Below are 144179 nucleotides of genomic sequence, written 5' to 3'. Positions count from 1 at the left end.
TACATAAATGGCAACCCACTTCCTCAAAAATTTAGACAGTTCTATTATTTTTTGTGCTTAACCTTTCTACCAGTTAACCAGGACTTTACGCAAAACGGACCAAATGAGCGCCTAAGTGCGGAAATTGAGACCAAGCTACACTAAACACTCACCTTTCTACAACCTACCTCTATTTTTAATATATATCAGTATGTATGTGATAGATTAGTACTGTAGTAATATGTTGTACGCTTTCTACAAGTATGTAGTATTTTTTGTATGTTTTTTTTAGTTTCGTCTGTTAATTATTACTTACTGTTCACTTTTGTCAATAATAATGTAATAAATAAATTTAAAAAAAAGAAAAAAGTAAAGAAATAATTTTTGCAGCGTGAAAATGATCATGCCGTAGCACAATTTTACATTTGTCGTAGCACATTACTCCAACAAAATGTAGAACGCTATGAAAAACTTTTCAATTAAGCTTTTATACGATACTTATTATAAAATTAAATTACATTGCTAAAGTGCCAAATGAAAGGAATGGAAATATTAAATTAATATAAATGAAAAGTATTAAGTCTGATTTGATTACGACTTAGTATAAGATATTTGACAAAAATTAATCATTTTTTAAAGTAAATTTTAGGATTTTACCCTTATATAAACTCTTGACCGTCGTTTTGGATCGAAGTCCTTAACCGAATTGTACGTCTAGAATGTTCTAAAAAGACGAGTAAGAGTGCAGCAAAACATCAGTGAGCTAAAAAGAGTCAGTCAAAAGAGCGGAAACGTATTCTTCAAAACGTTATTAAAACATCGTGGAAAGCATTCCCAGAAGATTCAAGCTGTGACTTTGGCAAGAGGGCTCACTTGTTTAAGGCTATGTTCACATGTAACGCGCGTTAACGCGCGTCAACGCGCGTCAACGCGCGATCAAATTTGAAGAGCGTTCAGATGATGAGCGCTAACGCGCGTTGCGAGATTACTCGTCAGTCTAGTTCGGTAGAACGTAGAAAATGGACGTGGAAGAGGATATTATTTTGTGGTTATATTATAAAGAAAAATATAGAAAAAGAAAACGTACACATTGGGTTCATCCAATTTTGAAAAAAAAATACAAATTATATTATATTTTTTATACAAATTTGCTATATTCCAACTTGCTGGCCTTTTTTTCTACTTCATCGATTAGTAAGTCGATATCTTTAATTTCACTCATTTTAAATGCGAGAACAAAATATAATTACTAAAATTAACAAACTTACATGCGATCGCGATGAAAGCGCGCGCTCATCTGAACAGCAAACGGACATTACATTAATATCAAAGCGCGCGTCAACGCGCGATCACCTGCGTCTAGAGACTTTTTCTCTGAACGCCGCGTTGACGCGCGTCAACGCGCGCTCATGTGAACAGTTGTATGAAAATACCACAATGTCTAGTCGCGCGATTTGAAAACGCGCGTCAAGTTTTTGCCATCTGAACATAGCCATAGGCTATGTTCACATGTAACGCGCGTTAACGCGCGTCAACGCGCGATCAATTTTGAAGAGCGTTCAGATGATGAGCGCTAACGCGCGTTGCGAGAGTACTCGTCAGTCTAGTTCGGTAGAACGAAGAAAATGAACGTAGAAGAGGCTATTGTTTTGTGGTTATATTATAAAGAAAAATATAGAAAAAGAAAACGTACACATTGGGTTCATCCAATTTTGAAAAAAAATACTAATTATATTATATTTTTTATACAAATTTGCTATATTCCAACTTGCTGGCCTTTTTTCTACTTCATCGATTAGTAAGTCGATGTCAATATCTTCAATTTCACTCATTTTAAATGCGAGAACAAAATATAATTACGAAAATTAACAAAATTACATGCGATCGCGATGAAAGCGCGCGCTCATCTGAACAGCAAATGGACATTACATTAATATCAAAGCGCGCGTCAACGCGCGATCACCTGCGTCTAGAGACTTTTTCTCTGAGCGCCGCGTTGACGCGCGTTAACGCACGTTGACGCGCGCTCATGTGAACAGTTGTATGAAAATACCACAATGTCTAGTCGCGCGATTTGAAAACGCGCGTCAAGTTTTTGCCATCTGAACATAGCCATAAGGTTGTTTGATTGACAACTTAATTTAATTAAATATGTAAAATAATATTTTTGTCTCTATTGCCGACCATTCTCTTCTCTAGCGGTTTTAAGAATTCATCAGAAAGTAATAAAAAAATTGCCAGAAATCGGCAATATAATTTCCGTTAATTATTATAATTAACGGAAATCGACCTACAACGTAAATTTCCTTAAGTGCCCGGGTTTTTTGCAAAAACTGTATATTTACTATCTTATAATTACCGAACCCTTGTCATGGTCTAACTAACTTATAAATTATTCGATGTCTAAATTAAATTGTAATAAGTAATTAATTAATTAATTAATTATTAAGTGTACATAATTATTTTAGTTTATGTTAAGGTTAATTATTTATTTCAATGTATATTATTTTATTATTATGTTTTTTTTGTATTCTTCCCCAGTAGGTTATATTTAAATGAATGTTGTAAATTATTAATGATTACCTTATATACAAAATTCGATGTCTTGTCTCTTAGTTAAAACATTGTATTACGATTTCTTGTGCACATGTATTTGTGTATGTATAAAACATACACGAGAAATAAATTTAGCTAGATCAACATCTCACATCAGTCTCTCCGTACCTTATTAAATTAAAAAGAATTAGTTTAGTTGACCTACGAAGTGACCTTTGTGATTTTGTAAGAGAAATACCTAATTACAGCATTAACTTTTATACTTAGACTTCAATTTAGTTATAACGTCCATTGTAATTAAGAAAAACTATAAAGTCAAACGTCTCAGTGCACTGGTGGACACAACTGTACCCCAGGACTTTAATTTCTAAATTTTAGCTTTTAACATTCGTTCGCACAGTCAAGAAAATCATCATAATGAAAATGGCTTGCCATATACCTATAAATCGGCAGCGTATGTCAGGCACAGAATGTTTATCAGGAAATAGTAATAAAATAAAATATAATGATCACGAAACAGATACAGATACAGAAATCTGAGAGCAAATCCAAGGGGTTGTGTGGTTTTTTATAGATAAAGTACGTTAACGAGTGGCTTCAGCATGCGACTCTTATCCCTGAGGTAGTAGGTTCGATCCCCGGCTGTGCTCCAATGGACTTTCTTTCTATGTGCGCATTTAACATTCGCACGAACGGTGTAGGAAGACATCGTGAGGATACCGGCTTGCCTTAGACCCAAAAAGTCGACGGCAAGTGTCAGGCACAGGAAACTGATCACCTACTTGCCTATTATTACATTAACAAATGAAACAGATACAGAAATCTGAGGCCCAGACCTAAAAATGTTGTAGCGACACTGATTTTTTTATATTTAAAGTACGTTAAAGCGTCGCTTATTTTTTACGAAAACACATTTACATAAGAATACATAATTAAATAAATAATATATTATTAATTAGATCTGCATGATCTTACGCATTACGGCATCTATAATAATTAGAAATTCGATTTGGAGTGATTTTTTCCTTATTCAGAGTCAAATGAATATATATTGTTACAATTAATTTGACCAATATTAGGTTATAAATAAGGATTATTGTATTACGAGTAATACCTTTAAGTTTGCCTTTGTCTACAACTCAATAAGATTAATGATTTGGGATTTGGCTTTACGAGTTTTCCTTGATTATTTGTGATCCAATATTTATACGTTTATTATTTATTCATTTATAATATAGGTAACGCAGGGGAAAATTATTTTTGATGGTAATATTACTATTCTTAATGTATTTCTTCATTCAACAGCGAGCTCACATGCTCACCTGATGTTAAGTGATACCGCCGCCACGGACACCCACAATGACAGAGGGCTCGCGATAGTGTTGCCGGCCTTTAAAAAATTGGTACTCTCGTTCCTTTATTTCTCTTAGAATTGATAGTACAATTAATGGTTATTCAACCGTATATACTTAATAAGTATAAATATATTCTGAAATTCACATAGTATAATTTATAAAATGTAACTTGGTAAAACCATCACAACGCTATTTTTATGTAATTAGGTAACCATGGTAACAAACCTGTTTAGTCCATGTTTTATAATAAGACCGTCAATCTCGATTAATAAGCAAATATAAAGTGTTTTGTGTGACATAGAACAACTGTGGACCGGAAACCGACTTTCCAAAATCCGAAGTTTTTCAAATCTGATATTTTGAAAGACCATTACATCTCTTGGCTATATATATATAGCCAAGAGATGTAATGGATATAAAATAATAAAACAATTAAGAAACCTAGCACTAATCTTCAAAACGTTCATTCTGTAAACCCATCCTTATTTCTAACTCCTTGTTCATGTGACGAAGTTTTCAAAGCTATAAATAATCTTAATAATACTAAAGCAGCAGGTTATGACTCAATAACAACAGAAGTGTTAAAATTCTCCTCACAACAACTAGCAAGTATCCTTACCCATCTCATAAATTTATCTTTCACACAGGGTATTTTTCCCAGTTCTTTGAAATTATCAATAGTTAAACCTATGTTTAAAAAGGGTAATACAGAGGATATTAAAAACTACAGACCTATAACTTTAATACCAACTTTAGCTAAAGTGTTGGAAAAACTTATGTACAATAGGTTGAGCTCTTTTTTAGGCAAATTCAATGTTATAAATGATGAACAGTACGGTTTTCAAAGAGGTAAAAATACTATCCTAGCAGCTTTCTCTTTAGTTAAGGCAATTGTAGAACATATCGATAGGCGCAAGCAGGTATCTGTAGTTTTTTTTGACATGAGCCAAGCTTTTGATTGCGTAGACTACAACATTCTTCTTCAAAAGTGTAGACTTTACGGAATCCGAGGATTGCCTTTAAATTGGCTGGAAAGTTACCTAACCGGTCGTAAACAATATGTTGAAATCACACATACTTCATCTCCTAAACATATTGAAAGGGGGTACAAGTCTGTGGCTATAGATTGCAATAAAGGCGTTCCTCAAGGTAGCATACTGGGCCCATTGCTGTTTCTTCTGTACATTAATGATTTACCAAATTTGATTACTAATAAATGCATTCTTTACGCGGATGATATCTCAGTGGTAGTGTCGAATGATACTACGCGTAACCACGAATCATTATTGAATGAAACAATAAAGAATGTCACGGAATGGTTGGAAATTAATAATTTAAGTGTAAATGTAAAAAAAACCAATTTTATACAATTTCGGAACTATAATAATTGCAGACCTAATAACCTCAAAATCAATTATAAAAACAAGTCAATTGAAGAAGTTGTATCAACCCAGTTTCTAGGCATAACACTAGACCAAAATCTTAATTGGAAACAACATATTTTAACGATATGCACGCACCTTAATAAATTTGTCTTTGCTTTGAGTCGAACTCGTAAAGTAGCTTCAAAACACGCAGCAACGGCTATGTTGCCTCAGTTTTGCGCTATGGTATCCTTTTATGGGGAAATTCGGTAGATGTGAGTAAAGTTTTTATTACTCAGAAAAAATGTATTAGGGCTATCGTGGGCGTTGGACCTCTTATTAGCTGTAGGCCAATTTTCCACGAACTCGGTATTCTGACAGTACCAAGTTTGTATATTTTGGAAGCACTTATGACTGTCAAGATGTATCCAAAACTATTTAATACATACAAAGAAACGTGCTTATATATACCGAGGGATCCAACACGGCTGCGGGTGCCTGCATGTTGCACCGCGCTATATTCTAAAAATTGTAACGCCATGGCTATAAGAATATTTAATCACCTTCCCAGAAGTTATAGATCGCTGTCATGTAATGTTTTCAAGGGGAAGGTGATTGGGTTTCTAAAGTCAAGGTGCTTTTATAGCGTAGGCGAATATTTGGCCTATAAGTTTGACAACAATTGATTATAAATAGCTTGACGTATTATCATGACATTATAAAACCACATAAGGTTTGATTGTAATATAGTAAAATCCTAATTGTTAATTATGTAAGATAAATTTGCACGCCATTGTGTGTGGCAGAATATGCGGAGTTAAGATTGTACAACCATAAGATTTTTTTATACCATATTCTTGCAAATAAATGATTATTATTATTATTATTATTATTATTATTATTATTATAATGGGCAAGCTTAGAATTGATAGATCCATAAATACGAAAATTTCATTTTATGTAGTCTTTCTTCGCCACTTTCAAAGCCCCAAAAATAATTTGAATATAAAATTTCAGTAATATATGTTAGCACTTAAAAATTAAATGGTATTTAGTAATTAAGAAAAATTGATCTATGTTGCGTCTGTACTACAAACCTTGTATGTATGTAGAAACTAAAGGCAATCCATTACCTGAAAAAATAGTCATTGTAAATTTTCTTACCATACTATTTAGTTTTCACATAAACTTTTTGTATAAAGAGGGGATCCATATCAAATAAAAGTAGCTGCTTACGACATCATGAGAATAATTATTCTTAGTTCTATTAGTTGTTCAAATTTAATTTAAAATTTACCACAATTGGATTAGCATAAATTAATGAAACGAAATGATATCATTTTACTATCTTAATTTATCTGCCGAAATTCGGAAAATGCCTAATGGAAAATTTTTTATTTAACATATATGTACATTGTCTTTTATATAGCGTGATTGATGTTTAAAAAATGCTTAAAGACTAACACGTAATCGTCTTACGATTTTGGCGCCATTACCACACGAAACGTCAGTAAAAAAATATATTATTATTAGACTAAGTAACTTAACAATACTTATGTTGTAGTATTTCTTGTCGTTATCTGAATACTTATATATCAAATTACTATTCAACGCTTGAATTCAAGTAATTTATAATTAATTTGTCAATAAAATAATTCAATTTAGACCCAATAATTGTTTAATTACCTGCTTTTGCATTATTATTATTATTTGTAGACGAAGCCGAGCTGAAAAACGATGCTCCAGTCAACCTCGCTCTGCGTAGAATCCACCACATGATAAGTTTTTCTAAACTTTCACAAAGCACAAATACTCAATAAAAATCCTATGTTTTGAACCTAATAATATTTTCCTTACTTTTCAATAGTATTTTAAGTTATAAAAGTGTATTTGATGTCAAATCTGGGTTTGTTTTAATGTAAAGACGTCTTCTACCAGAGAAAATGGCACAGTACTGAGTTCTATTTGGTAGTTAGTTCGGAGAGTATGCTCCGCGCCTGCGTCGTACTACAGGTGAAATTTTATACAGTTTATGATTTATGAAGCCTCCATTGTTCCCGGGATGTTTGTTGTTGTTTTAATTTATTTTCTTTTCAGAATTTAAAGCTGCATCTGATATTGTATGAGATGTTATTTTTGTAGCTGGATTTTGTATTATGCTGTAAAAATATTTGCGAGATTTCTATTCTAAAAGGAATATAGTTTAGTTGAATTCAATTGTAGTAATTATGGGGGAAAGTTGTGTGTTTATTTCGAAGTAACGTAGCAGAAAACGTTTACGACAGATTGAGTCAATTATTGTTACAGAAAGATTACTTTTGTGTGTTTTATTAGCTGTCACCAATAACGGAGGGTAAGACGAACGTGAGATAAAGGGCGAGCTGTGGGCGCACTGAAAGACATTCACTATCATCTATCTATTTGAGTCATCGTGAATAGACGGATTTAAATTTAACAAAATATAATTTTAAAAATGCTACTTTTTGTTTTAACTGAAAAGCTGCAAACATCTGACTAATATAAATTTAAAATTTAATAACCAAATGATGGAGTGTGAATACAAAGTTTTATTTTAGAAGTTTAAATTTAATTCTAGCATTCATAAAATCTAAAAAAGTCTAATAGTGCTCTGTAACTAAACATTTTTTCATCTCTTTCTCTGTAATAAAGAAACATATTAGTACTTTAGATAAAACGGCGCAATAAGACTGATATAGTTTTAATAAAGTTGTGACGATCACAGACGATATTATTTACGCATTTATTATTAGCGGCCTGTCCCGGCTTCGCACGGCGTACAAATAATAATATTTTCGTAATAAATATAGCCAAACTTTTCGACACGAACTGTCATTTCCATACGAATTTAGTTTTTGACTAAATACACTACTGTTAAGGCATCTTGACTAAGGCCTCTGATCCGTGCAGTGATAGTGTAGTTTCAACTTAAGGTCGATCTGTAAATACTTTCAACCAGGCCTCAAAACCACGTATTAGCCTATAAATATATCAATTAAATACAGTAACATTTATGACCCCGAAAACACGAGACGCTACGAAAAACTTCACGTTTTATCCCCAAAGGGAAACATTTAATTGAATATATGGCTTTATTTGTACTAAGTCTATTTGTGAAGAAAAGCTTCGGAAACCTTTCGTAAACGAATTTAAGAAATATCAAGGCGTGAAACAGTTGGAGTGAATGTTGAAATAAAGCGACCCTTATTCGTCTTACACAATTACTGAAACCTGATAAGATAGAAGATAACATTACGTCTCAAGGGACTCGTTTTTTCCTTAGACTTAATTAGCTCTTAAACAAAATTAAAATGTTACAAGTTAAAGAAAATTGCTTAGTAACCACATAACATTTTAGATTTTTTATTATAACTTGGTCATATTTTTTACCAGCTGCCCATTGAAGTATTTCCGAAATAATTCAACTTCGGGTCCTTCAAGAAAAGAGGGTACCAATTCATAAAAGGCCAGTAGCGCGTGCACAAGCCTTTTGGCCATGTCCATGGGTGGCGGGGCGGTATCACAGGTGAGCCTCCTGTCCGTTTGCCTCCTATAACATAAAAAAAAGATATAAAAATCGAATTTTCTATATCTATTTCGTAATCATTCATTTTTTTAATTGGTTTCTTCCTTAGATACTAAACTCCATGCATAATAATTAAAAAGATCGAAAAAATAATCAAGGGACGCTACAACTCTATATTGGTTTCTATAGACGAGTAGATAGTCAGTCTTCTGCGCCTGACACACGCCGTTGACATTTTGGGTCTAAGGCCACCTTCATTACGATGTTTTCTTTCACCGTACGCGAGTCTTAAATGCGCTCATAGACATTCCATTGGGGGACAACATTTTAACAAGTTTTTTAACTAGCTATTTGTGACTTACACTACGTTTTCCAGTAACATTTCTTTCCTATGGCTTTTAATTATTATTTAATTTAACAGAAACCATCTGTTTATATTAAGATTTAATATTTAATATGTTTATGTCCATATTTTGTTTTTAACTAGTTTCCTTCCGACTTTGTTTCCTTTTGATGTCTTTGATTTTTTTTCGCGTGTAGTTTCCCTTTTACTTGAAACTGGATTAAGTTAAAACTATTGCCATTAAAAAAACGATCTGTGTGTGTTTTAGTCTATGTTTGCAAGTCTGTGTTGTCATGCTCAATCTATTTATTGATTAGTGATCTTACAGCGGACATACATATTATAAAACAAAACACTTAGACAATATAGAAATCAGAAACAGAATACATAGATAAACAATATATAATATTATATGATTGACATTTTACCACTTCATTATATTTTATAAGAACTAATATTGTAGTTTATGTATATTCTCTTTAGATTTTCTACATAAATATCCTTAGAAATAACAAGGCATTGAAGGATGGCAGAAGTCGGGGTTGATCGCCGACCCGTTGACCAAATTAAGACTATTATGGGTCCCACATACCTTCATAATGAAGACTAGATATGTTATGGATATGGTATACGTAGTTTCGGATAGTTTCGGTTAAGGTTATTAGATTGAAGTAAAATATAAACACAAATAGTATGTAATAATTTGGTTTATATTTAGTTAGAACTAATATTGTAGTTTATGTATATTCTCTTTAGATTTTCTACATAAATATCATTAGAAATAACAAGGCATTGAAGGATAGCAGGAGAAGTCGGGGTTGATCGCCGACCCGTTGACCAAATTAAGACTATTATGGGTCCCACATACCTTCATAATGAAGACTAGATATGTTATGGATATGATGTACGTACGTTTCGGTTAAGGTTATTAGATTGAAGTAAAATATAAACACAAATAGTATGTAATAATTTGGTTCATATAGGTAAGGGGGCGTCAATTTTAAGTTACATCTGTTAAAATAAAAATGCAATAAATTTAAGAGTTCATGCATTGCACATATTAATTTACAACCTATTAAATGTTTTCTTTTTAATTCTTTTTGTAATGAAACCATCAAAAAAACCCCGTCGATTTATTTAGACTCCGCCTTACACGAAACTATCTGAAACTTGTGAAACGGATACGGGTATTGGTAGTGATATATTTTTTATTTTCGGATATCGGTTACGGGGGTTCATCCCTGATGAATACTACGAAGAAGATCTTTAAAAATAATAAAAAATGTATTTTAATATTACAGAATGATTTTTACATTACTGTAACAATTTCTGTTGTCTATATTCATTGTTTTTTTTATAGTGTTAGCCTAGTCACTAGTGGCTTAAGCGAGCGTCTCCTTCGGTCGTGCTTATTAAACACATGTTCATACTGGTAAAGCAAACATTATAAGGCCACTGACGATGTGTCAGTCACAGAAGGAAGATCACCTACAGGTCTATTAAAATACATATTATATGTACTCCTAGCACCCCTGAATTATTATTTTTTATTTAGTAGTATCTTTATGAATTGACAATTCACACCAATTGATCTAGTCCTATGCTAAACTGGTGAAGCTTGTGTTATGGGTGCTAGGCAACGGATATACATACATTTTATACATAGATAGACCTAACACATATAAATACATATTTTTAAACACCCAAGACGTCCTAAGCACAACACCAAATGCTCATCACATCGATGTTTGTCTCAGCCGGGGATCGAAACCGGGACCCATGGATTCGCAGTCAGGGGTACTAACCACTAGACCAATGAGCCGTCTAGTATCTAAGGCATAATTTAAAACGTTATTTTATATAGTTTGTTTAGTTAATTAAATTGTATGTATATAATGTGTAATGTGGTGGAACCTTTTAAATAAATATAATTCAAACTTCATTTCGCATTACAGATTTCAATCTACAAATTCAGTCGTTCACACATCTGAAGTTAATAACTTGACAAGATAATTAACTGGTTAATTGCGAAAATGTAATAACCACTGCGAGACATGAGCGTTATTATTATCAAAACACGATTTATTTAGAGCATAAAAGAAATGATTAATATAAAATTACAAAATATATTTGAACGTATACTTTGAAAGGAGCAAAACGCTTACATCAAAGAAATTCTTGCTGAATATTTTCCAAATATATTTATTTAATTGTATATTAGCCCTTTTTGAGAACGATGTAGATATTATACCTATTTCAATAATATTCAGTGCTCTATAAATGTTTTGACAGTTCAGGCTTTTTCCTAGAAGTGATTAAGTGTCTCTATAATTTGTATTTATAATTAAAAATTCCGCGCCAACTTTTATTTCTTACTATATAATTTGTCACAGTCCTAGAATAGTGACGGATCTGACAAATAGAAAACCTTACCGGGCAGCCATTTCAAAATAATATAATCATGTTAGTTTCGTTGTCATAACTTTTTTAATTCATATTCTTATGAAAATTGGTATATAAGCAAACAAAAGGATTTGTTTTGAAACAATAATAACATTAAATTACACAGTTTTCTTGAAAAATCACATGCTTCTATGAGCGTACATATCAAATCCGTCACTTTACCGACTGATTAATTTGAAATTAATTTGAATATTTAGACACATGGATTTTTTTTAATATAGCCGTAATATTTAGTCAATACAGTATCCAAATATGACAAAAAGTGGATTTTGGATTTTTTTCAAATCCGACATTGTTCTACGATCATGACAAATTATGTTTTTCTTTAATTGGATCAGAATCTTTACCAAACTTATCGATGATTACGTCAAGTATTATCGAGTAAACAGTACGTTATGTTATTAGTTCATGCTTCCGTGGAATTAGTTCCAAAAATGTCCACAGAGCACTTAAAGGTTTTTAGGCTGTGTTAGAATTAAATATTTTATTACTAGTAAAGTGAAATAGTCCACTGACAGAATGGAGTCAACGGTACGGAAAGCGTGGTAGAGGATGACCAGAACACAACACACAACGTATTTGCCTAATATAATTTTAATCCACATACATTTCCAACACAAGGACTGGACATTAATGGAATGGAATTAATGGTTCTAGCAAAAGAGCAAGATATTACAGAACAGAAACATTAAATTACCAGCTTAGCTTGCATGGGTTAAACCAACAATTATACCAATAAGTTACGGAAGAGCTGGGTCCCTTAGCACAAGTAATTTGTATTTACCCAATGGGACACACGCACAAACACACAAATTTACATATTGAATATAATTTAGTTTCTATATAGTATAAACTTTACAATTTTACATATTCATGAACATGATGGAAAAATTATGGAGGCGCGTGGCGCGAAATAAAAGCGAATGGAAATGAGTGCCTAGATCATTAGACTAGACTATTGCAAATACTTTATTGTTCGACTTTATTTAAATTTTATTAAAAAAATTGTTATTAATTAATATCATTAGCAGTAAAGATATAAATTATTCAAATAACCTTAATATAAATAGTTTTTCCTGTGTGTACGATAAATTACTATATAAATGTTGTTTATGTTTAAATGTAAAAAAATACTAGTAAGCTAATACAAGATACATACTAATTCAAATTAAATGATTAAATTGACTACTAATTAGAACCTCAAGCCAGCACTTCGTGTTTGAATTAAGCTTAATTTACATTATTGATTGATCGCTCAAACTATTTCACAAACTGCTCGTTAACCGTTTTATCTAGTCTAATGGTTTGAACAGTGTTGGCCTAGTGGATACAGCGTGTAACTCCCATCCCTGAGGTCGTAGGTTGGATCCCCGGCTTTCTTTCTATGTGCGCATTTAACATTCGCTCGAACGGTGAAGGAAAACATCGTTAGGAAACCGACATGTCTTAGACCCAATCGAATAGCGATTGAAAAATGATCATGATACAGATTTAGAAATCTGAGGTCCAGACCTAAAGAGGTTGTAGCGCCACTGATTTTTTTTTTTAATATACACATCTTAGTTATATTTGATAGCCACCGAGACGGTTATTATAAATTTTAAATACAAAGAGAACTCTCTTTGTCTATGATAAGTATCAAGCAAAAAATCTTTAATTAAACATTTAATTAAAATTTTCTTTGAAGAAAAAATGAAATTCTTGTGCGCGGTCTGGGTGAAAATTAGAAGTCATCGTAATCTCTCTGAAATTATGAATTTTAGGCGCAAATTCATTTATCCGTATAATCCAATTTGATTGTTAAGTTTAGTTCTGCTATTTCTAATTGCAAAGGAAATTGAATTATTATTAGTTCACTGATTTTAAACAAATTTGAAATAAATCATCGTAAACCTATTAATTTGTTAATTGTAATTTAGTTATTTTGGTCTACTCTTCTCTCATGAATTCTATCATTCTCACAAATTATTTGTTGTGTTTTTTAAGGCATGAATAATTACTATGCTTACCAACCGTAAAAATAAATATTTCAGCGGTAATCGAACTTGCACATTGATAACAATGCCAAGTCAACAAATTAACCACAACTTGAATATCTAAGAAAAAATCGTATGAAATTGTTAGTTTTAACAAAAATCCTTGCAATGATTGGCTTTGTTAACTTATTTTGATCCAGTCGAATTCGTGGAGCAAAAATTACTATCTTCTACGCATCGGCAATAATAATTATAAATGACGTCTTGGCGGACAGAAAAACTGTTAAATTTATGCTTTTTGTTTATATACAATAAGGGGTAAACGGGAAGTAGGCTTACCTCATGTTAATTAGTGATACCGCCGCCTAATGGACACTCACATTGCTAGAAGGCTCGCTAGTGCGTTGGCTGCCTTTTTTCTTTAAGGACCCTAAGTCTAGATGTTTCCACCACACTGTTCTAAACTTCTTTTTTTATGTATACAATAATAAAATAAATCTAACTTGAGACCATGAATTCTAATCCCGGCTTTTTAGTCCCTCCCTTGTTGGTAATTAATAAACATAGTAAGGAAACCACCATTTCCTAGTTTCAAAACACGCGTTCAAAAAAATTATGCATATATGACCCATAAAAAGTAATTTAATCAATTAATTTAATGTCAATTCATGCTATCGAAGCTGCTTTTTATGTACCTTACTTAAATCAAGCACGCTTCTGTGTGTAAATGAATTTCTCAAACGCAGCCATCATACGGGTACAAGAATCCTTGCTCCCTTGCCTCCTCCTCCCTTGGGGAGAAAATTTAATTTCATGTCCATTGTTCCCGCGAATCTTATCGAAACAATACGACTTGAGCCCTTGAAAATTAAACGTCGGACACAAAGGACTGAAATATTACCGTACCTTATAAGGCCCGTTACACTTCAATGAGGTGAGGGGCACAAGTATGTCTTCATAAGTTTTGAAACAAGTAGTAGATCGGCAGCGCTGGCCTGCGTTCGACTCTCATCCCTGACGTCATTCGAACCAATGGAATTTCACTATATGTACGCATTGAATATCACTCGTACGGTGAAGGAAAACATCTTGAGGAAATCCCTTAGACCCAAAAAGTCGTGAAGGTGAAAGTAATGAAGGCTATTGAACCTATTGAAAAAAAAATATCACGAAACAGATATATTTTTTAGTTGAGAAGCATACCATTACCATTACCATATATGTACTATCTTTAAGTAAGAAGTAAATTAAGTAGGTATAAAAAGTTTAATACTGAATTATAAATCAATTCCCAAGACAGTTTATAGCCAATGTCAACCTTTATATATTTTTACGTATACCAATTAAACCCAAAATGCAAAACTGGAAATTCGTCAACAACTTTCAGAGAACATTTCAAACGCAACTGTCAGGCGTTTTTCCAACTTTTGTTGCAATCCGCTTCGAAACTTTTGAGGCTGAACTACGATTTTAACTCGATACTTTTTTGTGTTCACTCTTTTTGTTAGAGTCCAGTGGGTTTGATGTCAGAATGACATACATTTTTTGCATGCTCTATACGAAAATGACCAAAATTAATAAATAAAAGTAATTCATTTTCAACACACAAATATACAGTAAGTATTTTCAATATTCTTAACCTACATAGTAATATTAATAATTAAAAATGTATAAATAGAAAGTTAAAAGAAATTTAAAAAGTTTGAGTCCCTTTAGCAGTAACTTTAACGCAAGTAGCATTTCCTCGCTGTATTGCGATACTTATTCGTTGAGCGAGGAAAGCAACAGCTCTGGGGTCTCCAGTACCAGGCGCCAACTTAAATCTTTAATTAAGTAGTAAAAATAAAAGTAGTTCACATATTCACAAACAGTTACTGAAATAATTCCTTTGTATAAATACAATGTGACCTCATGTTAAAATTAACAATTATGTGTGAAATATGCTTAAAAGTATTCCGTAATCGAATTGATTACATGATTAACTAGATACAAATGAAATAAATTAATTAACACTTATTTAAAACACTATAACACTTTGCTTTATAATCAGTGGCTCTACCTTTTTAGGTCTGGGCCTCAGATTCTGAATCTGTTTCATGATAATTTTTCAATCTAATAGGCAAGTAGGTGATCAGCCTCCTGTGCCTGAGACACGCCGTCGACTTTTTGGGTCTAAGACATGTCGGTTTCCTCACGATGTTTTCCTTCACCGTTCGAGCGAATGTTAAATGCGCACATAGAAAGAAACTCCATTGGTGCACAGCCGGGGATCGAACCTACTATCTCAGGGTTGAGAGTCGCACGCTGAAGCCACTTAGCCAACAATGCTCACTTTGCTTTAAATCGTCAACTATTCGCATACACCAATACTATAATGTCAAACACAGATTGCTGGATTTAAAAGAACAGTTTTCGTTCTTAACTCAAACCAATCAATTCTCCAAACAATTTGTATGGTATGTATACCGAATTCTAAGGCCCAGCACACATGGTGAAACGCAACTGCAACGAAACTGCAACTACTAGTTACTTTTGAGTTTCATTTGAGTTTATGCCATAGATACCTTTGAGAGACAACACACGTCGCAACTAGTTTGAAACCGGTTTGAAACGCGTTGCAGATCAGTTACTTTGAAACCAGCGTACAGGAAACTCGTGTCGGATTTGGTTCTGTCTGGTCTCAAAGTCGGAATGATTGTGACTAATTTCATCATATTTAGGTTGCGGCGTGTGTGGAAAACGTTTGAAACTGGTTTCAAACCTATAATTTCAAAAGGGTTTCGTTGCAGTTGCGTTTCACCATGTGTGCTGGGCCTAAGCGAACAATGTATCAGCGTTTCCATTTAGTTTCAAATTTTGGGCTTTGGAACACTGCTCATGTTTTCCATACAAAAGTCTATCGTCACTATTCTATTTAGAAGCATAAGTTCAGTTCATATTTAATTTGTCATCATTTCTGTATTATTTATTATCTCATATGATATACCTATTTTTATATACACGTGTATTTTATTGTGAAGTAAATCACTGTTTCAGTGGTGTTGAGTGGGTTGGGGTCTGACCGTATTTTGTTTTTTTTCCGTAAGTGTAATTTATCAATACTTTTAGTATTGTTCATGTTAAGAGGGGAAACTTAAGTGATTAGAAAGTTGGGATTATCTTTAAGACACGATCTTCTCTTTCATGTCAGGGTGATGTTTAAAAAAGTAGAAAGATGATAGCGATCATTTGTTTGATGTAATCGAATGGGTATCATCTTGTGTAAGCGCCCGGTGCCTCGTAATCACATTACCGAGGACTAAGAGATGGTAGGGTTGGCACAATCTTAAAAATATATTCTATAAACGCGTTGAAAATAAAATATGATCGTTTTGAAATATGATATTTTATGTTAATCTTCAGGAAATAGGCTAAAAATTTAATAATCCTAGGCCCTAAGGTTACTTGATTGGGCTAGAAATAGTCGATCTTGCTGGAGCAACGTCCTCGAAGGTGTGAAGTGACTGCATGTAGCATCTCAGATGGTGACCATATAACTAAATTGACAAGCGGGGTAAAAAGGAAATAGCAAGCCAAAATAATGGCGTGGAATAAATATTTTCATATTATCTAAGATATTTAGAAAATTGGTACGGAGATGTTATTAGGGAATACAAATGGAATGGGAAATTCTAAGTTTGCACTTTAATATTATTCTAGAAAAGAGGCAGCCCTATAGCAGATCGATTGAACTATAGAAGCCCTTACATTGAGCTTCCACGGGCACCTGAGGTACGAATTGTCGAGTCAACGGCTCACGTAAGATACTTCGATTTTTATTATCTAAGCTTTTATTCACGAAGTCGATTGGTTCTCTCTTATTTCAAACGTACCTGTATTTATATCCGATATAAAATTTATTTTATTTGTTGAATTACTTTTGTATCTAAGTAAATGTAATAAATATGTTATGATAACGGAATAGTAATTTGTAGAACAGTAATACATCATTTTTAAAGTAACCTTAAAAACTAATATCGATAACGATCGATCGTTTATGTTTTCATTACATAAAATATTACTGTCTTGGTAATTAAATTTTGTATATTGATAGGTTTTTAATCATGAAATATTGTTAAAACACACACCAATATGCTTTCTCTCTCTTACTTTAGAGACCTATGACCAGAACACCTGGTCGGTAATGGGCAGCTCTTTTCACTTACTCCAGGTCACTCCAGATTCTTTCACGTCTGCAATGATGCTTAATTACTTAGTCTGTTTGGACGGCCGCGTTCATTTTTGCCTTCCCTTACATAATAATAACTAGCCCAAGGGTTTTTAGCAAATAAGCATTATCAGATAACGGACAGTATGGTCATAATTGTCTTACAGCGATAGGACTTCCAAAAAGAATAAAAAAATTATGTTACTAGCTAGCAATAAGGTTTTCCGTATAATCAATTGCCCTAACGTGTCGATCACAGTTGGATTGTAGCCGGTAATTAGCAACTCTGAACTTTACCATGGTGGAATACGGTTCAATTTTCCATGACACAATGTTGTATATTCCTAGGTTAGAAGAATCGAAACACTTCTAACTTTACATTAGTAGATTGCACCTATGCGACGCTGGGTCGGTAGTAATATATAGGAATCTGCAATGATAGATTGCAACTCGAAGTAATTTCAGTAATGGCGTCATATTTCCGAGTAACTTTTTCATTATAAAATGTTTTCCCTTGGTGCTATGAGTATAGTTTTTCATTAGAAAAATCTTCAGTTACTTTGAAAGCGTCATAATAGATTACAATTCTAAATAATACTTATTCTGACTAAGATATACAAATTTTATTTGGAATTTCGACATGATTTACAGCCTTCATTACTTTTACTGGATAAAAAACAATTCTTTAAACAAACCTTATTACGAAACGTGAACTAAAAATAGTACTGTGTTTGTTATATATGTGTTTATATATTATGTGCAATGTTGGCCGTGATGTTAGCCCAGCTATTCACCAATGTATTTTTCTGTATATGTGCGCATTTAACGCTCGCTCGTAAAAGAAAACTTCGAGAGAAAACCGACATGCCTCAAAACCGTGTTTTAGGTGTAGACGGCTGATCACCTGCTTGCCTATTAAGAAAAATAAATGATCATGAAACAAACAAAAATCTAAGGCCAACATTTAAAATGTTGTAGCGTCGCTGTTTATTTCTGTTACCACATTTTTTTTATTTAAAGGAAATGGAAAATTAATACGGAACTAATATTTCTATCGACGATGACCTTGTTTTTGATCTGTAATTACTAGAAACTTCTTGCGAACTGGTAGTAAATGTAAATAAATTTAACTTCTTTTCCGACGTTCATTATTTATTCTTCATAATTTTGACTTTGACTTAGAAAGACCTGGAAATACGAATGTAAAAGACCGACGAATAACAAAACCGTACGATTTTGATATCACAAACTGTCAATGTACCTTATCATGTGTCAATGTTAGATTAGAGATGCATTCACAATTAAACAAGCTTTATAAAAAAATGTCGTCCTAACATGCTCTGTTTATTTCTTTCATGGCTCTAAGAAGTGTAAGTCTAATAAATAATAAACTACAAGATCCCACCTATTCAGAATGCCAAATCATAAAATGACTGCTTCACGACTGATTTGAGAGCGACCGCCGATGCGAAAACCGCTGTGTGAGTTCGAAAAGTGAGTTACAAAATCGCAGGGCTGGTCTTATGAGAAAAGACCAGTAAACAAAGTACAATACAAGTACAGTACAATCGCTTTAATAGAACCAGTGCTTTTCATTTTCGGGAAATATAACCTCAAACTCCAAAAGGCCGCGAAACATACTAGTTACCCTCTCGTCGCAGCGTCAGCGTGATACACTCTTGTCTGCGTTGACTCGCTACAATAAGTCCCACCCTGACACCAAACTATCTACTACCGATATTGGTATTGGCGGCTCGTCGTCGAGCAGGATATACTTGTCTGAACATTTGTCTCCTGAAGCTAAAGAGTTACACCATGCGGCACGTAAATTTTGTACTGACAAGAACTACAGGTTTGTTTGGGTGCGATATGGCCAAATTTATGTTCGTAAGGATGAATCAAGCCCAGCCATTCTAATTAAAAGTCATGATTCTTTCACTAAATTGTCTTAATTGTTATTACTACTACTAATTTGTTTGTTTATCATTGCTTAGTAAGTAACTTGATCAATTTTTGTTTTTATATACTGAATCACACGTTATTTCCACAATGATTAATATATTTTATCAAAATGTAAACAGAATCCGTAGCAAGTTAACTCAATTTTCTTTAAATCTGTTAAATTCTAACTACGATATTATATGCTTGACGGAAACGAACTTAAATATGAGTGTTTTCGATGGCGAAGTTGTTGACGCCCGTTACAATCTCTTCAGACGAGATCGTGCGGATTCCTCCAGTGCTAAAACCGAGGGAGGTGGAGTTTTACTCGCCGTCCATAAAAAATACCAGGTCATCCGTCAAGCATCGTGGGATAGTGATATGGAGGATGTCTGGGTTACTCTTATTCCTGAAGCACGTGACACTTCTCGCTTAAATTTATGTGTTTGCTATTTGCCTCCTGATATTAGAATTAACAAGCTTGAACTCTTTTATAGCCATTGCCAAAATTTACTTCTTAATCGTTTCCCTTCGGATAATTTCTTATTAATTGGTGATTTTAACACACCTGATTACTCTGATTCGATTAATCCCTCTCTGTCAATTTCCCCTAACCCGAGTAAGAAGCTCCTTCTACTAAATGAATTAATGTCACTGTGTAATCTAAAACAGCATAACTTTATCACAAATGCAAACGCTCGCTTGTTGGATTTGGTGCTTTCTAATATAGATTGTATAAATGTCAATGAAACACTTGCATTAAGTTTGTTAGATAAAAATCATCCCGCAATTTTGATTACTCTTTCTCCGATTCAGATATCTAAAGGGCTTCAACGCGCTAACATTAAACGGCTTAATTTTGCTAAATGTAATTTTGAAAACATTAAATCTGAACTCCAGTCTGTGAACTGGTCCGAAATCTTATCGTCCCCTTGTATTGATGAGTGCACCGAAGCTTTTTATGAGCTTTTATTTGAAATAATATCAAGAAATACACCAAGTTGTTGCAGCAAATTCTCATCTTATCCAGTCTGGTACAGCAAATCTTTAATTAAATGTAATGAAGAAAAAAACTTATATCATAAACGGTTTAAGAGGTTTGGGAATCCCCGCGATTACGATGTTTTCTCTTTGCTGAGGGTGAGATGCAAATTTCTTACCAAGATTTGTTACGACAAGTATATCGCATCCATCGAGGACTCGTTGGTCAAGGACATAAAATCATTTTGGAGATTTGTGAATAATCGTAAAGGCCATACTTCAGTGCCTCACACCATGACACTTGAAAATACTTCTGAGTCAGACGGTCAGGGGATATGTGACCTTTTTTCGCGATACTTTGGTTCAGTTTTTGATGATAAAACTAATAAAACTATATACACTGACCAATCTGGTGCTGTAAATAACACGTATTTTAATATATTATCTGGCTTTTCTATTACGGTAACAGATATCAAACGTAAAATAGATATTTTGGATATTAATAAAGGGGCAGGTCCTGACCTTCTGCCTCCTATTTTCATAAAAAGTTGCGGAAAGGAGTTGTCCATTCCATTATGTATTCTCTTTAATAAATCGTTAACTAGTGGTGTGTTTCCTAAGCGCTGGAAAACTGCCCACATAATACCTATTTATAAAAGTGGTGATAAGTCAAATTGTAACAACTATAGACCGATAAGTATTTTATCTTGCGCTGCTAAATTATTTGAGTCAGTGATGTATACTCATCTGTACAGTCATTTTAAGCCTGTTCTTTCAGACAAGCAACATGGTTTTGTTAGAAACAGGTCTACGGTCACTAACCTTCTGGAATACAAAAACTATCTCTGTCAAGTGTTTGCCACAGGTGGCCAAGTTGACTCTGTTTACACTGACTTCTCTAAGGCTTTTGACAAGGTAAATCACCATCTGCTCTGTCATAAGTTAGCGTCACATGGTATCCACGGCAGTTTATATAGATGGATCTGCTCATACCTAGACTCTAGAACTCAGTTGGTTGCGTTAAAGGGCTTCATCTCTGCACCTATCGCAGTTACATCAGGAGTACCTCAGGGTTCCCACTTAGGGCCATTATTCTTCGTAGTTTTTATTAATGACCTTATTCAACAACTGTCCTGCAATTGTCTCTTATATGCAGATGACTTAAAAATATTTACTTCTATTACTAATTTAGATGACTGCTTAACATTACAGCGTGATATAAATACCGTATCACAATGGTGCAAGACTAACTACATGTATTTAAATATAGACAAGTGTTTTGTCATATCGTTTACTAATAAACGAAACAAAATCGTATGGAACTACGACATAGATGGTCAATTAGTTAACAGATCAGATGTTGCAAAAGACCTAGGTATCCTGTTCGATGACAAGCTTTCATTCCGTGCCCACTATAGTCACATCACGTCTAAAGCAAACCATCTACTGGGTTTTATTCTTAGATCCACAAAAGGTTTTAAAAATCCTCGTAGCACCTTGTACTTATACTTCAGCCTCGTAAGAAGTATATTAGAATACGGTAGTCCTATATGGTCGCCGAATTATAAGGTGCACATTGACGAAATTGAACGAATTCAGAGGAAATTTCTCAGAATTTTATTTTATCGTATAAAACCTGGCCGGTCTAACTTAAATTATTGCGATAGACTCCTGAAATTTAAAGTTCAACCATTAGAATCCAGACGCATAGTCTTCGACTTAGTTTACCTTTACAAAATCATCCACTCCATTATAGACTCTCCCGAACTACTAGCTCACATAAACCTTAATATTAAATTTAGTGCCCGTAGATCTAATGAAGTCAATTTATTTTCCCTACAAATTTATAAAAATAACATTTCGTTTTACAACCCTTTGACCAGGATGGCTCGTCAATATAACGAGATGGCAAAGAGCAACCACTTACTTGTGGACATATTCTGTCACAATATTAATAAATTCATTAGTGTAATTAAAGACATCCTCCATCGTAGGTTAAGTGCTGACCCTTGTGGTCCTGGTTAACGTTAACGTTAAATTGGTGTCGAGGAACTTATTATTATTATTTTTTTTTTTACTATGTTACCTTTGATAGTTATGAGCCTTTTATTATTGTAACATTAATTTTGCAGTGTGCACATGGTTTTACATTAGAATCCTGTTCATAACTGTTAGTTTTAAGTTTATTTTTGTAAAGATTATAATGTGTTTTGTGCATCAAATAAATAAATAAAAAATAAAAAATAAATAAATAAAAAGGAAATTTTATCCTTTTTCTAAATAGTTCGAGAGACGTATAGAATATATAGTTTTTATGAATTATTGAAGATTATTTAAAGTAAGTTGGTAATAAGTAAATCTAAAACGTTTTTGTCAAACAGAAGTCAGTCACACTTAGCGCTAAGATTCGACTATTAATCTGAGGGTAACTCAAAGCCACACTTATAGCTCTATAGTCTTTAGTATAGCTAAAAATCCTCTTGAGTATTCTCACTGTAGATCAGCCACTCATTTAATGCTAAAAAGCCTCCAATAAGTGATTTGTTAGTAAGACTGTCTAGATAAATTAACTTAATATAGAAAAAACTCGTACAGTAAACATACTATATAGTATATACGCCTAACACAAGCTCATACAATCGTTGACATCGGCTCTATACAGGAACAGTGGACCGAATTAATTGAATCCAGCTCCAGTAAACGTAATAAAACGACGAATTGTGGCGGACATCACAATTTATTTACGTTTCTGTATACGCCTTTGTCTAGGATTTTCTTGCCCCTTAAAATAGGCGGAAATATTATCCTAATAAACTCTTTTGAAAAAAGGATACCTAAGGAAATATACGTCCTAAGGTCGATTTTAGTTCATTAATTGAAATTTAGTTTTCTGACTTATAATCGTGTAAATTAATCATGAAGTGATTTCTAGATTTTTTTATTAGTTATTGTACTCTTTAAAACCGACGTACAATAAAGACAAGAAGATTATTTTACTTTTATAAATTAAATACAGTAACAAATGTAAAAACCAAATAACGAGTGTGACCTACTCTTGCCAAAATCACAGCACAATCCTTCTGGGAATGCTTTCCACGAGGTTTTTAACTACATTTTGAGGAACACGTTTCCACTCTTTCGCAATAACTCTTTTTAGCTCCCTGATGTTTTGTAAAGCTGGTTTCACTCATCTTACGTCTCTTTAGTACATCAAATGAAAATATATTATTTAATCAGTTTTCTAAATTTTTATTTACATTCAACTTTGTTAAAGGATACAAATGCGTCTTCAAATTAGTACAATAATTTTGACATACGGTCTAAGATATTTATTTCTACCTAACAATATACATTAACTTACATAAGAAAATATACTAAGCTAGCTTATATGTGAATTGTGTATTACTAGTTCGAAAAAGTACAGCAGTAGCAAAGAAACAAACTGCTTAATAGAAATACAGCAATTAAAAATATTTTGATAATGCGGCACCAGTCTCGCCTATAACGCGACTAAACTTAGCGTTTATGAAGCTTTTCAGCAGTTGTGGTCAGCGAGAAAGTGTCTCAAGTTGACAGATAACATATTGATACTATCTTTAAAGTCTATTGTTATGTCATATTTATTAAAATATAACTGTACGGTTCCGGGGTCGGAATACTTTAAATAATAAAGGATATTATTCCACTCAAGTACAATGAATAATAAATTAATACTAAATAATTAAATGTTAAGTGAAGTGCTATGCAATGAAATTGCTGATGAGAGTACTTGCGTTTGGCTATACTCTCGAGGAGTAACTCGGACGATTTTGGTAATCGCCACGCTTATAAAACTAAGAAAGCCTGAGTGAGCAAAATGTACAGCCTTGACTCATACAATAACACTCACGTAAAACCACTTTACCCATAAATGAGCTTAATGCCTCAATTACTTATTGTATAATCACGTATTTTCAGGGAAATTGGTACCAAATATACAATAGATAATTAGGGCTTATCTATTGTACGTTTATAAATAATCAAATCACCTACATCACACACCACATACACACCCTCCCATACATACCCTCACTTTCACACCATCACACAACACATCCGAATTAGGTTAGCTAAGTGTATATTTAATCATTTTTATTGTTTTTTTCCTTTTGTAAATGGTTGAACCTTTTTGTATATATTATGGATTCCATATTTGGCTGTATGTTTAATATAATTGTTTTTAGTTAAATACATAATTTATGTTAGCTGTAGGATTACGAAATAATTAGAATAAATAAAGTCGTTTGCATTTAATGATAATTGTCAAAAAATTTATTTATTTATTTATTTTCTTAATGGTATTCCTACAGCTACTTACAAGTACTATAAAATATTCAAGAAATTACACTATACACAAGAGCCAAAAATGGAATACACATTTAAACATACACGAAACACAGTTACACCTATACAAATACAAAAAAAACAAAAAAAAATTACAAGGAATATATGTATATATGTAAATTCTAAATTCTACGATTCACAGTTCATTACAACACATTTATTATAAAGAAGGAATAACAAAGCCATTCTATCTAATAAAAGATACTAGATTTTTTATATCATTTCTTAAACATTTTTTAGATACATTAAATATTTCTATTTGTTGGTAATTCCTATTATAACCTGAAGGTATACGATGCATGACTGAGTTACGCAAATAGTTTGAATTAAACCGAGGAATTTTAAATAGTTGCGTTTGCCTTGTATTGTGTGAAGAAGGGGCGTGAAAAAGTAAAAGCGGCAATAAGTCAGGACAGTCAATTAAACCATTGCAAATAGCGTGTAAAAATATAAGGTCATATTGTTTACGTCGACATTCCAATGATTCAATACCAAAGTACTTGCAGGAATCTATATAGCTACTGTACTTTCGGAAATCCTTAAAACTTAAAAACTTAAGAAACTTTTTTTGAATGTTCTCTATTGCTTCAATGTATTTCTTGTAGGTTGGGGACCAAACAGTGCATGCATATTCCAGTGTACTCCTAACAAAAGCAAAGTACAGGCATTTTATACATTTTATATTCCTGAAAGATTTGCATACTCGTTTGACGAATCCAAGTTGTTTATATGCTTTTTCTGTTATATTATCTATATGTTCTGAGAAAGACATCTTATCATCTAGTAGTATCCCCAAGTCTCTAACCAAATTCACCTGTTTAATTGTTGTATCTCTTATCTTATAACAAAATTGTATTTTCTTATGTTTGCGAGTAAAAGTAATTTTACTACATTTTCCAATATTTAAAGATAGTTTATTTCTTTGGTAGTAAATTTCCAATCTACTAAGATCCTGTTGAAGTTGAACACAGTTCTCTATAGATTTAATTTTTAGAAATATTTTTTTGTCATCTGCAAACATAAGATATTCTGAATACTTGAAACAATTCTGTATATCATAAAGATAAGCATTAAACAACAGCGGACCCAGTATAGAGCCCTGAGGTACACCGGATGTCACATTTATAAATGTGCTCCTATGTCCACCCATTACTACCGCCTGCCTTCTATTAGTCACATAGGATTTGATCCATCTGTATAGATCCCCACGGATTCCTAGCGCTAATAGCTTATGTAGGAGAATGACATGATCAACTCGATCGAAAGCTTTTTCAAAATCCGTATAGATCGCATCAATTTGTTCTCCTTCATCCATTCCCTTTAAAATGTACTCGGTGAGAACGGTGAGGTTGCTGACAGTTGAACGATTTTTTGTAAAACCATGTTGCTGATGTGGTAATTGTCTTAGGATAAGAGGACTCAACGTTTTGTTAACTAATTTTTCAAATAATTTACCAAACGAATTTAGAATTGAAATTGGTCGATAATGTTCTATTTTATTTCTAGACCCTTTTTTGTGGATCGGAACAATGTGGGCTTCTTTCCATTTGGATGGGAAACTACAGAATACATTAAGCGACTGATTAAATATATTTGTCAAGGGTTTAGAGAGTTGTCTATAGCATTTTTGGAGAAAAATTGAAGGTATTCCATCACTCCCTGAACCTTTATTAATATTTAAAGATTTCAACTCTCTACAGACTTCATCCTCGGTCAGTACTACTTTGTTGCATGTATAATCGGATTCAGGTAGGTGTTGAAGATTGTAACTATCATCTGGGTGTTGAAAAACACTTTTAAAAAACCTGTTGAACCCTTCACAAGCGTCTGCTTCTGTATAGTAGACTTCATCTCCGAGAATCATTGTGTTAGGGTAGCCTGGGCTACATTGGCGTTTGTTTCTCAGATATGACCACAGCGCTTTGGGATCCTTACTCAAATTATTTTGGATACTCTTCTCATACATATCAAAGCACTTCTTAGATACAAGTTTTTGCCTAGCGCGTAACAGCGAAAATTCATCATAATCTCTTGGATTCCTATAAGTTTTCCAACGCTTGTGAGCTTTTAATTTATCTTTTATTATATGTTTCAAAGAGCTTGAGTACCAAATAGGAAATTTGCTTCTGCCAATACTCCTGCTTTTAGGGACAAAACTTGAAATTATTTTATCTAATATTACATAGAAACTACCTGTCACTTCATCAATAGTACCTCCAATTAAAACTTTTACCCAATCAATATTCGACAACGCTTTATTAATATCCTCGTAGTTAGCACGACGAAAGTTATATTTTATTTGTGCTTTTGGGATGGTTTTACATAGAACTAAGTCGGTAGCATCGATCTTTAAGCAAGGATGATATATGTCTGGTTTAACTAGCGCCATATCAGTTGTCGAACTGTCGATGGAAACATTACTTAAAATTAAATCGAGGACATTATTGCTACTATTAGACGACACATTATGTTGTTTTAGGCCTGAAATATTAATTTCATTTAAAAATATTTCGGAGACATTTTGTATTTTAGATGTTCCTTTTTTTAATAGAATGGGTCGCAAAGCCGTCCAATTAATATTTGGGAGGTTAAAGTCACCGACTATTATAAAGTTATCACTTATATTTGTGTCCATTATGTGGCTAAACGAGGAAATAAACGTTTCAAGTCTTTCAGCCTGCATAGAGTCTGGAGGTATATAGACAAGACCGATATGGAGACTGCGCCGGTCGTTGACTGCCAATGAATTATGGGGTATAGTTATCCAGAGTGTTTCAACACTATTGCAGTTCCACTCCGCCCTCTCATATGCTTTTAAATAACGAGATACATAGATCAGCAGCCCTCCGCCTATATTTTTACTGGAGGTTTCTTTACTTCTGTCACGTCGAAACATCTGGTACTCATCACTGCACAGTTCATTATCATAAAAACTGCTATTAAGCCATGACTCAGTTATTAAAATAACATCGAAAGTACAAGTAAGAAGATTTTGATAAAATTCGTTTGATTTTGTACGCAAGCCACGAACGTTTTGATAAAATAAAGTTAAACTTTTGTCAAACATCGAAATACCTAGATATTGTACCAACTTTAGTGTAAACTTTTAATATAATTTTGTTATTTGGCTTTGTTATTAAGGTGCTATAATTATATTTCAATGAACAATGAAATCTTAGGTTTTGAAATGAACAGTTTAAGTAGTCTATAATACTAAGATTAATATTGAACTTATGTATCGTTAAAATCATCACAAAATTTTGGCCCATATGGAACCAGAAAATCACGTGTAGTAATTTAAAGAGGCAAAAACAAAGGAAATATCTTAAATCTAATATGAAACACGCAACTACTCCCCAATGATATATATGATTAACAAATAAAAGTAGGTTTATCAATTTATTTTTTCCAAATCCCGTTCGAAATTTATGGTTATAGCAGGGGACTCTTCGTTTCGGCGTAAAAAAATTCCACAGTTACGAACCCATACGTATTTAAAACCTTTATCGATTGCCAGCGCTTTCGCCTTTTTAAGAAGATGCTTATTATCTGGGGTCAAATGCTCATTTACATAGAATCTTTTTGAATTCCCTGACATTCCTATATCAGATGTATGGATTCCCCGTTTTTTACGTAAGCCAGATAATATTTTGTCTTTTATTTCGCGTGTTTTCAGGCGCACCACGATTGTTTTTGCTTTGCCTGGCATAGATTGCTTCGGCTGTATGCGGTTAGCAAATTCGATCTCATCATCCCGCAATACTACGTCTGCATGTTTTGCTATTATTTTTACTAAGGCGCAAGTAGATTCATTCTTGGTTTGTGGCAGCCCAACAATCTCTAAATTGTTCATTCTGTTCCACTGTTGTTGCTTATTTATTTGGCATCGTAGATCGTCTATAATAGAATTATTACTTTGAATATCATTCTTCAATCTATTTACTTCTTCTCTTAGACACTCAGTTTCCTTCAAGAAGGGGTTGATGAAAGAATTGATCTCTTCCCTTATCTCGACAAAGAGAGACACTTTCAGTGACTCGAAGTGACCAAGTTTGGAATCAATAGCCTGATTAATACCCTCAGTGATTAACTTTTGCAAATCGTCTCTCGATACGAAGCGGTCACAAAGCCCTGTATCCTTTTTATTGCGTCGTGTCGTTGCTGCCTGAACCTTGTCAGGAGAGGTACTCTGACCGCGATGTTCTCTGCGTGAACAAGGCGGACACGTCCAGGAATCGATTTCTACATCAGACGTTATATTCGCACACTTATTGTGACACCCTCTAAAGCATTTCGTACATCTGATTTGTTTACTTACGTCTAGATCCCTGGAGCAAGCAATACACTTAGGCATTATGAAATATAACTATGATTATTCAAATGTAGATTGATAAAAAAAAAAAAAAAAAAACAATATATATGCTATAAGACGTAATATTCGGATGGTAGTTATGTGCGCGTCAAGGCTCGATCCACAGCAACCAGGTGCACGATGCTGTCAACAACTTGCCAAGTGCCAACCAACTATTTATTTGTATGCCGAATAAATCGTATACAACACAAATTACGATTTAGATTCAAAAAATATTCTGTATGTTATACTTTAAAGTACTTGATGACCACAAGACACTATTAAAAATCACTTCACTGTACTATTTCAGTTTTATGCAACGATTATAATAATATTTAAACTACAGCCCAACGAGGAATGTCCAAGGCGGTATGGCGGTTAGCAAATTGATCGATCACGGCCTAATCACTGTAAATATCACTATTATTGATTGCTCACAAATCACGATGGAAAACAGTTGCTTAATAGTTCCCTCGTTACAACCCCTAATGCACTAAATCTATTTTTAATTCAAATTTATATACACAGGTGACATTAACTGTGCCGTGGTACCCACACATTTTAAAACACGAACATAATTTACTTGTCATTTCTTTCTGTTGTATTATTTATTATGTTTTTGGTTAGGTTTACATTATACTTACCGATGACATTTATAAACTGACTTCTTCAATAAATTAATATACATATTGGAATGAAAGATAGTTTTTTTATTAAGTACTAAAGACTCCTTTTCTGTTTAGATAACATATTACAAAGGACGTTATAACAACTTCGAAATTATTTCTTTAATTCCAACGCCATTTTGCCATGACAGTAATAAACATTGTTCGTTATCATACCATGTGGTAATGGCTTCTCGAACATTAAAAAAGTTAATTTTTTCCATTTTATTCTTGATTTTAACATTTTCTTGTAAAATTTTACTTTTCGTTACGGAAGACGACGAAATAAAGAGTATACGTAGCATTTAAGATAAGTACGCATTTATATAATATTATTCATGGATTAAAATGGAGGCAAGTGGAAAATATTGACAAAGCGAAAAATCTCATTACTCCCCTTTTGGGTGGGGGTGTGCAAATCCATTCCACATCCAACCGTGCGAACATCAAGGGACGAATAAAATTTTAACAGGGCGAATAAAGTGCGCCATTTTTTCGCAAAAATATAAAAAGATAATCCGAATAAATCTTCATAAAAGCCTTATTTGGCGGACTTTTGTAATCAAATCCAGTTGCTGTTTACATTTAGCGTTGAGACGGTTTTATTGCATTTCATTAGGGTGTGTTTATTATCCCTGGAATGGAAAAATAGGCGTAGAATAGATATATAGGGGAAGACCGAAAGTGCAAGATTGCATTTAGATTGCTTCATTTAAGGCAACTTGTTTTGTATCAATGTTCTGCAATTACTTAAGAAGCAATTTTTAATTAATTACGTTCCATAAACAATATATTATTCGTTAATAAGTTGTGTTGTTGTTTCCATCACACTACTATAAACTCCTTTTTATAAACTATTGATAGATAAATAAAATAAATAATTATTAACATGTTCAACTGTAAAAGTAAAAATAGTGATCATATATCGATAGATATTATAGCGAGGCCTTGACAGATGGACAGTTGAAATTGCGATGACGGCAAGCGAAAAATGGCTGGACACAGCTAGAGAATTGTGGCATTTATTTTCTTATTTTACCCGTCCATAAAATAAAAATTTAATTTGTTTCAGCATGTTGACGTCCACTGCTGGGCATAGGCTTCTCAGCAAAATATCACATATAATATATGTTTCATTATCAATCAAATCATAAAGTAGCATCTGTTTTTTTGAAGTTATACTTCTTTAGGCGCGTTATGAAAAATTGATGAGAGTGAAATTTTACGACACAAAATTAACAGAATGAAGTTGCCCACGGAAAATGCTACGGCATTGGACATAATTTAAAAACAACATTCGAATAATAATTGAATAATAATAAGAAAGTTATAATAAATATTTATTTATTTAAATTTTCAAATGTAAACTGAACTTTATTGACTATAAGGACTCCTTTTCCAGTCTTTGATTATTTAATTGTAATTAATTATTTGCATGCAATCAAAAACTATTTTCAATAATGCCAAAGAAGTATAACTTCTTACGCGCGTACATAAGTACACGCACCCTTATTTTTAACCCATACTACCTATTTTATATTCTTACTAAATTACAAATGCGAAAGTGTTAAATTTAGTTTTCGGGAATGGTTTCTATTTTACTCGTGCTAATTATAATATTATGTCGAGCGCTGGTGCTAAGAAGCGTAGCATTCCCGTCTCAATGGAGCGAGGGCGACTGACTATTTTAGAGTGAAACAAACGTATGCTCGAAGTTCCGTTTAGAAGAGTCGGACGATATATTGTTTCGCGGAACTAAAATGAAGTAAACGCCAAATGTAAAAGCTCTTGGAGAAACTTATGTGCTGTAATTCAATTAATTTTTGACTCGCCAGAGCTGAATAAAAACTAAATTAGACAAAAGTTAGAGGTGACTGTGTTTTTTTGTATCGATGAATTTATATTATATTGTGTTTTTAATTAGAGTCAACCATTTAAATTATAGAAAAGGATCAATTTATATTAATAGTTTGTAATTCAAACATCACATACCTTGATCAAATCAAATCTACAAATCAGTGATTGTCGTAATAGCGCGCTCTTAAATAAAGCTTTACTAACTAGGGTAAGACTATAATCACACATGAAATAAATAATGAACTACATAGATTAACAGTTTTTATTTGTCCGATGAGTGAATTGAAAAAAGGTTGGCTTCATGTCAGTTCCTATACTGCAATAAATAAGTAGCCTTTTTGTAAATATTTAAATCTATTTCTGTTTACTGTTGTGTTGTTTTTTTCTCTGTTGTATGTATTTTATTGTATGTGATGTAAATGTTAATAGTTATCGTAATCTGTAATCACAGCTTATTTTGTTGTTCAATAAATTAAAATATGGTGGATTTTATTTGATTTGTCAAGAAATTAAGACGTGACGTACGGAACTCTTCAGAGTAACACAGGTACTTACACCTTTAGCAGGCATCAGTCTCACAGACTAGCTTTTTCCATATACAAAAGTAAGAATAGAACTGATACTTGCTTATGTCCTAAGTTTAAGTTTTTGTGAGAAAATAAATAATAATAATTAAGAGTATTTTTATAGCCCTAATCTGCAAAGTTCGTAGCGGTGAAAAAATGCTGATTCCTTTTTCATTCGTAATCAATTACAGGTAAAACGAATGGAGAATCTTCAAGTCAGCTGTTTTATTCGTTTAGCTTACTCTCTTAATAAAATGCCCAACAGCATATTCAGGACTATGAATTTATGGCCTTCTCCTTAATCTAACCAGACGAGATATAAGAAAGCTTAATTGCCCATTACCTTAAGTGATTTAATGTCTTTGACCCAATCCTTATCCATATCCGTTCCAATCCAGAATATTTCAGAGTATTGATCAATCGTAAACATAAATATTTAAATTGTAATTCGCGTCCCCATCGGGAATCGAACTCGATACACAGTTTGCACCCAGCAGATTTTTTTATAGACCATTCAAAGCTGTTGGAGCTTGCAGAACAAAAACAATAGATAGAGGTTTTGTGTATATATCGCACAGTTGTAGTGTGACCATTCCTGGGACCAATAAATATGTTTTCCATAATAAAATATTTAATGTGACAAAACTTTACTACGAAATTGTAATCGGACATAAATTCAAATTAAAAATCATTTATTAATTAAGGTAACACAATGTACACTTATGAACGTCGCTAAAGAAATACATATTAAATGCTTCTAATTTTACATTTACTGCCAGTTCTCAAATCAAGGGCGTAGAACGGACGAGAAGAATTGGCAATAAACTCTCCGCCACTGTTTTTTATCGCCAAGTTTTTTGTTTTACGAAATGTTTGTAAGGAGCTGCAACCATTACACCATGTTCCACATGACATCTTAAGTAGTTAATAATTAATAAAAAAATAAAAAACCGAGATTTGTCCTCTATCAGCAGTAGGCATGGTGAAATAGGAGCACGCAATTACATTATAGTGTGAACAACACGCAAATACATATAATAGTCGAAATAACTAACATCACCGCATACACGAATTCAAGCCCGACCATTCACCACAAGTAGCACCATACAATATTTGATCTCTCTACTCAATTCAAATTATAAATAAATAGTTATAAAATAGGTAACATGAGTGTAACAAACTATATACAATAACTTTTTCGTGTTAAGTAGTAGCAATGATGAATATATATTTATTAAGCATTTGCACTAACAAAATTAGTTTCACATTTATATATACGATAAAGATAAAGTATTAAGCAATCTATATACAAATATCTATTGCACTATTTTTAAAAAATCCACGTAAAACTGAAATTACGGTCACAATACAGAAGCCTGTCATGTATGAAACGTGTTCGGGGATTATCTACATTGCATTATTAATGGTTGCCCGAAACATTGATCCCGTTATTACGTACCTAAGTACTTCGGTAAAGGGAAAGATAAACTTCCATCACCCGATTTATTTTCAATGTAATATAAACATTGCTCGAAGTTTTTAGCAGGCATTTTAAATTTAAGGGAAAAATGTTTTTTCTATATAACAACTACGGTTTTTCTGGGCATGTTTATTTATTTAGTCATAACTATTGTCAAGATTTTTCTTATTTCTTTCTTACTCTGAGGTACTTGGAACAATGCACAATTGATATTTAAGTAGTAGATTTACGACATAAATATAAATAAATAAATATTGGTATGTTATTTAATTATGCTTGAACTTATTGAATTATAGGTCATGAACGGCATATTAGAAGTCGGTAATATCAGTATTATCAAAACTTTAATATTAACATAAAAATATGTCTAATAAGGCTTAATAATTAAAAGTACTTTAAATATAAATATGTACACTATGTAAAGGGATAAAATCATCGGTGATTCGATCTGGGTCTTCTATTCTTTTCACAATATTATGTCCGCAATTTTAAAAGTCACGTTCATCGGCGCCATGGCTTAGTTGGTTAAAGCGCCTGTCTAGTAAACAGGAGATCCCGAGTTCGAATCTCGGTGGTGCCTAGTTTTTACTATTTTTACTTTTTTTTTAATTCTCCATTTAATACAATTTTAAAACTTTACGTTAAAAATAATATAATATCATTCATTATTTATAATTCGTTATAAAAAAAATCTTATAATAATATGTATTCACTTTGAATTTCAAAAAATAAATTTAAAAAAATTAAATATGTTTATTATGGTACAATAATAATAATAATACAGGAATCTGTAGATTCAAATTTAATGACGTGGAATAAGTGATACCTGTATTATTGTAGACGGGATGCCTACAGGCATCCCTACTCATCGGCAAAGAAGACAAGAGGGTGTAGGCCGAGAGAAAAAGCGGGCGTAAAAAACTCTCGGTACTCTTTCTCTAGAAACATAACATTTATTCAAGATATTGTTACTAAGAATGTGTTTACATTACCTTGCTGTTTCAATTTGAACTTCATTATATTCATATTCACAACATTTGATTTCTTTACATTGTTGTTTAATAATAAATTAATATTATTTAATGTTACTTTATGTTCATTGCCTAGTAAATAATAAATAAATTATACTTATGATACAAAATCAATATATAAATATTATTTAAATATAACACAAAAAATAAAATAAAGAAAACTATAAATAGGAAAAAACTAGGCACCACCGAGATTCGAACTCGGGATCTCCTGTTTACTAGACAGGCGCTTTAACCAACTAAGCCATGGCGCCGATGAGAATGGATTCGAAATTAGGTGATATAACCAAATCGTCATTATATTTTTGTACAATTATCATGATACGGCAATCACATATCAAATTGACCACAATTATGGATTTTATTATTGAAACTTTACTCAAATATAAACATTAAAACCAAGTCGTGAAACCATATATGGTGTTGTTATCTTGATAACAAATCTCTTTTAAATAAACAATGTTATTATGTATTAGAGAAAGATGGAATTTTAAATAAGAAAAATAAAAAGTTTTTTATAAATATTATCAAAGAATTTGGTACTAAAAATAACCGTCGATAATTTAAATACTAGAACGTGGTATATTTTTTGGATTAGCAAATTAGATTTATATTTATTAGGAACCAATGCCCTACCTCTATAAGGACGTTTATACATTGTTCCCTATTCGTTAAATCAAAAACACGACCCTAATAAAAACCACAAACATACTAAATCCAGGATCCCGTGGGATTACGACTTCGATGAATTACTGAAAACAATTTCCTTTGCGGTTACTCGATCAAAAAAACTGTCAATTAACGGAGTTCTTTCAATTTTCTGTTTGACAGCTGGGATTTGAAGTTATTACTTCTAAAAATATATGAAGAAAGAACGTTATTAATAGCCTTAGGTATGTTTTTACTCTGTGTATTGTTGTGTAGGTAAGCTTAATGGCATATCTTATAATAGGGCATAATGTTATAAATAGGAAAGAATTTATTGTTTTTTGCGTTGAATAGGCTCCAAAATTATTGCACAGATTTCATAAATGCTATCACCATTAGAATTCTGGATTATATCTGATGAATATACGATATAGACTAAAACTGTTACGGATCGAATATGAAAACTAAAAATAAAATATTTAAAATAAAATCTATACTGCAGACGCTGAGGAAACTATTATATTGTCAAAGTAGGTATTGCGCATAGTGGTCACTACAGTTTCACAGAAGACATCAATAACAACAAAAAAGACACGATACCATATAATATGTATTACATATTCAATAAAATATATAATCCACTTTATAAGAAATTATGTTAGAAAATCACAATTATCGCACGTATAAAACACTATAACTTTTCAAGTATATGTTAGATAGAGCATTCCTTTAAATATAATTTGCATCAGAAAATACAATTTTAGCTTGCTAAAAACACCAAAGTTATAGAAAAGTCAAAGAAGCTTGAACAATGTTGAACGACGTATTGTACTGTTAGACAATTGATTATGAGATAACTTTATGTTTTCAACTCCGTAAGACTTCCCTATCTTCCTTCAAAAGTATTTAGTCTGTAAGGACCTAGAACTTATGGATTGAGATATTCAGAAAGGAGACTTAGCGCGAACTATGAATGCCGTATGTCAAAATCCAATACGTATCCATTTTTAAGAGAGTCTTAAGCGGTCTATAGACGGACCGCATGTTGCAGTCAAGACCGACTGCAATATACGGTTTGCTCAGGAACTGCTCGAGCGGTCCGTGTATTGCGGATATGAATTTAGTATGGAAAATGCAGATCGCCGTGCGGCGACCGCATATTACAGTCGGTCTTGACTGCAACATGCGGTCCGTCTATGGCCCGCTAGAGTCACTTATTGGTCTTAATTGTAGTTAATAATCAAAATTTTAGTTAACAGCTAATTGGCCTTAAATACAAATCGTTTGTTTAATAATTTAATCGATGTTTAAGGGCGGGAGACGCTTGATCTTGAATTAAATTGTGGATAGCCGGAGGCTGTTGGGAACACAATTAGTACTTGGAACCTCAGCGTCTAATAAGATCGATAACACGTTAGACTAAGAGACAGTTTTAGCTTTTTTTTAAATGTAATAAACGGATTATAATTATGACAGTACGCACAAAATACTCATTGAGATATAATTACGATATCGCGAAATATAGTTCAATAACACTATTAATATTGTAAATTTAAAATATGTAAATGTTATTTCATAAGGAAGGAAACAAACGTCTCCATACTAAGAGTAAGACGGTTACGGGTAAAATATAGTTTTTCGGCACTTTGTTACCAATATATCCTAACTTTTTTTGGAGGTGAAACACGCAGAGATCCAGGAAGTTTAGAAAAACTTTTCTAGACTGGCAGAGTGGGGGACACCAGACCTCGAAGCCGACCCGCACAAATAAAAGCCCTTACAGGTCTTACCAGGCGCAGAGACCTTGAAGAGACCAACTGAAGAAGAGATAATTTAATAACCCCTAATTCATTAATAATAAAAAAATCCTTATTATATTGTATATAAAAAATGTATCAGGCAAGATTAAGTCACATACAATGCTTAGTTTCTTTAAATTATTATACTACAAATTCTAGAAGTATTTACAATAAAACTATTAGCCCTGGCCTTATCGTATCTTAACTCTTTTGATCGTCGGTAGATCTTTCATTAATCGTGCACAAGTACCTACACATTTATATGATACAGAAGAAAGTAAACTTATCAATAACCTTACGGCTTACCTTAATCAAATATACCTTAGTCAATTCTACAATGTATTGATCACCCACTCAGACTAACAATAATTATTAATGAAGACAAGACCGTGTCTACTGTCTACCTCATACTCCGTGTGGAGTGTGGACGGACCCACTGAGCGAATCTTAATTAATCAATGGTATAAAAAACGCCCTCAATTAGAAATCAAGAGAAGTTAATTATAGCAAACGGTAACTCTTTAACTACAAAGTGAAACTCATTTATATATGACGATTAGGCTCAAGTCTACTTAATTAGTTTGCTTTCTCGGGTGGTTTGGGACCACATGACCTTGTGTGGGACTTATGAACTACTACCCTTTCAGTTAACCCTTCAATGAAGATGCTGGAAATTATACTTTTACCCAAACTCTACATAAATCGAATGTTTATAGCCTAGACCGGAGATTCTATAGTGACACTTTTGTAATAGGAAATGTGCTAGAATACCGATTAAAAGGCTTTCGCGTCAGGCAAATAGTAGTAGAAATTCCAGTGCAAATATAAATGCCATAAGTTAACTAAGAAACCACGTTCCGCGTCCAGCAAAACCCTCAACTCGAGGTAAAAGATGCGCTGAGCTCGCGTCGCAGTGCCACAAGCCATAACCAGTCACGTCAAAATTGTATAAAATTTCCCCTACACAGATTAAAAAATCGTGAGCTAAATTAAACTTGGACCAAAAAGTATTAGTGTGTGGTCCAAAAGTGGAATTCTGTCAAGGTAAGAGGTGCGCTTTGCAGGTCACGTGGATATCGCCGCAAGCCGTATTGGCTTCAAGGCAATGGCAATCAAGTGAAACTTTGAACAGCTTCCATTGTGAATATTAAAAAATAATAATATTCTGCATTGCTGCAATCTTTGCATTGACTATATAATTTTCCCATATTAAATTTTAATTATTTTTTATTAACTGGCGATAACTCTCAAGTCTCAACGTATTCTTTTTTGTTCCTCAAAAGACAAACTAATTTCTAATATTTCTAAATCTTAAACTACATAGTAATAATAATTAAAAATGGTTAAATAGAGAACTAAAATAAATTTAAAAAGTTTGGTCCCTGTGTACTTCAATGCTGGCAGCAAATGCTGCATCGCGATACCTATTCGTTGAGCGAGGAAAGCACCAGCTCTGGGGGTCACCGGTATACTCAAGCGCTAACTTTAATCTTTAATTACCGCCCGTGCACTTGAACCCACGGCCCAAGAGTATCTACTCCTCCCAAAAACCGTGCCAATGGTTAAAAGGCCGAAAACGCTTTCCCTAGCTTACTGGCAACGTGAGTGTCTATGGGCGGCGGTCTCAGGCAAGCCCGATTGCCTCTTTTAAGAAATTTATATAACGGCCACCATCTTTTTAATCAACATTGTCTGTTGAACCATTTCGATTTATTATATTTACGTAAATCAAGCTTGAATCGAGCAGTAATGAAAGAAAATATATTTAAAAATCAATTTATTGTTAAAATAACCATTGGACGCAGTCTTTTAATTAAATTATCAATATAATAATTAGCTGGGCGTAGTCATCTTTCTCAAGTCCTTGAGCTGTTGATTTTCCGATACCAACGCTTGGACCCTTTGTTCATACTTCACACGTAATTCCTGAAAATAGAATATAATTCATATTTAAGACGTGTTGGTGTGTGGTTTGCCCGGGGAACGAACAGCCTTCCTTACCTAAAACTAATATAACCAAATATAATTTTTTTGTAAATGTATTCTCGAATTGCGTATTTTACAACTGTCAAAATCCTACAAATAAAATTTGTGTATTCTGTATTTTTTTACTTTATTTTGGACGCTTGGAGTGTATTACACTAGTGTTATATAAATTATGTAATAAATCCTTAGTCATAAATTAAAACAGTTTCATTAGTTATAATTTTTAAGATAAGCCTTTACTAAGTGTAACTGTTCTGAATTAGATCGCACTAATTACTACTCAATTCAATTCACTATCTTAATATCATGATTGGTGATGATCAAAATATTATTATCTATTTATGATTAATTTGATTAATCCTACAACTACTTAAAATGTATAATAATACAATAATCTAGTATGGGTGATACAATTAAGATAAAAAAATATTTTTTTTATATGAAATTCAACTCATACTAGATAGACTTTGGAGGTGTTTAGAGAATTATATTTTATTAACAAAATACATCACATGAACGTAAATAATATTTCTCCAAAAAAATGCATTTGCAAGTATACCTTAAAAATGGCAAGTTGTGTCTCATACTCCTTCTTGAGGTCATCATTGAGCCCGGAAGATGTCTGTGCCCTCTGCAAAACTAACGAGTGACGCTCTTTCTCCGCTTTGTATCGTGCCTCCATTGCTTCTAGACGATCCTGGGAGAAAAAAGTATAATTCAATTGTTTTTCCTTTCTTTCTTACCTTTCTTGCTTTTTCGTCGTTCCACAACTGAGCGTTTTCTAAGGCAGTTTTTGCCGCGCACCGCGAACCAGCTGCCCAGTGAAGTATTTCCGAACCAATTCGAATTAGGGTCCTTCAAGATAAGAGCGTACCAATTCTTGAAAGGCTGGCAACGCACTTGCGAGCCTTCTGGCATTGTGAGTGTCCATGGGCGGCGGTATCACTTAACATCAGGTGAGCCTCCTGCCCGTTTGCCTCCTATTACATTTTAAAAAAAAAGCTGCACTCATCAACCACCTTGGCCCTAGATCAGCCCCTTGCGGCAAGAATGACTCGCTAACGCCAAATAAAATGTCATTAATTATTAGTCTTATTTTTAATTTAATTATTATTATAATTTGCCTATTTTTGCGGGTAACGCAAGACGCTTAAAGCCACAGATCTCACCTCCATAGCCTTTACTTCAGAATTCCTAATATTAAGAAGATCCTTGGTGATGTTGTTGATATCCTTCAGCGATTGCACCTGGCTATTTAAAGCCTCGATCTGCAATTCTTGGTTCTTCACCATTTTGGTTTTGTCAAAGATCATTCCACGCGCTTTGCTTAGGAGCTATGGAAAAATATTTATGTAAATATATCAAAGTAAAACGAACTGTATTTGATTTCGTAGTATAAGATCCCGCTATACAACGACCTTCACCGAGATGCTTATTTAATGAAACTTATTTTATATTTAATTTAATATGTCAATAAATATAATCCATATGGGTTGCCTAGCAAATTTCAGTCCAGAGTATGTTTAATTAATATTTAAAAAAAAAGTTTTTTTTATAATTTGCATGTAGTAAATTTTTTGAACTTTTTTCAATCAATATTTTTAATCACGGTAGTATTATATATGTATCACTATAACCTTCTTTTATACTAAAGATGTATATATACTTAAGTGTCACATAAAAAATATACACATAAATAATTAATTGATAAATAACAACCTAACGTTTGCATATTCTATGGGCTTCATACTTTCGATTGGTATAGAATTTATCTAATAATCATACCGGTGAAATGTTTAAAAAAATATTTTTTTTAAAATATTAATTAAAATACTCTGGACTGAAATGTGCTAGGCAACCCATATGGATTATATTTATTGACATATTAAATTAAATATAAAATAAGTTTCATTAAATAAGCATCTCGGTGAAGGTCGTTGTATAGCGGGATCTTAGACAAAGCGCGTTTTTAAACAATCATTTAAAATGTATATATCAATAAACGAATTTTAATTAGTTCAAACTAAAGAGAAAAGATTTACCTCCTCATGCTGCTGTTTTATGTTCTGAATGATTTCCTGGTTCTTTCCAGCGGGTTTTGAAAGAGCCGCCTGCAACTCTGTTTCTAAATTCTTCACTCTACTCCTTAGCAAGTCAATCTCTTCTTCACGGACCTAAATTTTAGAATTAACAAAATACAATTTTGTTAGATGAACTTCAGTTGCATTATTAGGGTTTTTAATCTTATACTTCAATTCATAATACAAGCGTTAATAATTGCAGAACAACTCTACAACATCTAATAATTTATTCGATTAGCCAATCATATCTATCTATCATAATATATGATAGATAGATATGATTCTTAACCTAGAACTTATGTAGAAATATGATAAAACTCTTAATGTCTTAAGCCTTGTATATTCCTTGTTTTTTTTATATCTGCTAGTTTGTTAGTCGTTCTACTAATTTATAAATTTGCTGTCATGTTTTGTCTTGTTTTACTTTTTATTGTATTTTTTATCAGTGAAACTTTTTGTGGATATGTCCAATGTGTTTATTTTATGTTTCACTTTTATTTTATTTTTACTGTATAGTGATGCATCTGTTTAGTTTCCTTAATAAATATGTAATCAGGGATATAAAAATCTGATTTTAATTATTGTAACACCATGTAACGGTGAAACTCAATTTCTTTATAGCGCTTCCAATATCCGCGATGATATCACAAACTTGGAATAACGTGAAACCTAATATGAAAACGGGATGGCTATGAAACAAATGAAACACGAGAGGGATATGGAGACATATTAAATAGCTATTAAAGTCTCCTAGACGTATACGAATAAGGACTACTTTACTAAGAAATAATATTGTTTTATAATTAAATCAAAACTTTGTTTGTAATACGTGCAAAAATGTCTCTAGAAAATTATATATGACGTTACCAGAATAACAGTAAATTTCGAAAACTTACTTTTAATTCCAATCGAAGTCCATCCTCGCTTCTCTCCGTTTTGATCTTTTCCAACTCTTCTATTCTCTTCAATAACGCTTGCTCCCGTTCCTGCCATTCTTCCTATAAAATATATAGTTAATAACGATGTTATTATTGCTAGCAGTTGTCGATTATAAGTCAACAGAATTCGATGTTGGACGATTGTTATAGAATATCAACGTGGCGAAAGCGATTTCGGAGCCTGTGTAACGCGGCCTGATGAGGTTTTAGAGAGAATAGCTCACCCAGCCTCTGTTTAGCAATCTAGTGTGGCTCGAAATCCACATTACCCCTGCAACTTTTGGGGGCATGTGAATCGACCACCTCGAATATCAAAAACAGAGTGAAAATAAAACAGAACTGGTTCTATAGACCATACCCTTCATTTTTAATATTTCTTAATGATGACTTATTATCTAGTTACATTAAAATATTTTTTTTTTACATCTTATTTCGTCAGTTTAAAGCTCCTTAAATAGCAGTTAGTAAAACCCTGCCATTATACTTGAAATAATAATTGAAAGCTGGTAAAAGCTGGTACATCTACAGTCTAATGTCATTTATCTGTCATATAACTATACCATACAACTTCAGATAACTCAAAAGCATCAACTTTTACGTCAGCTTCTACTCTATGTAATAATAGCGGTAATGTTCAATATGGTAATGGTAATGTATGTTAATGGTAAAGAGTATGCTAATGTACAATACTGGTAATAGATAATATTTAGGTACATACCAAAGGTTTCCCTGCATTCTCATCACCATTTTCCTCTGGTTCCTGTTTTACTAAAACATCATTATTGCCTCCATCTTGATTTACCGGTTTATCTTTTTCCGAAAGATAAGAAAATTCCGATTCTGATAGCTAAAAAAATATTTATAAGGCATTAAATATTAATTACATAAAGACTAAAGTCATTCATAAAACTTAAATATATAATATTTAAATTACTAAATACTTTTACTCTAACTAGTTTAGTAATCAACGTTTTTATATTTTAAACTCAAGGAGAAGCCACGTTGTTTTTTGGTTCTACAAACATGTTTCCTTGTTTGTCTCCACCATAAGAGAAAGTATTGTAAATAGCGCATTGCAAATATATTAATATATTGCTAGGAATCAAATAAACGATTTCTAACTCGGTTTACACAAAATTAAAATTACCTGTTCCTCTTTAATCTGAATAGAAGTCTCAGGTGCAGCGACAGGCTCTTGACTAGACGTACTTTGATCAGCCTGTTAATTAATTCACAATTAATCCACTTTAATAATATTTACGCCATTCATTTTCCGAGAATTTAAAGTGTGAATGCAATACAAAAGTCACTACTATATAAAAGTAGTAGTAAGTATAATACTTAAAGACGCGTAATGTCAACTAACAAAGGTGTTTTTTTCTGATTTAACAGATTTTTTTTGTAATGTTTGTCTTCACTAAAAGAGAAAGTATTGTAAATTGCGCATTGCAAATATATTAATATATTGCCAGGAATCAAATAAACGATTTCATGGTTGATAATCGCTCTCTTAAGCCACTGGGCTAACTCGGTTTACACAAAATTAAAATTACCTGTTCCTCTTTGATCTGAATAGAAGTCTCAGGTGTAGCGACAGGGGGCTCTTGACTAGACGTACTTTGATCAGCCTGTTAATTAATTCACAATTAAACCACTTTAATAATATTTACGCCATTCGTTTTCCGAGAATTTAAAGTGTGAATGCAATACAAAAGTCACTACTATATAAAAGTAGTAGTAAGTATAATACTTAAAGACGCGTAATGTCAACTAAAAAAGGTGTTATTTTCTTATTTAACAGATTTTTAATAAGGTTTAAAACAGATGAATGGTAATACGAAAGTTAAATTAGCTGGATAACGATTAGAATCAGCAAATATCAAACATAATCACCGCGATTCGGGGCAAATCACGCGTCAACTTAGAATTTCAAACAGCCGATCGCAACTACGTGACATGGCATTTTGAGAATTAATTAGTTTCAAAAATCCCTTTAAACTTGAATAACGGTCCATTTGTTTAAATATTTACGATAATACTGAATAGTTCTTTTGACAGGACCAAGTACAATTTGGAGTCGGAAGAAGAAAAAAAATGGAGATATTAAAAGATGTTTAGTATCATTACCCGCCGTTTCTCGAGATCCTTTATCCTTGTCCAAATAGACCGCAAAAATGATTCACTACTAGGAACTACGTCGCATTCATTTTCGTGCAAATTGTTCTCTTTGTAATTTTCGCTAATCATCGCACACGTATTTTAACAACATATTTCAAAATCGACGTCTAAATCTCTTTCTTTTAGAAACGTCAGATTTGGATCGAATTACAACCTCCTTAAGTATGCCTTATTATTAAAAAACTTACCATGTTGTGAATATTAAATAAAGTAAAGGGAATGCACAATATTGAATGTTCACGATTTAGAACGAACTAAACTGTTTGAAATGTGTTACGCTATCTATTTTGGGAGAGCAAGCGATGGTGTAAAAATAGGACTAAGGAATTGATCACAATTCTTAAATTTCTTGATATAATATAAAGGTGCCTTTATGTACACTGAAATGAAGAAATCGATCTCTTATATTAAATAATAACACTTGAAATAGCACTTAAAAATTACTCACTAAAAAGAAAAAGTAACGAAACTGCTTGTATAAACTATAAAAAAAATATTGTACGATATATTATGTAGCATTTATAATAATCGGAAATAAAATATAACACAGTATCTTTTATTGACATCATGTAAGCAGAGCCGATTCAAAGCTGAATTTAAGAAAAACGGCCACATATGGCGAGAAAAAGGTGCTGTTCCATCAGGATAACCCAGCGGCTCACACATCCGCCGTCATCACGGCCAAATTGGTAGAGTTAGGCTACGAACTACTGCTAAATGGGCCAATGCCCCATCCACCGCATTCTCCGGATTTAGCCCCGTGCCCCGTGCGACTTCTTTTAGTGTCCAAATTTGATTTATTATTATGATTAATTTGTGTCCATTTTTTTCGAATGAGGCGGTTATCGCCGTCACGGCGAGCTACTTTGCAGACATCCAGAATATTTTTCAGACGGGTTAAAGAAGATGGAACATCTCTTGGTCAAGATTATGTTGAGAAATAAACCGCCACTTTTCCAAAAAATAAAGGAATTTGTTTCTAGGCTAAGTACTTATCGGACCTTCGTATATCCCTAGAAAAGGTCTACAAAGAGCGTATTTAAATAATATAATTGTCAAAAGTTCCATTACAAGTATGAAAAATATGTATGTACTATATTATAATATATATATAAATATACACTGAAATTAAATCGTTAAACAACTATGCCTTATGTTACGTATATACGTAGTAATAATAAAAAATCAATTTAAATATACAACAGAACATAATGTAGGTACTGCATTAGAGCTCCTGTTTAAGGCTGTGAAAATCGTTCCTAAAAATATCAAGATTTACTTAGGCTTTGTTAAGTTTAATTGTAATTATTTTAATAAACTAATTGATGTCGTCTTTAATCATCGTTAACAAGGCCAAATTATGTTTTCGTATTCGTATTGTTTTCGTTCTTGGATCACACCAGACAATATAAAAAAATATGAAAGAAAGCAACCTAACATGTCGATAAAAAAGCATGCCAAGCTAGACGGACTATGGAAAGTTTCTGACTTAAGTCTTCACTAATATTGCAAGAGTTATCTACTTACGTGTATAAAATGTGTAGGTATCGCACGTGGTTGTAAAAACATTTTACTTTTTTTCTTTTGAAAACAATTAATTCCAAAGTGTCTTGAGCATATCCGGGCGTTTTGAGTTGGATGCCAGTTTAATCTACCCGTACACTCAGTCCATTTATTTTTGAAATACGGTTCATTCGGAAAACTGAAAAAAGTGGAAAATTTATTCAAGTGCTGGTAGCCCCAACAAGTTATAATCCAACTATTTAGAAAGAACACGAAGTGTGGAAACTACCTGACGTAGGTAACATGATTCGCAATTTAGTCGGTTAGCACTGAAAAATATGTTTGGAATTGTCGTATTTACAGTTTTAATTCATTAGCGATTGCTTATTATTGATCAAAATATACATTCGAATGAATAATTCTTGAACAAAGTTACTGAGTCGTGACAAAATATGCTACTTACCGATGAAAGGTTATGTTTGGTTCTTTACGTTCACTATAGCTTTTACAGCCAATTATAGAACAATTCACCATGACTGACACTTTAAATAGACCTCTTATAAGGATAAAGTCTTAAAATACGGGTTTGACTTGGGTTTCACAGATTTATCAGTAAACGGTAAAAACTAGTTTACCACCAAGGGCTCGATGGTATACAAATAAAACCCGATACGCAAATAGAGACAAAAAACTGATACTCTGTTTCGCTCGCACTTAAGTATTTCACGATAATGCTTACTCTCTTTAGTTATTATTGTTATTTTAGCTCATCTTGTTCTTTAGTCTATACTCTATCTACGCATACCAAATACTTACACATGCTTATTTCACGCACACTAATACAATTCGATGGGCCGGATTCAGCGACTTTAATGAGAGATAATAACTGTCGAAAAATTAAGATTAATAAAGACAGGTTGTCCCATGTAATTTTTTTACAATGATATATTATTTTTACATTGATTATTGTTTTTACGTTTAGTTAGTTACTTACGTAATTTGATATTCCAGCCATTTTCTTATATAACATTATATCACTAGTTAGCGCGGATGACATGATGTGTAACTGTACTAGACATTCGTGATAACTTTTTCTATAACACAGAAAACTTTACTACTGCCATTTTGTTTATACATATGGATGCTACGAGTATAATCGCTGAAAATACAGAGAAAAAACTTTTTTTGGGGGAGGGGATGAATTTTAGTCCACCTCTTTAGATGATGATGACGTTAATTGTATTTATTTTTCCTGAAAGTTGGGTTAAAATTCAATTTTGTTGCGCAGATGGATCCCCCTCCCCTCCTCTCTCTATTAGGCGTTAGGTACGTCATAGTCGAGCCTGCTTACACACAACTACTAATTATATAATGCTGTAGTTTTTGTTACCTCAATTAGAAATAAAGATAAGTACTTACTTCTATCAACAGATCAAAGATTGTTGGAATTGCTCCAGAAACAAGTACTGTTCTAAATCCACTTTTATCAATTAAGTGATCTTCAAAATGTTTGGAACATAACACACTGGATGATGTAGGCTGCAAGTCTTGTTTCTTCATGTTGGTTACCCACGCAAGTTTGATTATTTCATCCTTTGGAAATCTACGCAATAGTAATGGTATGAAAACATTTAAAATGCCAACGCATTATTAAAAATAATAAACAACTGAATACGGCCCCTCAAAATATGCAAGTACATAAAACGTCAAAGTAAGCGTCCCTCTCCCTGGCGTTAACTTTGTCAGATACATACAGATAATAGAAAACTCGGCAGTCGTAGTCTGCGGCGTGTCTATAACAATTATTAGCAAGTAGCTTTAATATTTCTAGCCAATTAGCCATTAACAAAAAATATCACAATAATCATACGAGTATAGTTAAAGCTCACAAATAACTGACCGGTGGAATGTAATATCAGGTGTTTTCTTATATGTTGCATTGCCACACAAAGGTGCACTGTACTTCACCATCCTGTTTCAGTTTTTAGCAAATAAGAATAACGATAAGCAGAAATGCAAAACAAAACAAAATACTTCTTTCTTTATCTCGACGCCATATGTCACTTGCCGCTTATCAAAATGGCGATTTTATTTATGAGTGTGTTAATGTTGCTACAGGAAAAAGAAAGAGATGACATTATTAATTAAATCAGGGTACAAGAAGTGAATATATAAAATAATCTGATACATGTGTTTGGGTTTGGTCTACTTGATTTCTATGCTAGAGTTCTTGTTGTTAAGAATATTACAAACTCATCTGTGCTAACAAATAGTAATTACATATTAACGTGACATGCTCTGTGGACTGTGTTGCTACTTTTTGTGAATGTGATCAAAATTCAAAACTCAAAAGAAGTGGAAGTGTTGTTTCAAATTTACATCCTTCAACTGTAATTAAAAATCATAATTTTCAAAATCACATCATATTTTAGAATAAGATGACTTCAGAAAAAAATGCTCAGATTGGTCAAGCCCGAGAAGCGTTTCAGATGCTTTATCAAGTTTCACAACTCCTCAACACTGGGTTAGATGCAGAAACTCTTACTATATGTATTCAACTCTGTGAACTAGGCGTTAATCCAGATAAACTTGCACTTGTTATTAAAGAAATAAGGAAAATGGGTGAGCACGCAACTCAGAGTAAAGCAAAGACCTTGCAGCTTTAAACAATATTTTTATCTGAGATTGTGCTCTGTCGAAGGATTTTATAGTATTAACAAAAATCAGCAAATATATACCAAAACACTAAATAGTTTTGTTTATTAGTATCCATTTAGTTGTATTTACCTATACCAATGAAAATGAAAATCGGATTAGAGCTCATACATAGTATGAAATAGTTATAAGAATTGTAATTTAATTATTAAGTTTAATCCATTAAAAAAATTACTATTATGGAAATCACTTTCTGTTAATTTAAACTAGCATATAGGCACAGAACTTGCCGTGGCTTGTTAATTTTTCTTAGTTCCATAAATTTAATGGTAATCTTTAAGGATTCAATCAACTAATATTTAATTGCAGAAGTTTAATTTAAGTGCAGAAGTGAATATGCTAGTATATATAAAAAAAAGTAGACAATCTTAAAACAAATGTCCATTTCCATCAACACCATAACACTTAGAGAAAAATAAGTGTAAAATAACTATAAATATTATAAAGTATTTAATTACAATTTAATCTCTTTGACATCAAACTACCAAAAACATTACAATTAATCTACTTTGGTTAATTACTCTCAAAGGTGGAATAGAGACTCATTAGGCAGAGCCATATTTTGGTTTTTGGTATGCTCAAAGAAATCTGATTTTAAGATGTACATACAAGCAGTGGAATTAGACATGTTTGTTTAAATAATTTATAACATACAATTTTACTTATCTGATGTGAATGTACAGCTCTTGTGACAATTATGTCAATATTTTCATCAATTTTTATATCAATCAGAATGCATTGTTGAAATGATATATTGTTTAGTACTTTTCATGTTCCCAAACACTTGTTATGTATTCTTGTTACATATAATGTAAGCAGTACCACACTTTGTAACAACTCATTTAATTGTTCATGCTAATAATGTATCATCAAATTAAATTCTTCGTAATGATTAGTAATTTGATATGATTAGCTTTGGATAACTCAACTTATCATAGAAATTGTGATATATATTTATAACATAGATTGATATGGTGATAGTATAGATTAATTATTGTAATTGTCCATGAAGGATTCACAAACTAAAAACAAGTGAAAAAGAATAAGTTTCACTGTCAATTTACTCCTATGGGGTTTTAAAGTATTAAAAAAATAATAAGTCAAGAATTAAGATAAAACAACTATTGGTATTTTAATTTTATATTTACCTAAGTATCATCTCATATTTCTAAATCCAAATAATAAATATAAACAACATGAAAATTAATAAGCTTGTAATATTAAGACTGGAAAAGCATAAGTCTCTATACAATCTTTATCAATTTTCGAAACTCAACTACATGGGAACAAATAACTTAGTTGAATTTAGTGTGGATATAAAACTATGAGAATTTATTTATTTGCTAAATAATGGGGGATAGATTTTAGTGAATTTTAAAGTCAGTTATACTAATAACTGATAATATCACAGATGCACACAATTTAAAAAAAAACAGGGACAACAATATTGAACTAATTGGTTAGATAAAAAAGGTGTATTTAAAACCAGAGTACAGTATTTTACTACAAGAATACTTTAAACTTTTTAATCTGGCAAGAAAGATGAAACTATAAAAACAAATCAGATCAACATTTGTACCTGCATACATATTTTGTATTGTATAAGATAAGATATTTGACTAAGTTATTGAAATGAACTTGGGCCTTGACTTTGTCCTAACACAGAAGGGTCTTCAAATATTGGTTGTTGTGGCTTGAACTGTTCAGCTGATATTCTTGTGAACATTATACCAATTCCTTCAATCAATGCAAGAAGAATTCCACCAACTAATGCACTACCTGCCATTGCTGGAACACCTGAATGTAAGTATAAATATTTTTACAATTATGACCAAACAATCAATCATATTTCTATTTGATACTGAAACAAAATATTACCTTGGGTCAATAGAAAGTAGAAGAAAGTAATAATGGGATCACTAACCTACGAGTCAATAAGTTTACCATGTATACACAAGTATCCAAGTTACAAAATAAATTTATAAATACAAAGTTAAATCATGTAAATAATGCTTATATTTTATACACCCTTATATTATATTATTCTGTTTTTAGTGCTCATTTTATAGTTTAAAGCAATTATTGCTTGTTAACTTCTTTACATTCTATGGAAACAAGCTTTATATTTACAACTTTTAGTTAAGTTAACTAAGAAACAGATGAAAGGATAGACTTAACTAAGTTTTTAAGAAATTAATTTTTCATTGAAATTTGCATAGAAACTGAGTTATTTAAAAAGATTATTCTATCATAGCAAAAGTCTTACCATTTCTAGCCGCCAAGATGCCACCAGTAAGAGCCCCACTCATTATAGAATTCCATGGATCCTCCTTTTGTCGTAAATATACCAAAGAGCAATCAATTGTTGAAAACATTCCACCCCAAACAGCAAAGTTGCCACCTACTATAGGTGATCTTTCTTTCATGGCTGCTAAACTTCCCAACTAAAAAAAAGCATGCTAATGAGCAGAGTATGACGTTAATATGTATATATATATATATCAGTATATGAGACACTTGGCTAAAATTTCTATAAATTTTGATAGAACATAGTAAAAATTATTTCTACTTTTTCAAAGTAATATCTTAATATATATATATTTACGTGTCACATTTTTTGTCCACTATGGACTCCTAAACTACCAAACCAATATCAATCAAATCTGCACAGCGTGTGTAGTTTGATCTAACTTAAAAGATAGGATAGCTTACATCTCAATTTATACCTGCAATATTATTTTACTGCTAAATATTTGTTTATTATTTGATAGTCACAATTCTAACAGATGGCGCTGTGTTGAAAGTACCAACATTTCACATAAGCTACAATTTAATGGCATTACCACCAAAAAAGCATGGTGGTCCCCATGACTGGTGTTCTCCTACCATTTACTTTGAATAGTTTACTACTATATAGTCTTTACTCTCTACTACTACTGCTACTAACAAAAACCTTAACCACAGCAACGCTTGGCCGGTCTGCTAGTAACATATAAAAAACAACTATGTAGGAAAGACAAGAGAAATTAAATCACTATATATCAGAAATGTATGTGAACAAACGGTTAAGAAAATAAATAGACATGTTAATATGTACCATTTTCCTACTAAATCCCACAGGAGCATTTCTGAAGCCCTTAATAGAGTGAAATATTCCACCGCCTATCGCGCCCATCAGAAAAGCACCACCAGAATCATCCAGGATCCTCCAAGGACAGGGCTCTCTCGAATATTCATCCATTATTAGGTTCTGTATTTATAGTGTATACACTGAAATAGGGAATATTAATAATGATTTTGTAATACTAACCTTAAAAGTTTAAAGATCAATTTAAAAAAATATATTTTATTAAAGACACTACTTACCTTTATTTTTTTAATATAAACAAAATATTCTCTTTTTATTATCTAGTTTCTCAATGTCACCATTAAAAAAATATTTTTTTAACAAATTTTCACGTTTCCCAACTTAATATTTTATAATGGCACTAGTCACTACTAGTGTCTACTGTCTACTCACTACTGTCTAGTGTCTAGTGTCTCTCAGCTGACAGCTCTCTAATTCATATCTATTCTATTATCTGTAGACTGTATGTTGTCAAAAAAACAAAATATCTTTCGTAAATGTTCACAGATTAGGTATTAGTACTAAGTTATTGTATTATTGGTGATCGGCATACAGTATATTATAAATAGTGGATAATAATATCTATTATGCGTCAGTCATCTATTATGCGTTCATATACAAAAAACGAGTCTCGAATAAAAGTAACGCTCGAAAGTGTCCCGAAACACTATTTCTGTCCCTTTCTATAACAGTATGTCTAAAACAGTATATGTTACAAGCATATATTATTGCAAAATCAACCTTACACGAATTGCTTAAAGTTGTTATTACAACGCAGTGTATACGTACTTAAAGCAATAAAATTTTACGACCGACCGTGGTCGGTAGGACAAGGTGAGTGGAGTCGAACATGAGTTTTTTATTTACAACTATTTAACATAATTTTAAATTTATCCGACTTTTCGGGTGCTTTACAGCGTGCGTGGTCACGGTAACTGAAGACAAAAGGTGTTGGATGTTAAATAGTTGTAAATTTATAATAATACATAACTTTAATCCGGTTAAAAAGTTTTTTATTTAAATTAAAAAAAAATGTTAAATTGGCTACCTCCTGACCTACACTTTATATAGCGTAAATATATTTGTCAAAAACTACACACAAAAAAGTTCAAAAGTACATAAATTTATTTATAAAAAAACACAAATAAATAACATGGACTCCACTAATTAGACGCGAGACTATTTGAAATGAGCGCACAATTAAGAATGTTGCGCTCATTTTTGGAGGACGTTTTTAAGACGTTGATTGTGCATCTTGGGTTTTTTTGTATATCAATGGCATCAGTTATCTTTTTTCTCGATTTCATTGTGAAGAGTCTGTGCCTTTGGTGTGAAGTCTGTGCTATTAGCAAAACATAAATCCAATGATTGGCCTAAAGGTATACCAATTACCAGCCATAAACTCTAAAAAAAATGCATCCACTGAATCTGAAAACATAAATTGGTGTTTCGCGTTAGTCTCAAATTTATACGATTTAAAAATTGATCCCAATCTAACGTAATTAATAGCAGATATGACTATCTATAACATGTATATTTTTGATCGTTATGGAACACTTTTATACTATGGAGAATGGAATAGAACCAAACAATCAGGCATGTCGAGAGAGGAGGTATGCTGACAACGGATTACACTTAAAAATTAAAATTCTTTAAACCAACTCTCCACATATATATCTATATTATAGCTATTTTAACTTTACTGTAGAAAATATTTTACTTAATAAAACATAATTTTTCAGGAAGGAAAACTAATGTATGGAATGTTATTTTCAATAAAGTCATTTGTCACTAAAATTTCTCCTTTAGACCCAAGGGAAGGATTTCTTAACTATAAAACATCCAAATACACCCTGCATTGTTTGGAGACTCCATCAGGAATAAAATTTATTGTAAACACAGATAATCAAGCTCAAGGAATTCGAGAACTGTTGAAAAAGATTTATTCAGATATTTATGTTAAGTATGTAATAAGAAACCCGCTATGTGGTATAGGAGAACCAATTAATAGTGAATTATTTAAGAGTAAGTTAGATTTATTTATCAAACAGGCACCATTGACAGCTGCACGTGCTTCTTAAAATCTATAAATACATTAATTCGATTGTAAGTAAAAATTAATGTAATTTTGTTTTGTGTAAAAATATAAAAGATTGCATAAATATAATTAATATTATTATTGATGTAAATATTGTTATACTTGAAAGTAAGAATGCTGTTCTATTAAAGTAAAAATATCTAAAGAAACTATGAGATGTGCATTGCTGATGTTGTAAAAGTAAATTTTTATTATTCATTCAATTTATGAAAAATACAACTTTAGTAAAATTAAAAATGACTTTTTCTCATAAATTTTAAATGTTTTAAAAAGTATAAGAACTTTTTTGTAGGTATAGATATTATTACTATTGCTTTTATACCATCATTTCACAAAAACCACTTTTAACTTTAATCTGAACATTATTGCAAATGTGGAATTCACAGGGATATGTTCCAATATAATGGAATACCTTATCTTGTTGGTAAATATGTAAGGGTTTGTTTATTTACTTTTTTCAATAGTTGTACTAAGCTAATTAATAATTATAGTAGATATAATTTGTTAATTCTAATGTGATACAGTAATCTAAAAGCTAAAGGTTGTACATATATCAATCAAAGTGCTTAAAAATTAATTGGGTCTGACCAAAAAAAAAGAAAAAACAAAGTTTCAAGAACATAAATTTAATTAAATATGACATGATATTTATAATTTATTTATATTCTTATGTAAAAAAGTACAACAATAAATACTACTAATATTACAAGAGAATATTAAGCTAGTTATAAATAACCAAGAATAATAATATTAACAAATTACAATATCTTGAAGTTGCCACATATAAATTGTAAAATTCAATAATTGTATATCATAATATTTGGATAACCATTAATATCATGCTTAGAATAGATCATAATTCATTTTGGCTCTCTCTTTTGTTCTTAATTAGGAAAAAAATCATTACTTTAAAAAAGTTTATAATAAGTGCTTTTTGCTATTTTGAGTAATAAACCATAATGACTTTTTTTAAAGTTATTTCTAACCTTTACATCTACTTCATATATATAATATATAATTATAGACTACTTTGAAAAATAGACTTAGACAATATTTTTTTTAATTCAGTGTAGATTTGTTAAAATCTTATAAGTTAGAAGAAAATTATAATACTGCAAATTACATAATTATAGATAAGTTTTCTTTAAGGTAACACTAGATCTAGAATGTATGTCCTTAATATTAGTGACACAATTGTACTATTACTTTCTACAATTTACTTACACTTTTTACGTCATTTAAAAAAAATGATCAATTTGTGACAAAAAACCTGTGAATTGGGCTCAGATATCCGCCGACTCTGAGAGTTGAGACTCCAAAAATTACTCCAACCAGAGTCCAGAACTTGCTTAGTTTGAACATTACTATACAGTTTTTTTCTGTCATGTGTACATTCGCGCATATTTATTTAATGTGAGTCTTATGATTGTAATGGATCCGCTGGAATGCAATTGATCCTATTTTGCTTTATGTGATGTGTAGTAATTAATTCGCTCTTGCTTTGTGTGATTTATAGCAATGGATACGCTATGGCTATGTAAAATGAATTAAATAATGGATGCGCTAGTAATATACAATAGATACAATATACATATACATAGATACAATTAAATATGTTTTATATGATTTGTTATTTCGACTGACGTTGTTTTGAAAGAAATGGATGCGCTCTTACTTTCGATATCAGTAATGTTAAAACGATCTAATGAAAACAATGTACTTAATGACGATTATTCTTTCCCAGAACAACAACTTTTCGAGGCTAAAATACAAGTAATACCGGGGTCATCATCTTATCAGCTTTAAGGGTTTAGTCCATTTGCGGGCGAGGACGTCATGCCCTTCAGGCGACTGACCACCCTGCGGCCTGCGACGGGCGACGGCCAAAGCCGCTGTCCTACACTAGTCGCGGAAAAAGTATATTCTAGCCGAGCTACGGTCACCAAAATAGCCCAAAATGAATTTCCTGTTCCTCTTAAGCTGGCTCTTCAGGCCAACAGCGAGGTTCCATTAAAAAATTAAATTGGCTCACTTTTTCATATAGCCGTTACTTATGCTTGAACCTTAAATGTTTGATCAATAAATGTTCAACTAGTGGCTATCTATAATGAATACTTAAAATAGCTGTTTTGCTTTGTATTGTATATTAGTGTTTTGTTTTATACTATATTAGAAGCTCTATGATGTAATCTTGTTTGGTTTTTTAGTACTTATATTGATGAGATTTAGAGCGTTAGAAAATAAAGGTATCTGTGCATTAGTTCATAGGCTACGTTTTCAATTAAAGAATAGATTATAGAAGTAAATATTTATGACGAAATGTCAACAACGGTCAGCGCCAGCGGTTGCTGGTTACTGGTAATGGTTTATGGTTAGCCGGTCAATAACCTCCTAACCTAAGTCAGAACTCAGAACGAATCTCGGTATTCCGAAATTTGGAACAAGAAAACCTGTACTTATTATTTACAAATTGCAATCCTATGACCAATTACTGCCCATGTTATTAACAAGTAATGCTTAGATACTAAATAAACTATTATTATAATATTTTTGTTTATTATGGCTTTAGCTGTACTATTAAGTGTTTTTAAAATATGCTGTAATGAGTGAAACCGACGATACTGACCTTCTTGTTCAAATACCACCAAAATTCTTCCTCGAACAAAGTTCTGACTCAGAAAACTCTTTGCTGGAGTCATCGCGTACAGTCGTACACAAACCGGTTTCATGCACGGCTCATGTTTTAGGAAGACTAGTCAATCAAGTGCATTCTCTTCAGTCTAGGTTGGAAAACTTGGAGCTAGATTCTACCACTACCTTAAGTATCAATTCACTAAGAAGAAAGACGTGGGACTCTGATAGTTTCGAAAAACATAGTATAGATAGAAAATGTTTTACTTTTCCGCGACGTCGACGACGTAAGGTTATTAAAAGCGACAAAGCAAGAAAAAATTCACTGACGAGTCTTGACACTATTGATACTGGAAAAGACACAAACTTAAAATTTGAATACAAAAGGTTCCAACAACCAAATGATACTCAAAGTATGGATGGTGATATAAGCAGTATAGTATCCACTCCAAGTAAGAAGAATGACAAGTTGTTATTAAACGAGATTGACGAATTTCTCACCAAAGTTGAGTCCTATGAAACACCAGAAACTAGAATAAAGCCTGAGAAAACAATTCCTGAAAATGTGATAGGAGCTACTAGTGACTATATGACTAACAAATATGATCTTAAAAATAACATAGATTTGTCATTGAACAGTGAGAGAACAGTTCCTCCTAATATTTTACATAAGTATATATATTTAGTTAAAGGTAATACCAATGATTTATCTACTGCAAAAGGTAAATCACAAGATGCAGCAAATCACTTGGAAAAGCATGAACGGTCACCCACCATTCGTAAACTAAATTTCTCAGACAAGGATATCCAACCAACATCTACTCCAAAACGTTCACAGTCCATAAGTTACTCTGAATTCAAACCATCAACTACCAAAATATATGATAGAGCATCGAAAGTCTTAGAGCATTATAAGTCTCAAAATTACAGCAAGGAATATCAGACATCCACAGAAGATGGTGGTGTAAAGAAAGAAGATTTTAAAATGCCACAATTAAGGCCTTTTGACTATGAAAATAGGGAACGATTGAAGATTCAGTTAGATTCTATTGATACAGATTTATTAAGCTTAAGTGAACTATGGGGAGAGAAAATTGAAAAGGGGGATAGATCAGACAACATCAAGTTAGAAGAAGAACGGTTGAAGCGAGAGGTATGTTTCTTTTATAGTATATAACATCATTCCTGTGAAACCAACAATTAATTTGATTTGAAGGGTTACTAGTACACTTACAATGTGAAATAGTTTGTGAAACAGACAAGGTATTTGTTTCCCAAACTGTTAGTCTACTGTTTTGATTATTATTTACTGTACAGTCCAATAAAATTACAATCAAAACAATATAAAGGTGTATTAAAGGAATTAGCTCTAAGCCAAAAATAAACAAAAATACAAATTCTTTACACCTTTTTCTCGAAGCAGTAGACGAATGCCACAGATCTCTACCTGCTTGGTCCTGACATACCACTCTTGCTCCTCTCTTCATCCACTTTCATGACATTCAACATGCATGCTCTTTGGTTACGGTACTTTTTACTTTTAGTAGGTATGTTCTGGCTTTGGTCCAAGTAGAGGGTAGGTACCAAGGATTTTGGTACCAGGTTCTTCTCAAATTTATGTTTATAAAGAGGTCTATGGCAGCTGAAGCTGAATGCTTCAAAATTCTTCTAGGAGGGATTTCCAAGCAGAAGGATAATTAATACAAAATTAAATTACAGAAATAAAAATATAGTACTTATAGTAAGTACCAAAAACTCTACACTCTCTTCTCTAAAAAGTTTAATGGATATTTACAAGATTTATATGTACAAGAAGAAAGAATAAAAATGTTATTAATATCATAATTAAATCTAAATTAAATCACCAAAAAAGGTTAATAAATTAATAATTTTACTACCAATTTACTAAGCTTTTTTGGTGCTGGTGAAAAATTCTTATTTTGGGATTATGATTAATAGATTTATGTTCTATTTTAATTTTTGTTTTGTGATAGGAAAAATTTAAAAAGACTTCTGTTATTGTACCTTATTTGCTTTCAGCACTGTGAAGCCATGATTCAACAATTGCAAAGAAAAATGTTAGAGCAACAAGAAAAATTGGCTGTTGCTATCAAAGTCGATAAAGCCAAGGATGCTGCAATATCAAAGTTACGTGAATCCTGGTTAAAACTCACATGTAGCCTAGATAAAGCAGAAGAGAGACATCGAAGTGCTCTCGAGAAAATGATGCGGGAAGTAGATAACTTTAAGTTGGTAGCTGAAGATGCTCAGAAGGTATACAAGAACTAATTATTCCTCTCAACTCCATTGCACTCTTTTTACTAAAGTGTGTTTTCATCTCTTCCTCCTTAATTGTATTTACGCTTTGATGAAAAGAGACAAATGAGTATTTTAATTGAAATTGCTCAGTTAGACTAATTTTTTTATGAATTAGGGGAACAGCATGAATACATAGTTTTACTTGTAATATGTAATACAATAAAAATTTAAAAGTATTACATACACTACACAGCCATTGCCATCTAACAAATTTTTTATGAAACTTAAAATGATTGCACTCTTGAAACTAAAAATGATACAGATATTAATTAATTAATAAAAATAAAATAAAAGTGTGCGTGTACTTATGTACGCGCGTAAGAAGTTATACTTCTTTGGCATTATTAAAAATAGATTTTGATTGCATGCAAATAATTAATTACAATAAAATAATCAAAGACTGGAAAAGCAGTCATTATAGTCAATTAAGTTCAGATTACATTTGAAAAATTAAATAATAAATATTTATTATTATTCTCTTACATTAAGTGTAACATAAAATCTATTATTCAAATGTTGTTTTTAAATATGTCCAATGCCGTAGCATCTTCCGTGGGCAACTTCATTCTGTTAATTTTGTGTCACGGTGTGTGCGCATCGTAAAATTTCACTCTCATCAATTTTTCATAACGCGCCTAAAGAAGTATAACTTCAAAAATCAAAATAAGCTAAATGATTGAATTTTTTAGAAAACAAATCATTTTGAATCAGAACTGTACAAAGCTTTGAATTTGGCCCATGACTATCAAGAGAAATGCAAACAACTGTCAGCTGAAAAGAAAGAAATGCAAGAATGCTTAGAGAAAGGACTTGCAAGTAAGGATGAGGTGGTGAAGAACAAAGACAGAGAGATTGATGTGTTTAAGGAGAATTATGAAATGGTAATGAGGCTGAATAAACAGTCTACTGACTGTGTGAAGAATCTTGAAGAGGCGGTAGAAAAGGTAAATATATATTTAATTCCTTATGTGAGGTAGCTTACATATATTTATCACTTTGTTGCATTACAAAATCATGACTAAAGAGAATATTTAAAAACTAAGAGTGCAATGGGCAGTGTATTAAAGCGATCAATTAGGTCTCATGCTGAATTTCAAGCACTATCAAATAATTATTTTAAATAATCTAATCAGATTGTGTTTAGACTGTTAAAGTAGTTGTATAACTCCTAGCTGAACAGGATACTTTAAATAAATTTTTAATTTCACTCTATATTTATATACATACAACAAATAAATGCATTTATGATAAATAATTAAATACTATTACTATATGAAATACTAAATGTTTATAATTCTGATGAGAGTTCCTGCTTCTGCCTATAATTTTGGGGCGTAACTCCGACGATTTAGGTAATTGCTATGCTTATAAAGCAAGAAAGTCTGAGCTAAATGTATAGCCTTGGCTTGGGCAGTAGTTTTATTTAAACTGTTTATTATGTTTTAATTAAATTAATATGAATAAATTTCAGGAAAAACATGAACATGAATTAACAAGGAGTAGACTTAATGAATTGAACCAGAAACTCCAAGCTTTAGAAGAGACTAAAAATTTAATTGAGCAAGAAAGAGATGTTGTAAAAGAAAAAGTTAATGAGGAGAGATCAAGATGCAACATCTTGGAACGACAGCTATGTGATAGTCAAAATCAGCTTAGTGAATTGTTGAGGAAATGTGTAAGTATATTCAGAGGTTTTTTTTTTTTTTTCGTGGGGAAATGCGTTACGCATACCCTCCCGCGGCACGGTTGACCTTGGTGGGGAAAGGTTATGTGGGACTCGCACAACAGTGCATACCCACTAAAACCCCACGGCGCCACCAGCAATCGCCCGGGGCAGGACACGGTAACAGCGTAGCCTTGTCCGCATCCAGCCACGCGATCAGCCGTTAGTATCACGGTCCTCTACGGCCACAAATGATGTGGAATGGACCTTGGCACAGCAAGGGCCTTCCACATCAGACACCACATATTCAGAGGTTCTACAACCAACAGATTGTTGTCATGTTTTTAAGGTTCGAATTCAGAGTAGAGACTTTGATTATTCCCTAATTATGAGGGCCTATTACATTGGCGACTTCTAACCGGGGTCCCTTAAGCGGAAGAGTCTTTATATGCTAATTTATTGTAGTTTTCATTACTTTTCATGTTTGATTTTTACATTTAATTCACTTTTTATACATTTTTCGTTCTTTATTATCTAGTTCTGTTAGTACTAGAGTTGCAAAAATGTAACTCTCATATATTTGTTGCTTCCTTATTCTTAGGCTTGATTGGTACTCATGTGTGTCAAAAACATACTAATTGGATCTTTGTTTAATATATTTTTATTTAGAAGGCTTAAAGAGGAAGTCGGTGATTAGTCTTCATTATTAGCTTGGGATAAACAAAACAACGTTGTTTTGACGATTTGATAAGGCACTATAAAGCATCGTAATTAAACAATACCATCACCCCTGCGATGCGACCCTCAACCCTGACAGAACCACAGCTGTGTACCATTAAACGTTTTTTCTTTGTCCGGATTTATCACTTGCTTGAAGGAAAACATCGTAAGGAAACCGCTGCTCTTAGACTCATAATTCGATGTGTCAGACGCAAAAGGTTGATCACCTACTTGCCTATTAGAAAACGCAATCACGAACATGCTAAGACCAAGGATTGTTGCTTCATTGTTTTTGTTATCAGATATCGTGGCTATTATAAGGGTCTGTTTCACAATGTACGAATAAGTTCTACATAAGTTCCAAATTAGCTATTTATTACTTATTGATAGGATAAACACTATTGTTGCGTTTCACAACTGTCAGATAGCGCTATTCGTCACATAAAGTCCATCATAAGGTGTGAGTCCGATGAAGTGTCAAATAGCACAATTTATCTGCCAAATAATTTATGTGTTGCATAGCTATTTGGTACTTTATCCATACATTGTGAAACCGACCCTAAGAGATTAAAGAGTGGCGGAGAGTTTATTGCCAGTTCTTCTCGTCCGTTCTACGCCCTTGATTTGAGAACTGGCAGTAAATGTAAAATTAGAAGCATTTCTTATATGTTTATTTTTTGACGTTCATAAGTGTACATTGAATACCTATATGAATAAATGATTTTGAATTTTACTAAATATATTAAAAATACCTTTCCAGGATACCCTCGACAACGAGACAAAATCCCTCCGCAAACATTTAGAACTGCAAAAGACAGAGCTAAAGAATCATTACCAGCAGCAGCTGGAAGAAGCCGTTTTAGGCAAATTGCAGGAGTTCCAACGACAGCTGGAAATGGCTGAAAGGGATATGGATAGCGCTGCGAGGAGTAAGGAACATGGAATTGTCGATAGCTTTAATAAACAAATCGCTCGGATAGAAGATCAGTAAGTATATATTGAACATATTCCGGTTAAGAGAGCGTACAAGTATTACGTAACAAATTAGTGGAAAAGAGTCACTAGGTGGTCACGAAACGTTATATTATACTTTACTTACTTATACATGGGTACAGAAAAACGTTACAGCGCGTTACAATGGGGGGGGGGGGGGCAATAACCTCCAAAAATTGCGTGACATAATACTTTTGCATTTATCATATTCTGACCTATGGCCACAGATATTTTTTATATGTTCTAATCCAAAACAGTTGTTATCTTGTAGGGAATCGAATCCGAGAAATTTAGCATGAAAGCGGACGTGTTGTTTTATTTTTACGATCACAGTTACTAATAAAATAGATAATGTATATATTTAATGTAAAACTCCAGATACTTTTTTCTCTTACTCACATTCAATGCCTGGAAGAGATCGCTGGAAAGCGATAAGGCCGCCAGTTGCCCTCATTTTTAAATAAAAGAAAAATACTTTAATTTCCAGACATCGTTTAGAAATAAACGTGCTTGAAGAGAAGCAGCGGGAGGAAATCAAGCTTTGTCGGCTGCAGCTTGCGCAGGCGCATGAGAAGATCGGCTTGCTTGAGGTATAATATTAGATGTATTTCAAATTTAATTAAATGAAAGTTATTTTCAGTTTTATTCAGTCAGTAAATTAACGCAGTTTATTTTAATAATTAAAATAAAATGCGCTTGCATAGACTGTTTCATTTTCAAAGTTAAGAACAACATTTAAAAATTTGTCTTCCTTTTAAAATATCTTAAAAAGTATGCATTCAAACAAACGCTATCATAAATTGTTACATTTTCTTATTTAACAACATTATTTTTGTTTAAAATTTGCCTTCTGTCTAGCTTACAGAAGACGTATTGAAATACTAAGTTTTATAATTTTATCTACACGTCCACTTATAAGAAATCTATGCTATAAAGTATTTTATGAAGTGAGTACATAATTACGAATAATCAATACTATCTATGGAATGATATTATATACCTTTCGACCGTCGTCGTCAGCGATAAATAACTTTCTTGATATTTGACTCAAACATTTTACGTTGTTCCGTTCTATAAAAAAACTATGTTACTTAAGAAGAGTTATTAGTTTTTGGCCATTCTTTCGGATGGCATCATAAAAAAAAATTTACATTTAAATTGGTTCGATTCCCAGACGAGGCAAGTCATTTTTAGCAAAATCTTTGAATGCAGAATTTCTAACTTTTAAAAACATAGTCTTCTTTTAGTAACATACCCTATCTACTATATTTAAGGTACTTTCCCTTCATGGCCCATAATTTTGGGATGCCCGGTAAAAAGATATTGAATATTATTATTATTTATTGATTATTATTATTATTTTTTTATTATATATTTTTTTTCGTTGTTGTATATGGAAAGAATTAATACATTGGACATCTTGGCCCAAGTAAAGTCGATCTAAGGGAGTAAAACGTTAAATCGAATGACGTTGTATTTATTTCAGAGCAAGCTGGACAATTACCGACGTAAACGCGGCGAATTGGCGTCGCAATTGCACGGCGTGATGGAAGCGCAATGGAGACAGGCCTTGAGGATATTGACATTGCCCACTCATAGGGGAGAGTTGGACAGGACTGATGCGAGTATGTTTCTCTTTTTTATGTTTTTGGTCCTGGGCCAGATTTCTGATACTTTTTTCCAAATAGGCAATTAGGTGAGCTTTCTGAAATAGAAACCAGCTGAGATAGAAATCTTAGTCCAAATATTGTAACAAGTGTGCAAATAATCAATCGACGGATTGTGATAGCTATACAAGCTATCCATGGGAAGTCGGATCGGTGTCTGTTGATAGACTTTTGTATGAAAATGACAGTTGACGAAAGCTCGATTCCAACAGTTAATTATTTTAACGGATTTTAACTTACACCAGTTTTTTTAAATAATTAAAAAAGCTTTTAATGTTATTTGTACGGTTTTATTTATTTTATTTGGTTTACATTGACTATCAAATATGAATGAAAACTCTGTAAAATGGAACGACAAAGAGCATTTTATCCGTCGCCAAAAATGGATTGTCTTCGTAGGGTTTGGTTATTGGGATGCAAATAGGAGATCGATCGACTGTCACGGTCTTATCTCAGATTGTTTTCAATCTGAGATTGTGGATTAATTATTGGGTTCGGACGTAAGTGAATAAGTGATTTTGAATTTGAAAACGGTGCCACACATGCGCACAGCCGTGATACGAACTTTCGACCTCAGTTCAGGGTCAATACTGCTCAATGTTATGTCTTTTCCTATATTTCGAGCATCCTTATATATTTCATGTCTTATAGTCTTACAAAACTGAATGGTTAGAAAGACAATTTCCTGTATTAAAGTGTCACCATCATGTCAGTCATCCTGTATCATTAGCTGTCATTAAGCTTATTATAACGATACTAGTGGACCCGACAGACGTTGTCCTGCATGATATTTCAAGCGATTAGTAAAGCAAAGTATGAAAGTACCGACTGCAGCGCCATCTGGCGGGCTGATTTGTGAATCTAAACCATTCCCAGATCCCCTTGAACACACACAAAAAATTTCATCAAAATCGGTCCAGTCGTTTGAGAGAAGTTCAGTGACATACACACTCACAGAAGAATTATTATAACGATATTATTTATATTTGACGAAAAATTTCAGTGTGTACCCCACACCCGCATGAGTATGTCCCACCCAAGATACCCCCGTTAACAATGCCAAGTGAGAAATTACTAAGAGATGACAGACCGCAGGGTCTTTCACACTCGCGGGACCTCAATTTCGAAGATCTTAGCGATACTGAACTACAACATTACGTCAAAATGGTAAGTTCTTTTACAATCAGTTATGTCAAATTAAGCAAAAATAATTTTAAAAAAATATTCTTAATGTCATATATTAATAGGCACTTCATGTTATTAAAATTATATTTGTATTCTACGAGTGAAACAGTATTTATTTTTGATAAATAAACACCATATGTTTTCATAAGACTAATATGAATAAACAGAGCAGTGTTAGCCTAGTGACTTCAGCACGCGGCTCTCATCCCTGAGGTCGTAGATTCGATCCCCGGCTGTGTACCAATGGACTTTCTGTCTATGTGCGCATTTAACATTCGCTCGAGCGGTGAAGGAAAACATCGTAAGGAAACCGACATGTCATAGACCCAAAAAGTCGTGACGTCGTGTGTCAGGCACAAGAGCCTGATCACCTACTTGCCTATAAGGAATGATCATAGAACAGATACAAAAATCTGAGGCTCAGACCTAAAAGGTTGTAGCGCGATTGTAATATGTATCACATAGTTGATGAATATTTGAGATTGATTATTTCACGACAGTTTTATAAACTTTACTTAAAATTTGAAATTTTGAGAATTTAGCGTTTAAAGACTAAATATTTTTCAGCTTCTCACAAAACCACCAAATTTCGACGTGAGTGAACAATCTAGAGATAGACAATTCAATGAACCGCCAACCAGTGATCGCGCTAACCGATCGGATTTAATGGAAAAGATTGACCGACTTGACAAAAAAGATAGAAAACACTCTAACAAACCACCTTGGAAGGCGTAAATAAGTTTATCTACAGTCGAAATATGTCACCTTCAATAATTTTTGTGTATAATAAAATTTGTTAATTTACCTTTCTTTGAAAACATGAAATTCTGTAATCTATCTGCGCTTAATGAAACTGTCTTTTTAAGCGATTTTTTCCAGGCAACCATTAAAAGTAACAGAACGCTATTTTTATATAAACCACTATTCCAAATCCTATCTTAAGAAACGATCTAATAAAATCTAACTAGAGAAATAAACTACACGTTTAATTGATAACCTGGTTAAAAAGTTACTCGTTTTATGTAGTCCTATAAATAAATTTGTATCGTTTAACCTCACGACTCCGCCCATTTCTAATATTATTAATATTTTGTCACGTTTAATATTATATCAAATGTTATATTTTTATGTGTAAGTTAATGCATTCTTTGTATACCTGATGTTTATAATATTAAAGTTTTGATAAATATGACAAATTTTTATTTCGAAATCCAACGAACTTTTAAGCCCCTTATCTTTCTAGTCGTTAGTTGATAAAATATGTTTAGTAGATATTATTGCAGGGTTCTACCATTTGCAATTAAATCAACAACTAGTAAAAGTGGATAATTTTTTATAATACAAATATTAATAAAATAATAAAACTACTAGAAACACTCAAAGCTTGAATTAAAGTAAAAATACTATGGATTTTAAAAGCCGTCAAGTACAGTGGAATCTCTGTAACTCGAATATCAAGGGAAATCGATTTAACGAGTTTTCGACATAAAAAGAACTTCGAGATAACTGAAAGAATTTAACTGCTGAAATTTCGACTTACAGTGGCGCGATTTCTAAGTGTATTTTTAGATTTTTAGAGTCGAATTCAACTTAAGTTTAGTAGTATATATATTTTACATATTAAAACGAATTACATATCTATTAATGAAGTAATCTGGACACTAAAAAAATCCGTTATTTTCTTTTGATTTAAGCTATTTGCAGATTTTTTATCAATTATTTTTTCAAGCTCAAACAATGAACCGAATACATGTTCCTGGATATCATCACATCTTTCAACATAGGATGTTGAATGCAGCCCTTATTTGTTATTGGTGGTTCAAAACTTGCTGGTTCAGTCAAAGTTGCTGGTATGATCAACGTCATTTTCATTATTGACACTTGCACATTCGCCGCAAACAGAAGTTCATGTTCAAGTGAAAATTCTTCTGCCTTTTCGCGTAAGAAAGGCCGAGATACGCTTATGTTTTTGTCCCGACACTGTTTGAACCAGGTGATTAAGCATTCTTCTAAATGAGAAAACTCAGACGACGTCTTTTCATGTCTTAGACAGAAAAAATTACATGTTTTTAGGTGAAGGCTAATCACCTACGTGCCCATTAAAAATTAAAACGATCAAAGAAACGGATACAATCTGAACCTAATACCCATTTTGGGTTGAACTGTAACTGGAATATTGTTACCAAATAGAGCGACTTCATACAAACCCTTAATCTAGAAGTTGATTTTGTAACGATCATTTTAATGCTGTACGTTGTTCACTTAATGCTAAATAACTTATGGCTTAGTAATTTACACTTCGTTGCAAGAAATACAGTACAATTAAAATAAGGACAGCCTTATCGCTTTCAAGCGCTCTCTTCCAGACAACCACTATTTACCTAGAAAAGAGGATCAAACGAATGAAGCTTAGACGCAATAAAAGTCATATAAACATGTTAATATACCCCTTTATTTCAATGAAATGCCAGTTTATACAAATAAAACATTACGATGGCATCACGATCAATACAACTATTTTTACACTTATTTTTATTAATCACAATAATCAGAGGCAAGAACTTACAAATAAAAAAGATAAACTCTTAACAAATATACATATTTTTGATAAATAGGAAAATATACAATTTCGCAATAAAATGCGCCACGAATACATTTTTAATGTTTTCTAAATACATTTAAATATGATTTGATCATGCATAATAACAAAAATAATAAAATTTGTAATGAAATTTCATATAATGGTTTGCTACTCGTGTCACCCAGAAATTAACCCTCTTAATTATAATTAAATCAGCCTAATTGCACTTTGAACTAAAGTATAGTTTACACTGTGTATCAAATTGTGTTTACGCTATAATGACACGACTACTCAGAAATATTATTAAGGCGAGAATGCAGTGTCTACAATGCATTTTATATTATTTTGCCCCTTTTCTTCACTTCTTAGGAGAACCATCTTGGAGTCAGTAAAGGTATAGACAAATCTGTGCAAATTACGCTCAATTACTTTTTAAGAAGGTTAGTTCGTTAGTTGTTTTAAAAGTTCCTTGAAAGCTCAAAGCTACACCCTAAGTATGTACAAAGTCAAACTGACGTAAAACAGTTCATTTAGGTAGTCAGTATAACTCACGAACGAATAGTTACCATAGTATAATAGAAACAATAAATTTTGTATTAAGAAGCTGAATTTATTGTATGACGTATACGTGACACGCTATCGTTCAGTTAACTACAATAGTTTCGTAAAGTATTCGATTATGTTAGTTTTTGACAACATAACTTAGATTTCCCATACAATTATGCTTCCTTTTGTTTTAAATAAAACACGAATTCGTAAAATACAATAGATAACGATAAAATAGTATAAAAAAATTAAGAAGTCCTCCGATTTATAACAGAACGTAATCACGAACAAAGCAGACTTCGAATAAAATAAGTAACTAACAATTATGGGTTATTAACAGTATTGGGTTAGCTGATGACGACGTGTATCTCGTTCGTATATACTTAATATTAAATTTCTCATGTAAATAAAAAATAATGTTTGTAATGAGAAATAAAGTTCTTTAAACTTTAAACATTAAAACTAACAATTATAGTAAACGAATATTTGACGAACTCAATCAAGATTTTCATACAAAACTCTATCGTTTATATTAAGAAATATTCGATAAGGTACTTAGAAAAGTTAAAAAAAAGTAAAGTAAAGTATTGAGGATGAAGAGAATTCAAGTTTAGTTTTCATATCGCAATAATAATACTAACTTTCATAACTAAACATTTGCAACAAAAAAAATAATTTAAATGTTTTATGAGGAAATCTATTGCTGACACTTTGACTAGTTAGTGCCCCCCGTTTTGTGCTTCCCAATTGTGGGTACTTTCGGAGTCCAGGTATCTCGTCCCCAGAGGAAGCAGGTGCCTTTTGCATACCTCTGATAAAGATTTTACGTCTACTCTTAGGTTTGAGTTTACTCCATGAACTAATATCCGTTATCATTACTCCCGTAAATTGAAATGGCATTTGCTTTGTGTTAATAACAATGCCAAAGAATTAACTTTGACTTTTTTTTAATTGTAGCCTATAGGCTTACAGATGTAAGAAATTCCATGAATGGAAAATATCTTTGGAGATTTGTTCCCGTCCCGAATACAGAGCTTATAAAATACTTCGCGATAGGCGACTCCTATACAATAACAAGCTGGAGATTTTCTTTGAATTGAAAAGGTATTTCTGTTGATTTGTACCGGGCGTAGCGGTGTTAATATGTTTGTATGGTAATTTTAGTCCAAGTCACGTGATCGAATACGTAGATTGGTCACGCTTGCAATGTTTTGTCTAGTCCCATGTAAGTCTAGTAATTAGGCAAGCGCAGACGCGGGTAGTGATGAGTGTTTGGGTTTCGCTTTGTGCACAAATACTTTAATACAGCCATTGAAGTCGGCGCTTACGAGAACATGACCTGTTTGCGATGACGAGACCATACCACCTTCCGGGGCCTTCTGAAAAAAATAAAATGTTTATAGGACTTTATAGGCCTTTTCTTGAGTTTTTAGTTATAGAAAAAAACATTGTACAATATATACGGCAAAATAACCAAAATCGAGTAGGTTCAATGAAATAAATTGGACAAAATAAATGTTTATAGCAAAGAAATATTAAAAATAAAAGTACTATAAGCTACAGTGAATTGAAAGATTTTTAGAAGTTATACTTCTTTTGGCGCGATGGAGAAAAATGATGAGAGTGAATTTTTACGATGCGCGCGCACACAGACACCTAAATTCTACATCGTAAAGTTAGTTCTAGGTGGCATGAAAATCGATAATAAATATGTATGTAGTTGTATATTCTAGTATTTTGATATTTAGAACACGTGTTTCGTAACAGAACAATGTGATTAAATAAATATAATTTCGGTGTTTTTATTAAATCAATTTCAAAATAATAATATACGACGGTGATAGTATTTACTAATAATAATTTATTATTTATTAGTATATCAATATATATCGAATATTAGTGATAAAACTGATTTGACTAAACTGTTTTGAGTGCATTTATAGATTTGAGGTTAATTGTCGGTATGTATAATTTTTAATTATTGCTTCTGTTGATTCCAACTATGTTGTTCCAAAGAAGTATAACTTTTAACGCGTGTACAAGTACAGACACTCTTTTTTGTATACGAATGTCTTTTGCAATGAAACACATATTTATTTAATAATTGACATGAGTCACGAAAGTAAATACATATTACAATATCATATTTTTAGGAGTTTCCTTGTTATATATTTATAATACAGTATAATAGTAATACACAAGTTTCCCTGTTCATTTCGGCGCCGAACAAAAAAACTCTACTGATGATAATTATGTAACATAACAAAATGAAAATTGTTTCTACTAACAAGGTATATTAAACCATTGCTGTGATAGTCAGTGAAAATAGCACCACTTTTGTACAGAATTTGCAACAGCGCAAGAATTTTCAAAAAATAATAAAAATCTATTAAATGTAAATAATAATAATAATAATTCAAATAATTTAAAATGTTTCATTATTTAATTTTTATTTAACTTCTGCTTTAGGGAGCGTTCAAGTATTACGTAACCAATTTATTGTCCTTTTGGAAAACGTTGCGATGCGGGGCGGGGATTAAATTTCGCGTTATTGTTAATTTTTTTTTCGACTTACACCACATACTAAAGAGCCACTAGGTGGTCACGAAACGTTTTACTATAATTGGATACAGTACTGTACTTGGGTACTGAAAAACGTTACGGCGAGTTACATGAGGGGGGGGGGGGGGGCAATAATCTACAAAAATTGCGTTACGTAATACTTGAACGCTCCCTTAGACAATAAATAATAATTATTAAAAAAGACACTTACCACTTCCTCTTTCTCTCCCCGACTCTCATTCAACTTCTCTTCTCTCTCATTGATGGTCCGAATCATATTATCAGGGTTAGGGGCGAATATGGCACACGTGACCACCGCGTTGTGTGCCTTAATTCCCTCCCAGAAGTCATTTCGGTCCCGCCTGACTGACGTGAACTTGGAGTAGTCGTGGCAGGTCTTCCAGATATAGATGCACTGGTTCTCCGACCCGCTGACTATGTATTTTCCGTCGTGCGAAAATGACGCTTTTATTTGGCTTGAGACGTTTACGTAACCTGAAAAAAAGTAACTAACTAAAAAAATCTCTGATAAAAATAGATTAATAATTTAATAGCTACTACAATTACAGGCCGAGTTAGATGTACTTTTTTTTTTGTAATAAACATTTTTGTATGTCTATAAAACATAAAAAAAAAGTATTGGTCTTTAAATATAACTACAAAACGGAATAAATATTAGTTCCAATATTTTTTTTATTTTGTCTTGAAAGTTGCGGAAAATTATGTAAAAAATTGTTTATTTCGAGAAATTAATTTCGTTAAATTAATTAACTATGTTCCATGTTACATCCCACGCCTGATTTTTTAATTAAATATATTTTTTATACAATTTAAAGAATCTACGCTATGAAGATGTATACGTTGCTTAATTCTATTCGACTACATCTATCTCCTATCAATCTAACTGAAATAATTTATTGTATATATATTATTATTATAACTAACGTGTTTGAACTTTGTGGTCCAAATAAAAAACAAAAAAATACCTTTTCCCTTATATTTGCAGGATAAATTCAAATCCCTTAAATCATATAGCCTCACTCTACTATCGTTTGACGTCACCAGGATTTTGTCATCATTGGGCATAGGTTCGATTCCACTGATTTTCCTCCCCGTCGAGTTCTTTCCCCTCGTCGATCGAACATCGATCTGTGTGTGGTATTTCAGTTGATCTGTCGTGTAGAAGATGCATCTGCCGTCATATGTTCCGACGACAGCGAATTTGCCATTCTGACAGAAGTTAGCCGCGGTTATGAGTTTCGTTTTGCCGTCAACTTCATTCCATACAGCGACCTGTATTCGAAAATGTAGAGTGTGAATATGGCGCTACAACCACTAGGTATGGGCCACAAATTTTTACGTTACGTGATTGTTTATCTGAATAGGCTAGTATGTGATCAGTCTTCTGTGCCTGACACACGCGGTCGACTTTAAGGGTCTAAGATAAGCCGTAGGTAACCCTCCTACACGGTCCGAACGAGTGTACAGCCGTGATTTATACGTTTATTATTCAATAAATAATAATAATATTATCATAGCTATACAATTGTATGTAAAGATAATAATCATTAAAAAACTTGTTAAAATAAATATAACCTAAAAAAGTGGTACAAACTTATACATCAATCAAAGCCATCAAAGCTTAAAACCAAATTCAAAAACAGTAAATCAGGAAGTTCTCTTACTTTAAAGTTTTTAATCAAAGCGATAAATATTTAAATATATTCACCTTCTTATCAGGAATATTCCAGAGCCTCAACTTCCCATCCAGACTTCCAGACAGAAAATATCTATCATCCCTGGGATGAAACACGATGGCCGTCACAAAATCTATATGTTGGAAGCAGCAGAGGCACTCCCCCCTCGAAATGTGCCACAATCTGACAGTTTTGTCCATAGAACTGGACAGTATGAAGTAGTTCTTGGACCAGGAGACGTCTAGAAGGTCCGAGTTGTGTCCGGAGTATACGCAGAAGGGGTGGGGGGAGAATGGGGCGCCGGGGCCGAGAGAGGGGACGTGATCGGGAGATGGAGGGGGGGCGAGGGACGCGAGAGATTCTTGGGAGGGGGTGGGTGAGGACTTTTGTTCGGCGTTGTATTTTGTGCGCATATCCTGGAATGTTACATAACTTAGACTGCCACTTGTACTTATATAAATAGGAGGCGAAATTTATATTAGTAGATTTTTCTATAGAGACCTCATTTGACTGTTATTTTTCCTAGTAGAAACTACGATTCGTAAGAAGTTTACGTTATAGAAACCAGATTTTATTTATCTATTATTTAAGCTTGATTAGTATTTAGTACCCTGCCTATACATGATTTCAGTTTATTTTCAGTAAATTTATCAATTAAAACTTAAACATTATGTTCGATTTCGTAGGAATCAATAATTTTGGTTCATGAGATTGGTCTTCTTAAAAAATATCAGTGAACGTAAAACAATATAATGAACACGAATGAAACTAGTCAAACATAGAGAAAAGACTTCGAACGAAATTAATTTAGAAGCAAAAAATGTCACTTATTTTATTAATAGGATAAACCTAAGATTCAAGATTGAAACTCTTCAAAAACCAGCCAAGGTTTATGTTCGTGTTTATGAAGTCCAAAGACCCACCTGGAACATATGGTGTGCGTCCCTAGTGACCCACACCCTCAACAATCGGTCCTGACCAGCGGTGGCTAACAATCGTCCGCACACACTGAACTTGCAACACCACACCGCACCCACGTGACCACCCACGCCCGCCTCCATACTTCCCAGCTCCTTTGAGATATTTCGTTTATCATTACCACTTTGACAATATTTTTTTTTTTTTTTGTAAAAGGACAATTCACACCAATTGACCTAGTCCCATGCTAAGCTGGTGAAGCTTGTGTTATGGATACTAGGCAACGGATATACATACATATGATAGATAGACATATAAATACATATTTAAACAACCAAGACCTAAGCACAAAATCAAATGCTCATCACATCGATGTTTGTCTCACCGGGGATCGAACCCGGGACCCATGGATTCGCAGTCAGGGGTACTAACCACTACACCAATGAGCCGACAAATATATTACAACAATATTAAATTAAAAAAAAATCAGTGGCGCTACAACCTCTTTAGGACTCAGATTTCTGAATCTGTTTCATGATAATTTTTAAATCTAATAGGCAAGTAGGTGATCAGCCTCCAGTGCCTGACACACGCCGTCGACTTTTTGGGTCTAAGACATGTCGGTTTCCTCACGATGTTTTTCTTCACCGTTCGAGCAAATGTTAAATGCGCACATAGAAAGAAAGTTCCATTGGTGCACAGCCGGGGTTCGAGCCTACGACCTCAGGTATGAGAGTCGCACGCTGACATCAACAATATTAAATACACCGAGAAAATAAACAATAATATACTACTACTAAAACATACCTGAACATATCTCACACATCCATCAAAGTCATAAGGTCCCTTATGAGAGTTCGAGGCTTTCAGCTTAATATTATGCTCCCCTCGAACGTCATCTGCAATTTCTGCCACATCTTCTTTATGTCTGGCATGAGACACCTCTTGTGCTAGGGATTTTGCAGCATCCACTGTCTTTTTTACTGTTGTACCGAAGAATCGCTTCAGTCTGTAAATGTACCTATTGCTTTATATGTATAAAACTAAATGTATCAACTGGATCTTTTCGCGTACACAACCTTTATTTATTAAGTTTTGACATATATGGGTTGTTACCTCGTGGAGTTTACGTTTAGATGGGTTTATTTAATTAAAATATGATAATTATGTTAATTAAATCGACAATAATGTGTCTTAATATTGAAGATATGCTCATAACGTCGTGTACTTGGGTAGTCACGTTTAAGAAATCTTGTTTGTACGCAAATCAGACCCATACCAAGTCTCAAGATATGTCAAATAATTTTTCTAACGTTTTGACAACCCTCAAAATAGGATAATTTGTTTTAACAATTTTGTTATCAAAACATGCAAGTTCACCTCAAACAAGAAATGCAAGTTATGTTCACCGCAAAACAAATCAGTTATAAAAACACACACATTATTCTTATATCTATATATATAAAAATGAAACCCGTTTTCCGTTGTCACGACATAACGTGAAAACGGCATGACCGATTTGTCTGATTCTTTTTTTATAATATTCCTTGAAGTACGAGGATGGTTCTTACAGAGAGAAAAATTTAAAAAAAAATTGAGTGAAAAAGTCTAAAAACAACACTTCTATATTCCCATACAAAATATTCGTAATAATATTTAAAGGCAATTTGAACTTTATTACCATATCATAAAGTTCAAGTGTTAGTGGAGAGGTGCCGGGAAGGTAAATTTTTAATTTTTGACATAATGTATTTGTTGTATTATCAACTTTCTTTTTTTATGTTACTAGCTAGACCGATGTCCCGAATAGCAAAATAATTAGTATTAAAAAAAAATAAAGAATCGACTGTTAGGCGGTACGATGTTCGCCAGGCTAGCTAGTTTAAAATAAAATAAGGATAAGTTACTTTATCTTTAAAAAAATTGCCAAAAACAAGAATCTATAAAACATTTATATAAAACTAATTTTTTTTTGTCATTTTTATAGATAAGTGGTTAGTCTTCAAGTCAGACGATACAACAATTTCGTTGTAAAACACACTGTAAGACGCGGACATCGTTTTTTTTACAATTGACGAACCGATGTCATAATTATTGTTTCGCCGGAATGATAGGCGCTTCTATTTACGCAATAGTTTGAAATATTTATTATTTCGGATTCGCATAAGCATGTTTGTTATGCATTGGCTTTTTAATAAAATCGATGGACCGTTTTTTGAATTTATGACTAAATGTTAGTTATAATCAAATGAAGCATTCTCGAAAAGCAAAACTTCTATAACTTGTAAACGCTACCATATTTGTCCGTGTCTTAAAAAAAATGGGAAACGTCACGGGACGCCTGGCAGACGTGAAACATCGACATTATTTTGTAAAAGTAATATGCAGAAAAGAACAGATTGTGATAGGAACTAAATATGTCATTATAGACGACTATTTATTGAATAAACATTTATTTTCATTAAATACAAAAATTTACGAATTTATTTCAAATCGTGACTACTTAATTCGTTTAATACACACACCGTACACACTACTGCATATATATATACCATCATATAGTGTGGCGACGCGTCGCCACGGTATGCGTCGCCACGCCAGAAATCGGTTTTACGTGCGGCTATAGATGTTTCACATCAAAATTTAACAGCGCCTCTGGTGGCAAAATCCATCCATCTTCTAACATTTGACGCTGACTAATACGGTAACGTCATAAATGACTTTCTTCGTAATACTAAAATGATTTTAAATCGAATAAGGCCAATTAAGTCGTAAAATGTTCGACAGCAAACAGCAAGCAAGTTTAAAAACTATCACCTGATATTAATGTTGTCGTGCGAGTGACACTTCACTAGTTCAGCGCGAATCACACTGAATATTCAACATTATATTAGAACTAAGAATGACTTTGCAACGTTCGTTCTACGTTCAATTTCATTCACTATTGTATTCTCATTCATTCGTAAATCTCTTTTGGTGAAACAGCTTTTGGGTTTCCAAATAATTCAATATATATATTTAAGGCCCTCCAAAGTGAGTCAACTTATTTTAAAGCGAGGCATGTAAAAACTAGTTTGTACCATATTTGGAACATGATTGTTGATAGGCTTAAACTTTGGCTTGACATTATTCCAAATACTAACTCGTATCAATTTAAAATTGTAGATTTTTCTATAAAATCACATGTGATTGCATTTTTTAAAATAAAAATAGACAGTTTCGGTTTTGTTTAATAATGCACAATATGGGATAAATCTAATATCGTCACTGTAGAATGATAACCTCGTATGTCAAATATTGGTTGTTTGTAAAGTAGGTTTACGATCGAGATGTTTACGTGATAACGTCTTATTGGTGATATAAGTTTTTGGGAAGTAAGGAATTAATGAAGATAACAATTTTTTCAAATTTTAAATTACATCTATCGTTTTATTCACACTTTTGATGATAAATTTCGGGTGTAAAATGACAAGTTTACTTATTCGACTATGATATACATTTTTCTTCATACATTCACGGAATGACTGGCAGCGCTCGAGATGAGACGGGAGAACGGTCCCTCTCTCTCTCGTTATACCTGCGATCGCGCTCGTGAGGTTTTGGTGTGACACAAGTTTCTGAACATGTCACCCGACTAAAACGATTTTAAAGACGTTATCACGTCAAAAACCTTTTAATTTATTATTATTTAGACTCTTATGTGATTTAACTGGTATAATCATGAAGTAATTATTATTATACCATTTATTTATTATTTTTACTATCTAAAACTATGGACAAAAACACATAATAATATTTTAACGAACATTGACGAAATAAAACATTTTTTTCGTTTCCTGTAATGTTTGGTTCTCTAGACATACGTGGTTATCATTCTACAGCGACGATATGTAGATTTGAAGATAATATATGAAAATTGGTAAATAAAGATAATATAAATAATACATACTTGTCAGTTTTCCGTTTGATGGCCGTCGTTTGTCGGTCAGCGGACTCCCTCTTCGCCTCTTTTGTCTCATCTTCTACGCCACCAGCGCAGACACTTTCACTTTCTTCATCTGTCTCTCTGAAAAAATAATAAATATTTTAGAATATACACAGGATGCAGCTTTTTCATCTTTCTCTCTTGTATTTTATTGACATAACTTTTAGACATAGAAAACACTTGTTTAACGGATTTGAAGTTATGTTTTAGTATAAATTTACAATTATTTTACATAATTTTAAATTTAACCGACGTTTCGGATTACCTTGAGATTTTAATTTGGATCCAATAATATCCAAATTAAAATATCAAGGTAAACAATTCGCGAAAATAGGACACCGTGAGCCGTTTCTGCCAAAACACTCCATCTTTTAGTTGATACCAACTCCGGGGAAACAAATACAGATAAGGCAACTTTCTCTGCAGCTGTGATACTTTTTGACATTCAACACCTTTTGTCTTCAGTCACCGTGACCACGCACGCTGTAAAGCACGCGAAACGTCGGTTAAATTTAAAATTATGTAAAATAATTGTAAAATTATAATAAAACAAATTCAAGTCCTAATATTAATATGATAAATCTTCGTACGCAAAATTGGTCCACTACATAAGTTACACCAATCGGCACCTAATATTCAAATTTATTTATCTACTATAATTATACATGAAAATGTAAAGATGGCTAAGCTACATAGCACATTTAATACAAACATGGCAACAATTTTGAGTCTAAATTTTTTGGTTAGTTGATTGTTTGAAAGCTACTCTGATAAACACAATTTTATACAAGCAAAAAGCGAACATTGAACTGCTACAAATGTTAAAAAGACGGTTTTACTAAACAACGGATGAGACGAATTGTACACAATTTACGATGAAAATAAATCAAAACTAAAATGTATATCCGACAATTACAATATTTTAAAATTAGCTACAATTTAAAGCCCAGTAAATTATCAGAAATTTTGTGTTCATTGATACTTCAATATTTAATTTGTATAAATTAAACAACAATTTATTAAAAGAAAACTTCTGATAATGCTCCGTGCTCTGCTGTAAGCTCGCACTGAAAGTGTCTTTTCAATATTAAATTTCTTCATCATATTTTTATACAATGTTATAAATATAAAATAATTGCCAAATCGTACAAAATTATACAATTTCGAAGTTTATTTAACTCTTTTATATACCATGGTTGAGGTTTATTCAATTGCATGTGTAAGATAAGGGAGCGTTCAAGTATTACGTAACGCGTTTGGGGGGGGGGGTCTTTTTGTAAAACGTTACGATGCGGGGCGGGGATTGAATTACGCGTTATTGTTAATATTATTTTCGACTTACACCACATAATAATAACTAATGAGACACAAGGTGGTCACGAAACGTTTTACTATACTTGAGTACAGTACTGTACTAGGGTACTGAAAAACGTTACGGCGAGATACATGGGGGGGGGGTCAATAATCTCCAAAAATTGCGTTACGTAATACTTGAACGCTCCCTAAGGACAAACATGTATGTAAGATATAAAAAGACATCTTTCACTGCATTTGACCAGCCCACACAAGGCCCAATAATCTAAATGTTAACCTATTATCGATGGAGAAGCTAGACTCGGTCAGATGTAGGGGCGCGGAAGGCGATCTTCGCAAGACCCCAGTACTGTAAACCGACCAGCGTTTCCACACACTCATTGGCCGTCTCTTCAATTGGACGAGGGGACTGCTTGACCGACTACTTTAGGTTTTAATCAAAAGTTATTTTAAATTGTAAAAAATGTAAAAAAAAAATATTTTCATAATAGTTGATAGACAACTCTATAAATGATAAATTTACTGAAATAATCGTAAAATGAGAAAACGTTTAGTCCTCTTATTCTGGTGGTAACTAGTATTTGTACCTTAGAAATAAAATCAGTCAGTGCACATGCAGATAAAATATTAAGTGCATAATTTATGAATCACTTGGTACTAAATATTAGTTTTAGTTAGTTTACTTAGTTAGTACTTTAGTATAGTATTAATATTTAACACAACACTATTATTGGAAATGATATTTTGTGATCCAACAGTGTCATGAAGTTAGCAGGAAATCTTTTAAAGTTCTTCTTAAGCCAATTGTGTTATTTACAATGCAGATGCTCTATTAGTGTTAGAAATCGTTAAAAATCCACTACCAGATCAATTATATATAACATAATTCATATATAAAGCATATCATGGGTATTTTACACCCGATAACATACCTGTTGTGTTCGTCATCGTTAGTCCGTCCTATGTACTCTGAAGTTAGTCGCATGATGTGAAGACTTAGGGGATTGATGCATTGAGGCAACTTGTGTTCGGCGACGCTTAGCGGCATGCGTTCTCCTAGAACAGGACACACTTTGGGTCTGTGATACCCGTCTACTAATTTCGTGTTACGCTAAAAGCACTTAATTAACCACAGAAGGTACAATCGACTCTAGATAATTTATCATACATAAATTTGTATCCATAGATATTTTTTTCGGTTTCTTAATAAATAGAGGATAAATTAAATCAATGTAAATAAATAAATAAATCCCCTGGTCAATGAAGATGAAGGAATAGTATCTTGCTCGCCAAAGTGCGATAATTTGAAGCCCGACCTTCCCTACCTTCTATAATTAAAACATCATACCTCACACATCATTTGTTTACATAAATAAGATATGAGGTTGAAAGCATGAAGAAGAATGGCCATTTCCAATCACATTGAGTGAGGCAAGAAAATTCTAGAAATTCTACGCCTCGAAATTCTATTCGAAATTGTAATTGGACTGTGGACAATGACAATGGACTTTCTTTCTATGTGCGCATTTAACATTTGCTCAAACGTTGAAGGAAAACATCGTGAGGAAACCGACATGTCTTAAACCCAAAAAGTCGACGGCGTGTGTCAGGCACTGGAGGCTGATCACCTACTTGCCTATTAGACTTAAAAATGCTCATGAAACGGATTCAAAAATCTGAGGCCAAGACCTAAAGAGGTTGCAGCGCCACTGATTTATTTATTTTACATGTGTGTGTATTTTTTTCGTATTTAAGCACACGTTGCTTTAAGAACTTTAATAATACTATACTAATAAACATACCAGTATCAAGATTAAGCACAGTGACCTGCTCCAGTATCTCTATATCCGAGAGCTGCCTTCCGGAGACGCATCTTGCCCTGAGACCCTCTCCCTCGCCTTCCGCAGGCGAATCGCCCGCTGAGCGACGACGAGCGCGCGACGTTTCCGAACGTCTGCAATGTTTTGTCCCTTTTACTCATTTGCAAACTTTCACAAGAGATATAAGGACACAAGGGTAAAAGAATCGTGGGATTTGAGGTCGCTAACTGTAGCGATGAATTGTTTTTTTTTTTATGTTACAGGAGGCAGACGGGCAGGAGGCTCACCTGATGTTAAGTGATACCGCCGCCCATGGACACTCGCACTGCCAGAAGGCTCGCAAGCGCGCTGCCGGCCTTTTAAGAATATCTTGAAGGACCCTAAGTCGAACAGTTGTCTACAACACTGTTACGTCATTATACAGTAGAACCTCGATAAGATAAAGTCCAAGGGAAACACAAAATATTTTATGTTATAGAGGTTTTAAGTTATCAAGGTTCTATGTTAGGTAAAGGTTAATATAGAGGTATGTACATGTTTCTATGTACCCTTGCTCCCATTTTTACTTGAATGCATCAGAAGGATGGAAAATTAAATATGTAATCATATTTATTCACATTACTTACATTACATAAAAATAAAACAACAACTAAAGGTTTAGTCTACTTAAAAAAAATCTGTGATTTTCTTTTGTTTTAAAAAATTCACTGTTTCTAAATCGATTTGATTTTCAATGACAAATAGAGAGGAGAATACATTAACACATTAACTTATGATGCAAGTAAGTCGTTGTCACAAAGCTAACCGCCGCAAAGCTTTGAAGAATTTAGATAAAGCAAACAATAGGAATTGTATTGTTTACGTTAACAATACATTAGTAAACACGTGCAAGCAATAAATACCGAAACCATTTGTTTTGACACTCTTTCAAAATGACTCATTCACAAACAATTTTATGTTATAGAGGTTGTGGAAACATTTCTTTTAGTTACTGAGGGCCTATACAGAGATTATTTATTTAAGTTATAGAGGTTGCGTATTTTAAGTTATAGAGGTTTTGGGCTCTGATGGGAAGGGAACATAGTATTTTTTGAAGTAACAGAGGTTTTTATGTTACCGAGGTTTACGTTATCGAGGTTCTACTGTAGTTCGAAAGTAATCAAAATGATAACTTTAATAGTGTGAGTTCCAACACACTATATAGTGCGTCAGGCACATTTTTCGGTAGTATTTTTTTGGAAATTAATTACTGTTTCTCCAGGAATCGAATCAGGACCTCTACTAAGCCATAAAGTGAGGGACTTCAAATAATAGTTTATACACAATATCTTTTCATGCAGTTAACAATTCTGGTATCGCCAACTTAGTTTTTCCAAATATACGCCTCAAACTGGGTGGAGTCACAAGGTTTATTTTATATATAACTAGCCGTTTCCCGCCCGTTTCGCTGGGCGAATTAAAATAGGAAATAAATAAAATTTTATGTTTAATTATTATAATTTTTTTTATATTTTTATTATTCTTCTTTTTAACTTCCCGCTAAGAAAATGAAAATTTTCGAAAATCGAGTTTTTAACAGATGTTGACGTTTTGAGGTTCTAGGAAGCCTCCCCGAATGTTTCCGCGGTGAAGTCCGTATGTATAAATTTTCATAAAAGTAAAACAGCAATAAAAATGAAGGAACGTTGGAATTTAAAAAATAAATAGCCATACACCTAGGAAAAATTTCGCATCGAATGGCAGTAGTTTCATGTCGATACGATCAGTGGTTTAGGCGTGAAGGAGCCTCAAACGAAGACCATTTTTCTTATATATATATATATATATATATATATATATATATATATATATATATATATATATAGGTAATAGTTACCTGCCATTGGACCCTAAACTAGAAGTCAGCGGCCGTCCTTCGCTGTGCGTACGCGACGTACGACACTCGTTCTCGCCACGTGCACCTAGAATTTTATATTTTATTTATTAACACTTCTTTGCAATAAGAGCACAAATACCATTAGAGAACTTAGGGATGCAAGGAAAAATTTTAAGCCGCAAGAAATGTAACATAACTAAGTAAAATTAATATAAAATTATACATGACCTAAATAAATAAATTAATACTATAATTATTAGCATCATGCAAAAATATTTCTTTGATCTACAGACATCCTAGGGAGCGTTCAAGTATTACGTAACGAGTTTTTTTCCTTTTGTAAAACGTTACGATGCGGGGCGGGGATTGAATTACGCGTTACTGTTAATATTATTTTCGACTTACACAACATAATAGTAACTAAAGAGTCACTAGGTAGTCACGCAACGTTTTACTATACTCGAGTAGAGTACTGTACTTGGGTACTGAAAAACGTTACGACGAGTTACATGGGGGGGGGGGTCAATAATCTCCAAAAATTGCGTTACGTAATACTTGAACGCTCCCCTAGCCAATTCAAAAATTATGTTAATTAATCACATAATAATAAAAAAAAATGCCAAATCGCATAACAATATTATTAATTGTTTGTGACAAATCAGCTGAAAAGGCAGGCAAGGTATATTGAACGATTAATATAAAATACCATAACTTTTTTTAATTATAAAAAGTATGTTATTAAGTAAATGTAAAACATTTAGATTTTTGTTTTACTGTGTTTTTTCTTTCTAATACTAACAGAAAAGATTTGATTGTTTGTTTTATTACTCCAAAAACTACCGGACTAATTCGAAAATTTATTTCACTATTAGAATCCTACACGATTATTAATGAACATAGGCTATATAATACATAATATAAAGTAAATGTCCAGCCGTGCGAAGCAACTTAATAGTAATAATAATAATTCCCAGAAATTACCATTAACAGCTAAGGCATCTTTTGTATGCGGTGCTACAGTTGCAACATTAGGCCGTACAGGGGGTGCAGCCGGGGAAGACCACATCTCTGGTAGAGACATATCACTTGCTGTAATATAATTCTTCATGTTATTTAATTAAATATGAAACTGGGTTTTCATTATATATCGTAATGATTTAAAATATTTTCTTGTATAAATGAGTAATACTTAAATAAGCTTTTTTATCGAATAAGAAAAGTGTTACACTTACTTGCCTAGCAAGAAAAAATAATTAGGAATCATACAGAAATATATACTTAATGAAAAAAAAACTAAAATTATGTTATTTAATATTTTAAAATAACACACTTTTCAAAGAAACATACCATATTTGGAATGTGAGAGTTCTAATGAGTCCTGGAACTCTCTGGTCAGTGATTCGATTGTGCTGGCGGGACTCGGTAAAGCCATACATTGATTCGGTGGAATGGGTTGTGCGGCCTATAATAAAAAAAATACTTTAATTTTAGAAAAAAAAAGTTTACCGGATAAAATTAAAAATAAATTGAAGTTCGCGAACTCATGTTTTATTACATTTTATTCTTGTTTGTTTTACAATTTAAAACTTAATTAAGTTATCCATGTAAAATATATATGAAATACAGGAAAACACAATAATTATCCTACATTTCGTTTGCACTATTAATTAGCGATTTCTTTAAAATTGTAGGTACTTTTACTGTGTCTGGAGCAAATAACTGTAAATGACATTGTCTTTTGCTTAGACATTTAAATAATCCTCTTTATTAGATATAAATGCAAAAATATAACGATATAGTATATTTTAATACAGTTGCTCAAACAGTGGCGTATTGCACTAGCTATAGCGTTCGGGATGTGGGCTACTCGGACATACTCGACCTTTTCCGAACTCGTGCGTTCTCTTTCCCAACTGTCAAAATAATGTCAATTAAAAAGAAAAAACAACCACGAAGTTTTTACTAAATAAATTAAATCCCTGCAATACGCCACTTTTTGAGCAACTCTATTAAAAAAGGACATACCTCAACCCTCAACGTATCAAGATGTGGCTTATCCCGCCTCACGTATCGTAATTCATCCGTGTCAGTAGTACACACGCTGAGATTATCACCCTCGGTAGTTGACAGCGATTGAGATCCGTGGAGTTTGTCTGTAATTATTGTGTGTTGGGAGACATTCTAGGTAAGGTACAGTGGGTCATTAGGATTAGTATTGTCAGAGTCGAGATTTAGGCCGAACGCCTATATAAAATAAATAAATAAAAAAAAATCAAAATCCATCACTTTTTTTAAATACGTTCGCGGTAAGAATTAGGACCATATTCTAATTCCTATCTCAAATCACAATGTCGTCTTGAGCGCTGTCAAATATGCCAAAAGTCATATATATTATATAATATATATAATATATATGACTTTATTGAGTTATTTTTATATGATGATGTTTATTGAGTTATTTTTTTTATAAATAAAGAACTGGAAGCTGATGTTAAGTGTCACCGCAATTCATGGACACTCCCATCACCAGAAAGCTCTCGAGTGCGTTGCCGGCCTTTTAGGAGTCGAAACGCTTTTTGTGTGATCCTAAGTCGTATTGGTTTACATATTTATTGAAAAGTAGTAGGCAAGCTGAACCTTCAAGTGTAACTTACTGCGCTTTTTCTTCCGAGGGGGCGCTACAGGGGCTGGAAGACAAGAGGTGTGACAGACAGCCACAACGGCTGACGAACCCCGGTTATGCTTGAGGCTGTTCGCCTTCGTACTCGCTATCACATCCGGCTCGGCCATCGCCAGCACTTTAATAGAAAATTTATTATTTAAATAACCTCCAACAACAATCGAGCTCTATGTGTCTGAAAACTAAACGACCTTAAAAACGGCACCCAAGAATCTTGATCACGTCAGTTGTAACAAATAAAACAGGTCCATTCGTTAGGAGATACGATGCGTCAAACATACATGACACCACTCCTTTTGCAGCGGCTAACAATCACAGATATGAAACTTCCTTAACATATATACTAGAATTGTCTTTTATTGACCTTTACACATTTAAAGAAAAAACTTTTTAACCGGATTATTATTTCCCCGGAGTTGGTATCGACTAACTAAAACTAACGAAATAAATACAGATTAAGCAACTTTTTCTACAGCTGTGATACTTTTTGACATCCAACACCTTTTGTCTTCAGTCACCGTGACCATGCACGCTGTAAAGCACGCGAAACGTCGGATAAATTTAAAATTATGTTAAATAATTGTAAATTTATAATAATACATAACTTTAATCCGGTTAAAAAATTTTTTTCTTTAACTATATACTAGACTTTTCGCTCACGAGAGTTGCGAATCACTCGAAACAATTTTTTTATAGAAGCAAACGCGCATAAAGCTCACCTGATGTTAATGATACGTCATACGCCGCACATGGACACTCTATGCCAGAGGGCTCGGGAATGCGTTGCCGTCCTTTTAAGAATTGGTACGCTGTTATCTTGAAGGACCCTAAGTCGAATTCGTTCGGAAATAGTTCAGTGGGCAGTTGGTTCCACATAGTGTTTGGACGCGACTTAATAATAATAAATTCTCGTGTATCTTCGTTACATAATTATTTGTGTACACACGTAAATAAAAGACAATATAAATGAACACACAGAAGAGTAAATAACAAATACCGAATTGTACGCTTTGAGATTTTCAAGATACTTGAAAGAGCTTTTGGTCGAAATCTGTAAAACTAGAATTGAATTGACCCAAGCGACGAAAAATTCTATAATTAATCGTGGCGCTTATGTCCTTTCATAACCATTCTTACTTATCTATTGCGCATTCGTTTCAAATATTTTTATATTTAGTCGTAATTAACTAACGAACTATGATAAAACCTCAAAGTCAACATCACATTCATTTTGAATCATATTATTACTGTTACGAGAGATTATTATGAAGACACAAGATTGCGCCTTTTCCGCTAATAAACCACCCTTTTGAAAGACACTCTTCTTAAAGCCACAGCCACCATCGGAATGCTTGGCGTTGACATATCAAACGACGTTCCACTTGACCGTATTCAACGAAGAGCTCGGTGATACCTTGGTGTTGCATCACAAGTTAAACTGGTCACACTGCTTCTTCTACCGCATTTACCATGGAGAGTGTTCAGAGAAGTTGTTAGCCTTAAATACCGAGCTGATTTTCATCATCGGACGTCGAGGCAGAATACGAAATTCCACCCGTGTCACCTCGACGTACGTCGTTCCACAACTGGAACCAGCTGCCCACTGAAGTATTTCCAAACCAATTCGACTTAGGGTCTTTCAATTCTTAAAAGGCTGGCAACGCATTCGCGAGTCAGAGATCGAGAGTCCTTTTGCGGCGGTATCACTTAACATCAGGTGAGCCTCCTGCCCGTTTGCCCTTGTTCATTCAATATTTTACTTTTCTTTAACCTGAACCTGCTGATAATAGCGTAGGAAAATTATGTTAAAATAATTGGTATCTTAGAAACGTACCGTTTTGCGTCCGATCCGTAGCAAGTGGATCGTCAGATGTTGAGGGTTCCCTTGACGAGGCAGTCGGGGCTGGATTATTCTCTCGTATATTTGCTGGAAGAATTGTTTAAATATGGTACTTAGGACGTAGCTTTGTGTGGCATTTGGCAAATTTATTTCTGTTCCACATTTTATACGATAAATTTAATTATCAGTGTTTGCCTACCAATACGAAGGAGGCAGGTATTGGGCTGGAAGCAAACATAGGTATACAATATACATGCGGTTACAATAATTAAATCTCATTCAAAGATCTAATGGTATAGCATAAAAGGATTATTATAGAGATTACATATATACATATAGAAGAGACAAACAGAAGCGACGGTAGAGGAGAGTTAATATGACGTTTAAGCATTACATCAAAATGATCTATCACAAAATACACCTGAATACAGAGCAATAAAGACCTAAGAATTCACAAATAAAACTTGTTAACTATGAACTTGGTAGAGTAGAGTCATTAGTTATTGGTTCACCCGGTTGACCCAGTCTTATCTACCATTTTTAAGAACACATCTAAGACAGTCCTCTGCTTTTCTGACGGCGGTACCACTCAACATTAGCCTAGGGAGCGTTCAAGTATTATGTAACGCAATTTTTGGAGATTATTGACCTCCCCCCCCCATGTATCTCGCCGTAACGTTTTTCAGTACCCTAGTACAGTACTGTAATCAAGTATAGTAAAACGTTTCGTGACCACCTTGTGTCTCTTTAGTTACTTTTATGTGGTGTAAGTCGAAAATAATATTAACAATAACGCGTTACGTAATACTTGAACGCTCCCTTAGTCAGTGAGGCCCGTGTTCTATAAAAAACCTTAAGAGGCGTTTATCAAACAAATAACTTACGATGTGATTCAGCTGCTCCGCTTAGTATCCTGCCGATCCTTCCCAATGACGTCATACTTTGCAAGCTCATCGTATCGTGGGATATAATTCTGAAATGGTAAGTATTAAAGAGATATTTGTTTTAACACACTACAGCTAATGATTTCTACGCCATCAGGCGGATAAGTGCTGCGTACTACAGCGCCTTAAAAATAGCAACAGCAGAAGCCTAAAGGATTGATAGGCTTAATTCATATGTTAAGACTTGCCATACAATTAACTATGACATAAAAATAGATGAAAATATATAGTTCTTAAGTAAAATTACAAGCTTCTATAGAAAATAGGTTGCGAACGAAATGTTTGATTATTATTGTTACTTAATTTATTTGATAGCAGTGCGCTATCTAAGACAAATCTTCGTATTCTGTTAACATCAAATTCACTTACAAACTCACCTCACACGAAATATATTTTAATTACACTTAAAAGCAAAAATACCTCTTTGAACTGGGTGAAGTTAACAATATTATTTCTTGTCATCGGCGAATTACAGACTAGTTATTGTATAATACTTGTTTTAAATATCGCGTGCATTGTTCGTCCCACTTTAATATTACTAATCGTTTTGTGGTCTTGCAAGTGAATTTAATATTTTAGTTTTACAGTATTCTGATCCTCATTATTTTTGCAAAATTTCGATCATAGCTGTCGGCGATAAGGCATATAGCATATAAAACTAAGGCCTTGAGTACGCATCCTGACATACTAATAATATTATCAAGCACTCACGAAATTATCAGTATAAAAACTGCGTCCGTTTTACATTAAATCTACATCATATAAAATAATTATAGTAACGATTTATATACTTTTATTATATAATAGTCGAAGTACGCTCTTTAAACGAACGCAATTCTGTGGGTTTTAAATCTAAAAGCGTTGCAATAAACTTGAAAAAACTATACCGAACTAGGCTGAATTATCGTAAAAAAAAAGAAGTTATACTTACAATTCTGACATAAGACTGTATTACAACTATTATAATAATAAATTATATAACCCTTATGATAACTAGTCTAAAATATGTAACAGTGTCACACTGCAAACTGTCTATTGTAGTTATCAGTCAATAATTAATAAAATATACCACTTTTAACGTAAAAGATTTGTATATTTAAATGTAAAATTAAACTACTATATCCGTAATGCAATAAAAAGTCTGTCAGAAGTGGGATTCGAACCCACGCCCACAGAAGTGGACTGCGACCTGAACGCAGCGCCTTAGACCGCTCGGCCATCCTGACTATACAAATTTCATTGAAAATCGGGAACTGTAACGGTTGTTAAGAATATTGTTTTTTATAAAATACAAGTTTGAAATACAAGATATAATGGATTTTAATATGGACTAAACTTAAAAAAGCCGTGGTATGAGGGTTGCAATCAGATTCTTTGCAGAATGCTGACGCGAACCCAAGTTTCCCCCAGGAATGGGGGAACCCCAAGTTTCCCCAAGAGTTGGAGGGGATTAATGATTGAGGCTAAAGTAGCGAGTCCCACATTCTGTGCTGAATATATTCCCATCGAAAAAAATAGTGGAAAAAAGCATATTATTTATTCTTTCTTATTTTATATAACAGCAACTATTTCAATTAAAAACAGTTTATAAATTACACGATACTTTTATGAGAATTTCTACTTTTATCAAGTAACATAAAATTATATTTGTTTACTAGTTAGAGTATATTTATTATTTTGAGAAGTAACATACACATATAAGTTAAACCTGACCATATACTAACTACAACAAAACAATTTTATTACACTGAAATATATAACATGAACAGGCTGGTGATAGTATAATTTTTGTACTTGTAGATTATATTCAGCTTAGAAGTTTTCTACTTTACATATCTTACAGTCAGGAATTTAAATAAAAAACTATATTAACTTTGAATTAATTAAAATTATTTGAAAATCAAATAAAGTATTGCAGCTATAGATTAGATTAGTATGTCAACTTTCAAATATAATATCAAATTAAAGTAGAGTTCAAAGAAGCAAATTGAGAAATATAAAAATCTACAAAAATGTGTATATGTTGTATTTGTTTAATAAGTGTGTCTATGCTAATCTAAACTATTTGGTGTTTGTTCAATATCTTTGATATTGTTAGATAATTACTTCTCCTTTTTAATTGTGGACCTGAGAGGTGTCTTGTAATCATTTAGTTAAGATTTTTAAACAAATAAAAGGCATAATTACAATATAAATATGTGCTTTATCTTACTTGAATGGATGTTCCAATGCATATGTATGTTCTGATGCTTGAGGTACCTCTGGCTCATCCTCTTCCTCAGTTTGCATACACCTGCGAAGCTCTTGGAACCTACGTCTGCCTTGCACCACCTTCAAATATTTATATTCAATTCAGGAGGTATGCTTAAATTTTGAATCTAGAAAAACTAAATAAAGTGTTTTAAATATTATCAACATAATTAGTTTTTTTTAAGTTATATTGTACAGAGTAATCAGATTTTATTAGAGAATAATGTAAATTACCACTTCCAATATATCTACATTAATACACTAACAGTTTATATATATTCAATATATATATAGTGTAAAATAAATTTTAAAAAATATTGTTCTTACATGTTTAACTGTAGACCTTTCGTCAACAGGTGTTTCTTTAGTAGCTGGGCTGGTGGTACAAACAGCCGGCACAACCTGCACTTCTTCAGCTTTTAAAATTGATGGTTTCTCTTTGTCTGCACTGCTAGAATTGTCGGTAACACTAATACTTTTACATAGCGATGATCTTCTGAAATAAAATTTTAAAAACAGTGTAATACAAAATTAGATAATAACAATCAATTTTATATTAAGGATGCATTTATGGTGGATTTTCTTACTTTTTAACAAAGTAGTTTAAAATAGTGGTTTTATACATTATTAAAAGGAGGACTGCTTAACACAGTCATAGCACCTTTCAAAATGAATTTACCATCCAATAAATTATCCTTTTGACCTATTAACAGACCAGTTTCAATAATTATATGTTTGTTTTGAACGTAATTATGGTTTGAATGTGTGCAAGGACGTTCAAGGCAGGTGTAACATCTGTTAGCAAGACCAAATGTTACCTTGTCAAACATCATAAAAAACTTTTATAAAAACACATATTTTACAGAGGCAGTTTTAGCCTAAAGACCGATAAAAAGGGAAATAGTATGTAAACATTTGTTTTCTTACTTTGAACCTCTTGCGGGCGTGAAGTCTTCCGCATCATAGAACTCTTCAGAATCACTGCTATCACCCATTGTAAGGTCTTCACATCAAAGGATATTTCAACGATTACGTTATTTACTTGAAATCATTGTTTAAAATATTAATAATTGATGATTTTTTAGGAATTTTAAATGTTTATTATCCCATAAGATTTCATACCATTCCCAAAAAAATAAAAATATTTAAACAATGACAATTGACATGTGAAATTTTAAAATTACCACCATAGATAAAAAATTATATATCTAATTGAAAATACACGCGATGAAATAAAGGTCATACGTTATTCTAGGTATATTTATGTTAATAAATAATTGAATAATTCATATATTTCTTTTTTAATTCTAAGTAATCCAAAGAAAAGTTATTCCTATAACAAACTTTATTTTATTTTACGCATTTTATAATTTATTTAGTGATTATTGGTCCATTTTTAGTGGGTGCGTTGCCGGTTTGAGGTAGGATTCCACTCTAACTATGAAGAGTTGGAGGTCATATCTATCGAAGACCCCATCGGGCTCGTACGGTGTTGAAACGAAACAGGAGGGCTCAATCCAAACAAGAAATATAGATTTGTTTTTTGGGTTAAACTTATGTTACATTTAACCCTACAAAGACTCAGGTTTGGTCGTTGTCTACCAAGAAAGATTATTATTATAGAAGAGACATGTTTGGATGGCCGGAATATAAGGTGACGATTGTGCTGTCATTTGCGTAGCAATGGATGTTGTCGATGTTCAACAGTTCATTGATATGCAGTAAAAACAGGGTGGGGGAGAGAACACAACCTTGCGGAACGCCTGCATTGATGGGATTTAAGCACGCTCTGTCAACTAGGACTTTAATGCTACGGCCTACAAGAAAATTAGACAGCCATCGAGCAAACAGTATGAGGGTAGTTTCAACAGAAGTGCCCAATGCCAAACTCTATTGAAGGCTTTAGCTATATTCAATGCTTCTCCCTTACTTTCCACAGCTTCGGCCCACTTATGAGTCAGATAGGCAAGAAAATCACCAACCGAGTGTCTTCGGCGATAGCTATAATAAGCTGGTGCTCCTCTAGATATCGCAAGAGTGATTATTTCATTATTATCAATTAGCTTGGACTCCATTAGCTTGGAAAATAAAGAAGAGAATGCGAAAGGTCTGTAGCTGAATGGGTCCGAGAGGTCGGCATTTTTGGGAATGGGGTGAATATAGGCACTCTTCCATGAGCTTGGAACTACATGCAAGGAGTACGACAGTCGAAAGAGCCGTGTGAGCACCGGAGTCAATTCAGAAGCACATGTCATGAGGCCGTCAGGGCCACTCTACGTGTGGGAGAATGTCTCCCACACGTAGATATAAGTCCCACTATAAGGCCTTATGCCTTCCGCACACACGTTTGTTCGAATCGACCTTTAGGCAAAAATAGCAGCATGCTATAAATAATAACACGCAAAAACCGCAGATATTTGCTAACAATGAAGGCGTGTTAGTGATAAGAAATAAATTATTTATCCAAACTAGTTTAAGAAAAACATTTTTGATAAGGATATTTATTCCGAATAAAGTATAAGCTATTTTCATTTATTTTATTTGAAATGCGTGGTTAGCATCCGACTCAGGCTTGAATTTTTCTTCCAACGTTCCAGTTTTTAAAGAATGTCTTCTTTATCTGAATTCACCTCAATTACACATCACGCAAGGCTAGTTAGCAATGCTTTATTTAATGCTTACCATTCACAAACAAATCTCACCTTCCTCGGACAAGCATAGAAGCTGCCAAAACCGCAGAGCAGGCGAAAAACAATAAACGACAAAAATATACTTCAACTTTGTTTTTGTTCCCTTTGGAGTATAGACACTTGAACCGTGGGCCTTGAACTAATTAAAGATTTAAAAGTAAGCACCTGGTAGACAGTATCGATGGAGCTTACCTGGCCCAATCGGAATACAGCGAGGAAATTCTACCAGCATTAAAGGTACAATGTCACAGGGACCAAACTTTGTAGGTTTATATTAGTATTTAATTCTGTAAATCTTTATTTATCCATTTTTAATTGTTTAATACTATTATTATATATTTATACTATGTAAAGACTTTGGGAAAGATTATTGTAAAAACTTTATTATCTAAATATTTTTGTCGTGTAATATAATTTCGTAATTAAGATATCCCATATATTTTGATAAAATATAACAGCACATAAATTTACTTATTCCTATTGATAAATTAAATGGGCGACAGAAATATGTTTTATAATATCTATATTAAATCGAGAAAAAAATATGATGAAAGTTAACTGTTATTACTTATATTAAAAATATATTACTTATTTTTTGCCTTGTTGCCGTTACAAGGCAAAAAAGCGTAATTTCTAGTTGTGTTTGAAAAATATTATTAGTCTAAATTATAAAATCAAAGTGAATATGAAAATGTAATTAACTAGATATTTAAACAGTAACAAATGAGAAATGTATAGACCTAATGGTGCCGTATTGACCCAGTGACTTCAATGTGCAACTCTCATCCCTGAGAACGTAGGTTCGAATCCCTGCTGCGGACCAATGAACTTTCTGTTCATGTGTGCATTCAACACGGGGTTGTAAGGTACGGTATACCTTAGACTTAAAAAGTCGATGGCGTGTTCTGATTCTGCACTGAATCTCCACAGAAGTGTGATCACTTCAAGAATAAAACAATAATTGATCACGAAACAGATACAGAAATCTGACCTTGAAGGTTGTAGCGCCACTGGTTTTATTTATACCCTTCATTGTAAGCAGTAATGGCCTCGCCGTTTCAACGTACTACTCTCGACATTGCGATCGTGCGTTCAAGTCCCCATTGAGCACCAATAGTTCTTCTATTCGCGCGCTACTACGCTACTTCGCGCCGTAGACGTACTCATACTGACGTAGAAGGAAGATATCGTGAGGAAACTTTCTTAGATAATTAAAAAATAAAATAAAATATGTTTATTATGGAACATAAGATACATGTATCACTTATTCCACGTCATTAAATTTGAATTTGTAGGCATCCCTACTCATCGGCAAAGAAGACAGAGGATGTAGGCCGAGAGAAAAAGCCGGCGTAAAAAACTCTCGGTACTCTTTTAAAACAGCAAATCATCAAACAACACGTATTTAAAACAAATATCGCAAATTAATTAGAAGTAGCCTGTCTAGCACTAGTCCCAGGCCCTTTTATCAACTAGATAATCGTTGACTTTATAGTAAGCCTTTTTACACAGCTTTTCTTTAATACATATCTTAAATTTATTGAAAGGCAGAGATAAAAGAGCCTCTGGGATTTTATTAAAGAAGAGTATCCCTTTCCCCAAAAAGAATTACTAACTTTAGATAGTCTTTAGACCTACTTGTTCTTAAACGTCATGTCATAATAGTCTTACTAGTCTGTGGACCCATATAGTGTTGTAGCGCCGTTGGATATAAATTTATTATACTTCTTGTTAATTACTAATTACATCATTTAATCAATTTGTTGATAATAGAAGAGCTCTCTTACAAAAAAGTGGCTTTCATTATGTACAATGAACAAGAGAAAGACTCTCTCTAAACAATACATTTAAACGCCTACAAAACGTTATTAACAAAACCAAACCTGTATTATGCAATTTTAAGTCTTAGTTTAATGCAATTAAGTTTATTTCATAATGACACAAAATATCTTAATAATAATGCCATGATCTGCTATTGTAGTTCGTCACGGGTTTGAATCTTTTGAATGTGGTTATGCGATATGGGCGAAGTCTAGCCAGGCCACAGGCGTTGACCGAGGATCAATTTCGCTTAACAAAGAACACCACTCTAGAAGGCTGTCAATCATAGAATAAGTATACCTTAACCTGAACCATAGAGATATATTTTGATGAAATGACATTAACAGTTCCAAAACCTTCGAACCAAGATTTCTCATGTCATCAGCTGTCATGGCCCCCTATAATCTGTAAATCTCTATTTCGAATTCTTGCGCCGCTTTACCTTTATTTAATTTATTTATTTATTATATACATGATCTTAAATAGAAAATAAGTTGGTGTGGTGGAAACACAAACTGGACACAGTTTTTCTGTCCACCTGTTCTGTCCAATCTGTCGAACATAGTTAAATAACTAACTTATTTACTAAGTCCAGTGACATATACACTATAACATTATAACCATTAAATTTGGTTTGTGATTAGCTGAAGTGAATACCAATTGTCAAACATTTCGAGTTTCTATTTAAGTTCACTAATCGCCTTTCCGAACTCGTTCCTCTGAGCTTATAGTATCATAGATTTAATTAATATTTCTTTCAGTGAACTGCATATGCGTAATTTTTTTACAGCGCATAGACAATTTACTTAGTAAATATTTTTAATGGGCATATCTTTACTAAATTGCAACTTGTAAAGGTTTTGGCTTTTACGGGATACTAGCCCTGAATAAGTATATTAAATTTTAATATCCACTTCGGGGAATAGGCCCTCATTGTGCCGTCAGACCTCGATTTACGTATTGCATTTTCCTCATAATCCGTCTTCCGATTTCAGTTACCGAAATAACTTACTATATATTATTATTACCTTAAAACTGTCAGTGACTTAAATATTAGTTTTACAACACTAAACAACCCCCTTCATTCTTAACAATCTAAGACTGTTTTGATTAAAACACTCATTTTCTGTCTTTACCACAGAATAGCTTCGCAGTCATGCACTTTTACACAATTCTTATTTAAAAAATATAGTTTATTTTTTATATCTTGTATGTGCACTAAAATTTAAAATAATAAATAAAATAAATTTGATTGAAAAAATTGAAGGACCTAGGTAAAATAGTAAGACGGATGTATAATTTTGTTTTTATGGATTATGGGACTACAAAAACTTACTATATCAGAGTTCGACGATAGTATTACCAAAGCTAATTTTAATTATAACTATAGTAAAAGAAAATTCAGAGGCGAGTCTTAGCGTTGAATGCGGGTTTACGAAGGAAAGTTAAGTCGTTAAGTTTCGACTCTAAATCGTTAGCGTACCAAAACAAAATCCGTCTTTTTCTTTAAAAAACGAATTCTACCAATACATAAACAACAAATTATAATTGTTTTAGATCATTTTCTGTTTTAAAATTCCTTCAAATAATTATAAACGTTTCATAGATTAAAATGTGAAATATTGTAAAACTGTTTTTTTTTTTAAATTTATGGGCTGATATGTAAACGATGACTCAGGGATAGTTTATCTGTTATTATATAGCGATGCTCTAATAAAAGTGGCATAAACTTAATTATCTATGCCTTGCCTTTAAACTGTTCCAAAGATAATACATTATGCAAGTCACGAATAATTGCTAAATATTTTTAATTGGGAAATTTTGTTATTTATTGAGTTCTAATTAAAAAAGTAATTAGACACACAATTTTCACTTTTTATTTTTAACCACATAATAAATAAGAATAAGGGGAAATGTTACAAATCTGAAGCAACAATTATAGCTCATAGCTTCCGCACATTGTGTAGAATAAAATGGCGTTATTTTTATTTCCTTCTTACGTATTTGTATACGCTTAAGTTATTTGCATAATTATATATATTTATTGCCAGTTCTTCTCTTCCGTTCTACGCCCTTGATTTGAGAACTGGCAGTAAATGTAAAATTAGAACCATTTAATGTATATTTCTTTTTTGACGTTCATAAGTGTACATTGTGTTACCTATACCTATGAATAAATGATTTTTGACGTTGACTTTGACTTATATTAACACATATTTTAAGTAAATCAATAAGTTAGGCAATCCAGAATCAACCATGGTTAGCAAAGGAAAACTGATAAAAATAACCATTTTTGCGCACTAACTTTCTTTAAATTCACTCTTAATTGGTTAAGTAATTTAAGAGTAAGCGCATAACACTGCTAGCATTCATTCAGTTTTATTCAGTCGTATTTTCTTTGTATGTTTACGATTCTCTGTTAAATTTTGGATCACACTAACTAACTATTATTAATAATCAATGTTCCAGACATTGATTATTAATAATAGTTGTTGAAATAAAACAATCATTATTAATCGTGAATCGTAGGTATATGTTATTATACAGTTTCTGACAATGATTACTGAAAAGCGCTTTAAATAGGGTCATGCAATAATCTTTGTGTCCGAAATATAATTTTTATTCAAAACTAATATAATCCTGTATGTATTTCAAATTTTTCATCGCATTTGTTGGGATTTCCATGAAATTACTTGTTTTAAAAATTTTCGTAATTTTTATAGAGATTACTAATATATTTACACAGCTGCCCCCGTTCGTTTCTCCTGAATGCCTTGCCTACTTTTTAGTTCATGGAACATTTTGCTATGCTACCCCAGAGACTGTTCGGTTTTTCGGAATGAAAACTTTTTAGGTTTTTCTGTGATTTTTTTCTAAATAAACCTTAAAAGTTCAAGTTATAAGTTCTAAACTAACAAATAAAAATAGGGGTTGATCGTAGAGGTTAGATGAAAATTAAGGGTTGTATGTATTTTTGTATGCTGTAATATAAAAAAATAAAACCAAGAAAAGAAAAAAAAGTTTTCCATTACAATTGAATCTGTTAATCATGTGAAGTGTTCGCAAGTGATTTTAATGCTTTCTTAATGCAACTAAAATATAATTCACATAGACAAAAAACATTTGGAAATTACAAGCCCATTTCGAAAATCGAATGTTTCTAAAGACACGAAGATTACATAAATAAAACTTTCTGAGAAGAGTCTTATTTATTTATTTATTAATACTGCAAGGACACGAACAGAAATATAATACAATTGAAATAATTAAATAAAAAGGAGGGCAACTGGCGGCCTTTCACTTTCGAGCGATCCTTCTCGAACAACCACTGTGAGAAACAAAAAAATTAATTAGATAAGGTGCAAAAATACTTAAGACATACTTAAGACATTTAGACAAGACTAATGGAACAAAACAAAGCAATTAAAACATATATAAACAGTGATAAGGACAATATTAAAAAGAATAGTGCACATGAATCACGATAATTTTAGATCAGTGAGTACGAAAGTTAGGGATACGATGTTGACAATGCTTGTACAGTAGAGATTTAAAGGAATATAGAGAATCTTTGTTGATTTTTTGTTTGATTGAATATATTACACATAAAAAAGTCCACGTAAAGTCACGGGTACACGTCAGTCTAATTTGTAATGGGAAAAACTCGTGCGGTAAGAATGCGTCACTGGTTGGTATAAATCGACCTCCCTACCACGAACACCGTTTACAAACAGTGAGATTGCTATAGTGTTAACACGCCAACGAAAACATTCAAAGTAAGTTTTTTGTGTAGTGTAGTTTCATTGTGGGATAGTGTAAGGTGAATCTAGAATAGTTATAAATTTAAAAATCATTTTTAAAGTAACCAAAATCTTAACTTTAACCTTTTAAAAGTTTCGTAAATATTTATACTACATTAAAAAGTAGTATAAATATTTATTTTATCGTATTTCAATACGATAAATAGGTATTAAAAGTTTTAAGTAATTCCAATAGACATTATATTTCTTATTAATAGCTAACTAGTTATGTCATCCGCGTTGTACACATTATCATTTGTTTCTCATGTTAAGGAAACTACATATTAATAATACATGATTGTACAATTTAATACCAACGAACGAATCTTTTATATAAAAACTGTGTATTTTAGCACCAATAGTAAAAATATTTTTAAAGGTCACAATTAAATGTTAAATACAAAATAACGAAACGTGTGCTTTATTGTGTTTATTGTTTAAATAAGAGTAACAATATTTATATTTTATACATTGGTTATTGGTTAAAACCTCTTTAGGATTTGCTTTATTAAAAATATTATACTTATCTAATTATTTATCGTGTGTAAATAGATGCTATATGAACGAATTACTGCAAGTTAGGTTTACATATTAACACGCTATTATAAAGTAAGTACAAGGCATTAAAAAAATTAATTACTTTCCCACGCACTAGTTTTGTCAAGGTAACACGAAAAACTGTTGTTCGATAGGTATATCCTACTACGTGTAGGCTGTCGCAACAGCGTTTACAACATTTATATATATTTCAATCAACGCTCATCTAGAAGCACGCTGGAGTTTCACCCCTTCTTTGTTGCCATCCCCTGATGCGGAAAAAGAGTGGAACTCCTTGCCTTCTTCCTTTTTCCCTAGACAGTTAGATGTCGGTTCATTTAAGCGTCGGTTTACTAGGCATCTCCTGGACAGGCGTGCACATTAAGCCGTCTGTCCAGTTCTGTATAAATAATTAATAATTTACCTTAAACCTGCGTGGCACATTTGGCCACGTGGCGTACTGCGTTTGATTCTCGGTTGGAACCATTCTTTTACTGAAGACCACTTACTAGCCGAAAAAAATCACAGCGGAAGTAGAAATGTATCTATGCTATAGGGATGGCGATTTTCTTAACATTGAGGTCCTGTAGTGACTGTGAACAAATTTCAAAGTTTTCTTAATACAATTTAACGTAGCATTAACATACATCGGCTTTGGCTTGCTTGGTGTATTGAAACCTTTATTATATGCCTATACATATTTATAAAGAATTGATAATTATTCAGCCTGTATTCAAGTTTAGAAGCTTCCATATTGCTTAAGATATCTTAATTTCTCATCAAAGCTAACCAATCCAAGTGTTGGTTAACGCCAATACCAAAGTATTAACGTTCTACGGTGTTTTTTATTGCGTAATTATGTTTTTACAATTATTATCTAATTGTGTTTTACACAAGTCATGATTTTCCTTGGCCTTCAACAATGATAAGCTATCTATTAACCAAAATCTTACAACATTCAAGACATTGATCATGAGAACGAAAGGTATATTTTTCCAATCTATTGCGCTGGCATTATTAAGTAAGGAGAGTTCCGGGTCGGGTATGAACCGTGAATTTTTAAGATATTGGCTTTTGTCACGAGATACAATTATGTATTTTATTACAAATTAAGAGTAGTTAGTTGATACAAACTTCCCGGGATCAGCTTAAACAGCGTTTAGTATTGTCTTTTATTGACATAACTTTGCCACATTTAATCATCATTTAATAAAACAATTTTTACGGTAACCACGCACGCTGTAAAGCACGCGAAACGTCGGTTAAATTTAAAATTATGAAAAATAATTGTAAATACATAACTTCAATCCGGTTAAAAATTGTTTTATTAAACAGCGTTATTTTTATTATCACATAACTAAATTGGATTATTGTCGAAAAATTCTTTTAGATTTATTTTATAGTTACATTTATTACATTGGTTAGGTACTCAATGTAGAATTAGTAAAAAAATGCACTAAAATAAGACTAAAAAAGTAAAAGATATTGAATAAGTATGATTTAGGTAAACTACCTTTTAGTAAACCACAAAAGCTATTATACATTTTTAACGACTATGTAACACACATTCGTATCTTAAATTACATAAGGATTTTAAATTTAAGTTTTCTTGGTATTGAATTATAAAGAAATCTTTTCTGTATAGATACAGTTACAAATTGCAATTGCAGAAACGTTATCTTTAAGTACATAATTCAGATATGTTTTGCGATAGTTACGAGTATTATCATTATAAAGATTTGCTACGAGTCGAATTTAATCTGTGTCTAAAAATAATCTTTTATTAATAAGATAACACATTACAACAATAAGAACCGTTGTAACTAGTAAAGACCTATTTTAATGTTGTAGTTTTATGATACATTTCGATATGAGTTTGTTGATTTGTTCTGCCTACTTCTAGGACTTCTAACTTCTCTAGGATTCAGAAGGGGTCTTCTATGCCGAGGCTATCCATATTTTTACCTACTTTGATTACTCGTACTACCAGTAGGGCTCAATTTGTGTCTTTGATAACGTTTACAAAAATTTTGAATTTGCAAGGGTAATTAAAATGCAAATTGATTAAAATACAGAGTGGATAAACGTCACTCTTTAGTCTTTGCATTCTTATGTGGAGAAGGAAATCTATTTTCTTAATATTTTGTTAGTCCCCTTAAGACTGGTTTTATACTCCCTGTCTACCTGCGATACGATTCATTGACCCGAACTGCGAAACCTCAGTTTCACTGGTCAGTGCGTCAATTTTGTTTGTTGACCTCAATTTTGAGAATTGAATTTCAAATTTGACTATAATTCATATTTCATACTTATTCATTGATTTCGCTTTCAAAAACGAAAGATTTAACTTATACTTACCTAACTGTTAATGGAAGACTCTGAATGTGATAAGTTTTAAGCCTAAGCTTTTAATAACATTAAGTATCTAGTTCAGTAGTATCATAGTAAACGTTTCTAGATTTCTTTTTTTAGTGATCAAATCAGTTATGGTTCAATCTCATATTAAGGTGAATCCTCGAGTTATGTATTTAAACGTAGGTACACTCCGGTTAATTAAATGCTCGCGTAAATCAAAAACAACATATAACATCATCATAAAATAAATACAAATCTTACTAGTATTCACTTAACTAACATTTTGTTACAACTCACTACCGGTGGCCTTGTTGCCTAACTTTCCCTTAAGCATTTATCTTAGATGTTGGCCTTCGATAAATACAACGAACAACGCAGGGTTGTTCCTGTTACATTAGAATGAGTTTTGTTGGGTTTTCAGTATGGGTATGGACTCGTCCTGTTCATATATTTATGAAACATATGAGGTTAATCAATTGTAATAGATATAGTTCCAAAATTGATTCTGTAACATGTTTATATAATAAAATCAGTACCTATAAAAATATAGTTTAATTGTTATATGGACTGTCCCGGCATAGCGTAGTCTTTATAACAAACCGAATAAAAAGCGGAAAAATTCCTCTTTATAATATTAGTATGTATGTACAAATTAGTATAGTTGTGTTCTAACATTACTTTTTTATTACTCGTAATTTTACCAATTTCATGTGTATATTTTACAGGATGCCTATGGATTTGTATTACGTACCTGGTTCGGCTCCATGCCGTGCTGTACTACTAACAGCGAGAGCCCTTAACCTCAACCTGAACTTGAAATTGGTTGACCTGCATCAAGGAGAACATCTTAAGCCTGAGTTTTTGAAGGTAATTAAAAAGTCACTTCTTTAAGGCGACAGTCAGCCAATTGGTTTTACTGTAGATGACGCAAAATTTTTTACATTTGCTGCTATAGAAATTAAAATATTGCAGACATATATTATTTTAATGATTATCTTGTAACAAGTCGTGATAGAGATGTAAGATTTGATTAAACGTAGTTTTGAGTAGGTAGTTATTGCGGGAAAATTCTCGTATGGACTTAGAATTAAAAACTGTAAAATACAAAAACTTCAGTAGGTACGACTCTAGTGAACCTTTTTGTCAGGCACGCTTGTCACGCACTATAGGTAACATCGAGTTAATTAGAAATAATTGTGAAATTGTCATACACACGTTTTTATATGTGTAGTTCCTTGTAAATAACGTAATTAAGCAATATTGGCCGTAGAGCACATATCAATATTTACGATACATATTATAATCACAATATGTTGTAAAGATTAAAAATTGAAGCTGTATTTTCTATAAATTTCCAATATTTGGTTATGTACTATTATAAGTTTGAATTAATAATAAACTTTATTCATTACAAAAAATGGTTGTGTGTGTTGGTCGCTAATATCGTTAATATCTCTAAAAAAAAACTTGTATCTAATAAGTTTTAGTTATAATAAACTATGTGCCACGGTATTGGTAAAACCGGTCAGAAGTGACCAAGCATTCCGTCCTCGTTTGCTCGTACTTGTTTTAATCGAACTTTCAAACGGAATGCGCCCACGTTGAGTATGACGTGAAGTACGCCTATTGAAGAGCGAGTAGAAGCCAAAACAAGAGAATTTAATTACTATTAAATTGAGCTAGTCTTTTATTTCTCAGATGTTATCTAGGTGTAAAATTTAGCGGCTAATACGCAATATTATAAGTTATAGTCATAGAGAAACAAAGACCAAGCACAAAATTATTTGTATTTAGATACTGTTTTTACCGAGGCTTAATGGCCGGTCCATTATAAAAGAGTAACAGATTTCAGTCGGTTAAAACATTTCCACCTCTTTTTAGATCAACCCACAACACACAGTGCCGACTCTAGTAGATGACGATCTTGTTATCTACGAGTCCCGAGCTATCATGACTTACTTAGTGAACAAGTACGGCAAGGGCAGCAGCCTCTACCCTGAAGACCCCAAAGCTCGCGCCCTGGTTGACATGCGTCTGAACTATGATCTTGGAACTCTGTACAACAGATTTGCCGATTACTTCGTAAGTACCTACCTAACGAAGTATATAATTTCATGGTAACCGTTAAGTCAGCCATAATCGTAATTTTTTTCTTGATAATTAAATGTAATGACTAAGTATATTGTAGTACATATGTAATAATTAATTAAGTGTCAAATTAACATGTTTTTAGAAAGTCGCCCTTGAAAGTAATTTATTCGTGAATATATTCATACGAAATATAATTACATATGTGAAGACTTCTACAATCTACGGTCTAAACTAAAAAATATTTTGTGTGTAAGATTGACGTCGAATAAATACAAAAATGTTTTGGTTTGGTAAGATGTCGTGAAACAAAAAAAATATTGGTTCGGGACTTCGATCATGTAAGCAGAGACTTACTTAGGTATAACAACATTGAAATTGTACGTGTTGCTTGGACATGACTGATTAGCGATACCTATATCATTTGGTTAAACACATATAAATATTTTTATAGTACCCACACTTATTCTACGGCGCACCAGCCGACAAGGACAAGCTAGCAAAAGTAGAGGATGCCCTCAAATTGTTGGACTCCTTCCTTGAAGGTCAGAAATATGTAGCCGGGCCCAATCTAACTCTGGCTGATTTGAGTATCATCGCTGGGGTCTCCAGCTTTGAGGCATCTGACATTGACTTCAAGAAATACGCTAACGTTAAGAGGTAACATAAAATTAGCATGATCATTGTATTTATAAGGATTAGATTAGGTTTATGTCTGCTACTTGTTCTAGAAAACTTACGACTTCAAAGAATAATAATATAAATATTATTATTTTAAGTGAGTATAAAGTTATAAATGTATAATATTGAATGAGTGTCACGTATTTAGCCGACGTCAAAGAAAGAAGTACATAATATTTGTTGTGTTACGTCGGAATCCCCAAATCTATCAGATTTATTTTCTATTTAAAAAAGCATTCTTAAATTTTGTTTGGAAAGTTGACTACTATTTTTAATGGTTAAAATTAAAATATTAGTTTGTATTTTTTTGAGTTCGGTATTGTTTACTCAGGTGCTTGATCACTTTTGTCTTTTCAGGTGGTACGAAACAGTCAAGACTACAGCTCCTGGATACCAAGAAGCCAATGAGAAAGGTCTAGATGCATTCAAAGCGCTTGCCGAAAAAATGCTTAAGAAGTAATAGACCTACATAGTTTCCAGAATTTAAGTCTCTTAATTTTGTGGTATTAATAGAGTAGTTATGTCATAATTTAAACACTGGAATTCTATTACGGTCCTTGATTGATTTAGTATTTCACTTCCATCCTTCAACACGTTTGCTTTAAGAATTTGTTATAAGAATTAGAATTAAGTCACAATAAATTATCTGAAGTTACAAACCTCTTTTTATTACGAGATGTTTTCTAATAGTTGTTTGTATAAGTTATCACATTGAATATCGTCAAATTACGATGACTGTAGCATTTAGTCCCAATCATTTGAGGTCAGTGATATCACCGATATTAAGTTCAATAACAGAACCAATTGAGACCATAAACACATGTCTTTCTGCAGGAACATTATAGATAAAAGATACTAGGGAAGACTTAATAAAATAAGAATTGGGAGTTCGTAATATTACGATAGGGTAATTCAAGAAATACACAAAACATTTACATTATTTATTATAATTGTCTTTAATAAAGTAATTACAGATAGGCACTAAAAATAACCATGCATATGTAGATATTTTAATACATCTTCCAAGCTTGTGCCGTTGTAACAGACCAATATGGCAACACCATAACGCTGAGTATTGAGATGGCAACACAACGACACTATTGCAACACCCTGAAATATGGCATAGGAATAATACTTTCAATTCTGAAAAAGTATGCGATCGAAAACTGTATTATAAAGCTGCTAACATTTATTTTAAAAAAAACGTCCGTACAGCTGTTTATTTATTATTAAAAATTGTTGTTGTATTTATATTTAAAAATTGTATTAATTTGAAAATCATTTTGCAAATTGAAAGTAACATTCCCGTTATAACATAAAATTTAAAGTGCTGTCAACAATGAAAAAAAAGCCAATAAATAAGTCATACTGACCACAAAAGGCACATATCAATAATTAAATGATCATTAAAAAAGCTAACATTTCTCTTAGTACAATGCTACTAGCTAATCGGTTTTGTGTATATTATAGACCATATAAAATCATTTCAATAATCAATCCTATACATTTCCGTCGTTAGGGCTGTCGTAGCTTTTGTTGACTTTATAAATAAAACAAAGGTCTTTTGAAATCGCGGTTTATTATACACATCCCGATTACATAACTTTTAACTATTAACTTAACATTATAATTTACACATAACCGTGGCGAACAATCAGATTATGAAGCTATTGTGTGCTATTTATATCAGCCCAAATTATTGCTCAGTATCTTCGTACGAACGAATACTCGATGTTACATAGATTAACTAAATAAATACAATATCAATTATCTACTACGCCGTTTTTAGGACTTTGTGATAACCCTAATAAATTAGGGTTACCATGCAAAAGATAACCGATTTATATTGAAATAACGGCAATAAACTCACCAGAAATAAAAGAAACTTAAATTTGATAACCGATTAGGTTGTTAAAGCGGCAATGAAATACCGAAGTGCATTGCGTTTTTTGCGTTTACACGCTTTTCACGTTTTTCAGTGAAACTAGAACCTTGTCAAGACGCCATTTTATTATTTTCTGTAAAGTTCTGAAGACTGTATTGATATTTTCTTTTTATAGTATTTTATTTCCATTCACTATTATAGAGAAATCACATTACATTTACAATGAGAAGTGCCAAAACTTGTTTGACGTCTTGGCTAGGGACTTTTACCATTAGAAATGTTAAAGTTTCACCTGGTAATTTTTTTAGGTTGAATTTTTCGACACTAAATTACAGAAAGCTATCTACATGAGCTCGCACTGGGTTGCCAGCTTATCGATTCTAGTCAAGTGCCTTTTTATAGAAGAACGCCAAGATATAGATGAAGATCACTCAATTGCCACAATATTGTGTTAAAATTAAAACACACATAAATTGTCACTGACAATCAAGTTGCTAGCTAGAAGTAATTTGAATGTTATACATACACACAATGTTATACATAGTTAATAAACCTTACATTGGTCACATGGAACCTTGTGCTTCTTTATGTTGTTGGACCATGTCCTCATAGCGAAACTAAACTTTATAATGTAATGTAATACAATTGTGGCATAAAAGTGGATATTCGAATTATTTCAGCAACTCACTAAGAATAAGGCACTTGCCTAGAGCTTTGTGGATATACCATGTCTGGCAACTTGTTTCGGGAATGATCTTGCAAAGTTCCTTTCATTCTTCCACTTGATTGACAGTCCTGAAAAAATAATTAATTTTTAATTTTATTTAATTGTTTACTAGTAACAAAAGGAAGATATGGAATATTTTGATAAAGGCTTTTGTATAGAAATTAAATAATTCCCTTACTGTCTATTGGGTATTGGGACCTAGGTGGCGCTTTTTCAAAGAGATTTGACCGATTAAATTAATGAGAGTAAACTAATGTACCATAATTGGGATTAGCGGTAAGTATGACTCCTACCTACATAGTAAATTTAATTTTCGAGTCTGAATCTCTTAAGATTATTCTTGTCTAAAACATGGAAAAGCTTTAGACAAATATCGGAATAGGATGTGTAAAGACACGAATATAAGTAGTTTTTTTATTAGAAAGTAATCATTGTGGACGATGCTATGAGCTATATCTAGATGGTAATACTGTAGTTTGTATAATAACACAAATGAAATAAATAAAAAATGTGTGCGTGTACTAGGTGTACACACGTAAGAAGTGAAACTTCTTTATGACCTTATTTTTCGAAAAATGATCTACTATATGCAACTTTACAGAAATTGGTTAAATAAAGTTAAATTAGATAAAGTTTAACAAAAGGCTTTTATTACCATAGACATGAATAGATACAAATACAATTATTTCATTTTAACTTATTACTGTACTACTATGTAGTAATAAGATTATTACAGAATTTCATTAATTGTAATAGAATTATTAGTATTACTATCATTGTTATCGTTATTATATATTTTTGTTACTAATGGCTTCGAATCTCTTCGGATCAACCGTGGTAGGGACAAGAAAAAGATGGCGCGTAACCGAAAAATGTGACAAATGTGTGTAATTTTTTTTTCAACGCCGATAAAGAAGTTTCACTTCAAAAGATGGCGCGTAACGGAAAAATGTGACGCGTAACGAAAAAATGTTACACTAAATTTTTTTCCAACCCCGATAAAGAAGTTTCACTTCAAAAATATTTTTTTAACCTGTATCTTTGTCTAATATTTTCTTTTAAAAAGACCCTTTTAAAATATTAAATTACTGTGGTTCATCTTTAAGTTTATTCCCTTGGCTTTATATGTATTGTGTATCAAAACAAATAAAATACTGCATAATATTTAGATTGTATTACTATACCTGTCTACTGGCAGCACTGTTTGCGCACGGAGTCTGCGGCAGATGGCCGGAGATCAGCCGGTTCAGCATCAGGTCGGATGACGTCACCTTCCGGAGGATCACGCATCTGTTTCTGCGACACGATCCGGTAGATCTCTGAAACGATATTGTGTGTCAATAAACGAGCGGTTACTTTTATGTACTTCCGAAACGAGGCGTTATCACGAACGTAACGTAACGTTAAAGTCTTGATTTAATAAAGCAAAGACAATACAAATTGAATTAGGAGCCATGGTGAAATTTAAGTTGATAGTCGAGGCGCTTTTTTTTTGTTTAGGACCGACACCCTAGATCAATATGAAAACACAATAAATATCAGAGTCAAGCTAGTAAAAGGTAAAATAATTATATTATTTGTTCAATCATAATTTTCGGATATGGTATTTATCCTCAAAACAGTTTTATTTATAAATATTACAATAATAATAAATTTTAAATTATATTATGACTGCGAGATAAGTATGAAATATGATCATAATGGGTACCTAGTTCTGTCTTGTTCCAAGCGAAATATTTACTCTTGGAAACTAAATGTAAAACTCACCCATCAAATATAATTATGTAACAAAACTTACAGAGTGATGTTACTTAACTCAAAATTTCAATTATTCACTCTTATTTCTGACGAGGCCTAGTAATTTTTTTTTCTATTGAGTAATCTGATTTAAAGTGATTGTTCCCATTTCTTTACATGAAAAAATAATATGGTATGTACTTCATTTTTAAAATGTACTTTAAAGTTTGATAATATATATTTTAATTGATTTATATTGATGATAGTTTTTCAATACATAATTATTAATATATTTTGAAAAATAAAAAAAAAACTAATTAAGAGGTTATCAATTTGGAGTGTTATGTGTTCATTAAGGTCCACTTAGTCAAATCTGGAGGCACTGGGAGCTATTGCATTGGTTGTATAACTAAAGAAAAGTATTGCGTTATACAATTAGCTAAAGTAATCTTATCATTATTTCATATAAAATTACACAAATTCTATTATATTTACCCGTTAGAATGTTTTGGAATGCCGGTTCAACATTTGTAGAGTCAAGGGCCGACGTTTCAATAAAACTAAGACCATTCGTTTCTGCAAACGCCTTCGCCTCTTCTGTTGGGATTGATCTGAAATTGCATAATAGATATGTTGTTTAACACCTCACTTAAAAGAACATTGTTTTATATTCACATTTACAAAGCTTGTTTCTCCAACTATCTAGACTGAAAGTTCTTTATCTTTTTACATAAAAAATATGAATTTGTCTACAGGTCATACTAGAACAAGTCACTATTTAAACAATTTGTTAAGCAAAAAAGACAAGGGAATACAAGTTAAGTTCACCAATAACTATAGATTTTTTTTAAAGTTTACTTAGAGGATATTGTAGTGTAAATAATCATAAAGCATTACCTGAGATGTCTCAGATCGCTCTTGTTCCCAACAAGCATGATTAGAATATTCTGGTCAGCGTGATCCCTTAACTCGCGCAGCCACCGTTCAACATTCTCATAAGACAAGTGTTTTGCGATGTCATACACAAGTAAAGCCCCCACAGCGCCTCGGTAGTACGCAGACGTGATTGCGCGGTAACGCTCTTGACCAGCAGTGTCCCATATCTGAGCCTTTATGGTTTTTCCATCCACCTGAAATTACATACATAAAGCTATAGTTTTTATTTTGTGCTTCACACAAATACTTTACTTCTCATGTACCCTAGTTAAGCTTTAGAGAAAAAAGGATATTTCTTTTGTATAACATAACTTAGGTAAGGAAATCATATAAATAAAATAAAAGTTGGAAAATAACATTTATAAGCATTTTAGTGCTCAACAAACATCGATAAACACTTTTCAGCTGAATAAATATGTATGCATTAATAGATTATTGTTGTATAATTTTTTTTTTGTAATTGAAAAATAGATGGTTTTAAATTTGTTACATGTATATAAAGCATAACCAGAGATGTCTATTAAATAAATTATGCGATACCATCAAATTCCCTGAATGTACATAGTTCTTGTTTGAATCCAGAAAATCATCAGGAATGGATATAAGTATGTCTTTAAAAATCACGATATTTTACTGCCTATCAATCCACAGACGCGTGAGGTTTAAGTGAATATAATTAGAAGGTCACTGACACTTCCTCTTATCATACTTTCATTTTTAATAAAAGAGGATGTTGGCACCTTGTATGGAATGCATATTTGAACATAACTGTAGTGGATACGTAGATTAGGAGGAATAACTAAAAACACATCAAATGTAAATGAGGTTCTCATCAAAAAAAGAAAACATTTTAATTATATTTTATTAGGGCTATACTAAGATTTTCACTAACACAAGTTTGTAATGACATTATGATAAATAAAATCTATTGATAAATATTTGTATCCAATTAAAATGTTTCTTATTGGCATAGCTGTAGTGAATGACATCATATCAAACAAGTTTACTTTGCAAATCTTTGTGATTCAATCTTCCCACATACTCATAAAAACAACTTCGACGTCATTAACATGTATTGAATGTTTTGTGGTGTTTCAAGAAAATGAATTACTTTCCAACAATTTAGAAATTTAATGGGTATATTCATTGTTTGGCTTTTGTAGAATGTGTTTACTGTCAAAAGCTCATTTAATATATTTTCTTATTTGTAATAAAATCAATGGGTCATAGAAATAGGATATTAATGAATAAACTTTAATTATTTTATAAGTAAAATTTGTGATGTTTCTCAAAATAATTATAAAATCATATGGCAGATTATGACCATTTTTATTATTATAGTAATAAATATTGTTAAACCGTGGATATTATGTGACAATAAATTATATTTCAAGACAAAGAAGTAAATTAAAACCAATAGGAAATACAACAACAATGTAGACAGCTAGATGTATTAAGTATCAAGACAATAAGGTCATTGCACATACACTTGTCAAATACCATCAACATGATGTAAGAAATAATGAATATAAGATATATTTGTACTGTTTTAAGGTTTTTATATTTGTGTAGTATAGTACAAATAATTTTAGTTCTATTGAGTATGTAACAGCCAGCACAATGACTTTCATTTAAATCATAAACACTGACTTTTATAGGTAAATATCATGTGTCTTACAACTATGTTTAGATGCCTTGATGATGTCTATGATTAATATGAAAAAATAAATATTTATAAGTGACTAAAAAGAAACAAGTTATACATTTCACTTTCACTATGAAATACACAGAAACATAAATGAAAATTGAATTAAATAGAAAAGAAATTACTTTCAAAAGAAAAGACTACTTTCAAAATACTACAAGCCATGTATGAATAATTCTGTAATCAAACTCTTTTGGCAAAAAGCCAAACAGGCTATTTACTTTTATAAGACCCTGACCTGTGATAAAAAGCCAGATGTATTAATATTTATTACCCTTACATTGTGTGCATTACAAAATTTTGACTAAAAATTAGATTTACAAAATTTAATTATTATTGATATATCCTAGTTGTGATAGATTTCTTAGGAGGTATCAATTATTAACCTTGACACCTGTATAATTAATATACAAAGAGCCTTAGTATTACCTCTATACTCCGTGTTGCAAACTCCACTCCTATTGTTGATTTTGACTCTAAATTAAATTCATTTCTAGTGAAACGTGAAAGAAGACTGCTTTTTCCCACCCCTGAGTCACCTATCAACACCACTGAAACAAAGAAAATACATGCAAAAATATCATAGTGATTTCAAGGCTCAGTATGACGAAATTTTAGGGTCGATATCAGAGGTTTATGATTATATCATGGATATGTAGCAAGGTGACTCATAAAGAACCTAATATCGATTTGTAATACAATCAGCTGATGTACAAGATAGAGGCAGGTACAGCTTACCACGGCTAGAAAAATTACAATTAATGACTAAAATGATGGTTTAAAATCACTTAACAAATATTTCATACCATTTTGGTACCGTTATTAATTATTATACGTCATTACAAGACTAACAAAGCACATAACAAAGTTGTTCAGAGTCATTTTTATTTCATATCCAGTTGTTTATTTATTAATTTAGAACTTCGATGAAACCGACTTTATCTCACCTTTAAATAAATAATCATATTCGTCCTCTCTTGTACCCATTTTATATTGTAGTTCTTCTTTCGTCGTCAAAATCGGTCAACTAATAACGTAAAGATTGTAGTAACGTAAACAAAAATAGTTGTACACAAAAATATCACAGACTTTTAAAACACTGCACAGTTTTACCAATATCACTTTCAACAACGGATCAGTTGAATAAAAACAGCTTGAACTATTAAATAAAAATATATTTTGTCTCAGAGACAAAATGGCGGAATATTTTACGCCCCTATTGACGCCTTAAAATTTAACGTTGTACGTCAAACTTGTTATGTTTTTGACTTTGACACATAGGTTTTTTTTATTCATAGCTAAGGTATAACAGAATATTGTGGTATAAAGTCCTACACGAAATAACTGAAATATTTAAAAAAATATTCCTACACACTATGGTGATTTCTTATTACAATATACTAATAAATATTTTTTTTTGGAAATAAATACATAGAGAGAAAATAAACATCGATATTGACATCGATATCACAATCGAAAGCCCAACATCGATCTTACGATATTTTTGGTATAGCAACATCGATGTTTTTGCTTTTAACATCGATGATCAATGATCATCGAGCATCCCTAATTAGGGATGTGGCATTCTGCATAAAAAAACGATTTTTTATTAATCGATTATTTTTTTAGCATGAAAAATCGATTGATAAATAATCGATTTTTTTATTCATCGATTTTTTCCCAATTTTTGAATTAATTTTAAAATAAAAACCCTAAATATTTTATTTTTCATGGCTTTTTAATTAAAAATAAACAATAGAAATTATAAACACAAACAAAAATAAATTTATTTTACCTTTAAATTATAGTGTTATATTCAAACTTGAGTTTTTGTAAAATTAACTGGTTTTATCATCCTTTCGATGTTTTACAAAAAAACATCAATGCATCGAGTATATCAACACATCTTCAAAGCATCGGATTCAATGTATCGCATTGTAAACATCGATGTACATCGAATAACCCTAATAGTTCGAGGTCCCGATTATAAAAGACCAGACATAATGTCGGGAGGTGGCAGATGAAAAATCGACTATGATTGATTTTCAATTATAAAAATAATCGATTATTTTAAGTATAAAAATCGCGTACAAAAATCGATTTTTCCATAAAAAAAATCGATTTTAATCTATTTTTTTAATAATCGATTATTTTTTCACATCCCTATCCCTAATCTATAGTTTTTCAAAACAAAATGTAATATGTATCTCCTATCTTATTTTACAATATTTTTTCTAAATTATAAACAACGAAATCGAAACTACTATTAATTCCATTAAAATACACTAATAATGTGAAAGGAACTTTACTTGCTGCTAGAAGTCGAGGAAAATAAAAACGATATAATTAATAAACATTATGTATTAAGCTATTTTCTGATCATAAAATCTAATTTATGCTGTAGCAACGGCGACATTGTCTTCATCGTCACTGTCTTCTTGGACTTCTTTAGATAATGTACGATCAACATGTACAAATGGATCTATTTTAAGTTTTTCTGACGATGGTGGGCTCACTATAATACATCTGAAATACGAATTATGTTTCATTTAATCCTTTGAGTACAATAATTGGTAACAACTCTAGTCAATCACTGAACCCTGATCTTCATGAATTAAGGTTTTTATAATTGTGTAGTATCACAACAATCATCATTGAGGCTATATTATCTCTTTATAGTATAAATAGTCCAAAATTTGACTTTTCATATATATCTCTGTATATAATTACTTGAAAATGCTCTTTTTTAAATAAACACAATAGGTATTCATCAATAGACAATTATGCTTTCATGTAAAACTTGTATAAATATAACCAATACCTTGTTATAAAAAGTCCATCTCTCTTTGGTCTTACAGTTTGAATATCTTTCAGTAATATGTCTATGTTTTCTGCAATACTGCTGGGACTCATGTTTAACTGTGAAAGGTAGATCAGATTCTAATAGGTATATATAAATTTTTTGTCTGTTGGCCCTTACAAGCAAAACTTAAAGGCCGGCAACGCACCCACTGAAATGGGTGTCTATGGGCTGCGTGGACTACCCTTTTTGGTCGTCCCGCAAGCTCGTTTGCCCTCCTATTATATAAAAAAAAAAAAAAAAACTTGTTCACCAATGTATTATGTATGTTTCCAAAGATTACATAAATAGGAATGTAGTGAAGGAATTCTTTAAACTGCCGTAAAATCTGTGCTCTTTTAATTCTTATATTATAATCATTAAAAGGACACAGATTTTAATGTTCAATACTATTTTTTATAACAAAATTTACTATGCTACAGTGGATTTCACTATCAATACTTTCCAACAGGTGTGACCCACTATCAAAGTGAAGAATTTTAAAGAAACATAACTCTTATATGGCTGTGTTATTATTACCACACAAATTCAATTGACATTAATTTGTTACACCTGTAACAAACTGTTCTTTATTGAATTTTTTGAGGAACAATATTCTCAACTAACCCTTCCAATTGGAACCTCAACAGAGCCAAAGTTTTGTTGGTTTTCATCCTTGATTACTCGGTACTGTATACCAGCAGCAAATTTCTTGACTAAATCACAAATATTGGTGTCCAATGTACCAGCTTTGATATTAGGGAAGCGTCTCTTCATCAGACCTCGGATAGGTACTAAATCTGTAATGATGTTTGGGTGAGCTATAACATAGTCATAATCACCGAGTTTGACTGTGCCTTCCTGTAAGGAAAGAAAAGAAAAGTTTTGTCTAGGGTCTCTTGTATAGGAAACATTTTATTAAGCATCTTGCCATTAAAGGACTGTTACTGTTACTTTTACATTAATATGGACTGCAATATTGTGCTAGCACCAAAAGACTAGCTACAAGCTAGACTACAACATTAATTATGTATGGAAGTGTCTTACTATTAGAAGTTACCAGTATCAATATAAAAATTAGAAAAAACTATGTTAAAGCTTTGTAAAGGTACTAAAAAAAATTGAATATAATAACAACATAACTAAAGAAAATGTCAATTAATTAATTTGCCTTAGTATATTACCTGAATTTTTTTAACAAGCTCTGTGCTTCCTGCCATAGTTGCTCCAGCCTCTGCCACCTGCTTGATTAATTCAGGACCCTTACAGAAAGCTAAAATTGTGCGTTCTTCATCTTGAGGAAAATAGTGTGGAAGCAATGTAAGTCGAGAGAAGTTGTCAATATAACGATTCTGTAATTATAAGATTTAATTTTGTAGGGACAGACAGTTTTACCTTGGCATGTATCAATCAAATCATACCTTCTTAACACCCTCCATGTTAACTTCAACCTTAGCATAAACAAATGCCTCAGGCTCATTATACATAGATGGGTGATGTGTTTCTTGATGTGCCCTGACAGCTTCCTCGGCTGTATACACAGGCCAGCGATAATACCTAAGTGGGTACACATTATCCTGTGGTATACTCTTGTGAGAGTCATCAAGATGCTTATTTATGATTGTCTTTGCTAACCTAAAATTATAAAATTTTATTTTATAACAAAAGTATTAATGGTACCTACAATTATTTTGGTAAAAACATACTTGTCTTTCCCCCTTTGGTTGTGTGGAATAAATCCAACTTTAGTGATCTCCACTTTGACTTTCTTTGCACGAGCTTTAGCTCGAGTACCTTTTCGAGCTGCATAATAAACAGTTGCAGTATGTAGAGACCGCTGTACATGAAAAAATATAAGATTATTTAAATCTATGCTTCCAGATTTATTACAATATATTGTACATGTACTTACTGTTGCACTACAATTATATAGAGACAAACTGTTGAACAGGGAGCCTGAAAATAACATAAATAAATCATAAATGTGAAGTATTTGAATATTTATAATGTATCAGCTACAAAATAACCTACGAAATAGTGTCCCAGACATGATTTAGATAAGATATTTTAAAGAGCCTAGCTAGCCTGCGAATGGTCTCTAATTATAGTTACTTTGATATACTTTTTTAATTTATTTATTTGACCTTATTAATAATGTAACATGAGAGTTATAATTTATATTCTCTATTTAGACATAATTAAATAAAGTTTTTGGTTCATGTTAAAACCATAGGCATTAGACGGCAGCGGGCAGACCTAGGACAAGTATAGAAGATAAACAGGTGCGTTTTCCAATTACAGAGCATAATGCGACTCAGTGCCGCACAATGCCGCATAATGCTGAAGCTTAATTGGAACGTGAATTAGTTTTCAAATGCATCAGCTGAGTGCGCTAAGTCAGTGTTGAAAAAAAATGTTCTGAATAGAGTTAGCAACCTCATTAATGTATAAATAATGTGGTTAACAATAATAATTGGTTGAAAACTTTTTACGCTTATTTTAATAATCAAATTGTTTCATTAACATTTTTTTACTGAAATAAGAGAAAACCTTTAATGAATATAAGGTTTTAACAAGCTAAATTAACAGTAAAATATATAGTTTCATGTAAGAAGTTTACATCATTTACGTTTTGAGTAATTTTTTTTAAATGATTTCTAAAAAAATTATATACTTTTTCAAAACCATTGCAATGTTTACAAGAGTATAATCCTGTAAAATAAATTTGTTTACAGATCCGAAATTTAAAATAAAATTGTATTCTTATTTTAAATGTGGAATATAAAAAAGTAACTATTTATACCTTCATCCATACTTATATTTATTTTTTTTTGCAGTTTGAAATAACTTTAATTATTTTCAAAATCTACGACGAAACAAATTTTTCAACAATAAATAATATTTACTAACGAAAATTTCGATAAATACCAACTTAAAGAAAAACACTGGTCAATTTTCTGTCACTGTGTTGGTATTTATTGCGAGAAGCACGCGAGAGCATTAGTTTTGAGAGTGCTCAATTGTGCGAAGTGTTGCTGTAGTTGGAACATTCAACGTTGAGCATTATGCATTACGCATAATGCGCTCTAGTGCTGTAATTGGAAAACGCACATTGTATTTACACTTTTTTTTTTAAATTTTGGCCTGGTAACAAGTATAATATACACTATAGAGATACCACAGATCACTTGGAAGTAAAAGAGTAATAGTAAAGAAGTAATCTTAATTTACCACAGGATAAAACCTTAAGACTGAACAATCGAACAAACATTATTTTATTTTACTTCTTTTGGGGTTATTAGAAAACAAAAAATCACCATATTCATTTGCAATTTTTGCGTGGTTTATATATTTTACTGACTGACTGTATGTTATACAGTGATGCCAACTTGGGGGTTTCCCCCCTCCCAAATTTAGGGGGAATAAAGATATCCAGGGGGTCCTTCATACCTCTGCATATTTATTACGGGGATTTTTGGGGATACCTTATTCAAGAATATTTTTTTATTAAAAAAACTCACAACTTAATTTATATTAAGTCGCGAACCCAACCAACAATGTGGTTTAATACCAAATATAGGCGTGACTACAACTGAACTATCAAAAAGCTATAATACTCCAAGATCGAAATAACAGCTATTATGAAATACTTGAACGTATTTTTAATGCATATTTGAATTTACCTCTCAAACATTCTACTACAAAAACTTTAGGGGAGTTTTTTAAATTTTTTGATATAATAGGTATGTATGTTATTTTACCGTGGACCTTGGGGGAACGTTCTGTAGGAGTTGGCATCACTGATCTTATTACCATTTACCGACAACATTCATCTTTGTTAGATTATATCTCTTTCTTTAATTAAAACAAATAGTTACTTAACAAAAATTATTATGTATTGTGTATAATAAACCACTATGTGAAAAAAAATATATTTCAAGAATGGGCAATAAACAGTTATTATTAGTAAAATCGCTCCATGTTTGAAACAAATACAGGGAAATTTTTAAATGGAAAACTGTATTAATCTATGAATTGCTGTCCATTATGGGTTTTTTACGATCGCTTGTTATCATTTACATGCTCATATATATAATGTTATATTTAGGTTTAGTTGGAACACTAGTTTATATACGTGGAGTTTTGCTCGCTCGCAATAAGTATGACTTTATTGTTATTTTCTCCTTAATAAGACTAGCTTAAAGTATGGATTTTCGTTGTAATTTCTATTTCAGTTAAATGAAAATTTTAAATATTCACATTTTTCTAACAAAAATTTATTAAACATATAACCTGTATATTTTAAATTAATAATGTTTTAGAACAACTTTTTTCTTGACAGCTTACCAGAAGACTACACTGCTGATTTATAAGAATGATAATAAAACAATAGTTTTAAAATACATATATTTATTATAAAAGGCACATACCTGGACGGAATAGTGAAACTAAGTCTTTTACAATATAACATGGAATGTCTGACGTAAATAGGTACAAGAAAAATTTAACCATTGTAAGATATATACAAAATTAAAAACAAAATGTATATTTTACTGTTTAGTATAAATATAGGTGATATTATAACAACAATAATATCAAGCATCTTAAATTAATTTTTTTTAAACATTTATACAGTATATTTATGAGATTCAAATTATACGGAGGTAAACTTTCAGTTGGGACATTATTTATAAAATAAGTACAGATCTACATCGTAGAAATTGGGTCTTCATATAAGTATAATTTACAAATAATAGAAATTTAAAAGGCTGCCTAGCAAGAATATTATATTAACCTTATATGACAATCTGACATACTCTGAATACTATGTAGTACACTACACATACATCATACTAGTTTGAACACATTAATAAGCAGTCTGAAAATACGTAATGCATTAAATATAGCTGCCTTATTAAAGAATGTGGTAAAACTAAAAAAATATTATAAATTCTGTATAGAAAAATATGTTAAAGCAAAATCTATGATAACTTTAATGTTTTTTCAATACTAAAGTATTGTTATATCAGTATGACTTTTCAAATCAACCAGTTTTGATCTGTTTAATTATATTCCGTGAGGATGCCGTAAATAATATAGACTATTGATTAATTGATCTTCTAGAAATAGATTTCATTGTTGATTGCTAATATAAAAAAGAGTATAATTTTTTCCACTAAATATTTTAAGTCTATTCTCTATGTCAAATTGTTTATGATTACCTTACCTTAATTAGTAAAAATAATACACTTAGTACAATAATAAAACTGCTTTGAGCTGCACTTGCCCCGGCCAGTCTACACTTAAACATATCTATGCGAGTCAATTTATCTTGAATTATATTTTGAAACTCCGCTTCGACAATCTGACCATCATAGTATGTGATTAAATCTTCAAACGGATACTCGTATCCTTGAAGGCACTCGCATTTGTACCCGCCAGCTTCGAAACCGCGACCTTGGATGGGTACACACTGAAACCCCAAGAAAATTATTGAGAAATCGGGTAATTGATAGAAAAGTTTTAAAATGAAGGCTAATCAGTTAATTGCATAGAGATGTTTACTGGTGACATGTTTACTCTAAAAATCATTAGGTCCACTTGAGGAATTATTTAAATGAAGATTTCAAGATTGAAAAAAATACAGGTATGAAGGCTATAACTTACATTATATTAGTTTAAAAACAGTCACAGCCATTTTTTAAGACATTTATAAAATCTCATTCGGAAATATTCTAATTATGAAATGAAATACAGACTTATGGCATATTTTATTTACATACTTCTTTTAGGAAATTAAAAAATTAAATTAAAGCATTATTCTCTTAACAAAACAATGCTTTAAAACAATTTTTTAATTATTAAAGTACAATGTGTTTATAATAAAAAAATTGAAACCGACCAAGGAGGTTTCAATTCAATTTAAGTAAACATTATCTGTGGTGAGCGCGCTGCGCGCGCAACGCGCTGGTTCCGAGCCAATAGACCAATAACAGACTGTTGTTTCTTTTATATTGCATTTTATTTAATGTAGCTACCTATAGCCATGAGATTAAGGGTCTGTTTCACAATGTATGGATAAAGTACCAAATAGCTATGCAACACATAACATATTTGGCAGATAAATTGTGCTATTTGACATTCATCGGACTCATAACTTATGATGGACTTTATGTGACGAATAGCGCTATCTGACAGTCGTGAAACGAAACAATAGTGTCTATCCTACCAATAAGTAATAAATAGCTAATTTGGAACTTATGTAGAGCTTCCGTTCATTGTGAAACAGACCCTTAATAAAGTAGTGTATACAACAGCTGCATATAATTATGTAATAAAACACTTGTATAATCTTATTTTGAAAAATGCACTCATGTTTTAATACCCTCTATTATATGACAGTTGCATAAACTACTATTAATGTTATCTATATTTTCTTTACACTGTAAAATTATCTTGAATATTTAGTATATTATTACTCATGATGAAAAAGAACTTACATATGAAGACGACCTGTCACATTTGTCTGTGCCCTTAAATGCATTGGGTGTATACGATTTATCCGGACACTGGTTGATATCTAACGACATGAGAGGCATCGTCACCGCTACCACGCCCCTAAAATGAAAAATAGTTAAAAAATAATAATATAAGAAACGTCTCCTATCAACTTCTTATCAAACTGTGTATTCTGTGTTAAAACCAACGAGGTTTTTAGCTTAAACAATTTATTGTACCCAGTATTCTTAATTTTTGTAATGTGTTTACACACTAAATACTAATTTAAAATAATAAAAAAATTACTTACTTAAACTCCAGTTTGACTTTAACACTATCCCAGCCAAAGAATGGCGCTCCATATGTAATGACCCATTGTTTTAGAGGGCCAGTACAATCATAGTACGGCTGAGTCCAATGGCCGTGTTTTAAGTTTGCAGCTCGGTAGAACGTCGGGTATCTGCGAAAATTAAAATTTTGAATAAATTCCTTTGTAATCTATATATATAAAAAGACAATGGTGTTCGTTTGAGGCTCTTTCACGCTTAAACCACTGATCGTATCGACATGAAACTACCACCATTCGATGCGAAATTTTTCCTAGATGGTTTATGGCTATTTTTCTATTTCTGTTTCTATTCCAACGTTCCTTCATTTTTTTATTTCTGTTTTACTTTTATGAAAATTTTTCCCGCTAATAAAAACAAAAGAGGCTTCCTAGAACCTCTAAACGTCAACATCTGTTAAAAACTCGATTTTCGAAATATTTTAATTTTCTTAGCGGGAAGTTAAAAAGAAGAATAATAAAAATATGAAAAAAAATAAAATAATGAAACATAAAATTTATTTTAATTCGTCCAGCAAAGCGGGCCGCGAAACGGCTAGTGTTTTTATAAAATAAAAAAATGTTTATTATGGAACATACGATACAGGTATCACTTATTCCACGTCATTATATTATGTTTAACTGACTTCAAAAAGGATGTTATCAGTGTGACCTATGTATAAGTCATTGTAGGTTTTGAGAGTGATGGTGCAATCATTCATTAGTGTCTGTTTGTTTCATATTTTACAGTGTGAAAAATAAAGTATTATCTGTATATACCATTTGTAGCTTTAGCAAGCAAAAAAAAAAAATTTCCTCATACCAATTAAAAATCTGAAATTATATTTTTTTCTTACAATTAATGTAAAGTAATGTAAAAGTTCAAGTCACCTTTCATATTGCTTCAAGTAGTGGCCGTCCTTATCATCACGAATTTTCATTTTAAGGAAAAACTTCTCAAGACCATCAAAATTGGTGGACCAGCTTTGCTTGAGAAACTGGAACCAGTGCTTGTTTGTGTATACTTCCTCTGAAAATTTTGTGGTATACATTAAATGTAATCTGTGGTGTAATAATTTTTGGAGTTTACTCCTTAAGAAACGATTTCAGTTATAAGGCCCGGTACGGAAATTTTATGAGGAGTAAAATCAAGTGTAACACGAAAAGTTGAGGCGTTATGTAGAAACACGAAAAGTTGAGGCGATGTAGAAAGAGACAAACATATAGAGTGTACTCCTTAAGAAACGATTTGAGTTATAAGGCTCGGTACGGAAATTTTATGAGGAGTAAAATCAAGTGTAACACGAAAAGTTGAGGCGATGTAGAAAGAGACAAACATATAGAGTTTACTCCTTAAGAAACGATTTGAGTTATAAGGCCCGGTACGGAAATTTTATGAGGAGTAAAATCAAGTGTAATACGAAAAGTTAAGGCGTTATGTAGAAAGAGACAAACATATATATCTGTAGGATTGAACGTGTAAAAGAATGAGATGCAATACATTACACAGACTTTTCTATTTTGAATTCACGTTTTGACAGCCACGTTACAACATTGTCAGTGTTGACAGGTGTAAAAAATAAAAGTAGATTGTCTAGCGTGCCATAGAGTTTTGTCAATAGTAATGGTCAGTGAAATTAAAACTAAAAAGATTGTTCATTCTTATTCTTCTCTTACTATAAAGGTAACTTTGGTCACAGAAAGAAAATCCTATTTGGGCCTAGATGATGTAGGTACGTTTTATTACTCCTACAAACATTTATATTATAAAAACATATATTCTTACCACCTTTAGTATGAAAATATAGTCGACAGTCACAGAACATTATCGCCATTTTATCGTTCGTAAGGAGTAAACTCCAATCGTGCGTCGTAGCTGACACACAGACACTTTTTTTTTTAATACATGACTATGACATCATCCTTCTTTACCTGACACATGTCGTTGGATCTAAGGGTTTCACCGATTTCCTTTGGTAGCTATGATTTAGAAACAATTTAAAAGCGCTTACCAGTCTTATTGAGGCGAGCGAGATCTTCAACTTTGTACTTGCGCGTGTTCAATTCAGTCTTGTATGCGAATGGTGCGAACATCGTGCGATTCGTGAATTTATTCCGATCCCAGTATGTACCTTAAATTATATAATAGGTATATTAATTATAGGTTATATATATAATTAGGTAAAAGCAATATATAAGTACATATATAGTTTTAATCAAATCACTTCGAAATCAACAGTTTTCTATCATAAACTGTTTTTCTTTCAATGCCTAGAAAAGCGGACTGTGAAAGACTTCCAGCCATAGATGTGGTGCAGAGCTACTTCTATAATCTGTTGAATATGAATAAATAGTGTGGTAAAGAAAAGAAAATATTATATTACACGAATTAAGTGTTCTATCGTAAATAAAACCTTTTTTAAATTTACCCTTATGTTTAGGCCTTTAGTACACCTACGCAATCGCATGCGGCAGCGAAACGACGAAAAAACTGTAAGTTGTATGACAACGTTTCGCATGTGTTTTGTCTCGCTCTAATATATAGCTAGATGAAATAGTTGCGTCCTTGTCGGTATTGTTTCGCAAGTAGCTGCGAAATGGCTGTTACACAGACGCAGACGTTTCGCTAGTAGAGTTTCGCATCGCAAGGCGTCACCACGGGTTCTGTCAGTGAGGACAGAATTTCGCACAATGGAAGCCGAAAATATTGAATTATTAATGAATTTGATTCGAAATTATGCCGAATTATATTTAGTTGGGCATGTTGATTACAAAATCCTCTTCAGAATCTGAAAGCGACGACTGGGACGACTCAGATGACATTCTGAAACGACGTCTGCACCTACAGCCCACGAAAGCTACAATGACACCCTTGCGAAAAACCTGCAGTGTACTAACGTTCCGCAGATATTTCGCTACCGCAATTATTTCGCAAAGATTCGCAGCCGCATACGAACGCGTAGGTGTACTAAAGGCGTTATGGGTTTAGATTAAATTCTGACAGGTGAAGCATTTTTGGAGAAAAATTTCCACCCTTTTAGGGTTGCAAATTACAAAAGCACAAAATAACGTGGTTTTTTTAAATAATCAAAATACTTTTAGGGTTGAAATTTTTAAGTTACATTTTTCAACATGCTCAGTATGCATAACTGTAACTAGTATAAATATGTTTTAACTTTCAAAATTTAGATGTTCTACTTTGTGGATTAATCAGGATATCTAGTTTATTTAATCTAAATAATAAATATATATATAATGGACTAGAAAAGAGGTTACATACTTTTTTACGCAAAGCGTTAGCGTAGTCCAAATTTAAGAAAGTTTTTATGTGTTTCATTTACGATTAAACCCTTAATCCGATTCCATTTTTAAAATCATGATGATTTTAAAAATGGAACTTTTCAAAGATCACACTACATATTTATCTATATTAAACATAGGTTATAGAAACAGCTTTTCCACCTCAAACACCACCTCGATGGCTAGAAGTCGTCTACAGTCTGCTTCTCTAGGCATTTCTTATTTGAGCAGTGGAATTGACTTCCAGTGGTCTAGCCAGGGAGATACAACCGAAACTTAAGACAAAAAAAAGAATACTCTTAAAGGCCGGCAATTCTCCCACTGACATGGATGTCCATAAGCTGCAGCAGTTTTATGCTTCTTCCGTAGGCTCATTAGTGTATAATATAAAAAAAAACTTGCACAGTAGATAAACGAACCTGCAGACCAAATCTTAGAGTCGCCCAATACAACAGCTAGAGTCTCTCCGATCATTTGATCCTCGGTCAATGGCTTATCAGCAACTCGAGTACCACTGAAGACTTCGTTAGGGTCTGATATCTGTAGTTAGTAATATCGTAGTAGACAAGTAGAGAAATACATGTATTTTAGTAGGAAAGAGCCGACAAACGATTTTGGTGCATGTAACGGTAACTAATCATTTACCATTTTAAATTGAAGTCTAAAATTTTGAACAAATGTTGGTATTAGCAGGAATAACTCCCAAATTTCCATAGTATAGACTAAACAAATATTTGAAAGCGAACCATGGCTTCCAATAAATTCCTAATACATAAAGGTTCTCAATCAGATTTCAAAATCTAAAAAAAATAAATTATTATTAAGTAATACTAAATTCAGTTTAATCATATTTAAGAGCACTGGCTTTGGTCTGTTTAGACCAATTTGGTCTGCGATAAGAATTAGGCAAGAAGCAGAGAAATATCTAATAATAAGTATACCTGCAAGAAAGCACTGATGAAGTTTGCAAGTCTCACTGCCATTTTTGCTTGGTTTTCGAATTGCTCTTCCGCCCCATACGCTATGTCTCCATTGAGGAATAAATCGGATGGGTTGTATCTATAGAAAATAAGTATATTCATAACTTAAATTTATCATATTCTGTATAAATTCTGTATGGAAAGAAAACCAGCACAACTGCAACCTCAAATCCCACAAAAGTTCTCCTTATATAATAGCAAAAAGATTATTTTGTTAAGTGGCATTAATTATGGTAAATTTCAAGTAACTGTAATTTATAGTAACATTTATATTGATCAGTGAAGCTAAATGTTGGCAAGCTTGAAAATAAAATAGTCATAGTTTAAATTAATGTAAAAAAAAACTTACTTGGAACAATTGTGCGGCTGCACACCCCTAATATAATTTAATGCTTCATATACATTCATCCTTTCTGTATGCAAAGCAGCAGGTCCACTGGTAGCATTAACATATTCATAATAACGGTCTGCATACAATGCTCTTAGGAACGGATGAGCTTTTTTCCACTCTACAGGTAGTCTTTGAATCCCTGCAATATAATAAATAATCCTTATTAAAAGCTAATCGTATTAATTATAAACAGTTTAAATCAAAATTAAATTGTATCACAGTCTATTAAATATATACTGGTAAGCTACTTAAATATGACTAAGAACTTATTTGTATATCTACTACTAATACTCTATAATTAACAATAAAAAATGTATGACAAATTATTGTTATCTTTGTATTAAAGTCTGCCCAAATAGTAGTTATTTCAAAATGATTAATTTACATACATCCAATAGGTAAGCAGTCAAAGTTATTATAGTACTGGTCAGATGTGGCTCGCTCAATAATCTCTCCAAGGTATGGTCTTCTTACTATGCCAGGCAGTCTATAGTTTGGTCTGCACCTACACTGGTAGCCACCACGACGGAATCCCCAGCCGTGTAATGGTTCACACTGAATGAAGAACAATAAATTTTATCAGTGTAGAATAACATGGTTGTTTTAATCACTTCATGAAATACCTGCCAATAATGCTAAAATATGTAATATTATTATTAAGGCATCTTCATAAACAAGAAGTTACTACATGATATATATTGATTTAGATCAATCATGAAATGAATTGTGTGATCCAGTGTCATAGTGAATAATAAAAATAAATTTTGTTTTCATATCATAGCATAGCCATAGATGCATATTTATCGCATGAAGCTGTTGATATTGTTAAATGCAAATTATAAATTGATTTTGCTTAGTCATTTAATTTTGCTATTTCAAGGCATAAAACAACTGCTTATGGGCAACCATAACAAGAATCAATTAATTCTACAATGAGGCTGAAAGAGAAACATATTAGTCTTTAACTTAAAATGTTACAGTTTCTTACCTCAGTAGTTTCCTCTTTACATCGAGCTGTTGAAACAAACCTGTTAGGTTTATCATTCCCCTGACTCGGTGGACACTGATTTATATCTATTCTATCATAGTCTAGCTCCATTACCACTGCTGCTGTGTATCTAAAAAATCAAAGAATTAAATAGTAAATTTCAACTATTGACATATAGTTGTATGTAAAGAGGTGTTACATGAATAATTAACAAACTAATACAAATCTATGTAAGCTAGAGTACCTTATAAATGCAATATACTTACGTAGGATACTCTATGTGTCTGAATTGTGTATGGCGAGGGTAAATATCAGCTACTGGTGACACAGCAGCTACTAACCATTTATTCAATCTTCCACAGTCAAAATATGGTCTTGTCCAATTCACTGGTCCTGGTACTTCATCATTACCAGGAGGCCCATGGAATGTAAATGTCTCATTTGTGTTGTTAGAATATCTTATCTCAACTTGATATGTTGTTTTGGTATCATGTCTTTTGTCAACTCTGTCAGGCAACCACTTATTATACCATTCATTGATGCGGTAGAAATCAGAAGTATAATCTTTGGACAGACTACCAGAATCAAATGCACCTAAATCTTCCACATAAAGAGTATTCATTGTTGATATCTTCTGTAGATGGACAGGGTCATTAAAATCATCAGCTCGGAAAGCTCTTGGTGCAAACCGTGGCATGGTTTTATTGAAGAATCCTCTATATGAAGACGTGTAAGACATATTCGGGGAAAAATAAATTGAACTGGCGTTTATATAAGGATTAGAGGATACATCTGCAGCTGATGAAAGAAAATAGTACATCATACCCGGATCGTAGGTGTCGTTAATAGCAGGTCTAATAAACCTTGATTGTAGGATGTAACTCCAGAAAAATGCTCTATTCATAGCCATATTATGTAAATGTAACAATGCTGTGCGATTTGGAAATACCGGGTTTATGTTTATTTCTTTGACATCAGGATGGTGAGATACTGAGTCTTCGGGTAAAAAAAGGTCGTCTAAGTGAGTAATATAACAATTATCAGGGTTAACTTTATCCATTCTTCCACGAATTTCGTCGAAAGCATCCCAAATTTGCCATTCATATTGGCCAGCCACACCCCATAACAACGCACAAAGGGATATAAACAATAAAAAGCTGTTACACTTTTCCATTTTTCCCGAAACTGTGTTCCACAAAATCACAATATAAATCTTATCTAATACATATATAATATAATGTAATTCATGTTTTACCTAAAAGTGAAGAATTAAAAACAGAACCACGAGCGAAACGAACATTTGTCGTTTGAAAATTAAACTTTTAAAATGCTTGATACTTGACAAATGACTGATATGACATTACTATGCTTATATACCGTAAGTAATAATAATAATACGTATAAATGTTTTTTTTTAAATCTGGTAACACTCCCAAGTCAAAAAAATTAAAATATTACGTATTTGTACGGAAGTGCGAAAGTCTTTCTGTATTTCTAGTTTGTAAAAGAGCTCTGTGGTGAGTAAAGTTGATAAGAAATTTAATATTATTGATAACGTAAGACGTTAGTGAAAAATTTAATTAATAATAAATTTGAATAATAGTTACTATAAATAGAACAATAGTTTGAACATCAAGCTGGTAAAATTTTACACATTGCATATGCTTTTCATTTAAAATTTTACCAAACATAACCTTGGTCAAAACTGAGGTGATTGGGGACACGAAAAAATTACCATAACAAACGTCTCGTCGACACAACTTACAGAAATTATTATTATATTATACAATCGATTCTTTATTAGACGTTATCTAAGTCATGCTTAACTTACAAATTATACTGATAAGAAGTTTGTCTCACAAGTGTATTTAATTACTAATTCATAATTAACTTTTCAGCCACAATGTCGTTGATAAAAAAGTTAGTGGAACAGCTAAAAAGCAAAGAATTTCGGGAGTATTTAATGAGGTTAGTAATTATGTGAGATAAAAACGTTGTTCTTTATTTATTTGAAAATTGCAAAATAATTTAATTCAGAATTTTGTATAATAATTTTTGAAGCCTACATACTGATATAAACAAACAGTTAATTTCCTAAAATTTATTTAATCTTTCGGTTTTGACTTTTCAGCACACATTTTTGGGGCCCAGTAGCAAATTGGGGTATACCACTAGCAGCTATAGCAGACACAAGAAAGGACCCAAGGTTTATTAGTGGTAAAATGACATTTGGTAAGTAACTGTCTGTTGTAAATATTCATAGTAAAAATATTAGAGCACTGCTGTTATATACCATACATGTTAAATACAAAATAATAATGTAACCAAATCGATAAGTAGTGGTTTCTGTACCACTGTAGTGTTATATAACATTGTGGTATTAAGAAACACCATATCTTTAAACAATAACCCCTGGAGGTGTTTACATAAACATAGCTCCAGTTCGGTTGCTTTTAATCATTACGTTTTAAACTTTATGTTTGTCTTATTGGAGTATGAAAGGAGTATTTTGGTCTTGGCTTATTTAGGCATAGTATAATTACTTAAAAAAAACAGTTTTAAATGAATTCACCAAAAACATGTACTTTGTGTCTGTTTTCTTGTTTTCATATAAGAAATTAGCATTTTTAAAGCAACCAACCATTCAATTGGATTTACAAATTTCTTAAGTTTTATTATTTGCAAAAATTATACAATTATAGTAATTTAGCATTCTTATTATGACAAAGATTTATATAAACTAACATGTTTTATATTCTAAAAGAAAATAGCAGAATTATAATTTTATCCCACTTTATTTGCTCATTTATTATTGCATAATTATTTAGTAATAGAAATCTGGTCATATCTTATGGATGTTTATCATAAACTGATATCCAAAGGCTATAAAAAATAAGTGCTTTATAGTATTGCACTGTTATAATAGATAAGATGTCTGAGTTAAATATTGTTTATCACTGCTATTGATAGTTATGTACAATTAAGATTTTTATTATTTTAAACTAATTTTAAAATTTATGGTCTAGCGCAAAATAGGATATTAATTTTTCATGAATTGTTAAAAAAATATGTTTTCCATATTCATAATGATTCAACTTTAAATTTAACATATTTTTTTTTAATTCTTTATAATAGCATTGATATTGATGGTTTTGCTACTATACTGTAAGTCTGAGGAGCAATAGTTCTCAGTCTATATATACCATAATCTCTTTGAAAAGTTACTATTATTTTTCCAGCCTTAACACTCTATTCGCTGATGTTTATGCGTTTCGCGTGGCGAGTACAGCCACGAAACATGTTATTGTTTGCATGCCACTTAACAAATGAGTGTGCACAGTTGACGCAGGGAGCTAGGTTTATCAACTACCACTACATACAGGGACCCGAAACAGAAAAACAGAATGCACAAGAGAAAGAAAAGGAGAAGTAGATAGGTGTGTTTTGATACTTGTGCGATCATAAATTGACTAGGGCAAATTAAGTATGGCTTTCTTGAGATTTAGGACAACTAGAGGTTAGTAAGGTCATTATTGTAACTTAAGGGGCCAAATACCAAACTTGTGGGGGTCAGTATCTAGCACAAATATATTGACCATTTCATCAAGTATTTGTATTAAGTAAACTTAATTGTCCCTTGTGCACAAATGCAAGGATTTCCTTAGTATACAAATACTAGTTGAAAGCAAACTTCGTCTATAGTTTTAGAACATCACTCAAACTTAAATCTAGCTTCAAGACCTGCCAAACCATTTGAAGTTAGAACATATTTGACAGTGCTTAATCTGGCGCTTGAGATACTTTTTGCGTCATAGTTGTAAATATGAGGAGTGTCCAAGTTTTCCATACAAAAATTAATTGTTATTTTATTACCATTTTATTCATCCTAAAGGGTGCAATATGTTAAAGTTCATCGTGCAAGTATCGCAACCATATTAAAAAAAAAACAAATTATTTTAATAGTTGAATAGGTTTGTAAGTAGATGAATTTAGTTAAAATATTTTTCGGCTGCAACGATAAGTCCTAAAGGGCTAAAATGTTACAGTAACACCGAATTTGTGTATAGGCCTATTAGCTATAGGTTACAACCTGACCTTTAAACCAAAATGGAACATATTTTATTTCAATGATATTTTTATTTTTAATAACGAATTTACTAGTAGATTTATTAAGCTTATGTACATTGCAGTTTTTAAAACTCATGTACTTATAATAAACGAAAGTTAAAACCAAGAAAATCGTGACGGCCTTGGTTTGTCAAAACAATGTAAGAGAATGTAAATTACTATATTAATGTAATGGCTGTGTACATGTGCCAATTGGTACTTTCTATTTGTGCATATCTTTTGACTATTTTTTAACAATAGGTTTTGTTAAACCATGCTATTTCGATTCCCTATTTTAATAATCTGTCCGTTGCTAGCATTTTCAAATCACAGATATAATATTTGTAGAATGTAATGTCCTGCCTGTGTGGCAATAGTATCTGGCATCTGTATGAAGTACATATAGGTGTATCAAACTTAATTAAAAGAGAAAATTTAATCTGTGATTTTGACTGCGTAAAAAGGTGCTAACAACTAGAAGTAAGGTCTATTTTATATACAGTGTAATCTCTATATAACGACGCTCAAGGGACTGTGCCTATTTTGGCGTTACAAAGAGTTGCCATTAAATGGAAAAAAAAATCTGTATTAGAAAAACAAAGTTTATTTCAGACCAGTGTTATTAATTACATAAAACAATTCGTATTTGAACGCTATTGCGTCTGTAATTTTTGTACTGTACCAGTACTTAGGTTGTATTTTTTACTTATTTAATTCATATCTTGCGATATTGAGGCATTTTCGTGATAAAGCACATGCAAGCATGCGCAATTTGTAAAAAAAAGAACGGATTTCTTCGAAAGTTCAGTACGTATGATGACGTACCGACAGTCGAGTTTATTTCCCGCTAGGACAATAAAGCGACAAAACAAAGTACACCGCTCCGCAGTTTTAACTGATTTATGCAACTTAAAAGGTACTTTTTCGTATTGAATTGTTATCGTTATTGAGGGTGGGTGTAATGCTATGTAGAGTGTATCACTGTATGAAAGACAAGCTGAACCAAAGAAAGCCGAGTGATCTCGACGCTTTGGGGCGTTTGTCGTTACATCGAGAGACGTTACATGGAGCTTACACTGTAATTAACTCTGCAAAGTTATTTTGAAACTCCAAACAGTCAGAACGGCATCCCGTGGACATAAAAATCTTGACATGGATTTGTAAACCCCTTTTTTTATAGGCAACAAAGTGTATATATTTCTGTTTATCTATCCTGACATCTATAAAGCAATTTTAGTGTAATAACCATAATTAGTACTATGTTGTGAAGTTCTATTTTAATCTTATCTATGCAAATATAGAGCATATGTAAATCAATGAAAAATAAATAACTATATGCTAATATCAATTTATTTTAATGTGAATAAGATTTTCGACAAGATGACGTTACCTGGTTACTGCGTTGTGATTCGTTGTAGCCGAAATTGTTATGTACAAAGTTATATTTTTGGAAAATTTATAGTGATTGTTGAATTATACTCTATTGCTGATCTGTTATTTATGTTTATTTGTTCAGTTGTATATTCGACATAAATGAATAGATAATTATTATGTATTTTATTTAACCTTCCTTTTTCTAAGCTTCCAGCCTATTTAACCTAGCGCTTCTCTCGAAGCTTCCAGCCTCTGGGCTCCCCGAGAAATTATGCAACTGGATCTCTTAAAAACACACACTGGTGTCACACTCTTCGAAGACACTCTCCTCAAAGCCTCAGCCAGCATCGTAATACTGGGCGTTGACATATCGAACGATGTTTATTTTCATGGTCATTTGGAAGGGAAGGCTACATTAGCCTCCAAGCTTGGTGTGCTCAGCAAAGCGAAACGGTACTTCACTCCGCGCCACCGCTAACAACTCTAGCGTGCAACTCTATAAAGCGCAAATTCGGCCCCACATGAAGTACTGTTTTCACCTCGACGACCAATCCCTCTCCGAGCAGCTTGATCGTTTAGCGTTGCGTAGAAATGTGGGGTCTCTGCATTTTCTACCGCATTCACAATTAAGTGCTTCGAGGAGTTGTTCGGATTAATACCTACCGCTGAGTTTCATCATCGGACGTCGAAGGAGAATACGACATTCCACCCGTATCACCTCGGCGTCCGTCGTTGCACAACTAAGCGTTATTTAAGACAATTTCTGCCGCGCACCACCACTATGTGGTACTTACTATCCACTGAAGTTTTTCCGACCAAATTCGACTTAGGGTCCTTCAAAAAAAGAGCGTATCTACTAATTCCGAAAAGGCCGGTAACGCAGCACGCAACTTGCGAGCAGGTTTTGAGTGTCCATGGGCAGCGCTATCACTTAAGAGCGCGCATTAAGTTATCAAAATTCATGATTTCACCCGCGCGTCTCTCACCGCCCGCTCTAGTGACTAGTGAAACAAACGTATGCCTGAAGTTCGCTTAAGATGAGACGGACGATACAGTGTTTCGCGTTACAAAAATCAGGCTTAGTCAAATCGACATTGGCGTAGCGTAGGTACTTGTAAATAATGTCCTCGCCTGTCTCATCCTAGTAGTCTTGGAGTTTAATTTCGACGAAGACTAGTTTTGGCCGCAATATACTATATTTCAACTACATATATATATGGACCCGACAGACGTTGTCCTGCATGATATTTCAAGCGATTAGTAAAGCAAAGTATGAAAGTACCGACTGCAGCGCCATCTGGCGGGCTGATTTGTGAATCTAAACCATTCCCAGATCCCCTTGAACACACACAAAAAATTTCATCAAAATCGGTCCAGTCGTTTGAGAGAAGTTCAGTGACATACACACTCACAGAAGAATTATATATATAAAGATATATATGTATGTAATTAACACGTAAACTATTTGACATTTGTTTACGTTTTCACAAGCATGGTACCTACATCATAGGCACGGGTGCGACACCATTTTGCCTAAAGCCTTCTTGAAATTAATAATCAAATATAATTTAAAAAACCATGAATAAATTCTATGCATGGCTATTTTGATGCCATTTCAAGACATCATTCCACCTGTAAGATTTACTCAAATGTATGTCATTGTCCCTTAGTCGAAAGGTTTGAAATATAACTTATGTCTTAATTAGATTAGGACCTTTTTTACATAATTTAAATATCCCGAAACGTTGAGCATTAGCTTTCGTGGTCAGCGGGAGATACACTAAATAATAAATTAGCATTTCAGTTAATAAGGTTTGGTATTGGTTTTATTAACATCTATATAACTCGCTTAAATTAAAGACATCATATGCATATATAGAGGTGGAGCTACCACTAGCCCACCCCAAAGTGGTCTAGTATACTAATGTGCGGTTACAGATTAAAAAGTCTAGACTGGAAACTAACAGAATATTCAGATTAGGGCATAGTACTTGAAAAATAACCCGAGGTACACCAATGGCAATACATTTCTTGCAACTATGTAAGATAAATTCGAATAAGGAATTTAGCATTTCTTTCTATTTTCGTAAGGTTACTTTGTGGCATCTTTTAGAATTTCAGATTCGGCTTTTCCGACATGCTATAATAAATGTTGGTCGCTACATCAGCGTCTATGAGTAAGTATAAAAAGAGATTTGCAAAACTACACAAAACTTATTTCGTATTCAACGTTATATAAAGTTATTCGTGCGCAAATAGTCGAGTGACGTCAAGACGGAACATTTAGAGAAAAAAGTTGGAGGAAGGAGATGCTTTATCACGTCCAATGAAATATACGAATTTCCGTCGCAAACTGGCAAAGTATATGTGTTTACATACGTAATGTTCTATGGAAACAGGAAACTTTAAGAAATATGTGTAAAGTATAGTGGCGACTCATGATTTGGGAGATTTTCAAAATCATTTTAAATCTATTTTGTGCGAATACAATATTAGAATTAAAAAAAAAAGTAACATTGAATTGTCGAATTAATTATTTTTAAATTAAATACTTTTGCACCCTTTTAAAATTAAAATTATGTATTACGTGGAGCGGGAGATACGAGCAATCATTTTGTATTGTTATATAAATTTCACGTCATGTTAATATAATTTTAAATTGGTCAATTAATTTGTAGTTAATTAAATTTTCCGCGCAGATTAAAGAGGTTGTATGATTTGGGCGCCTTTGGTCAATTTGGACTAGAATATATTATGTTACCTCACACTTTCATAATTTTATTTAACTTTTAAAATGTATTAAGAATAATTGTTTGTCTAGCAAACGTCACATGACACGTTTTATGCTTGCATTACTTCTATCAAACATTCCTTGACAAGTAATTAATATAATCCAACATAGCTTTTTAACCTCGTTTTACAAGCATAAATAATAACTTTGCTAGAAGTGGAATATCGAAATTGTGACCCCGTTCCGAAGCAAATCGTTCGAGAGACGATAACTGCCCATTTCCTTGTCGACGAGGAGGCAGTAAACAAACGTATTAGGTGCCCCATTCAACTAATAATAGTTCTGGCTATCGAAACTTCGGTGTTCTATAATACTATGACAGTTCGTAATTTATTCTATGTAATTATAAATGCTTGTGTATCTATTTTAATTTAATTTTGTTGAATTTTCAATATCCATATTTTAATTTGAGTAGAGTATAAAGAGAAGCGTCGTGGTATTTGGGGTAGCAGCATACTTTACCTTAAATTACATCATTTGACATTGTTACGTCATATTTAGTTAGTAATCTTAATACTTATAAAAGTATATAATGTTTGTTGATAAATGAAATCACGTGTAGCAAATAAGAATTGTATTAGTTCGCAAAACTCCCATGCCAGCCTTGCGATTCTTTAACTCACTTTTCGAACTCTCACAGCGGTTTTCGCAGCGGCGGTCGCGCTCAAATCAGTCGTGAAGTAGTCATTTTTCCGATTTGGCATTCTGATAAACAATAAACTACAAGCTCCCTCCGCTTGTCAAGACGTAATGTGAAATTGCTTAACATAATACCATGAGATTCCAAAAATGACATGAGTGACGAAGGGAGCGTTGTTAGTGCGAGGTGAAGTCACGGATTAACAGAATCGCACGGCTGTTCTCTATCCGCACAGGCTATATAGCACTATACTATGTGAGAAACTATAGGATATATTTTAAAATGCGTTTATTACATATTAAACAGTTTAATGGAAGGATTATGATACAATTTACAGTGAAATGGTATTCAATACGTTGCTTAGTTGTTAAACATTCGATTTAATATTCTAAAATTATAATAAATGTTAGGTATAAAAATAAGTTATTTTTTATACTAAATGCTTTATTAAAGGCAATACACAAGCCAGCCGATTGTCGAGTGGTCTCGAGAGTACCTACCATAAATAAAACATGTAAATATAGTAGGTAAGATCTAAAATATATAAGGTTGAGTAGATGCCCCCTGGCGATGCCCTTGTATATCAGTACATGCACTTGTTTTTTAAGGAAACAAATCTAGAAGGCGACTTTATAATCGGTAGAATTAATGGGAAATAAATAAAAAATAGGCAGATGTAGACACTCACTGGAATAATATGTCAGAATATGTCAGAAATAAAGAAGCAAAAAGCAACAGAAAGCAGTGGCCTCCCCACTGCTTACTGCCACTTGCCTCACCCAGGTTCATTCCACTAGTGGAACCTCCAGACTTCCAAATAAAATGGAGTGTGGCAACCTTAGCTGTAATATTTTTAAATAGTCACAGCCCTAGTGAGTCTCGCGTTCACACTCGATTGAATGTCAAGTGAGAGTGTTACGAAGCATCCGGCAGTCGGGACGGCGCCGGGACGTCTCCGTCCGGGGTTCGTCACTAGCACGAAATAGGTCTCGTAAAATTATGGTATAGCAACTACCCTATAGTTTTGGTTCAGTAGATTATTCTAGAGAAACGGCCTTCAAACGTTCTTCTCGAGAACGGTTCAAGAAGCTAACAATTTTTTTTAATTTGTATATAGAACGCGCACGGCGTTGATGCTTCAAACAGTAATAAAAAAACATTAAGTTGTCTTAAACAATTTTTATGACAATGTTTTTATACAATAGAACCTCTATAAGTCGAACATCAAGGGAGACGCCAAAAAATAAATAAAAATTCAACTTGCAGAGGTGACAAACATATTTTTATTTATTATAAATCAACATTATTTCAAATCATTTTAAAATAAAAAATATGGCATTAATAAAAGTCACTAATTTCTAAAAGTCAGGATAGTCAAACGTTCCTTGCTATGCTTCCCACCATGGCATTTATCATTTTTAAAAGTTAGAGTCTTATCAGGAAGACATTTAAGAAACAGGCCTGTTTCTTCAGCATTGAAGATATTGTCAGGTTCGTAACCATGTAATAAATCTTGCAATTCACTTTTCCATTTGTTACAGGTTTCAATGTTGACACTTGCACTTTCCCCACAAACTTTTTTAAAAACAAGTTCCTGTCTTCTTTTGAATTTTTCTAACCATCCATTACTGGCTCTGAAATTAACGAGTCCCAATGATTTAGAGAATATTTGGGCTTTTTCTTGTAACAGTGGTCCACTAACACTAATATTTTGGCTGCGACACTGCTCAAACCATTTAAGTAAGCACTCCTCCAAGCCCGGATATTCTGCAATTCGTCGTCTTTTGCAGGACAAACTTTGACCGTTTTGTATTTTTCTCATGATGTCTGATTCATTTTTTATTATTGTTGAAAGAGTACTCATTGGCAGGCCAAATTGTTCAGCAACATCTTTCTTTTTTTGACAGCTCTTCACAGCTTCGAGCACTTCTAATTTTTCAGCAAGACTCAAAGTTTTTAGTTTACGTTTCACAGCACTCATGTTAACTGTTGTACTAATTGATGTGTATTGCAGTAGAACCAAACTACATCTGACAGTATTTAAGTCGAAAACAAATGACTGGCTTAGCTAAATTTCAAAGGGAATCAAAATTGAACACCTGACACAAAGCAAGCAAACACGTGTTTCCATGAGTCATAAATTTATTATTGTATACTCCTAAAATGTTTTCTAAGAAACAATAGTGTACTCACATTGTCGGCAATTTCTTAAAGTCGGTAACTTATTTTTGTTCGAACAATAGAGATAATAAATTCCAAATGATCAAGTTGTAAAGGTTGTAAAATAAAACGTACATATGTTCGAGATACAGAGGTCAAATTTAATTTTTCGAGTGAAAATATGTACCAAAGTGGCTTGGAGGGACTCGGTGATTATTTCGATTAACAAGAGGGTCAAGATTTCAAGTAATGGAGGTTTTGGTGTTTTAAGGGAAGGGAACAAAACATTTTTTCGAGATTTGGAGGTTTTTGACTTATCGAGGTTCGACTTAACGAGGTTCTACTAGATGCAAAATACTAATCCATATGCACAAGAGGAAAAATCAAAAGACAGCAGAACTGTAAGGCTTTCATACCGCATATTGTTGTATCATGGTTAGTACCGATTCGCGACGCAAATATACCCATTACCGGTACAGCTGACTTATTGTTTTCCGTTTGTCTTTACGACTTATATGTGGATGTTTAAGGAGTTTTTTCAGACTATTCATTCCTTTAATGATTTCCGGCCTAGTGAAGCAAGGAGGAATATAATATAAAGTGTAAAAATAATGTCCTCTGTTGTGGCATATACTTATATCAAAATCTAATTCTTAAATGTGAATGCTAGAATTAAAACTGGTCAGCCTATTCTGAAGCAAAATTCTTTTTGATATTATTCCCATACCCAAACTCATGCTTAGTAAAAGAAATACCTAAAATCGTCGGGCGTTTTTCCAGGCAATCCGAATAAAGTAAACATTATTTAGAAATAGTTACAATAATTATTACACAATTGCAAACCCTTTGCAAAATCTTAATTTATTATTAGACGAACCTAGCCATTAACAAGATGGCGGACGCACTGTTGAATTATTAAAATCACGCGGACCCAGCGTGTCTTCGCTAATCTATCTTTTGTCAACGGGATTACGATTTTCGATTCGCAATAGACCCCTCGTTATTTCTAATCATTGTTCTGACAAATTTCACCGATCTTCGTTAACTCGTTGGGAATTATTGAAGCGTATTTTATGAACCTTTCTTGTTTGTAAAAACGAAAAGTTTTTCTCTTACTTGTACTTACATATCATATAACTTTATCCATCTAACATTATACAATAAACACATTTTGCGAATACTAAATACAATAGAAATATGTATAATTTATATGATAAAAATAGATATTTTAGCATTTTATCACAAATGATATAATTAGTATCTAGGTAACAGTAGTTTAGAAAGCTAAGAAATGAACCTGGTTAGATGATATTCCAGGAAACGGTCAGCGGGTGAGCGGGTATTGGCAGGAGTGGTGAATCCCGTTTCCAGCTTGTAGTTTTTGGTCATAGTTTAAGTTATTAATTGTATACTTTAGCTTTACGCCGTTCCGTACGGACGTTAGTAATAATCCTTCTTCGCCTTGTAATTATGGTACTTCTACTACTAACGTTCAACGAATAAACGGAACATTTTTAACTACTATGTACTTATTTGGCGAGTACGATCGTAGTTCAGATCGAGCCAACGTACGCTTACCTAATACGTTGGTTTATGGCTGATACTATAATACTTTATGTCATAAAGTTACTAATGAGAAAATTGAATGAATACTGAGGGTAGGTATATGGTAAATGCACACACGCATATGCACTGCACACATAGGAACGTTCATTGATTTTAAATGTAATATCATAGAAGCGATTTTTCTAATCTTTTTTAAGATTAAAAGTCTATAAAACTTATAAATATGAAATATAATACATATATATAATAGTCTGCATGGGTCGATTAATAGCAAGTTAATTTACGTTTCACGTGCCTGACAATATAATATATACTTAATATATTTTTTGTGATGTATAACTGCAAATAGTCGGTGCGAATGTTTTTGTGTATAAATATTCAATAACCTAATGAAACTACAGCATTTCTTTATTGTTATCAATATCATCGATACAGGCCTCAACTCATTCAGAATTTACAGAATCAAGAGAGATGGATGGATAATAGCATTTAAACCGCAGAAATCGAACGAAGCCCAGGGGAATGAACTTCCCTGCAACCGGGAATTATAGTCGTAATGTTATTTCACTTTAGTAAGTAAATAATACCAACAAATGTACACTATTTACCTTCGCTTTCTTGTTTTTCGTATACTTACCGACATCCCTAATTGTATTCATCAATTCAGTATTTATTTCATCAGAAAATATAATAGCATGATTTTTTATTAGGCATTATTTTACATGTTGGTTTAAATCGATGTATTGTATGCTATGAATAAATTCCATTTTAACCAAAATTATAGCATATTATATATACTCTAAAAGGAACTACATAGTTTTAAATATCAATGTTTCCTTAATATTATCGATTGGCCTGTATTTTTTAGAAATCGTAAGGATGTATGTCACTTGGATGTAAAAAAAATACATATAAATAAAAAAGTAAAATAGAAAATAGTCATATATACTAATACTTTTGTAAATAGTCATACGAAAAATATTTATGTACCTATATGATAAAACTATTTTAACTGGATAATGATTATAGTTTACTGTTAATACATAAGTCATAGAATGTAATAGAAATTGACTGACATCGTTAGCAAGTATTGAAGCGAGAAATCTCGGAGACCGGCTTGGAGGTGGTTAATTGATCGGATAGACACGTCGTAGATAAGACAATATCTATATTGAACGTTCATAATACTTTTCGGATAATTTGACTTGAATTGGGGGAACTCCTTTATTAAAAAAAAATATCCAGGTTGAGTTTGTTCATGGCACAGTTGTTCAAACCCTTTGTTTGGATTCTTGGTCACATTCCTCTCCATTCCAGTCCTGTCCTTATTTAGAATTCCGGGTCATTTTTCGATGTCGGGAATGTTGTTTTTTTTTCAGAAACCGTTATTCCACTAAAATTTATACATCAATATTATAAATTACGAGGTTCTATTTGTATGTAAATGTACAAAAATTTATGTCTTTAACCATAATTAGATTTCAATTCTTACTGTAGCTTAAATTACTATGATGTTTCCAACTACAGTCACGTCAAAATCCGAAGCAACATTTCATACAGATTTTAAAAGAAAACGGGGAAAAAATTCCCGCCAAACTAGAACCACGTCCAAGCCGTCAGTGTGACAGTTGACTTGTAAAAAATGATTGACGGTTGACATTTCGAACCAATTGGTTGCAAAAGTAAAGGGAAACTCCAAATATTCCTTTAAATTTACTTTTTTGTGTTGGTATAGTAGCTATTACCTTTATATAATAAAAATATGTATATGATATATTTTATATTAACTTTATAGATTTTAATCTCGAGAAAGATTACGATATTAATCTATGATTAAATTTAAACTTAAAATCTATTTATTTTCGCAGTGTGCAGCGCCTATGCCTGTGTTCAATCATCAAATTCCCTCAGTATTTATACAATAGCTATTGCTTACGTAGTTTTTAAATATATTCAGTAAGAACACTTTAAAAGTATTAGGCAATTTATTTAACATGATTAATATTAAAATAAACTTTAAAATATAAAGAAAACATGTCGTTTTATGTAGAATTTTTAGCTTAGAGTTGGAAAACTTATACCAGAAAAAGCGTATTTCATTCACATTCACGTGAAGAGTATTATTTCTCTTCAGGAACTTACGTATTAAATAACAGTATTTTTGGTCTTCAGTCTCCTTGGTGGTTCTTTGTTGAAAACACAAACATTGTGGTTATCCTTGCTTGGAGCAAAAGCCTTATTCAGAGCTTTATATACTCGTATGTTTTAAAATAGTAAATTACAATGTAGATAATTGAATATATGGTGTACTTGAATAATAGAAAGACTTATAAGCGACCTACAATCTACGGCTAGAATCCTGACGAAGCGTTAATAAAGGTATTCCGACAGCTAAGGGTATAGGTAGGTACTTCTCGAACTTAGCCACTGGGGCCTTCGCGTCTGTCAGTGGTTGGATTGGTCCAGGATCTTTTTAGCTCTGAGGAAAAGCACCATTTTTCTTATTCCACATTTGCAATATACCATATCTTATACTGACTCCGTATTATGAATAATAATAAATGAATAAATCGTAACAAGTAGCTAATAAATGCTTATTGGTATTATAATTATACCTTTAAGAACTAGCTCACTATTATAACTTAGCTATAAACATGAGTACTTTGTAAAACGAAATACTATCATATTAGTTAAAGCCAATGAGTTGAAACTAAAGCTGTGTAATTATGGTTAGCATCAACACTCCCTTGGGTTGTCTGATTTAGTACGAGCTGTATTAACTTCTACTATCTATGCAGTTTATGCTTTGGTTTTTCATTCCTCATAATAAACTGAATAGTTCCTTATCCTAACAAATCTTTAGGTTAACAAATCTGTAGTTTAACAAAATACACACTCCTCGGTATTTTTATTTACAAATATAGATATAGGTTTTCATTTTTAAATTACTTGATTGATAAAAAAAATAAACTTACTTTACAGATATCAACACATTTTGCTATGTAAGAAAATTTTAAAGCATTTTAGTATCAATCAAGGTTTAGACCAGTTTTAGTCAAGTGCGTATTGTCCTTACCGATTGATTTTCTACCAGTGATTATAACTTAGGTACTTCTACGGTGAATGAAGTTAACGGAAATGTCTTGGACTCAAAAATCGACAAATCAGCTACTGCATATTCAAAAGTAAAATTATGCCTGCTTTTCATATATCTGCCACTAATAAAAGGCAATATTTTAGGTGTAAATTCTAAGCTATATCTATAGAACTGCTATTGAATCTAAAAAACTAGTAAACAGTTGTATAATCCGTAGCAATTACAGTCGCCACCTCGACCTGCAGGCTGTTCAATTTCCGCGGTCGAATCGCCATTAACGCTCAGCTTTTGTTCTTTGCAATCAATTGGCACAAATGGCGTAGAAGTAACTGAAAATGCACTTTTATGTTTATACAATTTTCGTTCTCGGCAAGAGAGATTTATGAGTGAGAAACTTTTAAAGTGGTCATGTCAAAAAAGTGGGTTAGCAAAGTTAGCATGGTTTTTAAATAATAAAAATGAATAACCACTATTTTTGTTACTAGAAATGTAATATTTTTTTTTTGCAAAAATATGGAACAAAAATAAGATGGTGGTACAATCTCAACTTCGCATATTCTGACACATATAATGGCGTGCAAATTTGTCTTAAAAGGAATTTTACATAGAAGTTACAAGTACATTATGAGTCATATCATTATAGTAAATTCTTATATTATTTTTTCAATACATCATCACGTTATTAACATATTACGTCATCAAATTAATAGTAATTATAATGTTTTACTTAAATAATCATTAATAGAATAATATTTTTTTCCAAAAGTAGTATATTATACGTAGCATTAACATATGCAACACAAAAACAGTTTAATTTCTATTACAGTATGACAGTGCGAGCTAAATGAGACCACATATTGGTCTATATAGTCCTTCATTGTGTGTAGCGTTTATCTTCACATCTGAATAATGATATATTCGCCGTAATCACAGGCAGTATCTTCTACTTGAACGCACTATGTGTTATCAGCAACAAAGGAGACTGTATGTTACTGCACAAAACAAAATAATAACCGTGCTGTTATTTTATATAGATGATGTTAAGCAAAATATGTACGGTTTGCTTAATTCGTATGTTCTACGTAGAATTCAGGTGTCATATCAAATACACAGAGTTAGATACAACAAAGTGTAAACTTACTCTGCATTTCTAAACTGAATTCTAAATTAGTGACAATACCGGAAATAGTTTAGGGTTGTGATAGACTATATATTTACTTCAATTAAAGCGACAACGACAAAATGCTTAACAAAAATAGTAGAACAAAAAGTAAATGATGGAGATCTTAAGCGGGCTGCAAGACTTCTTTCCTGGCGTCTGTCACCCTGGATACACTTTTTTTTTAATTGAGAATAAGCTTGCCAACGCTCGGCACACTGACACATTGGTAAAAACAAACACAAAATACAATTTTTAATGTGACAAGCACTTAAAGGCAAACATGACATACATATAGAGATAACCTATTACTTATTAAACAAAACAAACATTACAAAAAAAAACAATTACTAATAAAAGAAAAAAATCAAATACCAAAAAACTAAACAAAACAAAACACTTGCAGCTCTTTGGTCAAAACACCCCAGTGCTCTAGACACATCTTTTTTAGAAAACTCCTATTAATCCAGGTTCAGCTGCTAGACTGGCTGTCACCCCAACATTTACCATCGTACAGATTTAACATCAGTGTTGGGAGAAACAGGTGATCGGAATTTGGAAGCACCAAAAGATGTTAATAATATTACCTAGGTAGATAGATATTAAATAAGTTGTAATGTAAAAACCTAAGTTGTATGTTGTCACTATTTTGTTTCAAGCTTATGTTATTTAGTATATTTTGTAACGCAGTCACAA

The 144179-nt window shown here is 32.4% G+C and overlaps 10 protein-coding genes, 1 long non-coding RNA gene and 3 other non-coding genes across 34 annotated transcripts; 6 read left to right on the top strand and 8 right to left on the bottom strand.

Moving 5' to 3' along the window:
- Nucleotides 1-34517: 34517 nt before the first annotated feature.
- Trnat-agu lies at nt 34518-34591 on the top strand. Its single transcript has one exon. It is a non-coding gene; the product is annotated as a tRNA-Thr (tRNA).
- Nucleotides 34592-35222: 631 nt separating this feature from the next.
- Trnat-agu lies at nt 35223-35296 on the bottom strand. Its single transcript has one exon. It is a non-coding gene; the product is annotated as a tRNA-Thr (tRNA).
- A 3955-nt stretch (nt 35297-39251) lies between these two features.
- On the bottom strand, nt 39252-48247 carry LOC125057711 (epidermal growth factor receptor substrate 15 homolog). Of its 7 annotated transcripts, XM_047661538.1 has the most exons (10): nt 48076-48247; nt 47930-47968; nt 47595-47778; nt 44048-44122; nt 43213-43341; nt 42453-42554; nt 41518-41649; nt 40645-40809; nt 40035-40172; nt 39252-39415 (listed from the first exon to the last, which is right to left on the bottom strand). In XM_047661538.1, exons 1-10 carry the CDS (start codon nt 48144-48146, stop codon nt 39323-39325), a joined length of 1128 nt encoding a protein of 375 aa, XP_047517494.1. In that variant the 5' UTR covers nt 48147-48247; the 3' UTR covers nt 39252-39322. The 7 variants fall into 7 exon arrangements, with proteins under 7 accessions (XP_047517494.1, XP_047517495.1, XP_047517498.1 ...); XM_047661539.1 differs by lacking the exon at nt 47930-47968; XM_047661542.1 differs by lacking the exons at nt 47930-47968; nt 48076-48247 and adding an exon at nt 46200-46374 and having other exon boundaries at nt 47595-47733.
- A 1767-nt stretch (nt 48248-50014) lies between these two features.
- Nucleotides 50015-52416, bottom strand: LOC125057712 (mitochondrial import inner membrane translocase subunit Tim17-B). The gene is made up of 4 exons (XM_047661545.1): nt 52257-52416; nt 51988-52160; nt 51157-51334; nt 50015-50687 (listed from the first exon to the last, which is right to left on the bottom strand). The coding sequence occupies exons 2-4, from the start codon at nt 52129-52131 to the stop codon at nt 50515-50517; spliced, it is 495 nt and encodes a 164-aa protein (XP_047517501.1). The 5' UTR covers nt 52132-52160; nt 52257-52416; the 3' UTR covers nt 50015-50514.
- Nucleotides 52417-53386: 970 nt separating this feature from the next.
- LOC125057742 (trafficking protein particle complex subunit 1) lies at nt 53387-55081 on the top strand. Its single transcript, XM_047661610.1, has 2 exons — nt 53387-53630; nt 53760-55081. Exons 1-2 carry the CDS (start codon nt 53532-53534, stop codon nt 54096-54098), a joined length of 438 nt encoding a protein of 145 aa, XP_047517566.1. The 5' UTR covers nt 53387-53531; the 3' UTR covers nt 54099-55081.
- Nucleotides 55082-56428: 1347 nt separating this feature from the next.
- LOC125057741 (centrobin) lies at nt 56429-66482 on the top strand. The gene is made up of 9 exons (XM_047661609.1): nt 56429-57899; nt 58787-59020; nt 59755-60009; nt 60537-60740; nt 62209-62435; nt 62929-63031; nt 63928-64066; nt 65112-65275; nt 65861-66482. Exons 1-9 carry the CDS (start codon nt 56718-56720, stop codon nt 66026-66028), a joined length of 2676 nt encoding a protein of 891 aa, XP_047517565.1. The 5' UTR covers nt 56429-56717; the 3' UTR covers nt 66029-66482.
- Nucleotides 66483-69533: 3051 nt separating this feature from the next.
- On the bottom strand, nt 69534-91456 carry LOC125057987 (WD repeat-containing protein 44). Of its 10 annotated transcripts, none has more exons than XM_047661967.1 (21): nt 91234-91456; nt 90634-90802; nt 90269-90387; nt 87997-88085; nt 87107-87199; nt 85247-85390; nt 84618-84745; nt 83940-84054; nt 83574-83681; nt 82593-82677; nt 80699-80850; nt 79829-79967; nt 79174-79320; nt 77547-77663; nt 76415-76468; nt 74405-74606; nt 73603-73752; nt 72712-73095; nt 71969-72275; nt 71194-71477; nt 69534-69799 (listed from the first exon to the last, which is right to left on the bottom strand). In XM_047661967.1, the coding sequence occupies exons 1-21, from the start codon at nt 91299-91301 to the stop codon at nt 69659-69661; spliced, it is 3195 nt and encodes a 1064-aa protein (XP_047517923.1). In that variant the 5' UTR covers nt 91302-91456; the 3' UTR covers nt 69534-69658. The 10 variants fall into 10 exon arrangements, with proteins under 10 accessions (XP_047517923.1, XP_047517924.1, XP_047517925.1 ...); XM_047661968.1 differs by having other exon boundaries at nt 69534-69796; XM_047661969.1 differs by having other exon boundaries at nt 79829-79952.
- Nucleotides 89199-89282, bottom strand: Trnal-cag. Its single transcript has one exon. It is a non-coding gene; the product is annotated as a tRNA-Leu (tRNA).
- A 7006-nt stretch (nt 91457-98462) lies between the features above and the next one.
- LOC125057988 (glutathione S-transferase 1-1-like) lies at nt 98463-104937 on the top strand. Of its 2 annotated transcripts, none has more exons than XM_047661978.1 (5): nt 98463-98593; nt 102235-102376; nt 103391-103591; nt 104052-104257; nt 104636-104937. In XM_047661978.1, exons 2-5 carry the CDS (start codon nt 102236-102238, stop codon nt 104736-104738), a joined length of 651 nt encoding a protein of 216 aa, XP_047517934.1. In that variant the 5' UTR covers nt 98463-98593; nt 102235; the 3' UTR covers nt 104739-104937. The 2 variants fall into 2 exon arrangements, with proteins under 2 accessions (XP_047517934.1, XP_047517935.1); XM_047661979.1 differs by lacking the exon at nt 98463-98593 and adding an exon at nt 98619-98637.
- Nucleotides 104938-105205: 268 nt separating this feature from the next.
- On the bottom strand, nt 105206-112511 carry LOC125057990 (ras-related protein Rab-11A). Its single transcript, XM_047661980.1, has 6 exons — nt 112216-112511; nt 111698-111819; nt 109525-109757; nt 109123-109238; nt 108075-108209; nt 105206-106958 (listed from the first exon to the last, which is right to left on the bottom strand). The coding sequence occupies exons 1-5, from the start codon at nt 112253-112255 to the stop codon at nt 108079-108081; spliced, it is 642 nt and encodes a 213-aa protein (XP_047517936.1). The 5' UTR covers nt 112256-112511; the 3' UTR covers nt 105206-106958; nt 108075-108078.
- Nucleotides 112512-113611: 1100 nt separating this feature from the next.
- On the bottom strand, nt 113612-116343 carry LOC125058003 (50S ribosomal protein L1). Its single transcript, XM_047661994.1, has 8 exons — nt 116139-116343; nt 116020-116063; nt 115814-115944; nt 115529-115742; nt 115292-115459; nt 114735-114968; nt 114090-114187; nt 113612-113794 (listed from the first exon to the last, which is right to left on the bottom strand). The coding sequence occupies exons 1-8, from the start codon at nt 116155-116157 to the stop codon at nt 113662-113664; spliced, it is 1041 nt and encodes a 346-aa protein (XP_047517950.1). The 5' UTR covers nt 116158-116343; the 3' UTR covers nt 113612-113661.
- A 1583-nt stretch (nt 116344-117926) lies between these two features.
- On the top strand, nt 117927-118716 carry LOC125057662. The gene is made up of 2 exons (XR_007118239.1): nt 117927-118267; nt 118450-118716. It is a non-coding gene; the product is annotated as an uncharacterized LOC125057662 (long non-coding RNA).
- LOC125057659 lies at nt 118501-127920 on the bottom strand. Its single transcript, XM_047661439.1, has 11 exons — nt 126856-127920; nt 126590-126719; nt 125991-126156; nt 125560-125740; nt 125172-125289; nt 124650-124770; nt 122943-123062; nt 121822-121960; nt 120916-121065; nt 120608-120725; nt 118501-119580 (listed from the first exon to the last, which is right to left on the bottom strand). The coding sequence occupies exons 1-11, from the start codon at nt 127761-127763 to the stop codon at nt 119326-119328; spliced, it is 2406 nt and encodes an 801-aa protein (XP_047517395.1). The 5' UTR covers nt 127764-127920; the 3' UTR covers nt 118501-119325.
- Nucleotides 127921-127991: 71 nt separating this feature from the next.
- On the top strand, nt 127992-132244 carry LOC125057660 (mitochondrial pyruvate carrier 1). 5 transcript variants are annotated; one of them, XM_047661440.1, is made up of 4 exons: nt 127992-128106; nt 128488-128557; nt 128721-128821; nt 129829-132244. In XM_047661440.1, the coding sequence occupies exons 2-4, from the start codon at nt 128493-128495 to the stop codon at nt 130020-130022; spliced, it is 360 nt and encodes a 119-aa protein (XP_047517396.1). In that variant the 5' UTR covers nt 127992-128106; nt 128488-128492; the 3' UTR covers nt 130023-132244. The 5 variants fall into 5 exon arrangements, with proteins under 5 accessions (XP_047517396.1, XP_047517397.1, XP_047517399.1 ...); XM_047661441.1 differs by having other exon boundaries at nt 128095-128229; XM_047661443.1 differs by lacking the exon at nt 127992-128106 and adding an exon at nt 128109-128152.
- Nucleotides 132245-144179: the final 11935 nt, after the last annotated feature.

Source organism: Pieris napi, chromosome 17, assembly GCF_905475465.1.
Source record: "Pieris napi chromosome 17, ilPieNapi1.2, whole genome shotgun sequence".
In the NCBI taxonomy this organism is placed as follows: domain Eukaryota; kingdom Metazoa; phylum Arthropoda; class Insecta; order Lepidoptera; family Pieridae; genus Pieris; species Pieris napi.
The sequence above is the reverse complement of the archived record's forward strand: the minus strand, read 5'-3'. Positions and strand labels throughout refer to the sequence as shown.

What these genes read in the sequence shown, in the direction of transcription:
- LOC125057711 (XM_047661538.1), bottom strand. Translation starts at nt 48,146, where the DNA reads ATGGTGAAGTACAGTGCACCTTTGTGTGGCAATGCAACATATAAGAAA. An exon ending in TAAAACAGCAGCATGAGGAG is followed by an intron (nt 40,810 to 41,517) that starts GTAAATCTTTTC and finishes ATTTTTCCATAG; the next exon opens with CTCCTAAGCAAAGCGCGTGG. An exon ending in CACAACTTGCCATTTTTAAG is followed by an intron (nt 39,416 to 40,034) that starts GTATACTTGCAA and finishes TTCTATTTTCAG; the next exon opens with GAATTACGTGTGAAGTATGA.
- LOC125057712 (XM_047661545.1), bottom strand. Translation starts at nt 52,131, where the DNA reads ATGGATGAATATTCGAGAGAGCCCTGTCCTTGGAGGATCCTGGATGAT. An exon ending in TGGGATTTAGTAGGAAAATG is followed by an intron (nt 51,335 to 51,987) that starts GTACATATTAAC and finishes GCTTTTTTTTAG; the next exon opens with TTGGGAAGTTTAGCAGCCAT. An exon ending in CATCTTGGCGGCTAGAAATG is followed by an intron (nt 50,688 to 51,156) that starts GTAAGACTTTTG and finishes ACTTACATTCAG; the next exon opens with GTGTTCCAGCAATGGCAGGT.
- LOC125057742 (XM_047661610.1), top strand. Translation starts at nt 53,532, where the DNA reads ATGACTATCTATAACATGTATATTTTTGATCGTTATGGAACACTTTTA. An exon ending in CAGGCATGTCGAGAGAGGAG is followed by an intron (nt 53,631 to 53,759) that starts GTATGCTGACAA and finishes ATAATTTTTCAG; the next exon opens with GAAGGAAAACTAATGTATGG.
- LOC125057741 (XM_047661609.1), top strand. Translation starts at nt 56,718, where the DNA reads ATGAGTGAAACCGACGATACTGACCTTCTTGTTCAAATACCACCAAAA. An exon ending in AAGAACGGTTGAAGCGAGAG is followed by an intron (nt 57,900 to 58,786) that starts GTATGTTTCTTT and finishes ATTTGCTTTCAG; the next exon opens with CACTGTGAAGCCATGATTCA. An exon ending in TACAACATTACGTCAAAATG is followed by an intron (nt 65,276 to 65,860) that starts GTAAGTTCTTTT and finishes AATATTTTTCAG; the next exon opens with CTTCTCACAAAACCACCAAA.
- LOC125057987 (XM_047661967.1), bottom strand. Translation starts at nt 91,301, where the DNA reads ATGGGTGATAGCAGTGATTCTGAAGAGTTCTATGATGCGGAAGACTTC. An exon ending in TACGGATCGGACGCAAAACG is followed by an intron (nt 85,391 to 87,106) that starts GTACGTTTCTAA and finishes TTTCTATTAAAG; the next exon opens with TGCTGGCGATGGCCGAGCCG. An exon ending in AGTTTAGGGTCCAATGGCAG is followed by an intron (nt 80,851 to 82,592) that starts GTAACTATTACC and finishes AAAACATTGCAG; the next exon opens with ACGTTCGGAAACGTCGCGCG.
- LOC125057988 (XM_047661978.1), top strand. Translation starts at nt 102,236, where the DNA reads ATGCCTATGGATTTGTATTACGTACCTGGTTCGGCTCCATGCCGTGCT. An exon ending in TTAAGCCTGAGTTTTTGAAG is followed by an intron (nt 102,377 to 103,390) that starts GTAATTAAAAAG and finishes ACCTCTTTTTAG; the next exon opens with ATCAACCCACAACACACAGT. An exon ending in AAATACGCTAACGTTAAGAG is followed by an intron (nt 104,258 to 104,635) that starts GTAACATAAAAT and finishes TTGTCTTTTCAG; the next exon opens with GTGGTACGAAACAGTCAAGA.
- LOC125057990 (XM_047661980.1), bottom strand. Translation starts at nt 112,255, where the DNA reads ATGGGTACAAGAGAGGACGAATATGATTATTTATTTAAAG. An exon ending in ATATGATTATTTATTTAAAG is followed by an intron (nt 111,820 to 112,215) that starts GTGAGATAAAGT and finishes TCTTTGTTTCAG; the next exon opens with TGGTGTTGATAGGTGACTCA. An exon ending in AGCGATCTGAGACATCTCAG is followed by an intron (nt 109,239 to 109,524) that starts GTAATGCTTTAT and finishes ATGCAATTTCAG; the next exon opens with ATCAATCCCAACAGAAGAGG.
- LOC125058003 (XM_047661994.1), bottom strand. An exon ending in AACCAAAGGGGGAAAGACAA is followed by an intron (nt 115,743 to 115,813) that starts GTATGTTTTTAC and finishes TTATAATTTTAG; the next exon opens with GTTAGCAAAGACAATCATAA. An exon ending in AGCTTGTTAAAAAAATTCAG is followed by an intron (nt 114,969 to 115,291) that starts GTAATATACTAA and finishes CTTTCCTTACAG; the next exon opens with GAAGGCACAGTCAAACTCGG.
- LOC125057659 (XM_047661439.1), bottom strand. Translation starts at nt 127,763, where the DNA reads ATGGAAAAGTGTAACAGCTTTTTATTGTTTATATCCCTTTGTGCGTTG. An exon ending in CTCTAAGATTTGGTCTGCAG is followed by an intron (nt 123,063 to 124,649) that starts GTTCGTTTATCT and finishes ATATAATTTAAG; the next exon opens with GTACATACTGGGATCGGAAT. An exon ending in TACTTGAAGCAATATGAAAG is followed by an intron (nt 121,066 to 121,821) that starts GTGACTTGAACT and finishes TAATTTTCGCAG; the next exon opens with ATACCCGACGTTCTACCGAG.
- LOC125057660 (XM_047661440.1), top strand. Translation starts at nt 128,493, where the DNA reads ATGTCGTTGATAAAAAAGTTAGTGGAACAGCTAAAAAGCAAAGAATTT. An exon ending in TTTCGGGAGTATTTAATGAG is followed by an intron (nt 128,558 to 128,720) that starts GTTAGTAATTAT and finishes TTGACTTTTCAG; the next exon opens with CACACATTTTTGGGGCCCAG. An exon ending in TAGTGGTAAAATGACATTTG is followed by an intron (nt 128,822 to 129,828) that starts GTAAGTAACTGT and finishes TTATTTTTCCAG; the next exon opens with CCTTAACACTCTATTCGCTG.